We start from the raw sequence: 144,179 nt of genomic DNA, 5'->3' as shown, positions 1-144,179 counted from the left end.
ATTAATTATTTTTAGCCAAAAAAAAAAAAAAAAGTACTACAGAGTCTTTGGGAGGTCAAAAGAAAGTTAAAATAAGTAAACAGAACTGTATTTTGGAATAATAGCTTGAGGAAACAAGTTCAGGATTCCATAGATTTTAATCACCCAGATGATTCCTCTCTGGCTTAAAATAGATCATTTTGTTAAGTGCTTCTGGTATTTCTTAGGGAATTTGGACCATAGTATTTCACCAGCACTACTGTTCAAGTTTAAATATCCAAAGGGAAGAAGTTTAGGGAAGAAAATTTCCTACTGCTTTAATCAATGTGTCTATAGACTTCCTAATAGAGGAGCACTGTGCAACAATCATATTCATACAAATTCTGTGGTTTGCATTAACATTTGTTCTAATACCTTTTCACCTTATTATTTGTTGGGGTGCACAAGCAAAAGGAGGATGTGTTTGCTAAGACAATTTCCCATTATTGTTGAGCACTTTCGCAGTCTCCTGAGTAAACTCATGCATCATTTGTGCATAAAATACTGTCTTGCTCTATTTTACCTTCCCCTGCCTGGGGGAGGAAACATTCAGGGCTTCTTGCACATAATGTTTTCTCTATATTAAATGACCTCTTCTTCCACCCCTACCTCCGCCCCCATCCCCAGATGGCCAAATCCAAGCTGTCTTTCAAGTTCAAATGTTTTAACGACCCACATAAAAGTGATTTTTGCCTCCTTCTAACCTCCCTTCATATTTACCAATACCCCTCTTACTACAGGTAATATGGGGAGAAAATCTTTATGAACACATTTTATTCTGTTAGTTGGTAACTGACACGAAGTGAGCAACTAATAGGTTTCCAGCCTCTTCACACTCTTTCCTCTAACTGCTCCTCACTTCCTGAAAACCTCTCCCACCCCACTGCCCCATCTCTCAGGCACAGGTTCCTGAGGAAGCCAATATGCCCCCAGGCAAGCTGGCCTCACTTACTGAGGCACAGCTCCTTGGGAAGCAACCATCGGCCTGGCCTGGGGTGGGTATGGGACCTCACAGAGCCTGAGAAGAAGTAGGAGAGAGACTGCTGGATTTATTTATCCATCTCCACATAGCTCAGACAGTAAGATCCAACCCTGAAATTAAATCATGTCATTCATTTCCTCAAAGCCTCTCATAACTCCATTGTCCTCAAGGAAAAAAGAACCAGTCCTTAAAATAATCTGCAAAGTTCCACAGGACCTGTGGGCCTGTGATCTCTCGGCTGGCACCTCTTGATCCTTCAGTTCTGTTCCAGGCACACTAGCTTTCATACACCTAGAGCACACTCCCCCTGGAGACTTTTACCCAGATCATTCCCTCTGCCCATGACGTTCTTCCTCCAGATATCTACATGACCAAATCTCACACTTCCTCCAGTCTTTCTGCAAATGTTATCCTATCGATGAGGCCTATGCTGATGTAAATGCCCTTCCCTATTTGCAGGCCACGTGGTCTCCTTTTGGCACTTAACACTTATTAACGTTTTACTGATATTTTATTTTTGATGTTTATTGTTTATTGCCTGTGTCTATACACTAGGGTAATGAGCTCAATGAGGGTAGGTGTTCTGTCCTTCTTCATTGCTGTCTGTACTCAAGTATGTAAAACAAGGCTTGGAGGAGTGCCGCATGGCACAGTTGCTTAAGCATCTGACTCTTGATTTTGGCTCAGGTCATGACCTCAGGGTTATGTGATTGAGCCCTACGTTGAGCTCTACACTGTGTGGAGTCTGCTGAAATTTTCTCTCCCTCTTCCCTGACCCTCTCTGGGCTCACACACTCTCTCTTTCAAGTAAATAAATATATCTTAAAAAAAAAAACAAAAAAACAACAACTCAAGGATTGGAATGATGAACATTCCATAAATGTTTGTTGAATTTGTAAATGGACAACTATTTTTTATTATGTAAACAGGAGAGCAGAAAGGCAGGTCTGAATGTAAGACAGCTTAAAATGTATATACGAGGAAGTCAAAGATGACAGGCAGAGAGGGAATCTGCTGTATTCTTCAGTGCCCTGGTTTATGCCTTCCTGGCATAAAGGCTTCCTGGGGCTCTTTTTCCCTGTCACCCTTATGACACAAGACATTCCTATCAAGTAAAGTTCTTTTTCTATTGAAGCCAGTCCCTCCAAATTACTAAGGCTTGACCTAGGAGTCTAATACAATTAAGAAGGCAAAAGCCAAATGCATTTATTTCTATCTTTTAACCACAGTCTCTTAATTTGTCACAATGCTTTGCATACAATGCATGCATTTATGCAAAATGAGTAAATGCAACTTTGCCTAAATGAATCCTAACTTGCTAAGTTATTTGTTCCACAGTAAGGAATATTTTTAAAAAGACTATTTGACAGAGAGAGAGAGATAAAACAGCAGGAGCAGGAACACAAGCAGGGGGAGTGGGAGAGGGAGAAGTAGGCCTCCCACTGAGCAGGGAGCCTAATGCCAGCTCCATCCTGGGACCCTGGGATCATGATCTGAGCTGAAGGCAGATGCTCAAGGACTGAGCCACACAGGCGCCCCTCACAGTAAGGAATTCTTATATTGCTACTGCTTGCAGTTGGAAATTCAGACTGCTGATGCATTTAGTTGCCCATGTTATCTTAGTCTGGTTTGCTATTAAATTAATTTCTGTACATTTCAGGTCAGTATTTGTGGATCTTATTTTAGCTTGTTGCAATCCACCTAATGGCTCAATTCATGTTTGGGGTGGTGATAGCCATTCCTCTTCTGCTTAGATCGGTAATCAATATGCTATCAGTGTGTAATCAGCATGTCTTTGTGTAATGGTTATACATTAATTTCACTGCAAGAATCTACTTGCACATTCCTGAAGGAGTCAACAACTGGAAGCTAGAGCATAACACACCAGAGATTATTGCTTTGCCCTTGAAAAAGGAATGTTCTATGACTGGATTATAGGTATACAAATACTTACATTAATAATGTCCAATTTTGTTCTTAAAAACAGAAACGATAATTATCTTTTGTAAGAATTTTTGAGTTAAAATTATATTACAAAGATATAGCTGTTAGTCCATCGAAGGGCAGGATTTGGAATATTGAACCAAATCTGGAATACTGATGACATGTTTAATTTTCATTTCCTCCTTAGAAATTTCTGTTTAAGGGGCACTTGGGTGGCTCAGTCAGTTAAGTGACTGCCTTAGGCTCAGCTCATGATCCTGGAGTCCAGGGATCAAGCCCCATGTTGGGCTTAGCAGGGAGTCAGCTTCTCTCTCTTCCTCTGCTCCTCCCCTCGCTCCTGTTCTCTCACTCTCTCTCTCCCGAATAAATAAAATCTTTTTTTAAAAAAGAGAAATTTCTGTTTAAGAAATGTTTCTTAAATAAATATATGTAAATATAAGTAAATACATCACGACCCTCTGTAAGTAAATATATGACAACTTTTTCCTCTTTTTGCAATGTACCTAGTACGGAGGAAAGCTTAACTGTACTTGTGCTGAATTTTTGAAGAAAAAGGACTCCAAAGGAAATATAAGAAAGAATTTAAAAAGGATCTTTTGTGTTTTTCTATTACATTCTCAGACTTCTTAATTTTCTGATGTTAAGAAGTCATGAAGGAAAGAAAGAAAACTGTCTTTATTCACAGATGACGTAAGTGTCTATCTAGAAAATCCCAAAGATTTTACCAGAAAACTTCTTGAATGGATAAATGAGCACAGCAAAGTCACAGAATACAAAAATAAATTGCTTTCCTAGATAAAAGCAATGGCATTCAAATAACTGAAGTTAGAAGTTATAAAAATAATTAATTTACATTTATAATACATATTTGTAATAGCACCTAAAATTAACATAATAAGGTCTAAATCTAACAATATATACAAGCCTTCTGTATGTGGAAAATTACAATGAAAGAAATCAGATATATAAAGTAATGAAAAGATATTCTATGTTCATTGATTGAAAGACTTAATGTCAATTTTCCCAAATTTGATTGTCATATTTAACATAATTCCAACTAAAAGTACAGTGAGATATTTTGCATTTATTGATATGAATTCTAAAATGCATATGGAAAGATATAAGACCTAGAATAGCCAATACAATATTGAAGTGAGTTGTAGGACTCATACAATCCAATTTTAAGACTTAGTATAAAACTACAATATTCAAGAAATGGTGGTATTGGTGCAAGAACAGACACATAGATTAATGGACAGGAAGAGAGAATCCAGAAATAGACTCACACAAATACAGTCATTTGATATTTGACAAAGGAGCAGAGGCAATGCAGTGGAGCAAGGATAGTCCTCTCCGCAAACAGTGTTGGAACATCCATATGCAAATATATAACTCCAGATATAGACCTTGACCAAAATTCACTCAAAATGTACCAAACACTAATGTAAAATGCAAAGCTATAAAATTTCCAGAAGAACACACAGGGAAAAATTTGCTTGGCCTTGAGTTTGGTGATGAGTTTGTATGTACCACCAAGAGCAAAAAAAAAAAAAAACTATTTTAAAATAGACAAAAGAGAGGCACCTCGGTGGCTCAGTGGGTTAAAGTCTCTGCCTTCGGCTCAAGTCATGATCAAGTCCTGGGATCGAGCTGGCTGTCTGCTCGGCGGGAAGGCTGCTTCCCCCTCTCTCTCTGCCTGCCTCTCTGCCTACTTGTGATCTCTCTTTCTCTGTGTCAAATAAATAAATAAAATCTTTAAAAAAAATAAAAAATAAAATAAAATAGACAAAAGATCTAAAATGATACCTCATCACAGAAGACACCCAGATGGAAAATAAACATATGTAAATATGCACAAAATCATCTTTTAATTATGGAGATTCAGATTAAAACAACTGGAAACCTCATGCTTATTAGAATGGCTGAAATAAAATGAAAAAACTCTAACAATTGTTAAGGAATACACAAAACAACAGGAACTTTACTTCGTGGCTGGTAAAAATGCAAATTGGTACAATCACTCTCAACATCAGTTTGGCATTTTTTTAAAAAAGCTAAGGATAGGGTGCCTGGGTGGCTCAGTGGGTTAAGCCACTGCCTTCGGCTCAGGTCATGATCTCAGGGTCCTGGGATCGAGTCCCGCATTGGGCTCTCTGCTCGTCAGGGAGCCTGCTTCCTCCATTCTCTCTCTGCCTGCCTCTCTGCCTACTTGTGATCCTCTCTGTCAAGTAAATAAATAAAATCTTAAAAAAAAAAAAAAGCTAAGGATAGTTTGTTTTTTTTTTTTTAAAGACAAAGTCTTGGTCTACTTTATAGATTTTTTTTTAAGATTTTAGTCATTTATTTGACATTTATTTGATCACAAGCAGGCAGAGAGAGAGAGAGATGGGGAAGCAGGCTCCCCGCTGCACAGAGAGCCCGAAACAGGGCTCAATTCCAGGACCTGAGATCATGACCTGAGCCGAAGGCAGAGGCTTAACCCACTGAGCCACCCAGGCGCCCCACTAAGCATAGTTTTATCACTGATCTAGTAACTGTGCTCCTTGATACTTATCCAGTTGATTGGAAACCCATATCTCCATGATGCACAACAATACCCTGCAGTATATGTGGAAGCTTCACACATAATCACCAAAACCAAGATACCCCTCACTTGGTAAGTAACCAAGCTGCATTGCAGAATACTATTCTGCGATAAAAAGGAATGTGCTATGAAGCCAGGCAGAGATATAGATCAATAGCAAATGCTACTGTTAAATGAAAGAAGTCAATCTTACATACTTGATGATTCTAATTATGTGACAGTAATAATGTAAATGGTGAGGTCCAAATAATGTAGATGGTGAGGTCCACGGGTTCTGGAGAGGATGGGAAAATGTCCTACTTTCAACAAGCAAAGTACAGGGGATTTTTTAGGGCAGTGAAATTATTCTGTATGATACTGCAGTAGTCTATATGTGATACTACACATTTTTCTAAATCTATAGAAATTTACAGCACAAAGAGTAAATTTAAGTGTACACGAATTAAAAAAAATAATTTAGGAGATCAGAGAATTAAAGGATGAAATGAAAAATGTGACAAAGCTATCTGAGTGTATTATAAGCATAGGAGACAACCGTACTGAAGGCTCAGGGAGAAAGGGGCCTACCTAAGGAACTTTAGAAACAACTATAGTCTGTAAGACTAAAGGTAAAAGGAATTGTTCATACATACTGAACCGCACTTGGTGATCTTGTTTCCTGTAGGAGCGTGGATTATTCCTTCTGGGATCACCATGCATGTAAACTGCATATGAACAGTTAAATAAATGGATGACAAATGTTGAGAGGTATATTTCTTACTGTTGAAGTAGGAGATTACAGATAAGAAAGAAGAGAGTTAGCATGAACCATGTGAAAATGGATTACAGTTGGAGACATCAGAATGAACTCATTGAATTTAATATACATATAGGTTGTTATATGTAGGAATATTTATAGCTATAGGTATAAAGTTGTTAGTACACAAACATCTATTTCCTTGCTCTGTCTGCAAGGAAGGCTTAGAAGTACAGATATCCTGGTAACAAGCAGGTCTTGTTAACTTGGTCTAGATCTCTGATACCATTCTCTATAAAACCAGAGATTCTTGGAGAAATCCCCTAATCTAGGACTCGGGTAGCAAATATAATGGGTGCCCTTGGAGCATCTTCTAGTGCCAGAAGCTAAAAAAGGGCTCAGAAATACCCACAGTGATGGAGATATGTCTAAGAAACATAGGAGCCAGTTGGAAAAGCTCCTGATGGCCAGTGATGGGACAATTTTAGCAACAAGATAAAACATTATTAGCTTATAATCTGAAGTATAAAACAAATGTCCATGGGTCCAAAGAAATAAATAGGGTAAAAGACAAATCCCACCTGTAGAAGAATTTCAAATAATTTTTGTAGGTACTCCACCCTCCAGGATGTGGAGCAAAACTCCCCACTCCTTAAGTGGAAAGGTGGGGGGAACCTGACATATTGAAATCAATAGTGGAAGCTTGACAGACATGACCTCAGTTGAGATTAATATCAATGGTGATAAGCCAAACTGGGAGTGTATACCCATGACGTAAGTTGAAGAGACTCACCCTTTCCCCTCTGTGGTCTTCCTCCCTAAAACCAAAGCCTTAGTGTATTCATGAGAAAGACACCAGAGAACTCCCAGTTGAGAGACATTCTGCAGTATACGTAAACAGTGCTCCTTGAACTTGTCAAGGTCATCAAGTGCAAAAACTTGGAGAAACAGTCACAGCCAATAGGAGCCTAAGAAGACATGACAACTAAATGTAATGTACTCTCCTGGATGGGATTCTGGAACATACAAAGGACATGGGATACAAACTCAGAAATCTGAATAAGCTATAAGCTTTAGTTAATGATAACACACCAATACTGGTTTGTGAATTACGCCAAGTAGGCCATCCTAATATAAGATGCCAATTAAAAATGAAACCCAGTATGGGATATTTTGGGAATTCTACATTGTATTCTTAATTTTCCTGTAAATTTAATATTATTCTAAAATAAAAGCTTATTTTTAAAAAGTAATGAGGAGTTGGCTTCAAGGACAAACTGGCTTCCTTAAAAGGGTACCATCCCCACTTCCATCTTGTTTGGTCATTGTAACTCTTCAGAGCATTTTACACCCACTGCTAACTCTCAGTTCCTACTATTTCTATTTGCCAAACGCTGGTAGTTTGAATTATAAGTTAAGAGGAATCAGCTACCTCTCCACTCTCAACCACCACAACTCACAAACACTGGCCAAAGGTGTAGGGAAAAGGAGAAAATTTGATGATGAAAGAGCCATGCAGGCACAATTATGTTGGAGGTGCCAGAGCCACCAACAGTGATCTCATGCAATGCTAACTGGGCCTTGGCCACTGTTGTCCATCTCTGCATAAAGACGACGTTTCTGGAAACTAGGGATGTACCTCTCCTAAACTCTCTCCTTCATTCTGCGGCAGAATTCATAAAAGACCACAGGACACTTGGGATTCCTTTGGAAATGCAGCTTACAGTTATCCATTAATCAATCAATTTAGTGAAAGAGAAGTGGCATTGGGTTCTTCGGAAGTTAATGAGACACTAAGATGAATACTTTGGAAAGAGGAGAGTGTAAAGCCAACTATGCCACTGCGCGCCATCGATACGTTTCAACTCAAAATTGTCATCAATTATTCACGAATTCGAAGCCAGCTAAGCAGTTATGCTAAGATATAGATACTTTAAAAATTTTCCACTTATTAACAAGCAGTGTCAACTATGACAGCAGGTGTTTACTGCAGCTACTGGAGATCTGAGCTTGAAGTGAGTCACCTAAAGTTTCTTACTATAGATACCATGCAATCTTCTCCCCAGTTTTGGCAGAGAGAAAAAACAAAAAACAAAACAAAACAAACAAACAAACAAAAACCTGCTTTCTGTCATCACTATTTCTGCCTGGAAAAAAAAAAAAAAAACTGACCCCAAACACTCAATGGTAATAGTAGTTTTTAAACAGAAATGATATAAACAGAATGATCATTTCTATTAAAGGCTATATTCCAGAATATGGTTTGCTGCTCTTATTCTAAAAGTGTTTGTTTTCCTTGTAAAAATCCAAGAAGAAGTCTGCTTTAGGACTCAGACCAAGGACAGTTGTACAGCAAGGCTTAGATTCCTACATATGCAAATGTTTGCTTTGGATTTGACATGTTCATTGATTCCCAGGGGTATTTATTAACAGGCTTCATATAGTACTGATATACTGTAAATACTGCTGCATGTATTGAATATCCATAAATCAGTATTTCAAAAGGAAATACTGTATCTCGGTAAGGAAATATCATGATGCTCCATGGCTCCATTAAAGGCAAAGGTCTTTCCATCCTTCTGCTCTGACATCCTTATTTTCCTGATCTGTGTCCTCATGGATGCAAAATGGCCACTGTGCCTCCAGTCATCACGTTCATGTTCTTGGCAGGAAAGAAAAAGAGTCAAGGGGGAAAAGGCTTTTGCCTCATGAAGTTTTATCTTCTTACGTCAGAAGGGAAACACTCCTTGGTGATCTTATTCTTTCATCTCATGAATCACAACATAGTCACCTATCAACTCTTATACCCATCAGTGGTCAAGAGGAATGAGGTGACCTGATCATGATTTGTTATGACCAACCAGGATCCATCCTCTGGATTGAGGATGAAGGTGGAAACCTACCTGCCCTGAAATTAAGCAACCTTGTTCTCCCCATGAAAAAAAAAAAAAAAACAGGGTCATCAATAACAATGATACTGATGGCCTGTTAAGCAGGCAAAAACAAAACAAAACAACCCAAATAATTCTAGATGATAGTGGGGGAGAAGCGGTTGCACAAGCAAGGGGGAGGGGCAGAGGAAGAAGCAGAGGGAGAAGCAGACTCCCTGCTGAGCAGGCAGCCTAATGGGGGGCTTGATTTCAGGACCCTGAGATGACATGAGCTGAAGGCAGCGGCTTCACTGACCGAGCCACCCAAGAATCCAGAGTAAGTCCTTTCAGCTTTATCATAGTGTCTTACAGACTAATTATGGAAACATCAGGACCACACTGAGAAGAGGGAGTGACTTTGATGCTTCTCCTCTCCCCTTACAGTGCATCAAGAAAGAACAAGTTAGACCTCCAGAAAGAGGTCTAACACAAGGCTTTGATGACAAGAATGCCAGTGATAAGAAGAACAGCACCAAATTACTTACATCAGATATTGTGCAGATGTACACAATCACATTTTAACTTCACAGTCACCCAGAAAGGGAGATGTGGCAGCATCATACACATGTAACAGAAGAGAAGATGAACCCAGAGAAGCTTACGAACTTGCTCAAGATCCCTGGTCGGGGTCCCCACCCTTGGTTCAGTGATTTGTTAGGAGGACTCCCAGAACTCAGCTCATCATCATGGTCATAGCTGATTCTTACAGTGATGGGATATGAAGAAACATCAGCAAAGGAAAAGACACATGGATGAAATGTGGAGGACACCAGGTGCAAGCTTCCAAGAATTCCTTCCCAGTGAAACCATACAGTATATGTTTAATTTTCCCAGCAACGAGTCCTGACAGCATGTATGAAATGCTGTCTTCTGGGAAAGGTCAGAAGACATTCAGTGCTCAGGGTTTTCAGTGGGGATGGGTTATGTAAGCATCCTCTGCCCGGTGCATACCAAGATTCCAGATTCGCCGAAGGAAAACAGGTGTTTGGCATAAACCACATTGTTTATATAAACAATCTGGGCACAGCCAGTCACTCCTATCTTTTAGGGTGGTGGGATCCCTTCCCAAATCCAAGTTTCCGGAGGCCAGCCAAAGGCCAACATTTCAAGCAGGAATTTCTAAGGACAGTGGTCTCAGGTCTGCTACTAACTCTTATATGCACAACCACATACCTAGAATATTGTGAAACTTGGACTCAAACCTGGACCTTCTGATTTCATATCCCATAAACCTCCTTTTTTTCTTTTTGAATATAATAAGGGAATCCATAACATTTAAGAAAATGTAGGTATAGGGATATTTGCATCTAAGTATGGCTATGAGAAAGTAGGGGCCAGACAGTTCATATTTCTTGCCCAATATTGAAAAGTAATCTTTGTGAGGGAGTTACAGAACTAGGATTCTAACACAGGCTGGTCCAAATGTGGAAGTTAAATTTTCCCCCATGAAAACACATTGCTTTAAAAAATTCATCATGTAATAAATATATTTAAAATGTATTACACATTTTGATTTACTGAACCATATCCCACAGTAATAAAAAACACACAATTCTAATCTTTATACTGGGAGGTATACAATCAAAAGAGTTTAATGCCTTAACAATAATTTTAGGTATCTACAAATTGATATATTGCAGAGGAACTAAGAGAAATAAAATGGAATGGGATTTTAAATAAAGATGAAGAGATTAATTTACAGCTATAGTATGCCATGTGATTTATGGAGAAAAAATATAAAAACCAAAGTAATTACTGATTAAAAGATAACATGACAAATGTTACTGTTTTGAATTTTATTTTTGTAAATTTTCATTGAGTGCATGACTAGTGGAATTCCATTTAAAGAATCATATTTTTAAGTCAGTTTATAAAATGCACAATCATTATTTAAGTTAGTATTCAAGCCATATCCCAGCAGGAATAGAGGCACCTTCAAATATCCGCTATAGCATATGGTTATGCCAAGGAATGACAAAATCTCCCTAAATAAAGCTTGCAAAATGTCTATCATCATTGCAAGAAATTATAATAAAGTTTGGACATGCAAGATGTTGAGCATTTATTTATTCATATTCTTTGCTTGCTGCTTTTTCCTTGGGGAAAACTAACAGCTGAAATGTAGCCATAATGCAGAATATACAATAGGGAAAACAAACACTTAACAGGGTAACTGCATTCCAGCTTCACTGGACCACTCCTAGAGCAGGAAGCTACGGTTCTAAGAGGAACTGGGACTCTCTTTGTGGTTCTAAATCCTGGAACACCAAAGCAATTATTTTTAAATTAAATACCTAAGATCATGAGTTATAAAATTCCCTATTAAGTTTAGATATTATTATTAAGTCATTCTAATTTTCTGCAATTTGAGGAAGAATATTTGATTTACTGGTGATGGTCTGGGAATAATTAGCAATAGATAAACTATTACCTCTTGGTAGGGACTCTACAATGAACTTTCTCTCTCTCTCTCTCCCTGCCCCCTCCCCCCAGCCCCACAGAGACTAGCAAACAACAAAACTCCATTATGTTTAACTCCTATAACAAAACATGACAAAGAAAAGATGATGATTCTCTCTAAAGAAAGGATTCATGAGGTATGGATTTGCTAGTGAACTCAGCTCAACTGCAGGATTCTACCCAGTCCCAACTCAGGCAGAATACTGCTGTGGTTTATTTTTATTGTACAATACTGATAAAGAGAAAAAGCTGTTCATAAGTAGGAGATGTCCATACCAATCAGAAGAACCAGAAAATGTTAGTTTCCTGAAGCTTGACTTCATCTGACTCCCACAAGTTTCTCCCACAGACCTCCAGGATTGACAGATATGTCTTTGTGTGGGAAAAGGGAACTCTGTGTAACACGGAAAACTCTAGAAAGGAAATAAATGCTTGTATAACTTTAGAGGTACCCACTGCTACACTGACTACCCTCACCTTATAACCCCTAGGATAGAGTACCAGTGAAACAGTCAGTTTTCAAAGAAACAATAATGAAATCATAGGAAGTCATCAAATTGGTACTTGCCTTCAAAAACTCAGGCTCTACTTACTTTTTCCCTTTTATATAACTTACAGGCAGTTCTTAGATATGCAAAGAAGTTGATCACAACTTTCAAGTTAAAGCCACAGTATATATTCCCAATTCAAATTGCAAGATTTGGAGATGCCCAGGCTCACATATTTTCTGGGTGCTGGGAGATATTTTGTACAGTGATTTTTTTTTTTAAGATTTATTTATTTATGAGAGACAGCGGGGGAAGAGGGAGAGAATCTCAAGCAGACTCCCTGTTGAATGTGAAGCCTGAATCTCCTGACCCTGAGATCATGACCTGAGCCAAAAACCAGGAGTCAGACACTCAACCAACTGAGCCATCCAGGCTCCCCCGTATAGTTATTCTTTAAATTATAAAAGATCTTTTTTTTTTAAAGATTTTATTTATTTATTTGATAGAGAGAAATCACAAGTAGATGGAGAGGCAGACAGAGAGAGAGAGAGGGGAAGCAGGCTCCCTGCTGAGCAGAGAGCCCGATGCGGGGCTCGATCCCAGGACCCTGAGATCATGACCTGAGCCGAAGGCAGAGGCCTAAACCACTGAGCCACCCAGGTGCCCCTAAATTATAAAAGATCTTGATTGGGGGCACCTGGGTGGCTCAGTGGTTTAGGCCTCTGCCTTCGGCTCAGGTCATGATCTCAGGGTCCTGGGATCAAGCCCTACATTGGGCTCTCTGCTCAGCGGGCAGCCTGCTTCCCTCTCTCTCTGCCTACCTGTGATCTCTCTCTGTCTATCAAATAAATAAATAAAAATCTTTAAAAAAAATAAATAAAAGATCTTGATTGGATTCTGTTCATTTATTTAAACTTGAGACTGACTTCTGGGTAAGAACTTTCATTCTTGTTGGTGATACCAATTCTTAACTTCAGCCTGAAACTGCTACTATTCCAAAAGAATGCCTAGACCATGATACTGCTTAATCATTTAATTCTTTTTTTGTTTTCCAAGATGGAGCTCCCTATTTTGGTACAGTGATGATAACATGGGGGATTTTGAGACTTACGGCATATTTCAAATCTATTATTTGAGGAGTTTGAAGAAAGGGATCCCTATTTTGAAGGAAACCAAATATGCCCCTTTACACTTTGTTGATGACCTAATAAAAATATTTTCTTATTGACACAGTGAATTTAACTTCACTGTGTCAATAACAACAAGCGTGGTTTTGACAAAAAATTGCCCAGATAGGAGTGGGCACAAGTTCAAGATATCTGCAGTACATCAATGACACTCATGATGATAGCCCTGGACAGTCCCACAGTGGCTAAATAAATAGGCTGTCTATTTCAAAGCAGCTACTTCGGTTATTCAACCCCAGAATGGTCCATTCCAATTGAGCTCTTTCTAAGAAATACCATGTGTATTTCTACAAAATATTTCTACATAGTATTTTGACGAAAACCTTCACAAAGATAATCATCTGCTGGTCAAGGGGACAAATTCTGGGCATATACATTGTTCTGCTTCACAACCAACCCCAAACAAAGCAAAACAATGGAGATTTGAGGTCTCTGGGAGCTAATGACAATATTGCATCAACATGCATTGAGCAGACTTATGTTTATAATATTATGAGGGAAACAAAATAGCAAAGCATCCACACTTCAGCCTCAAGGAATTTGCAGTCTAGCTGCAGGTGAGATACCCACCAGGGGAGAAAATGACATTCACATGAATACATATACATGCAAGTTCACTATGCTGGGGTTTCTTTATCAGAAGAATGTCTTTTTTATCCATTCTACATGTGAAGGAACCATGTTTTCTTACCCAAGATGACTCATTTGTGGGTGAGGCACAGTGATGAGATGTCAGGTCAGCCTGGAACCAAATCCATTTCCCCCCATTACATCACACTGGCTTTGATAAGGAAAACCAGCTACTGAAACTATGTCACAAGGAAGGAGACAATCAAATGAAAAAAAAATGTGGAAGGCACTGTTTGTGCATAAATTTCAGGAGGAGGTAAGATTACAGTGAGATGGAAGATGTGGTATCTTCTTCATCTGAAAAAAAAAAATAGGGGATAATGCCAACTAGCTAAAAGGATTACTGAAAATGTTTTTTTTTTTTTTTACTTTTTAAAAATTTTTTTAATATAATTTTTTATTTTTTATAAACATATATTTTTATCCCCAGGGGTACAGGTCTGTGAATCACCAGGTTTACACACTTCACAGCACTCACCAAAGCACATACCCTCCCCAATGTCCATAATACCACCCCCTTCTCCTGAAAATGTTTATTATAAAGTATTTCAAATACCTAATATGCTCTCTGATACATAGTATATGCTTAGTTTAATTTCCTTACTTTATACATACATGTGTGTGTGTGTGTGTGTGTGTGAATATATATATATATATATATATATATATATATATATGTATATATATATATTGGGGGGGGCTTGTTTGTTGCCACCCCTAGGTATCATGAGAGTTGAGACAAAATAAAGAATAGTTTAGGGGTGCCTGGGTGGCTCAGTGGGTTAAAGCCTCTGCCTCTGGCTCAGGTCATGATCCCAGGGTCCTGGGATCGAGCCCCACATCGGGCTCTCTGCTCAGCAGGGAGGCTGCTTCCTCCTCTCTCTCTGCCTGCCTCTCTGCCTACTTGTGATCTCTGTCTGTCAAATAAATAAATAAATAAAATCTTTAAAAAAATAAAATTAAATTAAAAAAAAAAGAATAGTTTAAAGCAGTTGGTGGGGCTTAACTGTAGACTGGATTCCAGTTCTCTAACTTATTAGGAGGGTACCTTTGGGATAGCTTTTAACATCTGTTTCTTCATCTGTAAAAATAAGGAATAGTATTCGGTTTACAAAATTACTTACAAGGAGTATTGAACAAAACAAATGTTATGAGACATAGGACTTAGCACAGTGCCAGGCATACAATTAAGCATTTAATAATGAGAGCACTTATTTGTAATTATTTTACACTATTGAAGAAAAAGCAGGATTTAGCCCATCAGCAAAAGGAAGTTACTGTCCTGTAGGTACAAGTGTCCAATTTATTCTCATTTAAATCTGAACTAGAGAAGCACAGTCTTGAGCTTGTGCCCTGCCCCCAATGTATGCATAATTATTTACATAGTTCACACATATACTTCTATCATGGGCTAATATTTCAAGGTGTTCTTGTCTCAAGAGGTGGTGATAATTATTAATTATCATTAATAATAGTGAATATGAACTAATATTTTAAATTGCCTTCTTGATAATTCTGAGTTTTTTGGCTGATTCATGTTGAAAGGGATTACCTTATTGTTTCTGCCTCACAGTAAGACTGAAAAAGAGTTGATGTGCTGAATGGTGGAATCGTGCCCACATAACCACACTATCTTCAGAAACCACTCTAAGCCACTTTTTAGAGTTAGTTTAGAAAAAAGCTAAATTATATAATTTACAAATCCACTTAACCAAGCTCCAATTACATTCAATATCTCAAATTATGCCGAAAGCAATTGAACAAGTGAGGGTACATTGTCAATAGATGCCCCATATAGAATTCCTACCTCATGTCTGATATGCGACCATCAGATAAATGGACTAGTGAGAAAGCCATTGATAACTAATGTAGAAAATATTAGCAAAGTTTAATTTCTCCCCTTAATATATAATTTTTATGGTTTCTTCACATGATCCATTGGATTATCCTGCTTACCCCACCCCTTTTGAAGACCATTATTACGGACACTAAAAACTATTAAAGTTGTTTAATCACGACTAAGACAGAAAAAAATGGGAAGTTTAAAGAGTCCCATTTAACAGCAATGTATAGGATAGTTTGGAACAATAAAAGAAGAGTCAAGCAGACGAGTTAGAGAACCAATTTAGACTCTAGCATCCATGTAAGCTTGAAAGGAATAAAATAAAATCAAGATCCAGATGACTTCCATCTATCCCCCTCTACCCCCGCCCAGCCCATTCATTCTCTACAAAAGTGTACTTTTTTGCCTAGTATCAGGATTCCCATAGCAGTTCCAGGATGACATGTCAGTGTGACAACTTCTAGTGAAGAAAACAATGGAAGTTTCCACTAAAGTCTTTTTTATATAGTTTCTCATTATTTTGGTATTTTAAAATATTTTGTCATTTGTTTCTGACTATTAATTACTTATTTTTAAATTTATTTTTTAAACAGAAGAGTACCCTTCCTAAAAGCCTGTCATTTCATAGGCAGGAGTGGGTCATATGACTCTGTGCTGGGTGCAAAGGAGTATGGGACTGTGAGTCTATGGCAGTTCTTCCTCCAAAGTGGGAAAGATGTTCTGTCAACAAAAAGTAGGGACCGATAATAGCTTATGCAATATTTGAAGCAAGAGGTTAAAGGATGACAGTTGATAAGAGAAAAAGAAATTGCCAAAAGATCGTGTGTACATGAATCTGTGACCATGTCAGACAGCCTGTGTAAGGATGAGAAAGGAATGGAAATGACTTCCAGGTTTTGAGGTCATGTGATTAAGGAAGATAACATAGATACAACAGGGAACACAGGAGGAACCACTAGATCCAACAATATTTATTATTACTTGTGATAGCATCGATCAATAGTTATTAGGAAGTTCCACCAGGCCAGACATGGAGCTAAGACCTCCTTGTCTCATTAATTTCACATGCTAATCCCTCCAATGATTAGTAACCTCTTCCCAGAGATGGTAAGGAGCTAGCTGGGGGATACTAGATCTGAGATGACACCTGGACACCTACCAAGAAAGTGAAGACAGGAACTGAGGCTTTCAGTCAGGATGAGAACTGGAGGAAGAGACCTAGGAGTCATTCAGAAGCAGCTTAGCCTACACAGCTTACTAGCGTGGAGTTCCCAGGAGGAAAATAGAGTTACTCGAACATCACGAAGGAATTCTACAAAAGTCAGCCTATTTATGGGAGAGTTTTAGTGAATCTGACATGAAATTCTGGTAATAGCATTTGTATCCCCAAACCCATCTTTTCTTTTAGAACACTGTGTGTTTTGAATTAAAGAAAGCTCTCCAAAAATATCTGCTTAGTTGACTTACATTGCTGTGTCCTTCACTTTGAATATTTGTACAGTGAAAGAGAAAGCAACACTCCAAAAAGATTCACAGCTATCTAAACAAAGGAGGTTTTCATTTCTAGATCTTTCATGAGATCTATCAATATGGAATTCACAAATGCCCCACTTCTCTTTGCATATACAGTAGTGATACGGTAATTTAATTGTGAAGTTACTGTACCAAATCTCATGAGATTTTCCCAAAATCTCATGCTAATACCATTTTGTTCCATTAACTTTTATAATCTCCTGGCACTTGATAAATTCTGAATTGTGCCATTATCTGAATATGACAGTCTTCTGTGAATAGAAGTAAATGGAATTTTATTCCTCCAATACTTTAATAACAGTAGAGATAAAGGGCATAGATGCAAATTATCTGACAATTTTTAGAAATAAAAATAAATGCACCTTACTCCATCATTTATATAAACAAGTTGCTTTGAAAAGTTTAAGTGGATGAGTTCCACATTTTAAAATGGCTAAATTCACTCCTCTGGCAAGATTTGTGTGTGCAGACTTTGTTGTTTTATTTTCATCAACAGTGCCTTGAATTTTCCCCTTATCTGTCATAAAGTACAGTGAGGTGTTGAGGGTTACGTGGAATGCTTGAGTCTAAAATAGATTGAATAAATTGGATTTGTAGGGGAGGTAAAATCTAGGGTCTGATATCAGGTGGCCCCAAGTCTTCTTCTGATAAGAAGGAAACAGAAAACACACATTTCTCCCCTGGAGTCCCATGATGTGATAAGCTGCTCATAAGCTCTAGCCGTCCACAATATTAGATCATCCACCAGTACCAATTACTTCATGGGACTAAGTTTTGATTGGGCCAAGTAGGAGTGTTGAGAGTAGCAGGAAATCAGGCATTGCGGAGAAAAAAATATATAGAAGAGCAATAGAAATAAACAAAATGCTATAGGAGCTATTCCCGACAAGTGGGATGAGAGTCACTGGGCACATTTAAACAGTGCTCAGAGGTTTGAAGTATCTGTGTTTTGTCCAAGAGGAAAAACCTTCAACTTCAAAATCCTCATTTTCCCAAGTTTCATATCACCATAGGCTACCGGAGCATATTGTTGTCAACTTACATAAAACTAAATTAATTAAGATATGTAAAATTTTACACTCTAATTTAAAAATAATTACATTTTGTTTTCACTTTATAAGTATATAAAATCACATCTAATGCATTGTCTGTAATTCATCTTTAATCATTGCAATCATACAGATTCTACACAATGAGTGTCTTTTTATAGTATTTCTTTACAAGTTGAAATTATTTGCTTAGATTCTATTTGGAATGCTTTACTGAGATGCAAGGAAATCACAGCATTAAATTAACCATTCTCTATATTATTATTTTTATATTTAATTTAAAAACCTCATACTCACCCTTATAGATGACCAACTTTTTAAGAAGTAGTACTGACTCAAATAGCATAATTACCAAATACAAACATATAAACAACTATTTTTGAGTGATATAAAAACCAAATAAATGAAAATATGGTAGAATTAGTAAATAAGCAAGTGCTGTAATATTGATTCCCCCCCCCAATTTATTTTCTGGTATGTCCCCTTACCTATAAAAGACCTCGGGAAATCAAAATGCTGTACCCAATGGTATTATATAAAGATAAATATAGATATACCACAAAGATAAAGATAATTCGTTGAATATGCCATTTAATGTTAATTGTTCCTTTCACTTTTCATGTACATCAGATTACTGATATGTTCCCAAAGTTCTACAACTAATTATAGAAAAAGGTATGTGGGTTTTGAAAGGTTTAGATCAACTATCACTTCATCATTAAGATTTTTAAATGATTTGACTTTTTAAAAATGTAAAAACACATTTATCCCTATGACTAGTTATTCCTTTTTATCACTTTTGAAGTTTCTCTTAAAGTTCATATACTCTTTCAAAATTAGGCTTCCCATCACTTCATATTAATGAGGGAATGTATGTCCTTCTTTACAGATTATTCATTTTCTTTTTCAAGACAGGATTAGCAGTCCTTTTCCACATTGTATTATAGCTGCTGTAATTGATCCTGCTCACATCCTACCTTGTAACTGTCTATTTCTATTGCCTATAAAATTATTTCAGGATCTGCCAATACCTGATAGATGTCTGCAGTACATCTAGGCATTGTCTGATCATTTATAAGAGACATAGTGAAAGTCTTTACTCAAAATATTTATTATTCAATTAAGCCTTTCATTTAAATGAAGTTTTCAGAAACTTCAAGTTATTAAAACTGTAAACTTTTTGTATGGAAGTTATATTTTCAGTGATATAAGCTTACAGATTTTTTCCTGTGATGCAATACTTTAACAATATTTTTGCACAAATCCTTAATGAGATTCAGTATGTAGGATGAAGTTACCACTGATTGATTAATATAACTGGACACAAATTGAGTTTCAAACCTCTCTTACAGTACTTCCAATTTAATAGTGTTTAGAAAAATTGAGTCAAATAACAGTAAAAAAGCTTACCCATTCATCTGCTCATAGATAGCATTTTTGAAGTTTTCTAAATGAAAAACAAAGGAAACTGTTAACAGAGCTTCTAAAATCCCATAACTTATAAAAGGTGTAAGTTTAATCTTTCGCTGCTATTCTGAAAGTTTCTACTGAAAAGCTTAAGGAGTGCTGTGAGTCTTCTTCTTTTTCAATTTTAAATATTTCAAAAAGTTTATAGCTATTATTATTTTAATAAGATAAATGACCATGATTGTATATATGCAATAAGTGATTATCTAGAATTTTATACTGTGTTGCCTAAAATTTGTACTGTATCTTTACTGTCTAAAACATAAGAAAAGGATTTCTTTAAATATCTCTTCTTGTAACAAAGATTTTTAGTAAATATGAGCTCTTTAAAATGATAATAACATTAATAGCTTAATTGCCATAGCATTTTTTGGACATTGGATTTCTTTTTGTTTTTTTAAGATGTGTTTATTTCTTTGAGAGAAAGAATGCGCACGTGTGCTGGGAGCATGGGCATAAGCAGGAGAGGAGCAGGATGGGGAGGCAGGGGAGGGGCAGGGAGAGAATTTCAAGCAGATTCCTCACCAGGTGTGGAGCCTGATGCAGGCTCTAACTCGCAACCCTGAGATCCTGACCTGAGCTGAAACCAAGAGTCTGATGCTCAACCAACTGAACCACCCAAATGCCCCAACACCTGAATTCACCACCTCCTGCCAAATGTCAAAACACACTATTCCCTGGCTGCAAACTATGAGTTAGACCAGTGAAACAAATATAGATATAGCAGACTTTAAAAAAATTTTAATTTAATTTTTTATAGCAGTTTTTAATTCACAGCAAAATTGAGGGGAAGGTACAGAGATATTCCACATAACCTCTGTCCTCACACACACACAGACTTTTCCAGGATCAACGCCTTCTCCCAGTCTGCACATTTGATACAAGAGATGATCCTACAGTGACATGAAGTCATAGTTTACGTTAAGGTTCACTCTTGATGTTCTATATTTCATGAGTTTGGACAAATGCATAAGAACATGTATCTATCATTAAGATATCATACAGAGTATAGTCACTGGCCTAAAAACCTTCAGTGGCCCACCTATTGATCGCCCCACTGCCATCTCCTCATGACTACTAATCATTTTGGTGTCTTCATAGTTTTGTGTTTTCTGGTTATCATATAAATGGACTCACCCAAAATGCAGCCCTTCAGATTGGCTTGAACTCTATAAGTGCAAATTCTATAATCTGGCTATCCCATGCTGTGTTTTTTGGGATCTCACAACCTTAGCTTTTTACTCCATAAAGTAAGGATTCCAACAGCATGTATCTGTATGTTTGGAAAGGATTAGATGAAGAAAAGCACATTAAATGCTTAACACATATTGTACTGCATGTTTGTAATGGAGGTCTGCTGGTGTTGAGCTCTTTTACCTTTTGTATGACTGAAAAAGTCTTTATTTCAACTTCATTTTTGAAAGAAATGCTTTTGGTGGGTATAGAATTTGAGGTTGATTTTTTCCCCTTGATATTAAAAAAAGTTGCTCCAGTTTGTATTATTTCTGATTTCTATTGCCTGTTGTCATTTACCAATTTTTAGTCTATTTTGTAACGTATTCTTTTTTCCTAGATACTTTTATTTTTCTGTTTCCCCACTTCATCTTTATGTTTTTTGAGCCTCCATTTCACTAAGTTACACTAAGTTATTTCACAGCTCAGTAATTTCCTGTTCCTTTTTTTTCTTTTTTTTTTTGCCTCATTTTTTTTCTTTGTCTTGTATTTTGAATAACTTCTATTGCTCTGTCTTCAGGATCACTAATCTTTTCTTCTTTAGTATTTAGTTTGCTTTTAATCCCAGTCACTATAATTCTTTTCATCTCTAGATGTTTAAATTGTTGTATGTATGTATGTATGTATGTATGTATGTATGTATAGATCTTCCATGTCTGTCCTATGGGCATGCTTTCTTCTACCTTTTGGAATATACAGAGCATATAGCGTTAATTACTGTCTTGAAATTCTTGTAGACTAATTCTATTATCTCCAGCATTTCTGGGTCTATTTATGATTGATTCTTGTCCTGTATACAGGTTATGTTTTTTTTGCATCTTTGTGTGCATGGTAATTTTTTATTGGATCTGAGACATTGTCTTTTTGCATCTTTGAGTGCTGGAGGATGCTTTTTATTTTAAGTATTTTTCATCTTTCTTCTGGGACAAATTAGAAGTAGCTTGATTCTTTTGTGGCTTGCTTCAACAATTGGTTTGGCTGAAGACTTACTTGATGCCCAGTATGTTAGGACTTTTCACTCTGTTTGATGATAATACAAACTCTTCCTAGCCCTGTGTGTGTTCCAGGTGTTGTTCTGCCTATTCCTTTCTAATAGCCTTTCCTGAACTTCAGTGGTTTGTCATGGTGGCTCTGAGTGATACTTAGCTGAACAAGAGAAAAGCTACACAATTTTCTCTGTGTATAGTTCTCTTTAACCCATTATCTTCCTTATAAATTCTGTTTGGGATTCTCTGATCTCCAAATTTGTCTCCTCAACTCTGTGATATGTCAGTCTCTGTTTCAGTTCCTCTAACCTACAATGAACCTGGAAAATCCTCCTGGAAAGCAGGCTGGAGCAATCATAGGTCTCATCTTGTTTGTTTTACTTCTATCAAGGGTCACTGTCCTGAATTGCTTGTTCTCCAGAGTCTGATCACCATGGTTTTCCAGGTTTGTTTGTTTGCTTGCTTGTTTTAGTTGTTTCAACTGGGGAGAGGGACATGGTAAATCTGGTTCTTCTTATCCAGTTATGACTAGAAACTGAATTCCTTTATTATATACCTGTTGAATGTTAACACTCTTAGTAGGAATAACCATCATCAGCAGCAGCAGCATCAAATATGTACAGTGAGGCCTAAAAAATAGTAAAAACAACTTCCATGCATGACTGCCTTGCCATCATGGAATAATTGATGTGTCATGAAATTGATATTTATGGGAAAATTAAATAACAAGACTGAGGGAAAGGTAATGATATGAAACAGGGAAAAGTGTCCAAAATTTGATAAGAAAGGAATAAGAAGACACAGAGGACTAAAGACTTATGTATAAGTCTCTATCATACATATATGTATGTATATGTATATACAGCTCTCCCACATATTACCTGACATATATGTGTATATATACACACATATATAATATATATTACATATTATGTATTATATATATACATATATATGTGTATATATATATATTTAGCTCTCCCATATAACTCCTCAGAACATAAGAAATGACCACTACATTGAACTTCATGCATAAGTGCCATGGACTTCAGCACTGTCAAACCAAAAAGAAAGTTTGCTGTCCCAAAGAGGGGAAGAGAAGATTATATAGCACCAAGAATATCTACAAACATTTATATTGCATTTACTATGTCCTAGTAACTGTTCTAAGCACTTAACATTTAGTAATCATTTAATCCTACAATGACACTGTGATATAGATACTATCATTAATCCCCATTTAATAGATGAGAAGAGCACAGGGTGATTGAATAACTTGCCCAAAGTCAGACAACTAATAAGTGACATAGCTGGGATATCAAACTCATCATTTGAGGGATATATTAAGAATCCCCACTAATTCACAAATGTTACAGCCTGTAAGTAAATAAGAAGGACAAAAAGAGTGATGGATGGATGGATGGATGGATGGATGGATGGAAGGATGGAAGGAAAGAAGGAAGGAGGGATGGAAGGGATAGAGAAAGAAAGAAGGAAGAAGGAGGAAAGGGAAAAGGGAGGAAGGAGAGAGAAAGCACATTATAAATGAGATTAGAAATTCACAGAATTTAGAAATGCTCTGTAATGATGCTGATTCCAAGAAGACCAGGGTGCGGCTGATATCAAATCAGTGTTGCTAGGATTTGGGGAATGATGAACTGAAAAAAAGAAAAAGAAAAAAAGAAAAGGTGATGAACTGAAAAAAGGTTGTACCATCAACTGGATTGTAAATCTGTAAGGGAAAACAGTTCAACAGAAGGAAAGATGTCTATCCATCTAGAAGAAGGTAAGCCAAAGGGATTTATCCAATATTTTAGACCTACCCAGGCTATCCAAAGGTGTCAATGGTAGCCTATCTGTTTGTGGAGAGAGGAATTGAAGGTTGGCATAAAAGATGGCTACATGCCTTAATGGACCTTCAATTATTTTTTGCTAAAGCTATATGCTCACCATTTATTTCTTCATTTGCCAATCCACTCCCTCCTCTAGAGTCTTGCTATACAAATTACAGTCTGTGCAGTAGCCTGGCCATTACCTGCAAGCTTGCTTGAAACGCAGAATTTGAGGACCTATTCCAGACCTCCTGAATGTGAACTTACATTTTAACGAGACATCCAGGAGATTCTATAGGCATGTGAAATGCCGGGGAGGGCCTGGGGAGGAAGGGGCCACAGAACAGAAAAGGTCCCTGTCCAACCCCTACACCATTGTATTCTCAGGGCCTAGTCCAGATCTTCACACAAAAGCCTGCCACCTTTTTTAAAAATAAATCATGGCTACTATTAGTCACACATCAAGTCTGAAAACCAGCACTGGCTTTTTACCTGTCTCTGTCAACTTTGAGCTCTTCCCTACTAAACTCCTGCAAAGTTACTGAATGTGCATCTCCACTGGCACTGATGAGTATTATGTCATGTTTTGTTGGCTACCTTTCCATGTGCATGTGGCATTGTACGCAGCACATCTCTCAAGCTATCTAGAACATGCATATCCATGAAGGGCTATAAAACAAACTGAAAAGACTTATATACTGCAGGGTATGGTAATGAAGTAGGAGCTTAGATGCTAAACTAACCTGAGGTCAATTCTGACTTCTGCTATTTCTCCACGGAACACGTCATATACTCAAGCCCACTAAGCCTCAGGTCTCCATCTTTAGGATGGTGGTAGTGGCACATTTCAGAGAGTAGATCTTCTATATACACATAGGTAAAACAGCTAGTGCTACAATTAATCAGTTACTCCTACTCTACTACCTTTGGAGCTTTTAGCCCAAGGTGAGAAAAAGTAATGTAGAAAAGTATTATTATGCCATAAACCAGACAAGAAAATTAAATATTTTTGTTTTGGCCATGTGTAGGCAAGAGGAAAAATCAGAGGCTGCTATTGTATCTGATCACTTGTTTTTTGCAGAGAGTTTAATAGTTCAGCTAAGAATTCCTTTACATTGACAGAGACACGATTTACACTGTAATGTATCTACCAGTTCTCTTCAAGGGCCGGCCTTTTGTTTTTATGAATATGTATGTACAAAGGTTAAAGGTTGGTGCTGTGCAGATGTAACATCAACCACATATATTTAATTCATTGGAAAGGGTTTCTTGTGACTGGACAGACAGAAGACAGCATTTGAAATGAGCAAATTACAAAGGAAGGAAGAGATTGCAAAATTTCTTTCCATATAAGAGGACTACACTATTATTCTAATAAAATATTTTAATATTTTTTCCTCTTAGAGCATCAATTAGTTAGGGACTCTCTGGAGTTGATTATTTCCTCTTTTGAAATGTAAATGAACACTTGAAAGTTGAGTTTTATTCAATCTGTCTGCAATAACTTTTACCAGCTAATCAGATCCACACCTAGTTGAGAGATACAGCCCTCATGGGGGAAATGACTGAAAAAGAAGAGGAAATACATGGAACCAGATGATGGGCTCTCAGTGTTTCTCAATGGTGAAGCAACTCATTCTGGGTAGGTCATTTTTTTATCATGCAGGATCTTCCTTGTGCAACACCATGTTTAGTACCCTGGGCTCCTCTCCTTCATATGGTCGTGATGCCGCCCAGTCATTATGGCAACCCGAAGGACTCCTCTTGGGACCCACCTTTTGCTTTATCAAGAGAAAATAAGTACATCAAAAATTAACCTTGTTTATTATATTTTGCAATTTTGTCTAGGCTGGCCCTAAACCATCTCTTGGACCCCTGAAATAGCTCATTGACATGTAAATGCCCTAGTTGAGATACAAAGGATGTATGGGGACTGTCCTGAGCCTGATTTTCCTCCATTCCAGTCAAGCTAAAGCGGTTCCAACTTTCAATATCCAATATCTTTCCTTCCTGATCTCATTGCCTTTTTCGCCATTCACATACTCACCCTCTAACTCAACACTAGGAGGGAAAAGGAATGGAGAGAAGAGAAGAAATATTTCTTTTGTTACCTCTTTTGATCATCATGGTGCAATACACTTTGTCTTTCCTATGCAGGATATGTTCTCTGCCATCAGCCTTTCTCTTGTGGTTCAATATCTTCTGAGAAGTGCTGGAATGAATTACACTGCATATCAGCACACACTGTTCTTCACTATATTCTTATTATCACATCCTCTTTTGCATTTAATTTTGACAGCCTATACAGGATTTTAAAATACATTAACTCTGTCCTCAGATGGCACTTAGAAATGATGAGAGCCAAATGATAAATAACTGATATTATCAGAATGTATCCCAGTGTTTCTCAAAGGTGGTTTGTAGACCACTAGGTCCAAGGCTATGCTAACAGACACTACCGAGAAAATAATTCTGTTGTCAAGTAAGTTTGAAGAAGGCTGGGCTGAACAAATTACTTTAGTGCATGCACAGCTTTATAGAGTCTTTACTGTGTGAGTGTGGTCGGCTCTCAACGCAGAGATACGGAGTGATTTCAGTGTTTTCCAAATGTATTTGGCCAGGGAGCCAACTTTCCCACCTATTACTAGAACAATAAACAAGAAACAAATGATTCTAGTCTCTATGCCATTTAAGCTATGGGAATGCAGACTTTCAGGGCTGCTGAGGCAGCCTCCAGGCCGTGCACTACATGACTACAGGAGGAGGTGCCTTTTATACGATGCAATGTAAAGGATGCTATCTTTCAGTCAGAGATCAACCAAGGAGGAGAACTGCCAGGAGGCTCATATAGTAAGGAATCTGTCTCCAGGATTTGACCTTACACAATCTGGTGAGCTGGTTAAACTCTGGAAAGCTACTGGTTTTGCTTCTCACGTAGCTTGAAGTTGGAAGAGAGAGTAGCTGGGAAGAGAAGGGTCCATGTGAAGTAGAGGAGGACAGGACAGGATAAGCTGGAGTACCTGTGTCCGTTCTCACTCCCTCCTGATGAAGGGGCTGTCCTACAGGAAAAGTTAGTGCCCCTGACCATCAGTGGTCACTGATGAACACACAACCACCCAGGACATGGTGGAGCTGCAGGAAGATGTAGGGGAAAATGGAATGTTGCAGAATGGCGGCTGTCCACACCAAGGAAGTGAGCCAGCAGGTACGGAGGAACAAACAGGTACAAACAGTACCAGTGGCTACTCTAACCTTCCCAGTGAAAGGTGGTCTTTCAAATCTCCCACAAAAATATCTTCTGTGGCCCATTTTAACTGGAAATACACAAGGAAAGGAGTTCTAGGACACAGAGTTCAGCATAGCTAAGCTGACATATTTACACAGTCACCTCAGGCACCCTGAAGTTCTAAAGTGCCCAGCTTGCAGAACTGCATGGACCGGCCTGAGGCCATCAACCACACAATGGTTCCATTCCCACCGTGATAAGAGCTGCAAAGAGGAAGTACACTGGGATGGAACAGACCATCCTAATGACACCATGCACTCATAGTGGGCCAGTTGGCAACTGGGAGAAATGAGCTGGTAGTGATGAAAGTTTTCCTTTCAGTGATCCTACTTAAAGATCCATGAGGCCTGAATGTAAATCCCAACCCTGCCGCTTATTAGTATGAAATGAACAAATTCATAATGATTTTGTTTCCTTCCACCTTTCACAATAACAAAAAATCTCAGGGTTTTTTCTTAAATATGTGACTTACAATTCAAGAAGAAGAACCTGGTACTTTTTATTTCCCCCCAAAGCAAAGAAGATGACATCTTCAATCTACTCAGTGAAAGAAGAAATCTCCCCCTTTGTCACCTTCACCTATTCCTTCCCATATGCAACCATTGTTTTTGTAGGTCTCTGCCCACTAAAATTTTCTTATCTCTTGTCTGGAAAACCCATTTTCCCCCTTAGAATTTGTACATTAACAATTATGTGTTCTTAGATCACTGTGGCATTACCTATGGAGGACCTGTGTGGTTTTAACTTTATTAATTTCCTAATTCATGGATATACTGATATTCTTTTCCAATTAGTCTCTACGGCTCTTCAAAGAATTATTTTATCTGAGATAACATCAAATAAAACAGCTTACAATTTTTTATTTGCTTTATAGTTCTTTAAAGGATACAAAGACATCATTTGTGAATAGCTGATCAAATGTTAGAATTTCTCTTTGGATCCAAAAGTCCTGTTAAACTGAAATTGTATTTGAAGTTCAGTTTATTTAAATGTCCTGCTTTAAGACTGACCCATGAGAGGTGGTCTAGAGAAAAGACTGATCAAGATAAGATTTTTTTTTCTTTCTCTCTATTGGGTTTAAAAAAAAAGTGTCCCTCACTGATGTAGGTAGAAGACCAAGTACAGTATGAAAGAAATTATAGTTGTCTGCCCTACTTGGCAGAGAATATCTTGGAACTACAAAAGCAGAGACATAGCCAAAAGATGACAAAGAATGGGGCAAAACAGGAGGAAAAGAACTGCATGCAAAAAAAAGAGAAACATTTCCAGATGTTAACATTTAGGGTAAATTTTACTGACATAATGTATTGATTACAGAGGACTTCGTTTTAAGCATCGTCATACCTCCATCAATAATATCTATTAGTTTGCATAATCATTTTAAATAATTACTAAGAATTTAGCAAAAGCTACTGTACTGTAAGAATCAATAAATCAATATCTTCTTATTAATAAATAATTTTAAAGTAATTTCTAATACAAACTCAGTAAACAATATTACTATATTACTGCAATCACTGTCATCCAAGTATCTCAAAATATCTAGGTTTTGAGTGAGAGAGCAACGCTGCCATTCCTGTAATTGATTTTTTAAATAAAATAAACTGAGTTTGCAAATGTACTAAAAGTTCACTATCTTTTAAAAAAAACAACAGTCTACATTTACAGGAAGGCAGTATGCCTCTTCATTTCTACAATATAATTTTGAGAGGTTAAGGGGGTAGTGTCTTGTCTTACTGTCTTTTTCTCCTTTAGAGGGTTTTCCAGCAGATTTTAGTTGATCAGAGACCTCACAGTAGTCAAATATAAAGATGAGACAGTTGTAAACTCCATCTGGATACCAACTAGTCCTTCAAAGGTAAATTTGTATGTTACAGGATAAAATTGACTCTGCAAGCTAATGGGTGGTATTTTTTTTTTAAGTTGTATTTTCTTTTCCTTTTTTTTTTTTTTTAAGATTTTATTTATTTATTTGAGAAAAAGGGAGCTCACAAGCTGGGAGGGAGGTATCAGAGGGAATAAGACAAGCAGACTCTGCACTAAGTTTAGAGTCCAACATGGGGCCAATCCCAGGACCCTGAGATCATGACCTGAGCTGAAACCAAGAGTCAGACACTCAACCAACTGAGCCACCCAAGTGCCTCCAAATTTTATGTTATTTTATTTAAGATTTTATTTATTTATTTTCTGAGAGAGAGAGAGAGTGAAACAAGCAGGGGGAGTGGCAGAGGGAATGGGAGAAGCAGAGTCCTCACTAAGCAGGGAGCCAGATGCAGGGCTCAATCCAAGGACCCCAAGATCATGATCCAAGCAGAAGGAAGATGCTTAACCAACTGAGTCATCCAGGCACCCCATATATATTCTAATCACAGTTTTATTTAAGATCTTTCTCATTTTTCCCTTAAAATGCTTAAATTTAATAAAGGCTAAACCCACAAATGGTGAAATCACAAACTTGCATACAACGGTTTCTAACAGCTTTATCTGTGCTATCCATAATGGAAAACCACTCCAATACCCATACAGGTGAACAGATCAACACACTTTGTTATGCCCAGACAATGGAAAGCAATAAAAATAAATGCACTATTGATACAACAATAGGAATAAATCTCAAGATCATTGAACTGAACAAAAAGGAGTTAGCAAAATAGAATACACTCTGTAGACTTCTATTTAGATTGAGTTCTAGAAAATGAAAACTCATCTGCAGGGAATAAGAAAAAGAAGATCAGTGTTTGTGTGGAGATAGCGGTGAAGGGAGGGTTGGATTACAAAGGAAAGAGTAAACTTCCGGGTTGTTGCAGATGTTGGTTATTTTGATTCCAGTGATAGTTTTATGGGTAAATATGTAGTCAAAACTGACTACCACATGTTTTAAATATGTGCCATGTGTTGTAAACTTCAGCTATATCTCAATAAAGTTGAAGAACAAATCACTCAAAATAAACATACTTGCTAAGTCTTCATTCAACATTTACTATAGCCCAGGCTCCTTTCCAAGTTCTTTATATTCATAAACATTTACCCCCCACCCCACACAACTCTGAGGTACATAACATTATTATTACCTCTATAATGCAGAGGAGGAAAATGGGATGGAGAAGTTGCCCGCTTTGCTCTCCCTCAGCTGCCCAATTTCTCCACTTTCCTACAAGCCAAACAGGCCTCCCTATATGATTCAGACAACCCTCACTGACTTAAACAGCAAAATCCTAATGACTGGATCCTAATTCAAATTTTGGGAGTGAGGATAGTGGATTGACCAGATTGAATCACCTATTTCTGACATAATCCATTATGGCCAAGGAATAAGGTCACCGAGTGCTGCTAGACCCACCCCTGCGAGTGATGGAGGTCATTATCTAGGAAGAAAGCCATTCTAAACAGGGCTCCCAAAGTACAGACTACATTGGTAAACTAACTCATCTTACAGCTCTCAGGAGAGTAGAGGGAATGGAGGTATAGAGCAAGGCTATGTGTTCAGAACAACAAAACACATAACGTTCCTATTTTTCTATCACTGATATTAACTAGGCCTTTGGGCCCACATTTCTGATGACAATGAAAAACAAACTTACAAATTCAAGTTAGCTCAGTCTCTTCCAGCTTCAAAGAGAGGCTTTCAGGCTATATACAATTCCCTTTGGCTTTCCCTCTGAGAGCAAATACAGTACAAGATAGTCCTCTGTCATTGCTGCTCTTCACTTAGCTAATACTTCCTGATTGCCTTTGGGGATCATCTCATTTTCCACTATTTCTTCTCCCAAAGTTAGTAACCCCTCCATTGCCACTAGCTTGTATTGTCCATGCAGCATCCACTAATGGCACCACTTACTGTGATTAAGGGCTTTGCTCCTATTTGCTGGCCCTTGGCACTTCTCTCAGACTTGGAGGAAGTTAGGGATTCTCTCCAGGTTGTCCTCCAAATACATCATAGGATGAAAAATACTCGAGTCTTTCCACCTAGTTCTCCATCTGCTATTGATACTTAGATGGCACGTTGGATGCAGAGATTTTTTTCCTAAGTCTTGAAAACCACTAGAGTGCTTCTAGTAGAGTGGGCAAAAATCTATTCTGCTACTATTCTCCAGATCACCTGGAGATCCTACGGTCCCTATCTTTCTAGGACTATCTAAGACAATAATGCTCCGAATTCCTTTTTAATGAACTTTCAGCATCTAAACCATAGTCACACATTCTCTTCAAACTTCCTTCCTACTCACTTGTCAAAATTTAATTTGGTGGGGTGATTAGCTCAAGCACTACTTTTAAGCAATTTTGTATTTTTACCTAATATGTGATTTATGGCTTAAATGTGATCTTAATTCTTTGGTACTTATCATAAAAAGGACTTGCTTTCAAAACTACTGATTCTTCTATGAACTTAAAATAAAGTGAAATTTGAATCACAAAGATAAGTCACCCTTTATTCTAGGTTCATCTGCCCCGTACCAGGAGATGAGAAAGAAAGTTATCTCTGATGTCTTCTTGATTAGAAGGACAGAGGTAAAGGAATTTTTAAAATTCTTTCTACTTTTGGTCACAATGGAATAAATGGTACTGTACTTTCATTACTTCATATATAGTTATAAAACCAGACAAAATAAATGAGGAAGCTATTTTTCAACATTGGACAACAGGCAGAATTATACTATAATTCTTGAGAGTAGGAAAACACAAAAAATAAACTATACATTTGCTCTATCTCTTGCCTTGGCAGCCCTTTCCCTACCATAGTGCAAGTAGGTGGAATGCACATAGAGTAGCAGATGTGCTCAACTAAATAGGCAGAGACTGAAGTTTGGACTGTTGAAGTGCCTAGAATTTTCAGGGCAGGATTCTGGAGATGAGTGAGCAGCATAAAGTAGGGAAGGGACAGAGTTCAACACTAGTACTCTTGGCTAAGGTCCTGGCTATGCATGCACAGGATAAGACACTGAATATCTTGCAAAAAGTAACTTTTATGGGGCTGAGCAATTAATGTGGCTACCATAGTTAATATAGCATTAGAAGGCCCCTGGCTCAACTAGAATGGACATATCTCACTGACCACTTTGGACATTTAGTTAAGACCTAGGAAAGCATATAACTGGCCATAACAACCAGATCTTTTAGCATGAGCTATACCATGAAACTAAGAAGAGAACTGAAATTGACCCACCCTAACAAAACATAAAACCAAGCCTGTAGAATACAAAATATGTGTCAGGAATTTAACTGTTTGTTAGAATAAAATTCAACATTCTCTCACAGAATACAGCATAGTGTAAGACTCTCTCATATTATCTAAAATGTCAAGGGTATAATAAAAAATTATTGCACACTTAAAGAATCAAGAAAGTGTAACCTATAACCAAGAAAACAGTCATTAGAAGTTACAGATGTCGGAGTTACCAGATAACGACTTTAAACTGGCTCTAACAGATACAATCGAGAAATTGAAGGAAAAGATGGTGATAATGACAGATAGGTGTTATCAGGAAAGAAGTGGAAGCTGTTAGAAATGACCAAATAGAATGTAAATTCTAGTATACCTAAAATGAAGATATACCTATAATTTAAAATATATCAAATTGCCTTAAGAGTAGATTAAGGACTATAGAAGAAAGTGTTACTGACCTTGAAGGCAAATCTACAGAAATTATTCAATCGGAAGAATAGGGAGCAAAAACTGGGAAAACATGAGCAGAGCTTCTGTGACCTGTGTGAAAATATTAAGAAGTCTAACATAAGCTAGACTTATGGGAATGTTAGAGAGAAAGAAAAGAGGGAAGAGGGCAGAAAAATATCTGAAGAAATAACGGCCCCAATTAACCATCATAGTCAGTCTGCTGAAAACCAAAGAAAAAGAAAAGAAAATTAAAGTGATCAGAGAGGGGAAAAGGCATGTTAGATGTAGGAAGGAAGGAAAGGAGAGGAGGGAGGAAGTTGGGGAGGAAAAAACTGGCAGTCAAGAATTCTATGTCTAGGATAAATATCCTTCACAAAAGGGAGTAAACTGAAAGGTTTCTATATAAAGCTGAGTCTGTCACCAGTTGAGCTGAACTTCAAGGAATGGTTAAAAAACAACAACAACAATGACAAAAACAAACCGAAACCAAAAAAAAAAAAAAAAAAAAAAAAAAGGCAAACCAAAACCAAAACAACAACAAAATAGCTCTATAGGCTGAAGAAGAATGAAATCAAATGAAAACTAAGGTCTACTGAAAGACAAAAATGACAACTGCATGGGTTAACATTAAAAGAATCATCTTTTTTTTTCTTTTCCTAATTTCTTTAAAAGACAACTGACCATTTAAACACACACACACACACACACACACACACACACACACTGCCTATCAGTTCATCACATTTGTAGAGTACAATATATGAAAATAATAGTTTAAAGGAGTGTGTAAGCAGAATTATGCAGTTATAAATTTGTTACATTTAACATGAAGTGGAACAATATTTACACTAAGTGGGCTGCATTAAGTTAAAGATGCATATCATAATTCTGAGGAACCAAAAATCTTCATAATAAACCCACTAGTGAGTGTCATTGACATATTTGAATCTTTTCTCAATGCCAGACAACATCTAAGTCAGTAGAAAGAACTCTGTAAGGTATAAAAATAATTTGGTAAAGGTAAACAGCTCTTTTTAATGATCTGGCATGAATCGAGGATAAAACTTAATGTATTTTATATCCCTGAGTGTTATTTCTTAAACCTTAACTTTTGATGAGATGTAACATCTAATAAATCCATGAATTGGTATGCCTGTGGTGTTAGCTGTAACCTTCTCTGGAAAAGCCTGTGTTTCAAATATGGAACTTTCTTCTTGTTTTATTTACCTTGCCTCTGATGTTTTGAACCAGTGTTTATTTACTCCATGTGCATTTTTGTACTGAGGCCAAAAAATCCCAAAGAGAATGTTAAAAACACAAAATATTTGATGGCATATATTGATCATTAAAATAGTTATTGAAAACATTTTAAGTAACTGTATAAGTAATATAGAGATTCTAAATTAGATTATTAATTATAAATTAGAGTATTTAGATTCTCTAAATAATATAGAGATTCCATTCTATAGCAGAAAACATACTGCCAAAGAATAGCACAACTTCCTATCACATTTCTATTTGGATCCAATCCACTAATCCTTCAGTAAAACTCTGCTCTACAAATTATATACCTTAAATCCAAAAATCTGCATTGATGACTTCTCTCCACATTGATTAATATCATAGTGATCTATTGAACATACAATTTCATTGTTTTAGAAAAAACAGCAAGTAACAATATAGTGATCTCAGAGACAACAAAAAAGACTAACCTGACAGCACATAATTATTTGGTAGTTTGTAAGTTTCTAGGAATTTGCCCATTTTTTCCAGGTTGGGAAGTTTGTTGGCATATAATTTTTCATAGTATTGTCTTATAATTATTTGTATTTCTGTGGTGTTGATGGTAATCTCTCTTCCTTCATTCACGATTTCATCAATTAGGGTCCTTTCTCTTTTCTTTTTGGTAAGGCTGGCTAGGGCATTATCAATAATTTTAATTCTTTTGAAGAACAAACTCCTAGTTTTGTTAATCCATTCTACTGATTTTTGTTTGCTTGTTTGTTTTTATATTATTTATTTCTGCTGGCTTTAGGCTTTATTTGTTGTTCCTTAAGGTGTAAAGTTAGGCTGTGCATTTGAGACTTTTTCTTGCTTCTTGAGATAGGCCTGTGTGGTAATATACTTCCCTCTTAGGACTGCCTTTGCTGCTGATAACACATAATTATTCGTCTGTTAAGGAAGTCTCCAGCTTCATACATTCAATTTTACTGTTTTATTTTTACAGAAACAAGAACATGAAACTTACAATGATTATAGGTTTTTCTCTTGGCAAAGATTGCCTTTTGCTGGATAGTTTGTCCTTTAAGTTTCTTCCTTTAATCAGATTTTGACCAGGAACCAGAAATACTGATGCACGATCAAAATAAAAGGAATGGAATTACAAGAAGAGCACATTCACACTCTCCTTATTTAGAAAAGAAAACCCAAACAGATTTTAACAAGACAACTTGAGCCTCAAAATCACATCCTTCGGTTTGAATTGTTTAGCTCGTTATTTTAAGTGGACACAATGAACACAATGGGGGGGGGGTTTCAAATACATTCTCTTTGAATTCTAGATAAACCAGCCCATCTTCTGAGGCTGGTATGTCAATTCTACCTTCATTTTGGACTACCTATTGTTTCCATGCCAGGACTGAGATTCATTAGACTTGGTCTCTCTTCACTTCCTACCATCAATTATGATTCATTCCATTCATCCTAAGGCTCAGTCCAGCTCAAGAGACTGTTTTGTGGCCCAAGGACATCTCTAGGTGAATGAATGAATAAATGGTTTGAAGGTTGGCATGGGTATGCACTACCCCTAATGCAACATCTTGCTCTCAAGGACACTAGGGATACACAGTTTGACACAGAAAAAGAGCTGCTTATTCTTACCATCTTTACTGATAAAGTAGAGGAAGGAAATTGAATATGATACTTATTAACATCTACAGGTCTCATGATGACGGCTGAAACAAAGACAAGAATAGAATTTGAAATGAGCTGTCTGATTTCAAAAAAAGGGTGCTCCTCCAAATAAAACAAAATTCCACACAGAAAATTCAAGTAATGTCAAACACTCTTAAAGATCAAAGCCAACTGAAAAGACAAAGGCAATATCAGAGGGCAGTGAGAGGCTCAGCAAAGAAAATGGAAAAAAACAAAATAGTACATATTCTAAGCATTAGAACATGTTGAAAATAAAATTGGCCCAAATTAGGTAATTCCAAATTAGAAATGGATTTTATCTTCATAAAAATTCCCTCCTCAGGACAACTCTTGCAAAGGGATTTTAAAGTTTGCAATTTACGTAACACTGGCTCTCAAATAATTGTATCACAGTAACCGCAAAAATGAAGTGAGTAGAAAGGATGTAGATAGCAAGGATAATCAGAGAATAAACCAGAAGCAAGAGTAATCTGTAATCTCCAAAGTAAGAAACATAGACAGGAGTTTGAGTTATAGACTGCCCTTGGGAGAGATAACTAGAAAGTAGTTTAGATGAAATTAAATAAAATACATAAAGATGACCACAGAATCTGACCCTGGAAGCATCACAGGCTCACAGGTTAAAATGGGTTCCCTGCCTTAGAACTACATGGAAAAAGATGACTTATAACCCTAGAAAGATCCAAACTTCATTTTGAATCTTAAGGGGAAAAAAAAAAAAGTTTTATTAACTATATAGTCTGACACAAAAATATAACTGAAAATAAGCAGGGAGGAATAATACATTCAAACAGTGCTCCTGCTCTTTCATTATTCTCTTCTGGTTGCTTGACTCTCTCCTCCACTAGCTGTTTGTACCTTACTTTTTCTTACCTTCCCCATTGTCTCTGTTCACTGTTTAAAGAGCACCATAACTATTATCTATCAAATTTCTTCCAGACCCACTAATATATAAGCTTTTAAATAAATTAGATATATTACCATACGGGCCTATCTCAAGAAGCAATTGTCCCTTTCCAAAGGACAATGCCAAAATATTAAGGAAATTAGATGCGGTCATCAGTGAATGAGTAAGGGACATAAGATGCTACAACAGAACACACCCATTTAACAGTGAAAATCTTCTTTCTTCATCTCTCCCCTAACATAACACTTTCCTGAACAATTTAATGAGTCCATTGTCCATTTTAATTTTCTTTTACTGAGAAGCCCCCTTTTCCAATGATGGGCCCTCTTCTTCATGGTCACAGGCCAATAAATCCAACCTCGTTGGGGGGAAAAAAAAAGTGCCCTAACTATAGGAAAGAGACAACCTAAAGGCATTTTATAATGGGTGTATCCTAAGAGTTTGGGACAAAGGAAAACACCATCAATTGTATGTGTTGGTTTTATTTCATTATTACTGTCGAATATACATTTTCAATCCAGATATGTATTATCTGTTGAGGCTCTTATGCTATAGAATGCTCTCCTTTATAGGCAAGAAGACTACACAATTTGAGGAGAGGTACTTTTTAAATAATAATCATAAAAAGAAATGCATGCTGTAGGAAGTAATGTCTACCAATAGAATCGCCATGCACTGCAATTAGAGAAGCCACACACTGAACAAGATACAGAAAATGCTGAGATCTAGGCTGAGTGCTCACGGGGTTCACAGTCTTGGGAGGAAGATAAAACGGGTTTACGTGAGACCAAAGTGGATATGATTATACCAGGAGTCCCAAGCGGGATCAGAATAGGGAGCAGTCATTTCCAGGGGAGAGGCATCAAGAAGGCTTCAAGGTGGGAGTGGAAATGGAATTTTGAGGATATATTTCTGGAATGTTAATAACAGAAATGGGCAAGTTTAAGGAATAAGAGCATTGCAATTAGTTTGGAGTAAAAGGTTAGGCATCTGGAGAACTCTTAAAACTCAAAGCCACAGTTTAAACACGATGTTGTATAGAATCTGACCATTCGTGGGGGGCGCCTGGGTGGCTCAGTGGATTAGGCTGCTGCCTTGGGCTCAGGTCATGATCTCAGGGTCCTGGGATCGAGTCCCGCATCAGGCTCTCTGCTCAGCAGGGAGCCTGCTTCCTCCTCTCTCTCTCTCTGCCTGCCTCTCCGACTACTTGTGATTTCTCTCTGTCAAATAAATAAATAAAATCTTTAAAAAAAAAAAAAAAAGAATCTGACCATTCGAGGTATTCCTTAGCTGCCTGAAGAATTTTATGTCATTGCTAATGGGAGGAAGTGAAAGTTGTTACAGTATGAAAATTGGATCATCAAGGGAGTTTTTAAAGATGATGAAACTGGAAGCAAAGTACAAGAAATATAGTTGGTGGAGGTGATGAAATGGGTTCAAGGTGATCAGAAAGCAGACAGTTGTCCGGGGACGCTGGAGGAGGAACACCACTTTGGGCCAAAAAATAAAGATTATTTTCCATGATGGAAAAGAAAAAAAAAAAAAAAAGACAACATTTAGGGGGCGCCTGGGTGGCTCAGTGGGTTAAGCCTCTGCCTTCGTTCAGGTCATGATCCCAGGGTCCTGGGCTCGAGCCCCACATCGGGCTCTCTGCTCAGTGGGGAGCCTGCTTTCCCTTCTCTCTCTGCCTGTCTCTCTGCCGACTTGTGATTTCTCTCTTCTGTGTCAAATAAATAAATAAAATCTTAAAAAAAAAAAAAGACATTATTTAGGAATGATGGACCATTTATCATCATGCGTAAGTAAGGATTATCCATTGTGTTGTTAACTTGTGGTTGAAAACTGTATGATCTTTGACTAAGAATTTAATGACAAATCCTCTTTTAGAATGTTTCTCCAAATCTTTTTTGGATTATGTGGAGACTCTCAGAAGAAAAAAAAAATTGAAATGTTTCTTGTTGCCTAAAAAATGTTAGAAAAAACTTGCCTTTCAAAATGTCAGCTGCAGGATGGACTTCTAGAGAATAAAACTTCGTAGAGATTGCCCTTCCTTTTCTTTTAACCCACATAGTCTATGTCTATTTTTCAGTATGTTTTTTCCCCACATCCTTTACAATTAACCCCCTAAGTGATGAATGGTGGGTATGGAAAGACAGGGACTAGAGAAACAGTCAATTTGAAAAGAGTTCATTATTGTACCCTATCTTGCAAAGTGTCATTTTAAATAAGTGCTAGCCTGGAAAAGATTTTTATTGTTTTGAACCACAGGCTTTCTATTACCTTTAAACACACACACACACACACACAAAACCTCTCAGCCGCAAGTTAGATGTTTCTGGCAGCAAGACAAATCTAGCACCACCCCGGGAGGCAGCATATTTGCTTCTCTGCTCACTTCTGCCAGGGTGGAGGAATGCTGGACATCCAGAAACAACAAGGAAGACTGCCCAGAGCATCTCCAGGCTGCTCCCCCGTCCCGCGCCTTGGGCCTCCTCCTTTGAGAACACGCAGGTAAGTTACACTGAGGTGCTAATTCAAGTGGAGCGTCCTAGCTCACCGCAAGCAAGCCATTCAAGTCAAGTACAAATGCACTGAAAGGGCATGACTGGCCTTAGCACCTTCCGGGAGCTCCACTTGGCCTGACTTAGGTCGTAAGGTTCTCACTGGATCCAGTAAATTGCTGAAAAGGTCCTTTTGAGTTTTATTATTGGTTATATCTTTGTATATCATTTTGCAGCATGCTTTTTTATAGACTATAAAAAAAGACATTAAAACAGCAACTGATTTTTTTTTTTAACAAATCTGTGACAGTTGTTAATCTGTTATTCTTTCGTATGTGGAAATTATTAGATCTTATAGCCATCTTTACTGCTGGAAAATGAACCATCATATAAAGTTTAGTTCTCACTGTCAATGTTTTAAAATACTACAAATGGGTAAAATGTAAGACTTAACATTAGACAGCGAGCTGAAAAAATATAGAGATCAAATTTTCCTATAATATTGCAGTAGTCTCTAAATATAAAGCTCAATGTTATAAATTCGGGTTCTTAATGAATTTTTTATATCACAAATTCTGTTTCCACTTAGATGTCAGAAACTGAGCTGGAAAAGATAAAAGTAAGAACAGCTGAGCATTTCGAAAATGATAAAAATAACATTTCTTGGTTAAAGGAAGGTAAGTCCTCTTGATGTTGATTTTCTATCAATGTGAAAAAATGGTGCTTTTGTTTATTAGTAAGAGGTAGTGTGGGACAGAAGGAGGAGAATGTCCCAGAAGTTCAAATAATGTTAGTACTTTGGGTTTTCTTTGTTTCTTCCTTTTTTTTTTTGCGGGGGGGGGGGGGCTCAGTGGTAGTTTGAGTGTCTTTAGTATTGAAATGCTTTCTATATTCCCTATGCTGCAGTAAACACTGATTATTTTGTTGATGAGAGAATATACATTTTCACTTGATCTTAGCCAAAAGGCCGAGAAGCAATAGAGAATATACATTTTCAAGCTAGATACGTATAATCTGTGAGTGTCTTATGCTGGAGAATGCCCTTCTTTATAGCCAAGAAGACCAAATTATTTGAGGAGAAGTATTTTTTAAATAATAATCACAGAAAGAAATGCATGCTGTAGGAAGTAATGACTACAAATAGAATCACCATTCACTGCAATTAGAGAAGCCACCTTCCCAGGGGAGACTGCTGTCCGCCACGGGCCTTGCATGGGTAGGATGGTTGCTTGAAATACACACACAAATCGATATGTTCTCCTAAGATGAGTACAAATTTATCCACTTTTGAAAATATGAAGAAGCTCGTGATTGTTTACTAGAAGGTATGGTTTTATAATCTTTTCCACTTATGACTATCTTTAATGCCTTTTAAAGGAAACTGAATTAACATTTTTTCTCTATAGATGTGAGCCTTGTAGACTATTGCATGAATCTATCCAACTGTAAAGAGATTTTTAAGTAGCTGTCATTCCTCAAGAGTGTTGTCTAAGGTCATGGGGGACTTGAATGTTTATGTCGAGGAAGCTCTAGGATACCCAAACAATAATAATGACATCAACCACACTGAGGATGCGTATCCAGGATTATGCTGAGTCATCATACCAACCTGAGGAAGCAGTAGCTGTTCCTAATTTTCAGATGAGGGAAGAGAATTTCAGAGAGTTCAAGAACAGTTGCCTCAGATCACACAATCAGCAAGTGACAGAGCTGGGATTTGATCCCAGAATGTGGGGACTCCATAGTATATGAATTTTACCACCGCCTTGCGCAGTGTTTCAAAGGAAAGACACTTAAGTTACTCCTCAGGGCGTAGAAGAGCTCAGATGTTTTTTTTTTCCCTACAGTGTTTAAATCAACACCTTCACCTTCATACCGTCACATCTGCTCTTATTCTTTTTTTTTTTTTTTTTTTAAGATTTTATTTATTTATTTGACAGACAGATCACAAGTAGGCTCTTATTCTTAATCCCACTCCCATTCAGAAAGGGTTGACTTCGTAAAAAAAGATCCCTTTGCTCCCCCCCCCCCCCGCTGGATGACCCAGTGATGGAAATCAATGGCTGGCGCTCATCTCTCCTGCAGACTCTGTCTCTGAATAAGGGCTAGTACAGACTCAGAACTACTCCAAAAAGCCACGGGGCAAGAAAATTCTCTAACTTCTTTTTACTCAATATTTTTAAAGAGAATGTTTTAAAATACGATAGGGAAATAAAAAAATTAAACCTGAGTCCGAGATCCCTGTTGGTTTTGCTTGTGAACTCCACACCCATGAAGACACGGGTGCTCTTCGCTACTACTTAGAGTGAAGTTTATATTACTTATTTTTGCTTTCGTTGCCCCAGGCTATACCTGTCTCATATAGAAGTAACGGTAAAATTGATAGAACAGTCAATTGTGTCCTGAAGAATTTTTTTTTTTTTAATTGCATCCATTAAGTGAGATTTAGGCATTGAATTCTTGTAATCTATAAAATCTAATTTCCCAGGTGACCTGTTTTATCCCATTTGGACACTTCATTTAAGCTATAGTCAAATTATGTTTACTATATTTCATAAAAGGAAATTGAGCCAGATGCCAGATGACAACATCTTAATTGGGAATTATCAGGATGAGTTAGTTTTCGAACATAAATGTCTTTTTTTTTTTTAATGTTAAGAAAAAGTATATGTGCTGGCTTTTTTTTTTTTTTTTTTAAGGCAAACTGGTGCTGTAGGAAGAACAGAGCATTTAAAGCAGGCAGGTGTGGTTTTTAAATCTCAGCTCAGCTATTTTTTAGCTTGTGTGACTGTGGCAGTTTATCTCACCTCGCCAGCCTCAGACTCCTTACTTAGCCAGGGACCAAGATACCTGCTTGGTGAGATGATGGGCTTAAGAGTTTATTACTACTGTGGGGTTTCTTTCCCTTTTTAAAGCATGATTCAAAATAATGTAACTATGTTTTTTGAGATCTTGATTCACAATTTGAACAATCTGCAAGAGTACCAGCACTGTATGTTTTTATAGTATTGCACATAAATTCCTTCATTTAGTCCCTACAATAATTGGTGGGGTTGCAGCGTTGTCCCCATTTTACAGATTAAAAGACTGAAGTTCAGAGAGAGACGTTGGAGGTGTTCAAACTTTCAGAATAAATATGGGGCAGCCTGAAGCTTTCTTTCTTTCTTTTTTTTTTTTTTTCTAAAGATTTATTTATTTGAGAGAGAGTGAGAGAGTGTACAAGCAGGGAGGAGGAGCAGAGAAGGAGGGAGAAGCAGACTCCCTGCAGAGTAGGAAGCCAGATGCAGGACTCCATCCCAGGACCTAGTCGAAGGCAGATGCTTACCCCACCAAGCCACCCAGGCGCCCATGGCAACCTGAATCTTGAAACCCGTTCTAAACTCCATCCTTGGCCTTCATGCACTTTGTCACAGTGACTCCTCCAGTGGTTATCAATCCATACTTTAAATTTATCAAACCCTCACTTTCAAAGAAATGAAATCTGATGCTTTAAAGTTGTTCAAAAAAATTTTTTTTCACGAATGACAAAAGTACTTGCTTCTCACATCACTGTGTCCCGTGCCTTCCCCTGCAATCCTGCTGACCGCTCCCTGTTGTTACAATGTAGGGAACCCTAGCAATGCGTAATTTGGGTTGGGGCAAGCCTGCCCTGGGGTCACCTGCAGAAAACAATGACCTCAGTGTCTGGCGTCAAGAGTGAGCTTATAACCCACAGGGGTTACCACAGTCATTGCCAACCTGAGAACTGACAGTCGTAATAACTTCTCAACTTCAAACATAATTTAGTTCATCCTATATGATTCACATTTCTTTTCCTTTTTTTTTTTTAAGTTTTATTTATTTATTTGACAGACAGAGATCACAAGTAGGCAGAGAGAGAGAGAAAGGAGGAAACAGGCTCCCTGTTGAGCAGGCTCCCTGCTGAGCCTGATGTGGGCCTCGATCCGGACCCTCGACCCTGAGACCATGACCTGAGCCAAAGGCAGAGGATTTAACCCACTGAGCCACCCAGATGCCCTGTGATTCACATTACATATTCATGGCATTACTGGAGACAAGGCATAAGCATGGTAAAGAACCATTAAAAAAAAAAAGAAGTGGGGGTTATCTACTTGTCTTACTGTCTTGCTTTTGCCTGAAAGGCAAAGAGGCTCATATTTACCTTCCACTTGCTTCGGGATGGGGATGGATCTCCGGTGCCTGAAGGCCTCAGTCATGGGGTCAAAGAGCTGGTGAAAGCCACACCCAGAGCTGCTGTCAACAATTAGAGTAAAAAGGTTTTGAGAAACAGGCTGGCAGGCCTGAAAATGCACTCACTGTAAAATTAACTGAATCTTATTTGATTTCTTATCAAACCATCAGGCAGTCTTGTGTACCACTATTCGTCATCTTGCCTTTAAATGCCAGACTTTCCAAATCTGAGATTTATCGGATTCCTGGGCCCCTACTTAAAGAATCTGGGAAATATGGGAAGCCCAGGAAAAAATGCTGAAGAGCAAGATGGGTGATTCTGAAGTAAGGTGTGCACAGAACTTATGTGGAGACACTCGGTTTTAAGACCATCAGAGGAGCACAATATAATTTTGAAATATGTGCGAGGCATGATGAACCATGATACACAAGTGTGGACCAAAATAGGTGAGCAAGGAGGTCTTAAGGAGCTCAGGGCCTATTTGCACAGGTGGGGAGGGGGAGATAGACACATGGGAGCAGGGACTTCGGGGCTGGAAGACGAGTGCTTTGGTGCAAAGGAAATGGTCCTGTTGGTTAGTCATCTGTGTATGGATTAACACAAACTGTGGGGAACGGACAGACTGAATTCCCAATACAAGCTAAGTCGCTGGATGCCAGTTCTGGGTTGTCACGACAGGCCTCAGGGCAGGGACGAATATACTGAAGGGGGATTTGGGGATATGATCTGTCACTGCTGTACAGAGCAGGAAGGCATAGGCAGAGGCAAGGTTAAAGCAGGAGAGATGGTAATGGCCAAGACAGCAAGGTATTCATTCAGTAGCCCGGAAGTGAGAAAAACAACCTGGATAAAAGTCATAACAAGGAGAGGAAGAAAATAGGCCCAAATGTGAAAAACTTTATGAAGGAAAAATTGATAGAACATAGAAATTGGGGGGAAAATTACAGGTGGAATAAGATGGCATGTAATACCCCATTAGGCCAGGGAGCATTCTGGGTAAGCATTTTAGTGCTTGTGCCTTACACCATTTGATACGGAAGAGAAACATCAAAATGAAGGGATGGAAGCCTTTAAATTATTGCCATTTGCAGTTTAAAATCACAGCATCACCAGTGTTTGAATGGCACACAATTTTTTACAGCGTCTCCGGATTTTTCAGAAGATAGAAATCCGGATTTCTATGTGGAATCTCCAGATTTCCCTAGATGCAGTAAAAATAACAACAACAACAATAAAAAAGCACCGGGCAGGACGAGGGAAGGCAGGTTCTGTGAGTCTGTTGTAGTCCGGAGGCTACCAGTTTGGAACTTCTGTCCCAAGAGCTTGTATCTCTAAACAAAATCTATTACAATTTCCTAAAAGGCACATTCCCGTAAAAATTGCTGCATTGGCACAGATCTATCTAAATAAACACACAGATTTATAGGTATGAACAAAGACAAGTGTGTGACCTAAAAAAGGTAAAATTAAGAACCTTGAAATAAAACTTTGTCCTTCGAAAGAAGAGCTGTCTGTAATTGCTTTAATGAAACATTCTTTTCATGGCTGTAGTAAGAAGAGGGAAGAACAGAATTAAACCAAGTTGTAAGTGTGCCCTCAGTGTAACAAGCCACAGTTTCTTAATCTAACTGGGTGTTCACTCCATCCAACAGTTGTTAAATTGGGAGAAGCTCCAATGAGAAATTACACACTTCAAAATCAGGTGTGGTCAAATAACAGGAGAGAGGAAGGCAATGTACAAGCTTTGCTCTCATCTTCCATAAATCCCAGGAAGAAAAGAGTGTGAAAAATAAGAATTCTGTAGTTATTTGGAATTAAGTATCACTCCTTTTCTAGAGATAGTTACACGGTGACTATGCTCTTTGGTGATTTCAAAATCATTACTAAATACATTTTAAAGTAAGCGTCCCTAAACTTATTTAGCATTGAAGTAGAGGGGTTAGGTCACCAATGACTTGGCAACTTGACAGCACTGGTTATCATTTAATCAGAATTCATGAATATTAGAGGTTAGTAATCCAAGATACTGAAAACAGCCTAGAGGTCCCCAAAGCCATGTTCCCCAAATTCCCTTTTCAATAAAATGCTAAACTTCAAATCCATAATCCAAGAATCCCATCTCACTCCTGATCACTGTTTGTCTGCAAATGAGACAGCAAACAAGTGAGACTCTTATGTTTATTGACATTCACATATTCACTGCCCTTCCCTTGATTCTAAGTGAAGACAGTTTACTTCTTTTGCTCAAAAAATAATTTCAGATCATGGGCATTAGAACAGTTCCAAAAATGCATGTTTTATTCAACTCAGTAATCCATTTGATGAAGCTCTTCTTGAACTCACAGACAGTATGTGAGGCAAAGAAATAAAGATGCCAAAGACAGAAGAAGCCACGGTCTCTGCGCCCCAGGAGCTCATGTATTTAGGTGCTTTACTATAATGATTAATGTTAATTGACGTTAATTGTTTCTCTCGGATAATCCTCATTTCTAAAGGGGCTTTCATCTACCTTAAAAATTAAGACATGCTAACATCCATTTTCAATTGTTAACCGCCACAAATAACATATCTTGAAAGGCCTTGTACTATGTATACCCACAAAATGGAATCATTAGCTCTTATTCCTGTACTCTTCATTGGCTTATAAAAACGTGTTCTCTAATAACCAAAACACAGGTGAGTAAAAAGTAACAGCCAACTAGAATGTTGTTTTGTTTTTAAACATAGTTGAAAGGGAAAATCCGATGTGAAATTATATCCTCGCCAGTCGTATAAATAAGAAAACACTAAGTACAAGAACGTGATTAATTTTACAAGGGTAACTATTTGGAAGTTTTGAAGCAAGATGATGTGATAGAGATTGGCATGGGAATTATTCTTTATAATCAGGAGAAATTCTGAGGGAGAAATATTTCAGTCAAGACCTAAAAGACCAGAGAGAGCCAGTGGTGTCGAATCTGGAAAAAGCATTCCAGGAGGGACAAGAGTCTGTCTAAATAGTATGGCTCAGCATGGTTGGAGGGAAAGAAAGGACAGAGGGAGGGAAGGAGGCAAAGGAAGGTACTTCAGTTGGAAATAATGTACGACCTTGTTGGCCACAGTCAGAAATTGGGGTATTTTTTTCCTAATTGGAATTAGAAGATATGTTGATTCCAAGCAGGGGAACATACAGTCACTTATATTGTATGAAGCCAAGAGTGTAGGCAAAAATAAATTAGAAGACATTGCAGTTGACCAAGCAAAAGATGATAACTGGGATAGGATAAAACTTGGAAGGTGAAAGTGGGAGAATAGGGGTGGGGATCTATTTTGGGAGATAGGACCAACTGAACTCAGTGGTGCGTTCGTGTGGGGCAATCCAAAGAGAGGAGTCAAGGCTGACTTCTGGTTTGAGACACATGACAATAATGCTGAATGGAGAAGAATGAGAGAAAAACTGGCTGAGAGCAAAAGAATCAGAAGATCTGGGTGGGTCAGATTAAGTGTGAAATGTCTATGAGGCAACCCCATGAAGACTATCAGCTGAGCAAGAGGACATATGAGATCAGTTGTTCACTCTGACTAAGGCTGATGGGGGAAGTCTGCTACAGATTTTGCTTAGACCTAAGAATGAAAAGGCATTTGTGGATGGGGAGAGTGAAAAAAATAAAATAAAATTGCAGGTAAAGGACTAAGGAAAGGAAAGAACATGTCATGTTCTTGGTGAATTAAGGGAATGAAAACAAAAGTGTCTGGAACATCTTGACCCAAAGGAAGGTTGGCATTAAATGAGTCTGGAGAGTTTGCTCAGGAACAGAGCTTCAAATCTTTTGGATTCCAATGCACTCATTACCCTGAAAATGCCTGCAAAAGATATATTTTATATTGTAGTAAAAATATCCCACTACATTTTATTCTCAAAAGAATGTAGGGTAAGAGACTAAAGAAGGACAACACAATTACTTCCAAAATATAATAATTTCAAAATAATTACAAAAAAGCTTTAATAGTTTTTATTAGTAAGGGTTCTCCATGAAAACAAAGCAAATAGAATGGATGGATGGATAGATAGATGATAGATAGATAGATAGATTTATTATGACGAGAAACTGGCTCACACAATTAGGGAGGCTGAGAAGTCTTATGTTCAATTGTCTACAAACTGGAGGCTCAGGAAAGCCAACCTTTCCTGTATATAGTGCTCAACCAAGTCCAATTTCTGTATACAGCCAAACTTTCCTGAGTATAGTGCTCAACCAAGTCCCAATTTCTGGTATACAGCTTACCTCACCTGAGTATAGTGCTCAACCGAGTCTCAATTTCTGTATATAGCCAACCTTTCCTGAGTATTGTGTTCAACCGAGTCTCAATTTCTGTATATAGCCAACCTTTCCTGAGTAAGGTGCTCAACCAATTCGCAATTTCTGTGAGCCAGAATTAAGCAAATCCTGGTCCAAGTAACAAGTTCCAAGAAACAGGAGTGAAGGGTCCAAAGGCACAAGAGATGGATATTCTAGTTCAAATAAATAGAGCAAATTTGCCTTTCTTCTGGTGTTTCATCTAACAGGTTGGATGATGCCTACCCACCCTGGTGAAAGCTTATTAAAAAAAAAAAAAAAAATCAGACTACAAATTCAAATGTTAATCTTTTCCTGAAACACCCTCATGGGCACTCCCAAAATAGTATTTTACCAGCTACCCGGTTATCTCTTAGCCTAGCCAACTGACACATAAAATTATTCATCACATAGTTCTTGAGGAAAAAGTAACAGACAGTGATTCTAGCTAAACTAATAAAATGAGGAACTTACTGGAGGCTTGGAGGTAGTTTATAGCCTAGAGGGAAAGTCCAGGTTCAGAATGGGTAGAAACCAATCTAGATCTCGTGATCCAGATAGCAAGACTGAAAAACATACTTGGGTCACCACTTCCAGAACAAATTGGCTCTACATACTCTTCTGTCCTCTTACACTCAGGAGTCCAAATCCCATGAAGAAAGTTCAATAGCTTTGGCCACGAGTCCCCCTTGTGGTTAGGCAAGGCAGGGAACCCTGACTGCCAATTCCACAAGACTGCACCTAAAGGGATGGAGATGCTTCTTCAAAGGAAATTCAGGGTAATCAGCACCAGAATAGAGGGAGAACAGATACTATGTGGCCCCCAAATGATGTTTACTCCACGAGCCAGTACGCATGATCTGACTTCCAGTGCTCTTTTCCATAAGGGAGCGTATTTTCTTAAGAACCTGACGTGTACTATCGATGGAGCACTGAACATTTCAGGAAGGAGAGTACTTACTTTAAATGTATTGGCCTTCTACTGAAGTTCAGGGGTCAGAATCATTTTGATTCTCTGATAACCTTATTTTATGTTTAGAAAGTTCAGTAAAAGATGAGATATTCTGTGTTCTCATAGGTCAACAAATTAAATTCCAGTGGCACGTCCTAAAGCTGACGTTTGAAATTTCTCTCCAACTAAGCCTATAAAGCAGTAAACTCATTTCTTATAAAATGATGATGTTGATCCCAATGGAATGGAAGGCCTACAAGATGCCGTGTCAGCCTTGAGACTATGACCAGATGAATTAATCAAAGCAAAGTCCCTATAAGTTGTTAAACAGCAGATTTAAGGACTCTCTTTCAACCATGATAGGGCAGTACATCAAGTCCAGAATGATCTTAGCTCACCATTATTAATTGCAATTTTATGAACTAGGAGTGAAGCAGTCTGTACAGACTGGAAGCCATCTCCCCTGTCTTAGCAGGAAGAAGAAAATTGTAGATAATTCGAAACTTCAAGAGATTTACTCCTTTCAGTTGAGATGTTCAATAGACACATTCGTTTTCTATACGTCACAACAGCTGTTGACGTGGTCCACTTAATCAACATTAGCAGAAAGAGCAGTCTTCGAGTGAGAGAAAAAAGTCCCTTATGTTCTATGCCTCAGGAATAAGGACATTCCATTTCTTGTAAATTCTACAAAGAGATACTTTATTTTTATATGATTATGGCCCATTTCTTTCAGCTTAGGAACAGCATTTAGAGGGAATATACTCTCTAATAAAACGCACCTACACTAGGTGTTCACCAGACCATTAGTAAAAAAAGAAATGTGAATAGAGCAAATGAAGACATCACTCTACAGACATAAATCACTTCAACCATTTTAGCCATTATTTAAGCCTGTCTAAAAGTAAATGTGCAGCAAAGACGAAAAGCAAGGGCAATGACAGTACTTTTGCCAGTGTCTAACTTCAAGAAAAAATAGAGAGGACAACTCATAGAGGCATAATATTAAATAAGACATCAGAAAATTCTTCTCTTGAGCGGAATTTCCACACCAATAGGGATTTGGAAAGAAATAATTACATTGGAGAAGGCAAGAAAGGTGCTTTGTGTTGTCCAATCTCAAGTAACAGACAATAGGAAAGGAAAAGTCTGCATTTTAGCTCTCTTCACTTACCAACTTTATTTTCTTTTTAATATTTAGAATAGTCAACATGACAAATAGGAAAACAAATTTCTTTGGGAGTTACCAAAAGATAGGTGCTAATACTAAACATCTTGAATATAAATTGCAAAAACACATACAAAGTACATATAAATAACCTCTTCTGGAGGAAAAAATATATCAAAAGTTATATCCTGGCCACAGTTAATAAAAAGGAAAAAAACGCCACTCTATGCATGTATCTTAAAACTGATTTCTTACAATACATGAGAAATCAGATTGATAAGATAAGCCATTCATACCATAAAACTAGTACAATATAATATGAAATTAAGTAAACCAAAAACAACAAATGTTTTGATTTCTTGCAAGGCACAGACTTAAACAAATAATATACTATGCCTCCCATGACCAAGGACCTTATAATTCAGTTGGGGAAAACAAAGCATCAACAGTACATCCTATTTGCCACATGATTCAGATAGGAGCGAGCTCATAAGTAAGCTGTATTTGAATCATAGTGGAATGTACGCAAACCATTTGGATGGAATCTTTCAGTACCAAGTCTCTCACATACCAAACCATATGGGTCTACCCAATTCCTTAGGTAGATACAGATTTCTCTTAGGATTTTAACAGTGCTTTTTGGTTTGTCTCGTCTTTAATGGATTTAGCAGATTTGAATTAAAACAGTTTACTAAGGAGTCATTTGAAAACAGTCAAATTCATCTAAAAATATTAACTTAGATTCCCTACATAGTCTATTAAAAGAACAGACTTTTTGTGTAAATATCCTCTAATGTATTACCAACCCTTTTCCTTTCAAAGAGAGAGAGAGAACAACTGAGAGTCTCATTTTAAAATGAGGGAAAACTGTAACATAAAGAGATAGAGATATTAAAGAGATAGTAAGGGAGTTCATGTTTCCAAGGGAAGTTTTTAAGGGAATAACTTATTCCATGAAGAAGGAAAATTACACTAAGGACTTTTTAAAAAATTAAAGTAACAACACAACCAAGAGGCATAGTGTCCAAATTCAGTATTCTGTTAAGCCTCTAAATTCTTGTTCGTGAACATCTACTTATTAAAAGACAGGGACTCTCTAGCCTTGGTCTTTCAGGCTAAATGATCAAGTGTGAGAACTGTAACATAACTTGCTAACCAAAGAATGTGCTCTGCCTCAGTTTTAACTTAAGGAAATTAGTCTCATCTTGGATTCCCCTGGAACCAACCAGCAGAAAGAACCTGTTCTCATCATTGAGAGGTCAATAACGTTCCATAAGAACCAAATTTACATTTTGTTTACTTACTTATTTTTTAATTTTAATTTTTTTCTAAACTTAAATTTAAAAACACTGAACGGAAAAAACTTACATATTTTAAAAATTATATGTGTACTATATAAAATTATGTATAATATATAACTATGTGATATACATAAATATATATTATATCTATAAAAAACAATGTTCCTTGAATAAAATACTTTATTCCATTCTTTTCTCTGCCCTTTCAACTATACATTTGTTGACTGTCTTCTATTTGTCAGACAACACAGTTTTCTAGGAGAAGCAAACATATATAACCCTCAAGGTGCCACAGTCAATGTATGTGTGATTGCAGGGGAAGGTGGTAGGTAGCTAAGGCAGGTCCACCATAAGTCAAAAGATTTAAATAAAGCAGAAATGTTTAAGTATTAGATTGTTAATTGCTCAAGGGCAAGAGTATATCCGACTTGTTTACCTCTGTATTTTAGCATCTGGATAGCCCCTAAACACAGTAGCTGCTGAAAAAAAAAAAAGATATGAATAAATGAATGAATATATGAATAAATTTCAAAAATCCTAAGAGATTCAGGGGTAGGAAAAAATACATGCAAAATTCTGAAAAAGTGGGAATTGAGCCAAGCTATATAAATCACTTGTAGGGTTTTAATAGGCATTAGCATTACAGACTAATGATCTAAAGTAGAAAATTCCAGGGCATACAGAGAACAGTAGTTATGTTGGGCTTGGTGAAGGGTATGTATGGGAGAGCAGGAAATAAACCTTGGCTGTATTTAAAAAGGCTGTGAATCCCAGGCTGAAGAGCATAAACCAAATACCCTAAGACAGAGAGATATGATCAGATATATGAGAGGCTGATGTCGGGAGAGCAGGCAGGACCTGAAGGTAACAGAATCAACTCTCTGCTCTAGAAAACATTTGTGATTTGAGGATCTTTATGAAGATGGATTGGAACAAATTGAGGGGAAGGCTGGAAACAGAGGGACTAGTTAGAAGCTTGTTGTGTCCACAGATGAGGAAGAATGACTTCTGAATTGGGACACTAGTTGCCAGGGCAATGGAAACAAAGGTCCTAGTATCCAAGAAAGGGCTGGCCCCCATGCCTTGACCATAAACTAGTTATTAACGGGTAGGAGAAAGAAGGAGTTATCAGATATTACAGAAAGCCTCTGGATTGAAACTGGAATTTCGTGTGTGTGTGTGTGTGTGTGTGTGTGTATGTGTGTGTGTGTGTCTGTATGTAAATAGTCTATGTGTATTTCAGAAAACTCAGAAGATGTGAATAGCCAAAATCATTCCAAATCCCAACATTAAGAGATAGCCACTTTCCATCTTTCTTCTATATTCATGAGTCAACGTTTGTATGTGTGTTTGTATGGACACATACAAAATTAGCAATTAGTAATAAATTAGTAATTTTAATAAAATCTGATTCTGTACTATATTTAATACTGTGTTTTTCTTACTTGTAAATGAATATGCATTCCTTTCCAGATGAATATAGATGTATAGCATCATTTTGATGATGATACACATAGCATTCCACTAGCAAAGTAATAAGATATATACAACCAATTTCTATTTTTGGATATTCAGGTTTTTTCCAATTTTGTGCTTTTAAATTTCACACTACAACATCTACTAGAAGTTCCTTATGAGTGAACCAAGGACAAGCATCTTACAGAGTCCTCACACCTTACCTCTGGCTTACAGGTGACAGTTTTTCCAATGTTTTGTTCATCAATTTGCTTACATGACAACCATGTGCAGAAGATCTTAGCATGCTTTTTTTCTATAGATGAAGAACATTAAGTCAGAGATGTTTAGATAATCAGTCTTAAGTCTTATGGGTAATGAATACCAGGACTAGGTCTCATTCCAGGTGTTCTGATTCCAAATCCAGTGCTTTGCCATTAGGGTCTCTGCTCTGAAATACACTTGACGGTAGATAACCAATAACCCCTCACTGGCACTCATTTTGACAACTGAAATTGGAGGAGCTGGGGAATGTTTGGAGAAGTCATGCAGATGATGCATATTTAAAACTATTATTCATTTACCTAGTTTCTCTCAACACCTATCTTCAGCTGGTCATGGTGACTCGAATAGGAAGGAGGACTTAATTATGACATCAGGTAAAAATTCAGAAGCCAACTTATCTACAGATTGTAGTGATTAAATCGTTCAGGATGAATTATAAGTCTGTAATATACTACATTCGTATTTAATAGATAGCAGTTGGAGTCCAGCTCCTATAATTTCCAGTCACTTAAGACACAAGCAAGTTATAAGGATTAATCATTTTAATATTGTCCTATTAAAGTTGGTTAACAAAAAATATGAACCATGGAGGGAGGAAGTAGATATCTTTTTTTGTTGTTGTTGTTGTTGATCTTTGTGAAACGAGCACTTGAAAATAAAACATATCACACTTCAAACATGGGGTGGGGGATAACTCTAATGGTAGAATCAACTAAGATCAATTATGAAATAGCAACATATTTTTGCATGGCCAGTAAACAGACCAAAAATCTGCAAACTAAAGGGTATTTAGATGTCAAATTTAACTTTAATTTTCAAATATCCCTATCTGGCCATACCATCTCTTCAGCAAGAAAATTGCATTATACACAGCCCTGTTTCTCATATTCAGCAAGTAGATCCCCACCATCAAACCTAGACATGACTTTGATTTCCTTGTTATATTTAAAATGTTAAAAAATTTGTCCCCTTAAATCTTTAAATAGTAGGATTTAGCAAAGACTAAAAGACAGCACTCTGTAAAAGCTGTAAGCCAGAAACAAATATACTTCAGATAGCCATTCCGGGTATGCATCCATTGTATTTTTCAATTATGAATTAATGTCAGTTATACATCAGTGATCAGAAGCCTGTGAGTTTACAATAATGATATGTTTTACCTAAAATTATAAAGCTTGGAGTTCAGAAAAGCTAGGTAGTCAAATGATACTTTACAAATTACCTGAATGTTTAACATCTACCTCACAGAAGGAAAACGGCAGTAACAAAGTGCATAAGGAAGGATTTTAAGTCCTCACTTTACATAAGGAGAAAACAAAGTCAAATACTTTTCCAGTATCCAAGAAGAAATGTAATGAAGCTCAAGGAATTGTGATTACCCAAATACGCTTATTGTTCCTCAAGGTACTCAGACATATGTAATAATAAGCATCTGTATTTCTGTCCAATTGAAACTATAGACATTACATTAATTTGGCATGACCAAGCAGAGAAACTAAATGAATAACTTGGGGATTAAAAAAGGTACAGTCTAATGACAGCCCTTTAGTAGCTCAAATATCTGAACTGTTAATTTCCACCAAGACATTCAGTCTTTTTGTGGTTTGTAGCATTTACCTTACAACCTTTATCTCAACTTTCCCTAGCATATTTAAGTAAACAGGTAGGCTCTCTGGTTCTTTCACTTTGTTTTCATAAGGACTTATTTTACAGTAACTAATGATCCAGAGCCGGGCAAAAGAATTTGTACAGTTATTAAAATTGTCCAATGTTAAATTCAATAAGAGAAGTGTTGCTTCAATATAAGTTTGGTTTGTTCTTTTTTTTAAAAGATGTATTTATTTTAGAGAGACACAGAGAGAAGAGAGTAAGCCCCAGTAGGGGGAGGAGTGGAGGGAGCGATTCTTCAAGCAGACTCCGCACTGAGCATAGAGCCTGATGTGGGGCTCAATCAGAGAGAAGAGAGTGAGCCCCAGTAGGGGGAGGAGTGGAGGGAGAGATTCTTCAAGCAGACTCCGCACTGAGCATAGAGCCTGATGTGGGGCTCAATCTCACCACCCTGAGATCATGACCTGAGCCAAAATAAAAAATCAGACGTTCAACCTCAACCAACTAAGCCACCCAGGCAATCCTTGTTCTCTTTTTTAAAGTAAGCAGGGCTTAGAGAAAAATAGGTTTACATCATTTCTGAAGAAATGTCTCATAAGACATGATCAACAAACATTGGTAAAGCAAAGACACACTGGGGGACATTGACCAGAGCCTGGTAACACACTAAACCAGAGGGGCAGAACACGGTACTAAACAGCATGTGAAAGTAGCTATGCTACGGGTGATAAGAAAATGCTAAATGGCAATAACCACAGAGGGGCCATGATTGGATTTCCTTTGGAAAAGACCACCCTGGCATAGCTGGGTGGCTCAGTGGGTTGAGTCTCTGCCTTCGGCTCAGATCGTGATCTCAGGGTCTTGCGATCCAGCCCCACATTGGGCTCTCTGCTCAGCAAGGAACCTGCTTCCTCCTCTCTCTCTGCCTCTCTGCTTACTTGTGATCCTTCTCTGTCAAATAAATAAATAAAATCTTTCAATAAATCAATAAAAAGACCATCCTGGGAGCAATGTGGATTGGAAAGGAGGTAAAGCTGATTGGTGGGTGGCAGGTAGGAGAAGGGCTTATGGCAGTCAAAGTAAGAATTAAAAGAATGACAATGTAAATGGGAAGAGAAATTGGAGAATACAATGAGTATTAGAACTGTTAGGACTTCCTGGTAAACTGGTGCTGGGGACGAAGGAGACAGAGACCTCAAGGATAGCTCCCAGGTTGCTGGGGAAACAATCAAGCTCTTTGCTCAGCTGGAAACACAGAAACTGTGTACACGCCACTGGCATGAATTAAATAACTTTTTTTAATTTTTTAAATTTACCTTTAGAAAAAATCTAAATGACTTTATCTGGGGAAGTATGTTAACTAACGTCAAAGTATTAGAAGTAATAGGTCAAGGAATTGGGGTTGAGTATTTTTCGGACTTTGATGAACTAAAACGAGGTCTATCATATTCTCTAGTAGGTTCTGGAAGCAGTAGTTGCTAGGGAGAAATTGTCAAGTGTAGTTTGTTTCCATCTCTTAGGGAGACAATCAGCTGACCATTTAGAAAAGGAAAAGCAGCATAGGGTATAAATTAAATCTCTCTGCATCCCATGTGTTAAACTACAACTTATTTAGGGGTTTATGGGAAAAGGAAATCTAAGGTTTGTAAGAGATGCAAACAACTCCTTCATTTTATCTTTGTCTTATTAAAAGTGAGGAAAATATTTTGATAAACGTGGCTTTTCCCCTTTCCCCATCAGTAAAAATGCTTCTGCTTCGGATGTACTGTCAGATGTAAAACAGTTTTAGAATTCTGCTGGTGTCCTCAACAAGCTGCCCCCCAGCTTAGCTTAGACACTCACTTAAATGGTGGACAAAGAGGCTAGGAGGACAGTAAGACACAGGGCGGGTGCCATCTGCATCATTCCAGTAAAGATCTTTATTTTGTTTCATTTCACTTGGGAGAAGGTAGATGGCTAGTTGCTTTATTTTACTTTTTGTTTTATTTTGGTTTTGTTCTTTGGTCACTAAATTCTCCTCCAGATACTGTCAAGTTTCATGTGATGCCTGAAAGTGCGGAAGCCATCTTGTCACCCTAAAGTTTGTTACCAGACAGATAGCAGAGCTATACACCTAGCTCTCCAAAAAAATGGAGAAGAAATCTGTTATAAGAGATGTTGGGACATGGATTTGATCATCATTGAACCACCCTACTTATGAACTGGCACACGAGAAATACATTACCTTATTTTAAAAGCCAGCTTCAGTTGGAATTTTCTGTTATTTCCAGGTGAAGTCTACTTTCCTGAATGGGCAAAAATGAATGAAAAGTACCAACACCCGATAATAACCACTATTATTATTACTAATTTTTTTTCTTATGGCTTACTTTTTAGGTCTCTTCCTCCTTTTACCTGACCCTTTTGAAACCACCAGGGAATGTGTGGTTTCTTATTCTTTTCTCTGTTTCCCTACTTATCCACACAATGTCTGGCAATAGTAAGTGGTCATAAATATTGTCAAATTAAAATGAAATGGAATCTAAGCATCTTCATGCTGTATGATAAGATTTCATTAGCAAAAGGAGAACATGTCTTTTAAAGAATAGTATGAGATTAATCAATGTATTTTTCATTCTTAAGATTGATATATTTTTCATTTTAAAGAAAAATATAAATTCCCATGAACTGAGTTGTAAATGGTGGGGCGGTATTATTTTTGAACAACAGACATTTCTAGAGCCCTGAGAAAAAGAAACAGAGATGGAAATACTTGAAACATGACATTGTCTTCGCAAAACCAAGCTGCATCCTTAATAAAAGTTGATAAATATTAAAAACTCATTCAGCTCTTGCCCATAGTACCATCCTTGATCTTACATTCATATTGCTGAGTGATAGCTTGGACTGTGTGTATGCTTCCTCCTTCATCAGATAACTTTGCTCTTTCTCTGGCTCTAAAAGCTTCTTTAGGTCTCAGTGAATAACACAAAAATAAATGCAGTAATGAACTAGAACTTGGTACAGTTCATTTACAATAAGTAAACATAACCAGGCTCATAAGAAAGTCTTTTTTCTTTCTTTTTAGTAAGGTCCAGATACTCGTTCATCTTTTTTTTTTTTTCCTTAACACTATCTGGCTGAATATTAATGTCATTAAAAAAATCCTGTTACTTCAAGTGAAGTGTTCTGCCGAATGGGCACATGGGAAGGAAAGGAACAGACGTATTCAAAGTCTTACGTAGGGACAAAAACCAAGCTAACACCATCTTATCTCCCTCTAGCACCTAACTAAAGCAGAATTATTTTGATTTCACTGATCTCTAACTAAAATTTAGAAGTCCTTTCAATCATAAATATAGGCAATATCATAGTATTGGCAACAACTGTGATTTTGTGAAGACCAGAAATCACGGGTGTTTTCATATCACACTATAATTGTCACTGATATCTCAAAATATTCTTTCTTCTTTCTTATTTTAATTTTATTTTAATTCCAGTAGAATTAACATACAATGTTGTACTAGTATCAGTACTGTTTACTCTTACCTATTATTTGTATTCAATTTCTAAGTCTTATTTAACTTATTGATAAATACGCACATAGATTGCTCTTTCAAAAAAATTTCAAATATTTTGCTAAATGTATGTAATTGGTTTTCTATGTATTTTATTTCATGCATTTAAAACATTATTCTAAGAAGGGGTCCATAGGCTTCATCAGGCTTCCATGGTGCAAAAAATTTGTTAAGGACACCTGCACTAAAGGAGAGCAAACAAGCAGTACTCTTCCTGGAATCTGAAAAGCAGGGGCGGGGAGCTGGGTTGGGTAACACTAAACTTTTGCCCCTTCCACTATATAATATGCTACTGATTTCTTGTCAAACAACAAAAATCAAAGGCCCGAGATTACATGACCAACACAGTCTTCTGTCTTATGAGATAATCACTTCAATTTTTAGTAATTGATGATACATAGGTTTCTCTTATCAAAAACTTTTAAGTCATAAATATACCAAGCTCATTTTGAAAAAGTTGCTTATGTAGGAAATATAACCATGAGGATAATTTAGCCATTTAAGGAAAAATCTGAGAGGTGGATGGCTCAGTAGGTTAAGCATCATGGACTCTTGACTTTGGCTCAGGTCATCAGATCAGGCTCTGTGGAGCCTACTTAAGATTCTCTCTCTCCCTCTCCCTCTCCCTCTGCCATCTTACCCCTAAAATAAATCTGAACAAAACTGCTATTTTTGAAATAATTTTTGTACAATTCCATTGTGTAATCATGAAAAGGAAGGGAATCCTTCCTTTCATCAACAAATGGTAGATAGATAGATAGATAATAGATAATAGATAGATAATAGATGGTAGATAGACAGATAGATAGATAATAGATAATAGATAGATAGATAATAGATAGATAATAGATAATAGATAGCTATATGGATATATATCATCAAATATATAGTTTTAAACATCTGTGTATCCTTAAAGATAATATTTCATAGATGTCATAACAGAAATGAATTTTATTTTTTGTCAAGTTATTAGGTGGCATATAAGGGCTATTGCTCAAAAAAAGAAAAAATGATACAAATACAAGACACTCCTACATAAAAAATACATTAAAATGTATAGCAGATACAAAGTACTCCTACATAATAAAATTTACAAAACAAGTTTGTAAACTTTCTTCTCACAGTGTCTCTCAAACTAAAGGAGCCAGACATACACATAGCTTGAATCCCATCTTTGCAATTACTTCCAGATTCACTTAATAGTGATTAACAGTAATTGAGTTCACTATGTATCAGACATAGTGGCTGACAACAGCTATCAAGGGGAACAAGGCACGCATAATAACACTCAGAGGCCCCAGTCGAGTTAAGCAGATATTACATATTACAAATAATTGATTAAATACAATTGATATCGATATTATAAGAGAAAATCACTGGGTGTATATTCTCATTTAATTCTTACAACAACTCTATGAGATAGGTACTGTGAGATAGGTACTAGTATCTTCATTTTGTAAAAAGAAGCTTGTATTTAGAGAGATGGGGATATTTGTCCCATGTCCTAAGGGGGCCACAGAGCTGCCAATATAACAGGGAGATTAATACACACAAAATTAGTCATACAGTTATAGCTTAGTACTTAATAATATTAATTATAATTACATTTATAATTAATAATATTATTGTTTACCTTCTTGGGGAAAGAGATATTTATTCATCTTAAAACCATCATGTCTCATATTTAATAGATAGAGCTCAACAAAGGAATGACTCATAATTAAAAATAAACCATGGGACAAATTTAAGTAAGAGATGGAGAATGGGAAAACAGAAAGTATTATACCCCTACATTTTGCCAGGAAGTCAACGACAAGATCTGCAGATGCAAACTACTCATCTTGGAACAAAGTTAGGTTCATCTTTAGTTTAAAAAAAAAAAAAAAAGCACCATCTGGTTTATAAAGGAAGTGATGTTTATAACGGAAGAGGCCATGCATGCGTGGAGGCTGGGGGTTTAGGAAATCTCTGAACCTCCCTCTCAATTGTTTCATAAGCCTAATACTACTCTCAAAATTGCTTTTAAATTTAAAAAATAATAAACAAACAGACAAAGGAAATTTACGTTTCTCATTTGATGAGCAAGTATTCTGTGGGTAACAAATATTTTGCATCTTGAACTCTTTGGTCCTAATCTCCTAGAATGCTGTGTTGAAGAGGCTTCTGAGTGGGACAAGGGGAGCAACATTGTCTTGAGCATCAGAGGGAAGAATGTCAGCACATTTGCCAAAGAATTGCCCTTTTGGTCCACTCATGCCCTTGCTCTGTGCTAAGAATAGTGTCCCTTTTCAGGAGAATCTCTGTGTATATTGGCAGATAAGGGCAAAGAAACAGGAAAAACATTATATACTGTGACATGTACCAGACACAGCCAGTTCAAGATTGTGGGCCAGTCCAGGGAAGGGAGATAAGAGTTCTGCATGGAAAAATTAGTAACTTGATTTATCAGTCCTAACAAAAATAACAGTGCACACATATCATATGCTTACAATTTGTCTGCCATTGTCCTAAGCACATACACATTTGAATTCATTGAATTCTCTCAAAAACCACACGAGATGGCTATTAGAATTTTCCTCATTTTACAAATAAGGCAAATGAGCTCTAGAAAAATAGAAGTAATTTGCCCAAGATCAATATGTGGTAAGTGGGAAAGTCAGGTGCTGACCCCTTATGGTCCAGAACCCTAGTTATTAATCATTAAAATAGGTGAAAAATACTTTTTTTCCTTCCTTCCTTCCTCCCCTCCACCCCCCGCCCCAGGGTATGTTTTCTACAGAGGAAGGTAAGACTACTTCAAGAATATTATTTTCCTTGGTAAGAAACAAGTAATTTAGAACTATAGTGACTAAGTTTAACCCTTGTAACACTGTCAGTAAAACTTCAAAAATGTGGATCAGCTATACCAATTCCATTTGCTCTTGTTGTTTGTCATTCTTCAAAGACTGCTTTTTTTGCTTTTATTTTCATTTCCAAAAAGGTTAACATAAATAAAGAGTCAAATACAAATTTTGATAGTTTACAATTTAGAATTGAATTAACCTCCCTAGAAAATTTAGGGCAAAATTACAGAAAAAAAAAAAATCATAGGAATGAACAAGTACAAATATCTTGGCCTTGTCACTTTTCCTGCTCATTAATGTTCATTATGTCTGTCTAACGAGATAAAAACTATAAATGAAACACAACATGACCCTTGCTTTCATGGAACTTTAACTAGAACAAGGTGACAGTTTTAAGAGTTGTATTCATGAAAACCGTCTAATTGGGCTTTAAAATCAAGTTCTATTCAGGACGTTAAAAAGCCATTAGCCAGTATTTCTGCCACCCAAAGACTATGTAAAGGCCGTCTGTTTAAGGGGGGCTTACTAATATTCAAGGATCAGAAACAGAGCTAAGATTAATAATCTTGTAAGATTATTAACTGCACATATATTAACTACTTGATTTTTGACATTTTACACATTCTTTTAAAAATACATTATTTATTCACCACCCAGATTTAACAGATGTTAACATTTGGCCATATTTTCCTCAGATCCTTCTTTTTTTTCTTCTTCTTCTTTTCTCTTTCTTTTTAAGAAATAAGTATCTCATACTCTTTACTCTGTCTTACTCTGTATGAAATCAGGACTCTAAATAACAACCCCCTTAAAATTCAGACATCCAAACCCTGACCCTTATCATGATAATAGCTACAGAGAACCTGACCCAAACACCAATCCCTTTAATCTGTGCAAGGCTCACAGAGGGAAAGGGGTGACCCAATTATGTTCCTTAGACAGATTAGGTAACAGGAACAAAGAGAGACTGAGACTAGTCCTCAAAGTTCTTGTTCTTTGCATATGTCCATAGTACCCAGGAGGAATAATGATATCCATCAGTCTCAATAGTAACTATTCAGACTCAGCTACTGCCAAATCAAGGTCCCATTTATTCCACTATTATTGAGCATTTACTATCTGCCAGGCACAGTGCATTAAAAACACAGACCAACCAAAAAGCAATCACTCAGAGTACCTCCTAATTTTGCAAGGTTTCTACAAATCTGGTCCAGTGTCTTCCCTTCTAATAAAGCTGGGATTCACAGGCATCTCCTACCATAGGACTGCTTGTGTTCCTGACCACCTAGTGCTGATATCAGTGCCAGGATAAGTAGATCCAATTATTTGATTATTCACCACCCCAAAGCCATTGCTGGAGAGAATCCTACTGAGGTTTCTAAGCACTAGCTCCCAAATCCTTGATGATTGAGATATTCAACTGCTTCTTTAGTCTCCTGCTCCATTTGTCTTGTTACCAGAGTTAGTCTTGGTGACAGGCATATCTTGGATGCCAAAAGGTTATAAGACTTCTCTTTTATTTCCCCATTTCCTGTTTTGTACTGGTGAGAAAATTTTGGCAGATTTGTTCACTCTACAAATACTTACTTAACACCTCATTTTTTCAGCCACTGTTCTAGGTTCTGTGGAAGGAATAAAAAACAGTCGTATGTTTAGAGAATAGTAGGCAATCAACAAACAAGTATACAGAATGCCTGGTGCTGAGAAGTGTTAAGTAGTAGAAGCAGGTAGGTTATAAATTGCGTAGTCAAGGAAGGCTTCTCTGATTAGCTCACACCCTAGCAGAGACCAGAATGAAATGAGGCAAGAGTCATGTTTATACCCACAGAGAGAGAATTTCTAGCATGAGGAAGAGCCAAGTGCAATGTCCCTGAGTCAGGAGACTGCTTGCCATGTTCAAGGCCAAAGATGAAAGATGAGCCAGATTGAGCGGTAAGAGGGAAAGCGAGAGACTCAGAGGCTATGTGAGAGAGGATTTTAGATTTTAGTCAAGGAGGAATGAGAAATCATTAGCACGTGTAAGTAACACTATCTGATTTATAAAATTTAGGTGGTGGGAATGATACAGGTGGTCATTTGGGAATTTGATAGGAGAACACACCAGATTCTAAAGGATAGATGTATCTTCCTGAGTCATGTGTCTGGCTAGAAGGGCTTTAATTTCAAGCCAGGACTTGCCATGTAGGGTATACAGGGTATTGGAGCCAGTTGAGGAGCCTCCTGCTCTGCAATCACTCAAAGAGCTTTTTAGGCCTGAAGATTTCACAAGACCCACCCAAGATCAGATGAACCAGAATTTCTACAGCTGGAGCTGAAGAATTTGCATTTCAAACAAGGTGCCCTAGTGACTTATGAGGGTAAAAATTTTGGACAACTGCGAAGTAAAGGAAAGCTTAGCAAAGAAGAGAATTATTGAGCTGAGTTCCAAATACAAGAAAGAGCCCAGCTGTGGAGGCGGGCGGGGGAGCAGGAAGTAATGATGAGGAGGATCCCTCAAGGGGAGGAACCATCATGGATAAACACTTCGAGACATCGAGTCATCTGATCGTTAGATTCCTATCTGATAGTATCTGATATCATCTGATAGTTTGACACCACTGGGGTGACTTTTTTGTTTTTAACTTTTACCCTGTGCCAGACAGATATGTTGTCTCATTTTATCACCCCAATCAGCACAAAAGGGGCTTTAAGGCAAGTGAGGTTCAGTGAAACTAAGTGGGCTATCCGAGACTACTTAGCTACTAAGTGATAAAGGTAGAGTTGAAGTAAATGTGATTTAATTCTGATCTTAATTATTAGATTGAGAAGAGTCAAATAATGAAATCTGAGAGATAGGAGAACAGATCAGGAGGTCCTGAATGGCTACCTACATGCCAAGACACTAATTTGCTACTTGCGTCATTTCATTTGTCTTCATGGCAGCCCTTTGACTTGGGGTGTTTTGTTGTGCTTTATGAAAGAGGGATCTGAGGCATAAGGTAACGTAAGTTACTTTGCCAAGGCCCACATTTATCAATTGGTAGAGATAGAGATGTCAACCTAAATCCCTGTGATTCCAAAATTTGTGTTCTCATTACATTCCTCATATTATATTATCCACACATGCTCAAGTGTACATGGAAAACATATGTCAAAACCAAGTGTATTTTTCTTCAGTTTCCATACATGCGACATATAAAAGCATTTAAATTTATTAAAACAATAGTGCTGACAACACCAGATACTGGCAACAGCACAAAGCAACTAGAATTCTCATATGTTATTGATGAGTGTACATTTTGGAAAACTACTTAACAGTATCCACCCAAGTCTTAAAAAAAAACAAAATCCCATTGTACAACCAGCAATTCTAATTTCCAAGTTTATACCCAACAGAAATGAATGTTATGCCCCTTGCACAAAAACATGTGCAAGAAAGCTCAAAGAAGCTTTATTCGAAATGGCCATTCACTGGGAACAGCCTCAATGTCTCCTAACAATAAAGGACATAAATAAATTGTGGGATAGTCCTGCAATGAAAATACTACACAGCAATAAAAAGAACGAACTACTGGTACCTATAAAAACATGGGTGAATCTTACTGATATGATACTCAGCAAATGAAGTGAAAGATGAAAGAATACACATTATATGGTCCCATTCATACGAAGAAGAGGCAAACGTCATCTAGAGTGATAGAAATCAGAACAGTACTGTAGTTACTCTTGGGGCAAGGTGCTGACTGGGAGTGGGGGGTTGTGAGGGTGACAGGAGCTGTCTAAGGTGCTGAAGGTGTTCTACATTTTGAAGGGTAGTGGTTACCTGGGCCTACACAAAAAAATTAAATCAATCTGTATGCTCAAGATTTGTGAACTCTTATACATAAGTAATATTTCAATAAATTTTTAATTTATAACATTGAGGAGCCAATAAAATCTGGCCAGCAGGCTATCAATAGTCATCTTCTTACTAAAACTGAGTTCCATCTTAATCTGATCTATGTCATCCTTACATCACTTGTAACTTGCACACACTGGGACTCAGCAAAAATTTACATAACAAATAAGCACAGGCCTGTGACATTACCCAAGTTCCCACCCATCTTCAAGTGCATCCATCCCTTGTTCCTCATATGAACCATAGACCATGGTGGAAGCAGACCCTGCAGCCCAGGAGGTGATAGAACCATCCCCATACCTGGCCATACTTTCATTAGAAGAAATAAACTATAAAACCAAGCAGCAGTTTTGCAGTATGACACAGCAGTATTGCTTGCATTAGGCCAATTTTCCACTTATGACAGCAGTAATAGCACTAAAAGCCAATAAAAGCGGTCTGTTCGTTCAGAGATCGGCTTTTATGGCTTATTCTAAATATTATCAAGTGAATCAAGAGCCGTCATTATAGTGTCTAAAAAGCCTTCATACCTTGTAAGCAAACAGTGTGACTTTGACAAATAATCATTAGCGTGCCTGTGTGAGGCCAGTGCAGGGGGAAAAAAAATCAAATAACTGATATTTCCGTTTACATAAGTCATTAAGGTAATGTAGGTTAGTTTCAGAATAAACAAAATGGATTTCACATGTAAAATGTGAAATTGCTTTCCACAATCCCAGCATTTTTTAACTCTTATTTCTAGGCAGTGAGATATGGATGGCTTTAGTTATTCAAGTCTTCTTGGTCCCTATGAGCATATAAGGAAAGTCCAATAAAACTTCTGAGGGCTCAGTCAATCACACTGGCTCAGCCAATATTTCTCATTTAAAGTAAATCTCAATAATTCTGATCAGACTAATTTCAGATTTGGTAATGACTCAGGCATGTCAAATACTGAAGATGACTTGTGCTGTAAGGAGTTCTTTCAGAAAAAATAAATAAATCCAGCAAAACTGAAGACATGTTTGCCTTGTTAATGTGAAGACTTTTCTTGGATTATAGTTGAGAACATAAACTTTCTGGAGGGTAACATGCCAACATTAAAATTGACTGGATCAGTGGTTGGCCAACTTTTTCTGTAACTGGCCAGATATTTCAGCTTTGCAGGCCCTACAGTCTCTGTCCCAGCTATTCAACTCCACCATTGCAATGTGAGAGCACAGATAGTACATAAACTTGTAAATGTAGCTGTGTTCCAATAAAACTTCGTGTATTGGGGGGGAGGCAATAGGTGTGTTCAGCTCGCAGATGATAGTTTACCAACCTCTGCACTTAACTATACGATACAATGGGACTATACCTGGTATAATTCACCATGGTATTCCCAAATAGGAATCTAGTAGAGGGCACAGCTTAGATATTTGGTAAATATTTACTAAATAAATGCTGAATAAGTCATAAGCCTTAAAATTTCATCTAATTCATTGGTCAACCACTTCTAGGTGTTACTCTAAGAAAATAATCATAAGTGAAGACAAATTTTACTATGAGTTTTCATCACATTACTTGTTTATAATAGCAAGACAGCAGAAGTAGTGATAATGTCCAACATTGTGAAAGTAGATGAAGAAATATTTATATTAATTATATGGGATGTTAATCACTCATTAAAATTATATGGAATATTGGAAGAATAACATTTAAACACCATTAAAATATCTTCAAATACATGAAGTACAATTATAATTACAATAAAAAACTTTTTCCATTAAACAAATATTTATTGAACACTTATTCTATACCAAGTACTATTCTACACACTGAAATACAACAGTAATTAAACTGGCAAAAATCCTGCCCACATACAGCCTATGTCATACTATCGTAAATAAGTATGATTGTGTTTTTATTAAAAAGAGCGTATATGTATAAATGTTTTTGTAAAGTTGGAAATGTTCTTCATCAGAATATTTTTTAAAATATTGTGAGCAAGTGAGATCATGGGTAATTTTATCTATACATTTTGACTAAAAATATTAATAAAAACTGATTAGGTAATACATATTGCACCAGTAATAAATAATCTGAGGGTGCCTGTGTGGCTCAGTGGGTTAAGCCCCTGCCTTCCGCTCAGGTCATGATCCGAGGGTCCTGGGATCCAGCCCCGCATCAGGCTCTTTGCTCAGCGGGGAACCTGCTTCCTCCTCTCTCTCTGTCTGCCTCTCTGTCTACTGGTGATCTCTCTCTGTCAAATAAATAAATAAAATCTTTATAAATAAATAAATAATCTGATTTTCAGTAATTATTATCTAATTAAATACTCATAGGATAAGACACAAATTTTGGGATTTTTTGCGAAACAGTCCTTATTTCAAATGTAATTTATTTTATTTACCAGCTCCTCATATAGCACTTATACACACACACACACACACACACACACACACACACTGCTTAAGTACTTCACAAATAGAAACTTGCCTAATCCTTGCACCAACCCTATGAGGTAAGTATTATTATTATCCCTAATTTACAGAAGAGGAGACTCAGGCATGAGGACCTGGGTAAGTAACTTTCCTAAAGTTACAAAACTAACCAATAGCAAGGCTAGAATTTAGACCCAAGCTAAACAGTTCTAGGGCAATCATCATGAATCCTATTTGGAAACACAAAATACAAAGCAGATAATAACTTGTTAATTCAACTTTTTTGTAAGTTAAAATTCTAACATTTTTAAAATTATAAGATCCGTGAGAATAATGAGGTAATACTTCTGACAATTATAGGAATTTGGTTGGGAAGTGATCAATGACAGCTACAGACTTAAATCACCCACAAAGGGCAGCTTATTTCTGCAGTGAGCTTTCGAAGACAAAAATCATTGTTATCACAGAAAAGTAGTTCCGCATGGTGATAGATTTTCTTCTCCCTTTTTATATAACTCATTTTGTAAAACTGGTAAAAATCTCTAATGGAACTAACCCAGAGTTCAGAGAAAGAGTAGTAAGACCTTTATATTTAAAAATTAAATCACTAGCAGTATCTAATACATTTTACAACATTCCTTAGTGCTTCTAAGTTAGTCACTTTAACAGTAATTATCTGCAGAAAATATTCCCCAAACATATCCTGTAACACCCAACTGGTGTTAACTATTCATCAACTATGTTTTTCACCAACTGTGCATCAACTATGAACAATGTTACTAAAAATTACATATCAGGGCTCGTTTCTGTCAGATATTTATTCTATATTTTATGAGGACTCTGAACCTTGTTTTATTTTCAACAGTCATAATTTATTTGCAATCAAAAGCACCAAAATGTTATAATCTGAATTGCCTCATCAAAATCTGTGAGATTCAAAAGAACTCTACTGTCTTTCCAAGACATGTATGTGCTGCGTGCACATACACATAGAGGCCGCTTTTCATTGTACTTATAATATTTATAGCAATCTCTTGCTTCTGAAAGACCAATAAATTTTGGTATCAAAAGCAAATTCTGAACCACATTATACATTTCACTACTAAACAACTCTAGGAAAAACAAAAAACAAAAAACACCGTCCTTTAGAAACTGTAATCAATTAGTAATGCCTGCCATTGGCATCATATATTGAGAATGGCAACGTCTCCTTGGGACAAAGACCTATGCTTTGCCTTTCTCCCCACCTGGACAGGATCAAAATACTTTTATAAACCAAAAACAAGACCCTGCACTTCTTTTTTAAAAAGTATCTTTATAACTCTGACTTTACTCAAGTATTGACTTTTTCCCAATTAGATGACATTATTGTATTATCTGGAGTTTACTGTTTTAGGGAGGATTTTTCTGGAGCATCTCCCGGGTGATGGCAATCATCCTAAAATACTCCCGGAGAGAAACAATTCTGTGATCTCATCCTGAAGCTTTTAAGACTTCCCTTTGGATTAAAGGTTTTAGCATCTCATTTTTAAGAAGAAAAAAAAAGGTGATAAGTACTATATAAACACATATTTTCTTTAGAGTAATCTTCAGAGAAATTGTTGAGTCAAGAAAGTTTTAATGAACTAGCTGGGCTTAGCACACTTGTTATTCCACCTCTGGGACCAGCATTCACGTCTGCATGAAAACTCATGCATACCTTTCATGTCTCACTGATCACTGGGGTAAATCTCAGCTTTGGCAGTCCTCAGGATCTTATCCATTTTAAGACAGCCTTTCTCAGACAAAATTCGGGTGTCTGGCTGGACTTGCTTTGGCAACAGGTAGGCAGGACTGTGGAGAAGATTATTTGGAGGTAAAACGAGGACGGAGGACACTATTGGACACGGACCTTAATGGCCCCAGTCAGAAGGCACAAGCCTAGGAAAGCCTTTTCTGACAGGCTGTGCCATGGCCCTTGCTAGCTATCTCTTTATTGGAGTGATCTCAGATCTCTTTGCCATTTCTGCAAACATTGATTCTGAAACATTGCTGAAAGAAAATTCTAACTCAGTAGCACAGTAAATATTCATTTATACTTGTCAAGGAGATCTTAGAGGAAAACATGGGAGAATTCAGAGAAAGGATAAAAGGTTTCTGCATTGCAGCCATGCTACAGAGTCTATCTAAACTCACAATTCGAATGTGAGATATATATAAATACATAGAAATAATATGTGATATATATTTATATTTTATAAAATATACTAAAAATCTATTTTTTTATAATGTTAAACATGCGATTACCATACAACCCAGCAATTTCACTCTTAGGTTATCTACGCAAGAGGAATGAAGGCATATGTCCACAGAAAGACCTGCACACGAATGTTCCTAGTAGCTTTCTTCATGTGATCCCAAAACAGGGAACAACCAAATTTTCATCACAGGAGATCAGATAAACAAAATTGTGGTTTATTCGTATAATGGACTATGCCTCAGCATTACAAAGGAATGAACTCAGTAACATGGATGAATCTCAGAAATGTTATGTCAAGTGAAATAAAACAGACACGAAAGGGTACACATGAAATGGCTCTACTTACATGAAATCGAAGAAAGGCAAATTTAACCTATAGTGACAGAAAGCAGATTGCTGGTTCCCTGGGGCTCCCTGGGGCAGGAGAAAGCTTTTTGGGGAGATGGAAATGGCCTGCACCTTGATCCTGGTGGTGTTTTCATTTGCCAAAACTCCACCATACATTTAGAATAGGTACACTGTATTGTATATAAATTACACTTCAATAAACTTAACAAAAATAAATCACAACTCTTGGCTTGTGATGGAGATTATCATTATGGCTTTAAAAAAAAAATGTTGGACTCATCACAGTTTTAACCCTTATGAATGAGGGCTGGCAGGTCACTTGGCTCTGTATTCTCATAGGTTTTTAGTGTAAACATTCTTGGCGACTGTGATTCAAGGCTTATCCCTGTCCCTCGCTGTCTGTGGGACCTCCTGGGTCAGCTAACATACCAGGGTCTCAGTTTTCTCAGTGTAAAATGAAGGTAATGGACCCGGCCAAATTTACAAACTGGTGACCTTGTGGTTCACACATTGGGTTAACATTTGCCAGTCCGGTGCAGTGTGATTCTTACAGTGAAATTTTTAAATATTTGAATTAATTACAAATTCTTAAAAATCGGAAAAATTTCGTAAAATTCCAGACTTCTGGCTTCTGTCGAAAAGCAAATCTCTGATGTGACTTAATCGGCATCCCAAATGGCACCAGCTAGCTAGAATTGATTAACCACAAGTCTGTTTACCCATGTGTAATATTCTCCAGTTTTCCTGTTCCTACGTGGTCCTTATCATTGTCTACATACCTGCCTCGTCCCTGGTCATTTGGAAACCCTAAATCAGAACAATGATAAATAAGCAGTTCCCTAAGGTATAAATACAACTTGCAAGCTTTGATAAATGACCTAGGATCCAATTTTAGGGATGAACTTTTAATGTATTAAACATCAGTCCTGCAAAGTCACTCACTCCTGTGTATACACAGAGAAAGCACTCCAACCTATGAAGTTCCAGCCAACCTTTAGCAAACCCTGGAAAAGGACGATGCACAGCCACATGTGTACTAGAGAAAGTTTCAGTAATTAAAACAACCCAGGAATTACACTATGATCATCAACCACTGATCAAAAAGTGAATGAAACACAAAATTCAGGTCTGCAGATCCTGTTTTTTATGTGATGGCTGTTTTTCTTGTTTTGTTCAGCTCATCACTTGGGTTTCAGGATTTAATATTCTTTATAAAATAAAATTGGAAACTGTTCCTTCTCATTTTCTCTACTTTGAAATACTTTATAAAGTGCTGGCATTAGCAGTACCTTGGACATTCGAAAGGACTCATCTGTGAAATCAGCTGGGAACTGAGACCTCAACTGTTTTCTCTCATCTATCCTGCTTGTCCACATACTCCAAATTTTAAAATAATCTGGAATTTCTAATTTATTTACATAACTCTGTGGCTTATATTATTATATTTCTCAGAATTTTGTATTCTCAGTATCTTTCCTTCCCTGCAGGAAAAAAAAACTCTTGAATTCACTTTTCTTCGTATTCTTACTCAATTCAAGTTTTTTGCTTTTATCTGTCTTCCTCCCTTCTCTTTTCCTTAGGATCATTTTCTTTTTCAATTTCCTTGAAGTGAGTCATTATCTCTCGAGAATAGTAATTTTCCTAAATTAATGTTTAACGCGTCTTAAGGTTGGATATTCAGTATCACTGATTTTTTCCCCCTAAAAACAGTGTAATTTTGTTTTGATTTTTTCTTTGTCCTGACAACAATTTGGAGAACAGTATCTAAACTTTCAATTGGATGGGCATTTCTTTTTTAAACTGTTGCCATTAATTTCTAATTTTATGTCACTGTAGTAAAATACAGCCCGTATGTTTTCTGCTTTGGGAGGTTTATCAGTATTTTCTTATAATGTAGTATGTGATACATAATTAACTTTTAATTTTTGTAGTGAATGTGGATATTCCAAATAAATATTTCACAGATATTTTAAAAGAATATGTATTTTCTGACATAATACCATCCTGGAAGTTTTATTCTCCCAATCCTTATTTTATTTATGTATAAATATTTATAAATTTTAACTTTTGACAGATCAATAAGGGATGTTAAGATTTCATATGACGACAGTATTTTTCTAATTTCTCTTTATATTTGACCTGAAACTGAAGCTGAAACTTTTTTCTGGTTCAATGGAGAACACTATATTCTAATTGCTTCCATTGTTAATTAGTAATAGCAAGCATTTTCTGTGTGTGTTTCTATAAAAATAATTCTCATAAATTGAGAGTTTATAAATCTATTGATACTAAATATTTTATAATAATAATTTGAGGGTTTTTTAAATAAATGAAAGGAAAATATTTCTGAAGCAAATAATTGCAGATAAAGTGGACACTTTTGAGGTAGTTCTCTAAAGGAGTTGTCAGAATCAACAGCTCTTTTTCTAACCAGCCTAAAAAAAAGTGGGGTAGGGGAAGGAGAAATACTAAGAATTTAATGGTTTGAAAGAGAACACTCAGAAATTAGAACCAATGCTCAAATTTCCAAGTCCACTTTTCAGAAGGTGCACTAATCCCTTGACTGGATTACTACTCATATCAGATTCCTATTTTTACTTCAGAATTTGTTTCCTAAAAAACAACTTAGTTCTCACCTGGTGAGGGTCTTTATCTTAAATTGTGTGCCAAGAATTTTCCATGAAAATTCTATTTAAAAAAAAATCTGTATTAGAGATTAAAGTCCACAATCCTATAAAGTTAGAATATATTATTTTAGAACATGATAGAATAGAAATACGTCCACAATACTAAGATATATCTAACATTTTGCCCTTAATAAAAAATGAAACTTCCCTCACTATATGAGAAATACGGGGGTAATAAAGTATAAAATCATTGTATAATTGATCAGTGAAAGTGTATAAACTGGTTTATAACCGACACTCCTTCTTTACCCTCCCCCCACCTCAAGCCAGAAATTTTGGGGAGTGACCCAAATGAACTGACACATCACTCAGAAGGATAGACTTGGTCATTCATGAAAGCTTGAATAAGAAAAACTATGAGAGGCAAATGTTGGCAGTGTTCATCCAAGCATGTCCATATGTGAAGGCTTCTCAGCCAACAAAATTCCAATATCTTATCCCACTGCCAGACCATGGCTCTTATGAGGATAGATGTGTAAGATCAATGTTCCCAAACTTCTACTTGCTTTTTTTTTGACATATTCATGTAACATCTGGACCAGTATTTACTAATTTGCTTTAAAACTGATTCCTGTTTCAAAAATTAGATGAATGTATTTTAAAGAAACTATATATCTCTGTGATAAACAAAACAGCAAAGCAGTTACAATTGCTGTAAAATGTTTACATAAAAAGCAACTACAGTTGAAACAAAATGTCATTCAACTTTATAAATGAAAAATTTGACATGTATAAATAATTAAATATGATAAAGGATGTAATCAACTTATAAAAATGCATAGCTAAAAATAAGTTATTCAGTGAAAAGAACATAAGTATTTATAAATACTTTGTAATAAAGGGACATTCTGTTTAAGGCTACTTAATTGAAATCAAAGATATAAAAACCAAATAAATATAAAAGCCTTTTGTGTTCAATAAATTTTGGGTCAAAAGGCAAACAGATCTCACATTCTCTTTTTCTTTTCAAAATGCCTACTCATCTTGAAAGGTCCAAAGGACACTATGGAAATGTCCGTTATCCACTTAATGTTGGTTTTTTTCCATATCAGTGAAGCACCTTGATTGTGTTTTTCCAGTGTCTCCACATAAGGTGCCAGGTATCTTAAATAGCTCCCTAGATATGTTTATGGTAAAGTAGTTCAGAGGAGGGGAAAAGCTTTTCTTATTTGTGTACTGCTTAACAAATAAATAAGTTTAAAGTATTTTCTATCAAGTCTCTTTGGGTATTATCTCTGATGCAGTATAAAATAATAATGCTATCATTTATTAGCTACTCATTAGAAATAAAGCACTAGGGAGGAACAGGGGTGGCTCAGTAGATTAAGCAACTGACTCTTGATTCCGGCTCAGGTCATGATCTTAGAGTCATACGATCAAGCCCCGAATCAACACCCAGCTCCCTGCTCAGTGGGGAGTCAGCCTGACATTCTCTCTCTCTCTCCCCTTCTCCCCCTGCCCTTCCCCCTGCTCATGCTCTATCTCTCTCTCTCTTAAATAAATAAATAAATATTTTTAAAAAAGAAATAAGGCACTGTGTTTAAACATACCTCATTTCAATCTCATTTAACCAGCTAATCTAAATATTACAATAATTACAAGAGATAGGCACTATTATTATCCCCACTATATACCCAAATATGCTGGGACCAAGATTCACCTAAGGCCATACAACACATAATGATTATTTTAACTCCAGAATTATGCTCTTAATTATTGCCTTCTGCTGAATCACACTTCGGGGCTACAATTCGTCCTGATTCTTCCCAAGCCCTTTAAACAAATGGTTATGTTTGGGGCCCTTTAACATAGAGGGATACCAGAACTACTATTTCTAACTATCCCTACTCTTGATGGTTCAACCTCACCCCAAAAGTCACAGATGGATGGGAAGTTTCATTTATGAACTGTTAGTGGGTGCACGGAGGAGGAGGGGTGAGATGGCATGAATTGGGGCTGAGAAAAGGTGCAGTGGTGTTCATCAAAGCTCCACAGTCAAAAGAGATGACTGATTTCTCTGTTAGCTCTTTCTTCCTTCACATCTACTCAAAAACCTATACCCTACTCTGTTCTTACGTACCGTCAGTGAGAAAAATAACACGTGTTAAGAATACTTACCTAGGTCAGTTTTTCTGCTTTCTCTATCCACATCATTCTTGTTAAACCTTTAGATCTCAATTTAATATGACATTCCAGAGAGCTTTACCTATTAGCTTACTTAAGTTTCTCCCTTGATACCCAGCTCCCAAGGATGCCCATAGATCCTTATACATTTACTACCATAAGATTTATACAGTGCTTTTACCCCTTCTCTAATGTTTGACCCAAGAATTCTGATAGCACGATACTGCATTTGACCTGTTTACTGCACTTAGCAAAGTAATGGCATATTGTAGGTACTGAGTAAATATTTGTCATACAGATGAGTGACACAATGTATGGCCTGATGTCAGAAACTCTTTGATTGACCTAATTCACTTTGCTCAAATTCCATGCTCATAAATGAATCTTTAGGTTGTGTTTCTTACAGGGAGAGAATGCACTGCTCATGTAGACTAAGGCACTTTGATGTTCATGGTTGGTCTGTAAATTAACAAACTGAACTTCAATTCTTAGACATTCATCTGACAAGCCTATTGCTGTGAATAGGTCCCTGAAAAATAAATCCACTCTTAGAACATTAAACAAAATCACATTTCTAAGAACGTAAAGATGACAGAATACTGCAGTATGAAAAACTACAAAACAAACTCAACTAAGGAGACAACTAGTATCCCTCTGAAAAAATCAAGGCCTTTTAGAGGTTAAGGGGGGTTCAGGTGTGCCTTAAGTCATTGCCATTTTTCCCCCTAAGGGAATCTATATTTTTCTAAACTATGAAGAAATACCAAGCCATTTTGGAAAAAAATCTATGCTATGTATTAAATATTTATATTTTTAATCACTTTCAAAGTAATGCTTTATGTAAAGAGATAAAATGCAAAATGATGGTGCTAGCTACAAGATAATTACAGAATTTTAAAAGTAACAATAATTCATAGTGAACTCGTTGCTTCTAGACTTGAGGAAATAAGAGGATCTGAATCATCCTTCCCCCTAATACTAACTAGAAAACTGGAAAAAATAGAGGCGGTAACTATTTTAGATATTAAATAGCAGGAATTTCATGATTTTGATCCCTGGGAAAAAAGAAACAAAGTACATCCAACCATTATGCAGACCTTCTGCTTAGGGGTAATTTCTGCAGCTATAGAAAGAGGAACCCAAAGGGAGCCAGGTAATGTCAGTGAGTTGAGGAACTAGAGACTGAAGACTGGCGAGGCCTAAAAGGATAGAATTTGTAGGTCAGAGAGCCCAAAAGACAGGACATATGCAGAGACATATTTGAGAAATTTACACAGGAGTCCCTGGAGACATACCATCTATATGTGTTAGGATGAAAACCCCATGAAGCTAGGCATGAAAAATTTTCCTGAAAGACAATAATTACTAGAGATATGAAAGCCAAACATTTTCCAGAAATTTCTTCCAGACTGAGAATTATTTGAATTTCCACCTGCCAAAGTAGAAAAAGCTCATGAACACATGAACAATCAGGAGAGACTCCACAAGAGTCACATTTCAGAAGAAGGGCTAAAATAAACCTAAGAGTAAATATTACTATAGGCCCACCCTAAAATAACCTAAAGAAAAACTTAGAAGAATTATGCTGATCATAATTAATTTAGTTGTCACTAGAACAAGTCTAACACACTTAGAAAAATATAAAAATATCCAACCCTTGATGACATAAAATTTACATAAAAACTTATTTTTATATGTAATATAAATAAAATAAAATAATAAAATTACATAAAAACTTATTTTTAAAATAGATAAACTTATTTTTATGTAAAATACATAAACTTATTTTAAAATACAAAAACATATTTTTATGTAAATTTATTTTTATTTATTTTATTTACATAAAATGTCTAGCATAAAATAAAAATTACTAGGCAGATGAGGAAGCAGGTAATCCATAACCACAAGGAAAAATCAATTGATTAAAAACAACCATAAATGACAAATATAATGGATTTTACAGTCAAGGGAGTTAAAACAATTATAATAAAGCTGCTTCACATGCTCAAAAATTTAAAGGAAAACATAAATGGAATTAGGAGAGAAATGAATTGCAAAGAAATAAACCAAATGAAATATCTGGAGGTGAAAAATACAGTATCTGAAATAAAAATTTCACTGATATAATTAACAGTAGATTAGACACTGGAGATTAAAAAAAGTAATGAACTTGAAAATATAGCAATAAAATTACCCAAAGTAATAAACAGAGAAAAAATGCTGAAAAATGAAATAGGCTTATTGACCAATAGGACAATATCAAGCAGTCTAACATAAGTGCAACTGGAGTTACAAAGGAAAAGAGAGAGATGAGAGACAGAAGAAAATACTTGAAAAATAATAACTAAAGACCTTCCAGTTTGATTTAAAAATATGTATATAAAGCTACAAATCTAAGAATCTCAAATAACCCCAAGCAGGATAGACATAATGCATGTACTAATCTAATGTCCATTATGCAGGATACCTGGGTGGCACAGTTGGTTAAGCATCTGCCTTCAGCTCAGGTCATGATCTCAGGGACCTGGTACTGAGCCCCACAATGGCTCCTTGCTCAGCAGGGAGCCTGCTTCTCCCTCTGCCTGCTTCTCTCCCTGCTTGTGCTCTCTCTTTCTCTCTCTGACAAATAAATAAATAAAAATTTTTTTTAAAAAAGGTCAGTTATGTGACACAGCATAAACTACAGAGTCAATAACTACTTGTTTTGAACCTAGTAGTACATTTTCTATATATATGTTACATATAATCTTGGGTAGAAAAAACTTTTAAACTATTTTATTTAACAGTAAATAAGGTGTACATGAAATGACCTTCCAGACTCCCCTAAGCCATCATGATAAATTCCTCTGCATTTCCTAAAAATGCTCTTATTTCATTTTACAGAGAGACTACCTAAGAATGTTTCTACATCTCTTAAAAAAGCTTTTATTGAAGTCACTGTCCATTATGCTTTTCAACAACCTAAACATAAGTAGCTACTTAGATTCCACTTAAATTTTTTTTTTCCTCATCACAGCTTATTTTATCAGATGATTAATCTTAACAATGCATCATTTTCCATTTTGCTTTGGCCCCCAGGAATCTCAGTGTTACATTTTATTCTAAGTCCTAGTACCTATTGTGACTCTAAAGTTCCTGGTACAACTATTATCCATTCCCACTCTTTCTTTATATGGTCTTTTCATCTTTATTGATGGTTCTGTTGAAAGTAGAAATTGTTAAAAGTGATGAAGAAACCTCATTCAGTATGATCTTATGTAAACAGCTTTCATTCACTGAACTCCTCTACACCCTAAAGACTGTACTGAGGACTTTATTTACATGCAATCTCTCATTAATCCTCATAGCAACAGTGTCAGAGGTATTATTGTGTCATCCAGATGAAGAAAAACAGGGCTTTGAGAGGTTAGGAACTTTTCAAGTTCACAGGGCTCAAACTTATTTTGTCGGACTCCAATAGTCGTGTTTTTAACCACTATCTTATCCAGTCTCTGTACATGCTGGTTTCTTGAGTGTAATAATCACAAAACATTAGGGACAATAGTATCATCACTACCAAGAGAAGAAAATTCAAATTACATTAATGGGCAGGAGGCAGAGATAGTCAAGGGAAGTTGCATCTGAGATACTTAAAGGCCACAGATAATAGAGCAAGTGAAATGACTGAGGTTCTAGATTTAGCATATATATATATTCACATGCACTTTTTTGAAGAGAGATGTGAGAATATGATGAAGAAGGGAGAAGCCAGCAGAGTGGTCAGGAAAAAGCTACACTGTACTGACTCCCTTCATTTAAAAGCAAGAGCCATGCTTTTGATTTTAAGAATCTGGGATTGACTCAAGTAAATAATTTAAAGCTTGGACCAACCAAAGTCTTTGGGTAAATTTCAAACAATGGAAAAGAAAACTAAACTGAAATATAATATTTTCTGCTCATGGACATTTGAATTCATGCTTCCATCCAAAATTAATGGAATTGAACATTAAATACAACTCAAGTGCTTATATTCTTACTTTTTGAGTAAGATCCTTCTGCAGGTTTTGTTTGGTGCTGAAGGCAATTTCTCAAGAGATCTGGAGTCTACAAGTTCTGTACATTTTATGCCCTTGAGAATCTTGTCCCCACCTAAAAAGATGTTGAGGTGTTAGTCCCCAGTACTTCAGAATGTGATGCTATTTGGACTACAAACAGGCAAGTGTGATTAGTTAAGAAAAAGTAATGCTGGAGTAACATGGGTCCCTAATTTCAATATGAGAAGTGTCTTTGGAAGAAGACTGCCATGTGAAGATACAGAGACACACAAGGAGAATGCCATGTGATGAAAAAGACAGAGACTGGAACTATGGAGCTGTAATCCAAGGAATATGGAAAACTGCAAAATACTAGAAGGTAGAAAGAGCAAGGATTCCCTGACAGATTTCAGAGGAAGCTGCGTTCTACCAGCACCATTATTTTGGACTTCCAGCCGCCAGAACTGTGAGATAATCAATTATCTAGTTTGTGGTTTTTTTTAAGGGCAGCCAAAGGAAACTGACATGGAAGCTCACAGATACAGCCCATACACATGGGACTTTCAGGGTTCAGGATGGTTAGGAAAGAGTAAAAAAGTAAGTCTGGAGGAAAAAATAAAAAGTATTCAGCAGAGGGATCATCTAGAAAGCCCTACTCAGCTCTAACTTCTGAGACAGAGATGAATAAAGCAGACAAGTTCTTGCCATTCAAGAGCTTCTGTACTAACATAACCTGGACCTGAGTACAAGATTTGCCTCATTACTTTCAACTGATAAAGTTCAGTTTTCTTGAAAGCTAATGCAAAATTCTAGCCCTTACTCTTTCTTTAAGATTTCTAGCCTTGACTATGAATAGAGTGCATCCTGGCAAATGGCTAACGTTGGGGCTGTAGATCAAAGAGCCACTTGATAAAAGGCCCTGTCTGCCATCATGAGGAAGTTGGCATATAAACTGAGAGCTGCTGGGAGCCACTAGATAATTTTCAGCATGGGTTGACCTGATACCTACATGATCGTGATCTAGTTTGTTAGCACAAGCTTCAGGACTTCCTCTTTTATCTCTTCACCTTTTTTTTTATACTTTGTTTCTCAATTTTACATTTAAATTTTAATTATAAAAATAACAACTTCACTGTAAGGCTATGTCTAAAACTTTTTTAAGAAAAGAAAAATATCAACTACAACTATGATAGCTAGCCACTATCAGCATTTCTGTGTGATTTCTTCTAATTTTATATTTTATTAGATAAACAACATTGTATTGTAAGGTTCTGTTTTCCTATTAATGGCTATTTATATAATTTAAATTTTCATTATTTAAACAGTGCTTCAAAGCACATTCATACAAGTTTCTTTTTACTTTCTATAAATTTCCAGTAGTTGAGTTGGGTTGGAGCATATGAATATTTTAAAAGATTGTCCCAATCAGTAATCTCCATCAGCAAATGACAGAAATTCAGAATTACTAACTTTTAAATGAGACTCTACTGGCTCCTATGACTGGACAGTCTAGGGATTGGTCTACAGTTATGGATGCATCTAGAGTTTATGAGAATATGTACCCATTTGTCTATGTTTCTATATATGTGCTTGTGCTCCTTTCCTCAAAGAAAGTTCTCTGTCAAGTGAATATACCATTAATAGTTTTTTCTTTTTTAAAATATTTTTTATATATGACTTTCTTTTTTATTTTCTTAACAGTCTTTCAAAGAGAGGTTTTTAAAAGATTCAAAGAGCATAGTTTTAAATTTGATAAGCCCAGTTTATTCATTTTTTTATAGTTCATGCTTTTGGTAGTCCTTGCCTACTCTAATATTCAAGTTGCAAAGCCTTTCACCTATGATTTATTCTAGAAAATGATCGTTTTTACACTTATACCTATGTCAAATTTGAGGTTAATTTTTTGTGTATAATGTGAGGTGAAAGTTGGGATTTATTTCCTCTGTCCATATGAATATCCAGATATTCTAGTACCAATTGTTGAAAAGACTAACCATCTCCTATACTGAATTACCCTGGTATCTTTGTCAAAAATCAGTCATTTCCTAGGCTTTAGTGTAAAGGCCTTACACATACATCCTTAAATTTATTTCTCACTACTTCATGGTTTTTGATGCTGCTATTAAGTGGTATTTTCTTCAAATTTATTTTCCAATTCCCCTCTTTCCCTCTCCTTTCTCAGTCCCCTCCTTCCTTCCATCTTTCATCTCTGCTCGTCTATGATTCTTTTTTTTTCCTTCTTGGCCATATTGACTTTGACTTCTGCCACAAACAGTTTGTCTCCAAAGGAAAAAATGACCACTGGCAGTCCTAAACCTAATCCTTTAAATACCACTTAACAACAAAAAAGAAACCATTGCATATAATAACCTCTCATGTTTTAAATAAAAATGGAGGATGTTATATATGCATAAATCACATATAGAAGAAAGCATAAGAAACTCTGTATAATTTAACTACTATGGGGAGGTGACTGGACATCTCCATTGAGGTGGAGTAGTTGAGTGATGACAGGACTTTTAATTTCGTTTTAGAATCTCAAGATTCTTGATGCCTGATTTCACAGAAGAAAATTGCTGTTCACTTTTTGGTTTTTCATTGCACTACCTCTGTCATCTCACCATCAGAGAAAATACAGTTGTATTTACGGTTCCAAAGACTGCTAAGTGGAAATAAATTTTCCCCAATGTTTGGTGGAAGGGAAGTCTAAGAATGTCTCTTTGTACTTTTACATCTTTTGTATATAAGATGGGCTATTTTATTTCTGTTCATACTCACATCTGTTTATAATAATGTAAAACTTGTATAAAACATAATAATTTAGAATAACTCCATAGATTGCATAAAGATAAGAAATTTTTGAATGTTTGGGACTGACCTTTTTTAAAGATTCTTTTAAGTAGTCTTAAAATATGATTTTAATGTATCCATTAAATTCAACAGAATTCAGATAAAGGATTTATAACTGTTAAAATCTTCCTTTTGACTCTAATGTTTTATCATTATTATTTAGCATACACTTTTTATAACCAAAACTAGGTTTTGTTGTGTAAGATTGCCCAAAAAATTAAATATTCTGAAAAGATTATTAAAAATATAAATATGCCTACTAAATACCTATTATTTGAATCAGACTATACAGATCAGTCTTATTTCTGCATTTACTAACCTCTTATTTTATTTCGATGAAATAGTTCTATTTTACCAACAACCAGAATAGAAACTCTTCTGGATTTTGTTTTGTTTTCTTTTTGGACATGATTGTGCATTTTTAATATATTTAAATACTGTTACATCCTGGAGCAGAATTTTTTCCTTTAGGTTTATTTTTTGCAAGAGTTTCAGACTTCTCTAAGTGGGTTATGGCATAGTCTTGTCGGATGGTTTGTTATTTTCTCTTCTTTTGTGTTTTTTTCTTCTTAGCACTTACAACAATCTGAAATACTCTTCATTTTACTTACTTAGTTGTTTTTTTTTAATGGTCTGTTTCATGAACTAGAATGTTAATTCCATGAAGATTTCTGTTTGTTTATTGTTGTAGCTACAGAATCTGTAACAATTCCTGGCAGATAGCAGGTGTTCCAAAAAAGGGCTTTTGTTTCTGTTTTGTTTTTGAATAAACAAAAAGCTATACAGGACCTGTATGACAAAATCAGTCAAAGCCAAATAGCTACCTCTTATAAATGGGGTATATGTTCTTCAGTTTATCATGGATGTCACATTCTTATTACCTAGCCCACTTTATTGATTTGCTTAACTTTTGAGATTGTAAATTTTGAACCATTCTTGTAACTTACTACTCTCCAACCTATAGTAAGTGAGCTCCTTAGCTTAATAATCCATTTAAAAGGTATTATTATAATAGCTTATATTACCAGTCGAGACTCACCTCCCCCTCTATCATCCATTAAAAAAATGTCATGTATCGATCCATGGAAGGTTTATGGAACACTGGTATGTCCCACATACCCCAGTGGTAAACCATGCCATGTGATACACATATGTTAAACCTAAGTGATATATTGGGTAAGAGTTACACCCAGACTGTGTGTATTTCTACTTCATAAATTATTTCAAGTTTGCAAAAGTCTTCTATTTTGTTCTATTTCACCAAAATTTCTGGGCATTGATCAATTATGCGTAACTCATAACTTTATTTAAGCTTTTCAAATCTGTATGGGCTGAAGTCAAACCGTATCTTCCAAGCTAGCATAGAGCTAAAAGACTTCATCAAGAACAGTGGAGATGTCTTCCTTTTGATCAGCACCTTCTCACCTATGTAGAATGTTGTTGTTTTTAAGGCACTGGATGAAGAAGCAGAATCAGGCACACTGTATCATTTGTGTAGATACCATATAATATTGCATTACAAATCACCTCAAATTTTAATCGCAAATGACAAAGAGCATTTCTTTCTTTCTTTTTTTTTTTTTTTTAAAGACTTTATTTATTTATTTGACAGACAGAGATCACAAATGGGCAGAGAGGCAGGCAGGGAGAGAGAAGAGGAAGCAGGCTCTCCACGGAGCAGAGAGCCCCATGTGGGGCTCAATCCCAGGACCCTGGGATCATGACCTGAGCTGAAAGCAGGGGCTTTAACCCACTGAGGCACCCAGGCACCCCCATTTATTTCTTTCTTGCATACCATTGAGTCACCTGCAGTTTGGCTAATCTAGGCTAGGGGCAATTGGGGCACAGGTCAAAGCTACAGAATGGGTCCAGGTCTGCCCCACATGTCTCTCATCTTTCTTGAACCACAACTATTTGGGCATGATATTCTCAGAGGAAAAGGTAGGCGTTCCTATTTGCAAGTATACTGCTCTTAGTATAGTCTTTATCTTGGCTATGTCATTAGACAACACTAAATTCTCCTAAAAGAAGCAGGGATGTATATTCTACCTAACATGAGCCAGAGCAAGGGCTTGCAGATAAAATGGTGTTTGAGAAAGTGAAAACTTTAGACCAATAAATCAATGTAATATACCAACTACTATACAAAAGTAGACCGAGACCTGATATATCTATATTCTTAGACCTCAGTATGCTTAATCCGAGAAAATAAAATTTCAGTAGTGCCCTTAACATGGCGAATATGAGTTATCAATATTGGATACGAAGACAGAAGACAGTAGCAAATCACTTTACCTTCTGGTCATTAAGTTCTAAGAACTCAGATGGTAGAACTGAAACTACAAAGCACAGACATCTCAACATCCTGAGATAGCAATAACCACAGAACCTGAGGAGTCACTTTGTCTCCAAAGATGTGGGCAGAAACCACCTTTTTGCAATTCTCTAATGGAATTACAATTAACCACAAACTTGTTGTGGACTAAGGCTCCACTGGGTATTACAAGTTGGCTTAATGAAAACAGTTCAAGAGTGTACAGCATATTCTCTACATCTCTCTGGCAAGGCATTTAAATGGTGATTTCACAAAATATTACTTTTGATCAAATCACATTGGGACTTATCATTATTTTATAGTTTAGCTTTCTCTAAATAGATTAAAATTCATTGAAGATCACTTTTTCAGCCAAATGTACTATATAGTTTTGATAAAGCCTTCTTATTATTTGACAATCTGCCCATTAAACCCAGCTTCCTTTGCAAAGAGCTGTGTGCTGAGAAGAAATGCATATGTTTATGTCGATAAATCCAAAGGGAACATACTATTTTCTTGGTCCCAAGTTGCATGATGCTTCCAGGACAAACAAAGAATTGCCAGTGGAAACTCTGGATATTGGTAATTGAAGTGTTGTGAGGAAGCTGGAAATTTTTGCGAAATAAAAACATACAGTAATTTAAAATTACACACATTCACAGAACAAACCTTTGCCAAACTGGCTGCTCAGAGACTATTTTTCCACCCAAATAGTTTAATGGCTTTTAAGTATTAGTTGAAAATATTTACCACCAAGTTCAAGAAATGTCCCAGAATTGATTAAATTTGGCTGGAAAACATTCTGAGTTTTTTTTAAAAAAAGATGATTCATTAAAGAAAAAACAATCTTTTCTTGTCAATAACAAAATCTGAAATAGGCTGTGGTTTCTTTACAATTACCTAAAAAAAAATGTCATTGACCTCAATAAAATTATAAATAATTTAGAAATTATGGACTAAGAAGAATTAATAAATCAGAGAGATTTAAGGTTTTAGCTATAGAGGATGAGAAGAATTAGGGTGCCTGGGTGGCTCAATTGTTGAGCATCTGCCTTTGGCTCAGGTCATGATCCCAGGGTCCTAGGATCGGGCCCTGCGTTGATGCTCCCTGCATCAGTGGAAAATCTGCTTCTCCCTTTCTCACTTCCCCCGAGTGTACTCCCTCCCTTGCTCTCTCTCTCTCTTCAAATAAATAAATAAAATCTTAAAAAAAAAAAAAAAAAGCTTTAAAGAGAAAAGAAGAAGAAGAAGATGATGATGAAGGAGATGGGGGAATTAAGAGACGCAATTCAAGAAGTTGCAAAAATGTCCTAAAACTTCAAACCTCTCAAAATATGCATTGAACAGAAGAGATTAACTAGCAACAAATTGAAAAAAAAAAAAAATCCCTTGGCTTTAACCACTAAGTAGAAGAGGGGATATAAAATTTACAGAAACTTACCATCCTCTTTGTTTAAAAACAGTAATTTAATTAAAAAAAACCTTGAAGCCAGTTCTTTCTTGATTTTCAACTGAAATAGCTCAACATCAGCTGGACTAGTAGATCCAATTACGTGCTATAACATAGGCTACTTGGTGTACAGTTCCTCTTTTTTGTTTTGTTTTGTTTTGTTTTGTTTTGGCCAAAAACTTCCCAGTCCCCTCAAGAATGTTTTTCATTAGAGTTAGCAAATAAAGAAATTTTACTTCTTTATTTTATGACCACTGGCATCAGTGGTTACAATTTAAATAACTACCGTATCTTAGCAACTCTAATCTTAACAAAATAAATACAGCAAGGAGCAAACAGGCTCCATGCCACACTAGTGTCTCATCAACATCCAAATAAGGGAAAGGGGGAAATAAACGGAGGATGACTCTCATCGTGCTGGTACTCTGGGCTTGGCAGCTTTCCCTATGGCCAAAAACATTACATTTCATTCCATTTTCACAGCAGGGGCACCTGCAATGATATATTTTAGGAAAAATTTTACTTAGATGTACAGGGGCAAGCATGAAAGAGGTAGAGAAAAGGACAGTTTATCAAAAAAGAAAGATGAGAGGGAAAAAATTGAAATTTAAATTCATTTCTTAGCAATTTCTTCTGGGACATGACTGTTATCACAATGATAGTATCTGGTGGTTGTCTCCTACAACACATCTAAAACAGTGCTTATACTTGGAGAGCATGATAAGTTCCTTCCCTTAGACACTAAAGCCTGAGGTAGCAACAAACTATGACAAAATTAAAAAGGAAGGCATTCAAGAAGTCTTGAGTGGATGAATGAATGAATGAATCCAGTTCTGTCCTTCCAAGCTGGTTAGGAAATATCAAAGACATGAAGCTCTTGAAACCACTTCCTACTCCTGGATAGATCCCTCAAAGTGTGCCTGGTATAAAATTAAATCCTTGTTAACATGGTCCAAACACACACATAAGTCTGAAGTCAACCTGACGCTACGCTTTTTAAAGGGAAGAACAGGAACTCTGTGCTTTGATGAGCTTGAAGAGAGAACTCCACACTATGATTTCCCAGCTTTGTGACCTTACAACAGTACATTTAATATTTCAGAGATCCAATTTCTTTTTCAGCCAAATGGGATAAAACCCCATAGGGGAAAAAGATGGCTATAAAGTTGTCCACTGCAACAATGTATGTAAAGTTACACAGTCCATTTCCTTATAAGTTGGTTTATCATCAAAAAAAAAAAGCTAATTTACTTTCCTTCTCTTGATTTCCTTTCATCCAAGTCATACAGGCCACCATCAACAAGCATATCACATATGGCAGCCACTCAATACAATCCTGTTTTATGTTAACCAGGTTTATCACCACTCTCCAGAATGTTCAGCTGTTGAATTCTTTGGTTCATTAACTTTTGAATTTGTTATATCCTGTCCATCTCTAATTACAAATTGATACTTTGTTTAAGCTGTCATTACCTCTTGCCTGGATTATTGATTATAAGAGTCCAAACATTGCTCTTCTAACCTAATCTTGTCCCTTCCAATCTGCTGCCAACATTCTCCTTTTAAATTTGACCCCGTATTTTCCTACTTTAAATTCTCCTTTTTATGAGGTTTAAGGTCTCCAAGTTTTAAGTTATCCAGATTTCTCAAGTCCCATTTCCTGGAACTCTTTCTACCCTGAACCTTACCCTCTAGTCAAGTGACTTTGCTTCTGATGCAGCTTCATGAGTCAACACTCTGGTAATTGTTGTACCCTCTACATAAAATATGATTTGTTTTCTGTTTTTTGGTGTGTGTGTGCGTGTGTGTGTGTTCTTTCTTTTTTACTTTGTTTGGCCAGTTGATAAATTCTTTCTGAACCAAACTCAACATTACCTCCCCAGTGAAGACACTCCTGTAATTGCATTATAAGGTTGGTAACATTCTACTTGAGACTATGTCTTCACAATATCCTAAGTCTTTATAGCACTTTCTTACAATGCATTGCAATCATTTACTTCCTTGTGTGTCTCTCCCACTAGACCATGAGTCAAAAAGTCCTGAGGTCATCGGGCACCTGGTTGGCTCAGTTGGTAGAGCATGTGACTCTTGATCTTGGAGCTGTGAGTTTGAGCCTCACATTGGGTGTAGAGATTACTTAAAAAAAAATTAATTAAAAATTAAGAAAACAAACAAAAGACAACAAAGGGTTCTGAAGTCAGAGATATGGCTTAGTACTTCCATTGTCTCCTAAATTAGGAGATACTTGATAACTGTTAGTCTCTTTCTTCTATCAGCCTCCTCCCTACTTTTTAAGTAATAAAAAGATAGATTAAATTGGCTTGTTTGGATTTTTATTTTGATCATCTTTACTGAAAACTCTACTTTATTAATATAATGTCTAGTCTAAAAAAAAAAGGAGTTTCCTTTCAACACACACACACACACACACACACAAATAGATAGTTACACTTAAAAAAACGCAAGTTTGATGTTATTTTTGTGCTTGATGAATACTTCTGGTTTCTGCCTTCTTAATAACCAAAATCCTATGTGTTTGTAACCTTGAATCTTTTTTAAGGCTCTATCTCACTCTGCTTCTTGTTACACTCACTCCACACCTCTCTCACTTTATATTTCCTTGGGAAATGTCTATAGCATTATGCAATAAAAACAAAATCAATAATAATGAGGAGGAGGATGAAAAGACTTACTGTTTGTTATTAAAGCATCATAAAATTCCAAGTTTCAAAAGAGATGTAATTTTATATATCACTACTTTAATACAATGGAGCTACAACTTGGATCTGTGCTTCAAACATTAGCACAGTACCTAAGATCAAAATTCCATATATTTAGAGTCCTTTAAGAAAATTCTTATTTTCTCCTTTATGTTGTAGATAATATACATTACATAATAAAGAATATATATGAAGTGCTCAAGAGTATAGATTAATTTCTCAAGTTTCATGTTTCTATAATATACCTTTCCTGGTGGGGTTATAAAAATACTTAACTAATTCTCTCCATCTCTAGGAGAATAACCCTTAACCATTCAGACTTAATCTAAGAAACAGTTGTAAGAAATACTGCCAGAGAAATACTGTCTATACCTTACCACTAAAGTTGTATAACATCTCACCCTGTATATGCTGAAGAATATCTCAAAGTAGAAATTATAACGTAGAGAGAAGATTATCATTCTGTGTGGAAAAGGAGGAAAAGTAGAAAAGGTTGGAAGAAAGGAGAGAAAATAAATTCAATGGTCAGAGAGTAAATGCACTGAAGCAATACAGATAGAGCTCCTACCATCTGCCTGGCACCATTTCCTGGTTCTCAGGAAAATAAATTTTAAAAAATTCTTTATCTTTCATGGGCAGTCAGGGAGACAGGTATTCACCAATTGTTATGATATAACTTGAGCCTTATATTGTTCAAGAATATTCTGCCCAGGATCTATACTTACAAATTTTTTAGCAGAGTCATGCTGAGTCTAATATAAATTACTATTCTATAAGGAGGAAGAGAGTTTTATAAAATTTTAAGTCAGTAAGTTTATTTTCAGAATAACAAAAAGATAAGCTACTTTTTATTTTTCTCTAAAAACTTTCTTTCCCCAATTATAAACTACTTTCTAAACAGTACACAAAGCCTTGCTTTTATAGTTAGGATTGCCAGATTAAATAGAGAATGCCTCACTGAATTTAAATTTCAGATAAATAATGCATAATTTTTTAATATTAAGTATGTTCTACATACTACATGGGACATATGTCTCCTAAAACTTATGCATTGTTTATCTGAAATTCAAATTTAACGAACATCCTGCATTTTTATTTGCTAAATTGGCAACCCTATTTTTGGGGGTGCCTGTCCAATCTTCAGACTCTTCACTCTAAGTTTACTGTGTGTGGTTTTAATGAATACAATGGATCCCACAGTGGCTGAGATACAAAGCAGGCTACTCGACCTTGTGTTTACAACAGTGCCGTTGTTCAAGTATGCAGACTCAAACAACTGTGTTCCCAGCTTACTTTCCTAAACTGCTTCTGGTTCATCACACAGGTAACAAAATGTGACCTTTATCCTTTTCTTCCTCCAGAAGAAAACAGAAATTTTCCAAAGGGGGAAAAAATTTCAAAAATTAAAAATGACTATGAACTATTCTAGAATCCTAAGGCTGTCAATACTTTATGCTTTTAAATAGTTGCCATGGTTCACCCCAGAAGCATCTGCATATTTCTGTGGGTTTTTTCATGGTGTGTAGTGAACTTTGATATCTTTGGGGAATAAAAGAACTCTCTGTCTATCTACACATATATATTTAACAATGCAAGTTATTGTTATATAAATGTAGGCTGTTGTCAATTTCAGTTCCCTGCCATATCAAAAGAACAAAGCAGGCAGGAAGAGCAAAAGGATGATCTAATATGCCTACGCTAATAACAAAGCCAGTGTCCTAAATTGGCAATGGCAGCCCTCTTCTGCGGAGATTGTTTTTAACACCAGCAGTAGACATTTAAAAAAATTGGATGGTGACAGGAAGAGTACATTTTAAATTGTCAACCTTCATGATGTCCTTTTGAAGAATAGCAATTACATAACTCAGGGAGCTTTATTTTGCATTTGAAAAATATATATATATATAAAGCAGTTTGCAGGGTTATGCAAGACTCCATATTCAGAATTCTCTGTAGAAATCAAAGTTACTTACTCTTTACTGTAATCATTTGTCCTTTTATTACCCAATTGTTAGTTAAGGTTGAAATCAATATTGAGTATTAGTACAGAATGAAAACTGTCTTCTATTTCAGTTATTAGCAAATCCACTTAAAGAGGCTGTCAACCGTATGGTATTTCTTAATCATAGTCGAGGTCCAGTTTGTAATTTCCTAAGGGTCACTCACCTTTCTTCTTCTCTATGGCATTAAAAGAGTTTGCTAATAATATTGTAATATTTTGCTAAAGTTTTAAGTTGCTTCCTCTTAGGCAGTGAGAGGAAAATGTTATGCAAAAGTAATTTTATATCACCAAAATGTCATTTGGTCTTTTTTTTTTTTTCTAATTCTCTTCTTCTTTTGAAATAATTTTAGGGAAAAAATTTTTATAAAAATACAGACCTAATGCCAAAAGAAATGCATTGCAAGTACCCTAAATAGTTAATGTATTTTCTAAATGAATGATTTAAAATAGCTATTAAAGGAGAGGAAATGAGCTTAGGTTTCTAGTAATGACTTCTCCTCTTCAAAATGAAATCTGTAAATCCCTGATTGCAATTCCAAATCCCCAAAGGACCAGCAGTTCTGGGACCAAGGCTCACTGGCTTTATGTCTAATAGCACCAGATAAGTAGCATGATTTTTATATATGTAATTTGGGAGAATATTCAGAATTTATAGACCTGGAGACAATTTATGAATGAATTTCCTTTTTAAAGTACATTATTCTAAAAATCAACTTTTCCACCCAAATGGTAAGCAGAGCACATAGGAATGTGAGCGGCATGGATATATACGTACAGAGACATATGTATATGTATTTATATATGCATGCACACACATGCACAAAATATAAGTAGCATCTTATTCATAAGAGCATAATGATTCAGGCTGTGATTGTTAATAAAAATGCATTTCTAACCATCAACTTTGAGTCTATTATTCTAAGTTAATTGCATTTGCCCTGAAGAGACTTACAGCTGGCTGTCAGCCTGTTTGTGTCAGTTTCATTTTATCCGTCAGTCAATCCTGTCTTTTTACATCCCATATATTGATCAAATAGATTTTTAAGCATACCTCCCCAGCTTTCTCAGCATTTAAAAAAATAAAGAATTATCTCAATATTATTATCAGATGAGTCTGATCATTCATTTGCATGTTATCTTAATTGCTATTTGAGTAGCACACAGATGCCCTTTTGACAGGCCCATAAGATTGCCCTTAAATTTAACAGATGTAATGCTCAAGGAGGCACTGAGAAAAAGTTAAACGAAAGTTAAATGTTTAAGTCTACACTGCAGTGGTCAGTGGCATCCCCGCTTTTCAGGAGGAAGAGAGGGTACTCATCACGGTAAACGTTAATTCTCTACCGGAGTGTATCACAGAGTAGAAAGCATCTTGTTAAAATTCGTCCTCCAAAGAGGTGTATTATTAGGTGGTGAAATGGATTAAAGAAATAAATGGGTACCATGTTCCCATTTGAGCCAAAGAAAACCAGGGGGGGAAACAGAAGAGCAGGGAGGTTAGGGTAGAAAAGTAGCTTAGGTGGAAAATCTGAGAAGAATTAGAATCTTCCTTATGTGAGTCAAGTTGCACAGAGGAGAGATAAAAGGCATCACAGGGTGAGGAGATAATTAGCAGATCAGAAGCAAAGCAGTTAAAAGGTGACCCTTACCTCCTCTGTTACTCAGTCTAAGAAACTATAGACAATTATTACAGTATTTTCTCCAGGGATGTGTGATACAGTTCCTCCACATATCCTCCAAGATACAAAGATCTCTCAGCATTGTCATTGCATTGCTTGAATTCAGTGCTTTTTATGGAAATTCCTTTACATCACGCCAGCCTTGTCTTTCAACCTTGCTTTAGATCAGTGATTCTCAAACAGGGTGATTTCACACCTCCCCCACCCAGGGGACATTAGAAATATCTGAAGACACTGGGGAAAGGTGCTCCTGGCCTCTGGTAGGTAGACCAGGGATGCTGCTTGCTACACAGCCCGCAGCGCCCAGAGCAGCCCCCCACAACAAAGAATCATCCAGCGTCAGGTCACAATAGCGCTGAAGTTAAGAAAGCCTGCTTTAGATGGATGACTGAAATGCACTTAAAGCTAAAAAACAAAACTACATCACAGTTCAGCAGTAGTGCAGTGAGTAGGATTTAGCAACTCTGAGAGGCAAAGCTCAGTACAGCCGCCACACAAAAGAATTTCACACTTGCCTATTAAATAATACAATTCATTACCTAGACCCCAGGAACAGTTGAGCAGAATACAACCCCAATTTTGAGGAGAACAAAGAAAAATGAAAATCATTGCTTGATAGGAGACATTTCAAAGACCTCCAAGACAAACCAACTGAAAAATCCCCAATAAAAAGACTCAGCAAGAAAATTGTGTCACAGACCCTAATCCTCAACAGACCTTAACAAGATGCTCATGAGCCAAAGACTCATGTCTGCAGAAGACAAAAGACATCAGAAGCAACGTTGTCTAGAGAAGGATTATCATTAAGACGCAGGAGAAAGATAAAACAGATTCTTCAACCTTACAATGAGAACTCCTAAAAATAATAACCACACATGTGATAAAAACCGTGTCACGATAACTGTTCTATCCTTCAGCTCCTGGGCAAATTAATATTTAGGTTAGGCCCGTGGCAATATTTTTAAAACCTTTATTTTTGACGGATATTTTTTACCCCACCTGACCAGACACCCCTGCCACCAATCCACTCCCTGGCACAGATGGCCAAGACATTTGCTTTTTCAAATACTCCATATTTCCACAGCCACCCACCAGACAAAAATTAGATTACCAATGCTTGTGTAAACTTTCCAAGCTCTGACACAATAAGATTCCAGGAAATGTACATGCACAGCTAAAAGCAGCATTATACATAATGCACTGTAATTCCAACAGACAAGTTGCTATCTTCGATAGATATACACATTTTCCATGCCAAACACATGAACGTCAATACATTTTTCTCAAGTTAAAATGGAAACCATTTAACAGATATAATGGGCACAATGAATTTCATTTTGCATTACTAATGCAGCAGCAGTGAGGGAGGGAAGGTCTGGCAAGGACTGCAATGAGACCAAGAAAAACAGGAAACAACTTAGAAGCTGTCATTGCTGTCCAAGTTATGGCCCCAAAGCATGGTCATGGAGCCCGAGGGATACTGAAATTTCACATCCTCAAAAATCGAATTCCACATAAACAAATTTTCTGTTTATGGGGAAAAAAGTATAACATGGACATTTCTGCAAAAAGAGCAAGAAAGTGCCCCCAGGTATTTTTCCTATGGTTCCTGAAGAGATGTTACTCTTTCTTCAGGAGTATAAGGGAGAAACATATCCCCCGACACCCTTTTTCATCACTGTTAGAAAAATGGCAGAAACAGGAACATGCATCATTGGTTCTTACCCTTATTTCAAGTCTTACTGGCATCTTAATTTATTCAGTCATTGTATACTGAAGGCATTTTTTTTTCTATCTACTAGATTTAGGTAAGGAAACTCGAAAGGCCTAAACAAATGCTATCATGCAGTTTAGAATGAAGGTTTTGAGCACCAGGTTATTGGAATCGGAAAAACCCCAGTTCTAAGCCCATCGCCGCTGCTTACAAACCAAGTGAGCTGGGGCAAATGACTCAGGCAAAATTTCAGTTTCTCCATCTGTAAAATGGGTACGTGTTCCCCATGTTGATAGTTTTTAGGAAGGATTAAATGCGATCATGTGCGTAAAGCATTTCGTATCTTAATGTCCAGCAGCAGCAGGGACATGATTAAATATTCTGGCCCTTCCAGGTTCAAATCCCAGCCCCCACAGCTTCTGGGAACTTTGGTGTGTTAGTTAGCCACACTGAATCTCAAATGCTTAATCTCTGAAATGAGGATGGTAATAATAATAACTACTTAGGGGATTGTTATGGGGACCGAAATAATAAAAATATAAAAGGCTTTGTGATCTCTAATACATTTTAGTCATATTTACAAAGGGGATATAAACAACTTTCACATTGGGCTCTGCAATAGTGGTGGAAAGTATCTCAAAATGTAAACGTACATACAGAGGGAGACTTGGAAAGACACCGACTGGATGAAGAGCATGAGCTTTTCTTCCTTATGTTCGCCATGAGTTCCAGCAGCGATTTACCTTTCTTGGATTTTATTTTTGCCCTTAGAAAACAAAAACACCTCTCCCCGCAGTCAAGTTTTAAAAGTGGAATATGACAATTTCCAAAATATTTCCAAAATATCCCCACTCCCAGCAACTACTGACTTTTTCCTCTAACACGCCGTGTTGTGGTACATCATCTAATTACAGCAGTCAATACCGGGACAGTCCCGTGGCTAAAACCGTTATGACAGTGAATTGGTTTCAAAGTGTAAAAACTGGTGGACACAGAAAAAAATGAAGAACGCCTTTGGCTGTGAAGGGTCAAGATGAGTTAGTAAGCTCTTAACGTGGCTCATTTTTCAAACTTCCATGAGAAATATTAAGTGTTTCCAAACCCCTTATCAAGATCCTAATTCTGTCATCTTCCAGGCCTCTATGACTGAACATTCAGAACACCACTTAATATCCTAATTGTTAAATTGCCCTGGAGGATGAAAATGACTCAAACTTTTAGCTTGTTTCCATCTTCCCATGCACAATAAACTTTTCAAAGTGAGGGGCTTCTGAGGTGTACCATGTTTAGCCAGATGAAAGATAAACCAGATTGGTATGAGAGTCAGCAATAGAAAGACAAAAAAATTAAGTACTTATAATTAAAGCTTGAGGAATGAAAGAATTCACACTTTCTTAGAGCTATTATTTCAGACAGTCTGGTGTCAGAATTAAAAGCCAACCAGTGCATCTGTTTATATTGCCAAGGATTTTCACAGTAAGAAGGGCTAGGAAACACATATTTTTTAATTAGGGTCCAAATTCCAAAGAACACCAAAAAAAATAGTATGTCAAAAATATATGTTCTTGTGATTTGTATTGTTCAATGTCTAAACAAAGACCAAAAAATTATGTTTCTTTCTTCTCCTTCACAAACACAAGTGAAAGAATTAAAAAAAAAAAAAAAAAAAAAAAAAGTAATTCTGTTGCTTTGGCCACAGACTCTTTTTCTGTTATCCTGCTTGCTTCTGGCTTAGCTACTGCTTTTCTTTCCCAGGATGAAATAATATAGGAAAAGCCGATTAAGGAAGGCTTCATTCACACAGAAGGTTCACCAGGATGGCTAAGTTACCAAGTCTTAAGAGCTGAATTACAATGGCCACCTAAAATGACCATTTTACACTTTAAAATACATCTTTTATTTTAAAAATTTGAGTTAGCTCTTGGCTTATACTGAGCTTTCAATTAAAAGAAAGTCCTCTTTAAAAATCTATGCTGATATATAGCACACTGTAGTACTCAAACCTATCATTAACCTATTTTTACCTCTCACTTGCAAAATTGGAAGTACTTTTGGTCAACTGGGGGGGGGGTCAAAATAAAAACTAATATTCTGTACACAAAAGTGAGTAGACTTCATTTCCTAATCTATTTATTCAACAAATATTTATTGATCATCTACTACTTGCCATACCCTGGGCTTACTGTTGGGAAATATTGAATTGAACAAGACATTACTGCATCTAGCAAATCATTGGCTGATCCGATCTCTAATAGGAGAGGTACAGCATTCTAGGGAAGCATTTGCCAGTAGAAAGGTTCTGACAGAACTGACAGATGATTGGCCATTATCTTTTCCTTGATGGAAGAGGAAACTAAGATTTGGAAAGCTTGAGTCACATAATCACAGTGCTCTGTAGTGGGAAAAATCACAGGACTTGAATTCACTTTTCCAAATTCAAATTTTGTACTCTCCCTATAGCAATATACTTCACCCCCCAAAATGCTATTTCCCCAAAACAATAATACCAAGTCATGAATGTCAAGACAGTTGACTAAAAGCTGGAAATGTGCTTTGAGAACAGAGAACGGAGTCAATATCCACTCTAATTTCACGGCATTCCAGATGGTAGAGAAGGACAGTTTAGAAGTCAGACCCAACTAGATTCTCATCTTAAAATCTATTAAACTTAACTAGCTAGGGAACATCAGGCAAGACTAGAACTCTGAAAATCATTTGGATTTTTTTAAGCAATTTTTAAACAATTGTTCAAGTCAGGATAACAATGTTTACATGAAAGGGGTAAATTTCATCAAATAGTGGAATTGAGTAGGTAGTCAATATATGTAAGTTCCTGTCTACTCTTCTCACTGTTGAAAATTGAATAAAATGGATAAAAGACCAGGTCAGCAGAAATCACATTTCAGTTTCTTGATTTCTAACCAGTCATTTTAGCATAAGATCCAGCCTCCAATTTTAAGCCATTTTTGTAGATCCTTTTTGGCATACCTTCACAAAATTAAACATTTCCATTCTGTGAACATTTTGGGAGTTAGAAAGCAGAGACTAAACAATTAAATTTAGAGAATTTCATCACCATACATCCTCTAAAAAGAGACGGGAAGAAAATAGAGTCAGAAGAAATATTTAAAATTAATTAAACCTTCTATATCATTTTATGAGTCTTTCTCCATTATAGATACAAAATTCCTCTCGCTTAGGTAAAGGGAATTTGGAAACTCACTTACTTATCTAGGATGTCCAGGAGTAGACCAGCTTCAGGAGTAAGTAAATCAAGAGATCCAAATGATGAATTAAGTGTCCTGCCTATACCTTCCTTTCTCAGCTGTTTGGCCCTGATTTAGGCTTTACTCTGACCTATCCATGGCGGGAAAGCGGGTTTCTGTCAGTTAGAAGCCTACATTATCTTTCCACCTCATAAAAGAGGAGAGAACCCTCTACTCCCAGCATGCTCATCTCAAGTCACAGGGGACATTCTCATTGGTACAACCTGACACTCGTAACCATCCCACCACAGACTGCATGGTGGCTAGCCAACAGAGAATGTGGGTTCCCATGTCATTGTGCACAGAGCAGGGGTGGGCAAGGCCATTCCACTCAAGCTACAGGCTGTAGGTCCTCCACCACAAAGCTGGGTTCTCTTTGCTGAAAAAGAGGGGGAAGGGATTTTTTGGAAATGCAAAAACAAAGCGAAACAACAACAACAAAAATAATGGATGTCCATGTGAATAATCCTTTTTCATTTCTTTTCCCTTAGGTTTATCCAGCTCAATTCAAAATCCTCTTGGAGATCCTGGTAGGTTCATCCCTACTTCTTATTATAACTTCCTCTACTGACTGGTGGGTACTGTTGATACATGATACGGGAAGAACCCCATCTTTGCCCACGTCTACAATACAGCTGATATAGCCCTGACATGCAAACCATCAAATATCTGCATTAGTCAAGGCACGCTGAGATATGCTTTTACCTTGAAGATGCTCATAGCCTATCTATGCATACATGTCAGATCAGAAAAGTTAAAAATCATGTATTTGTTTACACAATACAAGCATTCAGAATTTACCACACATAGGATGCTGTGTTTAGTCTTGTGGTAATATAACAATCTCAGTCCCTGTCCTCAAAATTAGGGACTCTCTTAAAGATATCATTTTAAGAATGAATTAGCAGAGAGGACTCCAAGTGTAAGTTCACATGTGAACTGGGTTTTGCAGCCCAAGTAGAAGTTTCACTAGAAGGAATAGCAAAAAATGGCATGCACAAAGAGACCAACAGAGGAAAGTATGAAATGTGTTTTCTCACTCAGTTAAAAGATTATGCATCCAAGAGGAATGGGAAATAAATAGCAAGGTAGCTTTTAAGGATTCATCAATAAAATCTGTGTAACTATGTTATGGTGCTTCTGGAGAAGGCAATACTATGCAGTAGATCTCAAGGAAGAGGCAGATCTAAATGGGCATTCCTCCAAGACATATTAATAAGGGGAAAAGTCCAGCTTCACATTAATAAATACAGTAATGTGCACTCCCATAAAGTAAAAATCAAACATGCATGTGTTCATTAATGTAGGTAAAACGTCTATAAAAGAGTTATCCTTAACTGATAATAGAAATCATCTCTGTAAAGAATAGTAAGAATGAAGCAGACGTCAGTGGTGGAGTGGGGATTTGCTTTTAATTTTACACTTCCATGTTACTTTTTTTTTTTAACAATAAAAATGTGTCTACATGTTGTTTGCATAATAAATAGATAATTGTTTACAAAAAATAAAGTCTTCTATTAAAACAAGGGTCAAATCACTAGCAGGCTAAAGAATCTGGTCTTTTAAAAATTAACAATATTATTGCTTTTGGTTTCAATGGAACAGGTAGCTAATAACTAAAGGTACAAACTAGGATGAACAGTATTTTACAGAGGGCATTATCTTGGGGCCCATAAAAAATAAGCAAGTAGAATTCTTTGGAGGTTATTACAAATATATAATACATTTATTTTATATGTGTATATATAAATTAAATATACAGGTTAGGTCTATATTTTCATATAGGAGGCCATTGTATGCACATGTATAATAAACAAATATATATAACTGTAAATATATAATGGATATATATGAGTGAAAAATAAGAGAAGGAAAGAAGACTTGTTCTTTTTTAAACATAGGTATTTAAGGTATCAAAGAGATGTCTTGAGGATGTTATTTTGGGAGTTATCTTAAAGATAGGAAATCTGGATCTGAGGTCACAATGAGCTGAATCTGATTTCAGTTTAGACTTGGTAGTGATCTACATGAAGATGGATGGAAAATATGAATGAGGTCCAAAGGTCCTCAGGGATTAAATGAGGTCAGGAAGGGAAAGGGTGAGGGAAACTAAAGCCAAGCCTTTGGGAAAGATCATCCATTAAGAGAAGGGAAACAGTGCCTTTGCTCACTCATTCACAACTAATAGTTTTCAAGGACCCCAAGCTCAGCACTGCTGGTTTTGAGGACAGAAAGAATAGGAGGGGAAAAAAAGGCATGGAGACTAACCTTAAGGACCTTACAGCTACTGGAATGCAAATACTAACATTAAAGGTCTTTGCAAGGGCTTAATGCATCACATCGACCTTTAGAACAACACTATTATCACCTCCTTTCTATGGATGAAGAAAGGGCACTTTGTCTTAAGTTTTAACAGCTCTGAAATATCAGGGACCTGATTTGAACCCTAAGTTTGTCCTGCACCACAACCCATAAACAAGTAGAACACTGCTTCCAAAAAAGTGGCCAGTCAACCATCATACGAGAAACATCAGAATAAGAGAAGAACCAGAATTCTGTTAAAGACAACAGGGACAGAGTCATGGGCCTGACTAACCATGTATTAAGGAAGAGAAAAACTGATTAAAGATCACTGATTTGGTGATGAGAAAGTCTCGTATTCACTTTATTCATTCAACAAAGATTTATAAAGCACATAGTATCCGTATCACATGAACTTTGAAAGAGGAGTTTCATCTAAATGGGGATGGAACTCAATTATACGGGATTAAGGAATGAGTGAATAATGAAGTAACAGTGTTGGGACCATGATCAAAGGAGCGAGACTGATGCAAAGCGAAGGTCAAGCAAAGCTTTATTTTGTGCCAAGCATGGAGAATCAAACCGCCCCTTACAAAGAGGCAACCTCTCTCTGCCTTACAGACTAGCTTTTAAGGGCAAAGGCCGTGTGGTTGGGCCTGGCCACGCACAGGTGACCAATGAGATTGTAACACAGAGAAAGCTGCACAGTCATGCTAGGTCACACATAAGTGACCAATTGAATGAACTGAATTACAATTTACCCTATAGTAGATATTTGAACTAGTCTATCATCTTGGTCAGAATTGGCACCCAAAAGGCGCCCAAAGGGTGGGGCTCACACTCCTTGGTAGCTAGGGAAACAGTATGCGCCCCCACTGATTGGATACCTCCACCTGGCCTGACCCACCCTTGTATTTGGGCTTTGTTACCTGGGACTGATTTCCGGGACTTGTTTTTAAGTAAGTCCCATGGAGGGAAGGGGGACAGGGACGGTTTAAGTTTTACTGTATAAACAATAAAATCATTGTTTAACTGGATGGAATCACTCTGGCTAAATAGGCACTTACATTAGGTGTTAAGGAGTTCTTTGAGGAAATGGATGGAAAAAATTAATGCAAGAAGGATTTGGGGTTTTGTTACATGTAAGCATACATGCAAGGGAGGAAGGAAGCAGTAGAGTGATACTGGAAATATAGGGGAAGGGGGCAATGGTAGACAAAGATAGGTCTTGTATATGGTGAAGACACAGGGATGCAATTCCCTGGTACATGCGTTCACCATTAAAAGGAAGAGGGCCTCTTCTCCTCTGATAGGATATATAAAATGTAAAGGAAGAGACAAATACTACAATTATATACAATCATAACGAACTGTACCAGTAAGATTTTATATGTATACTTTTGTGGGGGTGGTTGGTTTTAATTTTTATTTTTTATTTAATGATAAGTGACATACAACACTGTATCCATTTTAGGTGCACAACACAGTGATTCTATGTTTATACATATTACAAAAGGGTCACCAAGTAAGTCTAGTTACCATCTGCCAGTATATAAAACTGTTACAATATTTTATTTTTACTATATTCCCTATGCTGTACATCTCATTTCTACATCTTACTTGTTTTATCACTGGAAGATCTTTCTTCTTAACCCTTTTCACCTATTTTGTCCATCCTGATCTCCCCTCTCCTCTCTTGCATCAGTTTGCTCTCTGGACATCCAAGCACTGTTCCTGTTTTGTTTTGTTTTGTTTTTCAATTTTAATTTTAATTTTTTTTATAAACATATAATATATTTTTATCCCCAGGGGTACAGGTCTGTGAATCCCCAGGTTTACACACTTCACAGCACTCACCAAAGCACATACCCTCCCCAATGTCCATAATCCCACCCCCTTCTCCCAAACCCCCTCCCCCCGGCAACCCTCAGTTTGTTTCGTGAGATTAAGAGTCACTTATGGTTTGTCTCCCTCCCAATCCCATCTTGTTTCATTTATTCTTCTTCTACCCACTTAAGCCTCCATGTTGCATCACCACTTCCTCATATCAGGGAGATCATATGATAGTTGTCTTTCTCTGCTTGACTTATTTCGCTAAGCATGATACGCTCTAGTTCCATCCATGTTGTTGCAAATGGCAAGATTTCATTTCTTTTGATGGCTGCATAGTATTCCATTGTGTATATATACCACATCTTCTTGATCCATTCATCTGTTGATGGACATCTAGGTTCTTTCCATAGTTTGGCTATTGTGGACATTGCTGCTATAAACATTCGGGTGCATGTGCCCCTTTGGATCACTACATTTGTATCTTTAGGGTAAATACCCAATAGTGCAATTGCTGGGTCATAGGGCAGTTCTATTTTCAACATTTTGAGGAACCTCCATGCTGTTTTCCAGAGTGGCTGCACCAGCTTGCATTCCCACCAACAGTGTAGTAGGGTTCCCCTTTCTCCGCATCCTCGCCAGCATCTGTCATTTCCTGACTTGTTGATTTTAGCCATTCTGACTGGTGTGAGGTGATATCTCATTGTGGTTTTGATTTGTATTTCCCTGATGCCGAGTGATATGGAGCACTTTTTCATGTGTCTGTTGGCCATCTGGATGTCTTCTTTGCAGAAATGTCTGTTCATGTCCTCTGCTCATTTCTTGATTGGATTATTTGTTCTTTGGGTGTTGAGTTTGCTAAGTTCTTTATAGATTCTGGACACTAGTCCTTTATCTGATATGTCGTTTGCAAATATCTTCTCCCATTCTGTCAGTTGTCTTTTGATTTTGTTAACTGTTTCCTTTGCTGTGCAAAAGCTTTTGATCTTGATGAAATCCCAGTAGTTCATTTTTTCCCTTGCTTCCCTTGCCTTTTGCGTTGTTCCTAGGAAGATGTTGCTGTGGCAGAGGTCGAAGAGGTTGCTGCCCGTGTTCTCCTCAAGGATTTTGATGGATTCCTTTCGTACATTGAGGTCCTTCATCCATTTTGAGTCTATTTTTGTGTGTGGTGTAAGGAAATGGTCCAATTTCATTTGTCTGCATGTGGCTGTCCAATTTTCCCAGCACCATTTATTGAAGAGGCTGTCTTTTTCCATTGGACATTCTTTCCTGCTTTGTCAAAGATTAGTTGACCATAGATTTGAGGGTCTATTTCTGGGCTCTCTATTCTGTTCCATTGATCTATGTGTCTGTTTTTGTGCCAGTACCATGCTGTCTTGATGATGACAGCTTTGTAATAGAGCTTGAAGTCCGGAATTGTGATGCCACCAACGTTGGCTTTCTTTTTCAATATCCCTTTGGCTATTCGAGGTCTTTTCTGGTTCCATATAAATTTTAGCATTATTTGTTCCATTTCTTTGAAAAAGATGGATGGTACTTTGATAGGAATTGCATTAAATGTGTAGATTGCTTTAGGTAGCATGGACATTTTCACAATATTTATTCTTCCAATCCAGGAGCATGGAACATTTTTCCATTTCTTTGTGTCTTCCTCAATTTCTTTCATGAGTACTTTATAGTTTTCTGAGTATAGATTCTGTGTCTCTTTGGTTAGGTTTATTCCTAGGTATCTTATGGTTTTGGATGCAATTGTAAATGGGATTGACTCCTTAATATCTCTTTCTTCTGTCTTGCTGTTGGTGTAGAGAAATGCAACTGATTTCTGTGCATTGATTTTATATCCTGACACTTTACTGAATTCCTGTATAAGTTCTAGCAGTTTTGGAGTGGAGTCTTTTGGGTTTTCCACATATAGTATCATATCATCTGCGAAGAGTGATAATTTTTTTGTTTTTTTAATCAATTCAGTCACTCTAGGTCTTTGACTAGAGCATTTAGTCTACTTACATTTAAAGTAAGTACTGATAGATACGTATTTATTGCCATTTTTCTCAATTGTTTTCTGGTTGTCTCTCTAGTTCATTTCTGTTTCTTTGCTTTTCTCTTATTCTTTTTCCTTGCAATTTGATAACTTTCTTTAGTGTTATGTTTGGATTCCTTTCTCTTTATTTTTTATGTATCTATTATAGGTGGGTTTTGGTGTGTATGGTTACCATGAGATTTATATATAACAACCTATGTATATAAGTCTATTTTAACTTAGTGTTCACTTAAGTTTGAATGCATTCTAAATGCACTACATTTTTACTGCCTCCTCCCACATTTTATGTTTTTGATGTTATATGTTAAATCTTTTTATTTTGTGTATCCCTTAACTAATTACTGTAGATACAGTTGATTTAGACCAATTTTTTCTTTTAACTGCTATACTAGCTATAACATGGTTGATCCATTATGTTTACTCTGTTGTCTTTACCAGTGTGATTTTTTTTTCCTTCATGACTATTCTTGATAATAATCAGTGCTCTTTCTTTTCACTTAAAGAAGTGCCTTTAGTATTTCTTTTTTTTTTAAGATTTTATTTATTTATTTGATAGAGAGAGATTACAAGTAGGCAGAGAGGCAGGCAGAGAGAGAGAGGAGGAAGCAGGCTCCCTGCTGATCAGAGAGCCCGGTGCGGGACTCGATCCCAGGACCCTGAGATCATGATCTGAGCCAAAGGCAGCGGCTTAACCCACTGAGCCACCCAGGCGCCCGCCTTTAATATTTCTTAGAGAGCTAGTTTAGTGATGAAGAACACCTTTGGTTCTTGCTTGTCTGGGAAACTCTTGATCTATCCTAAATTTCAAATTTACCAGATATGGTATTCTTGGTTGGAAATTTTTTCCTTTGAGCACTTTGAATATATATGCCACTCGCTCATGGTCTGCAAAGTTCCACTGCAGAATCAGCTGGAAGTTTTATGGGGGTTCCCTCAAATGTAACTAATTGCTTTTCTCTTGCCACTTTTAAGATTCTCTCTTTAATTTTTGACATTTTAACCATTACATGTCTTTTTATGGAACTCTTTGGGTTCATCTTATTTGGAATTTTCTGTTCTTTCTGGACCTGGATGTCTGTTTCCTTCCTCAAGTTAGAGAAAATTTCAGGTATTATTACTTCAAATAATTGTTCTACCCCTATATCTTTCTCTTCTCTTTCTGGGACCATGCTAATGCAAGCATTAGCATGCTTAATGTTGTCCCACAAGTCCCTTAAACCATTCTCATATTTATAAAAATTCTTTTTTCCTATTTTCTGTTCAGTTTAGATGATTTCCACTACAGTTCCTCCCAGACCATTGATCCATTCTTCTGAATTATCTAGTTTGGTGTTTATTACCTCTAGTGTATTTTTTCATTTCTTTGCTATTATATTTCACAGCTCTGCTTGGAAGAATTTCCTGTTGGAAACATTTTCTATTTTTTTTGTTGAAGGCCTCACTGTGTTTATCTATTCTTCTGCCAAGTTCAGGAAACATTTTTAGGACCAATATTTTGAACTTTTCATTGGGTAGATTTTTTATCTTCATTTTGTTTAGCTCTTTTTCTGAGGTTTTGTCTTGTTTTTCCATCTAGGACATATTCCTCTATTCTCTCATTTTGCCTAACTCTGTGTTTGTTTCCATGTATTAGGTAGTTTAGCTAGCTCTCCTAGTCTTAAAGGAGTGATCGTATATAGGAGATGTCCTGTGGAGCCCAGAAGCATCATCCCCGTGTCATTAGAGCCAGGTGTGGCATGTGCCCTTCTGTTGTGGCAAGTCTATGACTATTGCAGGGACATTGGTGAGCAGTGTTGGCCCCTGGCTTGACTATCTGCAAGGCCTGGCCACAACTGCTGGAACACAGTGGTGGGCAACATTATCATTCTATTAGCTATGAGGACAGTTAAAGTATAATTTGTACCAGGCTCTCAGAGGGGGATGACCCCTGGCATTCACAGTTTAAAAAGAGGATTCCAAAATGTCACCCATTAGTGCCAGGATCACCACAGCAGAACAAGATAGCAAAAATGGCTCCTTCCACCATCTCAGTCCCTGAAGAGAGGCCCAGGTACTGCCTGCCTCTTCAGTATGTGCTCCATGATTAGCAAGTGGTTCTCCTTCATCTATGGTCTATGCACTTTTTTCTTTTTTTTTTTTTTTTAAGATTTTATTTCTTTATTTGACAGAGAGAGATCACAAGTAGGCAGAGAGGCATGCAGAGAGAGAGGAGGAAGCTGGCTCCCTGCTGAGCAGAGAGCCTGATGGGGGGCTCGATCTCAGGACCCCAGGACCATGACCTGAGCTGAAGGCAGAGGCTTTAACCCACTGAACCACCAAGGCACCCCGTCTATGCACTTTTCAGTCTGGTGTTTTGTACTGGTTTCCGGAGTGAGTGAGCCTTCACAGATGCTTTGAAAGCAGTTTTCCTTTACCTATACTCTGTAGTTTTCCTGGATGTATTTACTGTTGGTTTTCAAAGCCAGATGTTTTGGGACTCATCTCTCTTGTGTAGGATCTAACAGTTAGAGTGCCTGGTGTGGAGCTCAAATCTCTTGCTCCTCTGGAAATCTTTGAGACCCCTCCCACCCAAAGAAATCTCTTCTTGGGTGTAGCTTTGCTTTGCTTTTCTTTTCTTTTCTTTTCTTTTCTTTTCTTTCCTTGAGACCATGTCTCTGCCTATTCTACCCATCTCAGTGCTGTCCCTTGTTGTGCAGGCTATGTTTGTCCAGCTCCTACATCCTCTTCAGAGAGAATTGTTGCATGCGAGGCTATAGATTTGCTGTGTCCACAGGAAGAGCTGAGTTCAAGATCTCCCTGCACTGCCATCTTAAATTCCCTCTATATGTCCACTTTTGAATTGTGGTTCTCAACCCTGGCTCTACATTAGAATCATCTTGGCAGCTATCACAAATTTTAATCTCCACAGTGACCTCCAGACCAATTAAATCAGAAAAATCTTGAGGTTTCTTTGGGCGATGTTCAAGGCAGGTTTTAAAGAGAAGCTGGCAGGATTTAACTAGGTGAGAAGAAGGCAGGCATTACATATGACAGTGACTTGAGGAAAATTTTACAGGAGCCAGTGAAGAAATTAATTCACTTAAAACAAAGAAAGCAAGGAAGACATATGGAAGACAGTAGAAATGGTAGTATGTGGGCAGATCACATAAAATCACTATAAATTTCTAAATTGCTACAAGGTAGATATAGGTGTATCCCATTACTTACGATGATAAGCTATATTAAGAACAAAGATCTTTTCAGTACTAATCACTCTTGTATTCCCAAACCACTCTCAACATCCCTGGCATATAATAGGTGTTCAATAACCATTACTTGAATAAATACATTTAATAAGTAAACAAATATATAACTCAGATGTCATCCCAGGAATCTCTTCAGAGTCTAGATCCTTGTCTAGAATCCTTGAGAAAAGGAGAATTGCCTCCTACCCAACCCCAAATTGCTCATTGCAAAACTTTTCCACACCTCAATCACCTATCTGGGTCCTCAGGTAGCTTCACTGGATATGATTTCAATCTCTTTGTTCTTAATATCATCAACAATAGATTATATCTAATAGATTTGTACTCCAGTTGGAGAAAAGTAAAAAAATCGTAGGGACGAGGACTTTGTGATCAAAGTACTAGCCAGCAAGCAATTTTAAAATGATCTTAGATAGCTATGTTGTTAACTATGTCACTTGACCATTCTCATTGGCCATTATGCCATTCTGAGATCTTGCCTCTTGCCATATTACTACACTCCTATTTCTCTCAAACTTCACCAGTACCAACCAAACCACAAATTTCAGCTTCTTCTTACACAGGGCAATTTAACTAGGACCACCTCCTATACCATGGCTTGGGGGAAACTCACTTTAGTATCCAATCTCAGAAATTACTCTGCCAAACCAAACCTCAGCTATTAGCCCCATCTCTCTTAGGGCTTCAGATTTTTTAGCCAACTATGATTTTAAATGGATTTTTTTTTTCTTCTCTTTATACAAAAGAATGAATCACCTAGGGAAGACAAGTAGAAAATCTCCAACCCATTAACAAGTGAGGACCCATGAGGGAATAAATATTCATTATCAGTAGTTCACAAAACAATATGTATTCAATGACTGGGGAGAGTAACCCTTCCCTTCCTTGCTAAGGAGTCACAAAATGAATGTCTTTGTCTTAAAATGTCATCACTATATCCAGTCACTTGAGTGGTGGTGTGAATACAGTGGGCACTCAACACATGTGCACTAATCATGAGGATAAAGGGTAAAGATGAGATACTCTCTGAGATTTTATACCTTATAATAATAGTGGTAATAATAGCTACTTTGTATGTCCAAAGTCGTTTAAAAGCATTAACATTTCACATGGTGCACATCCTCAGAAAGCAGATCAATATTTATTCTTCCAAGTGTGTCGAGTATACAGTTGGGGCACCTCGAGGTGAAATCGTCACCCTGCCAGTGTCAGCCGCAGAACTTGGAAATCACATCCCCCAGTTCATTATGTCAGAATAATAAAGTGACCCTGGCCAGTTGAACATACTCACTAATGGTTAGGGGGAAGTGGGGCGGAAGAAGCAGACAATAGGCTTCGGAGGCATCCAGCACTAACTAGCCTTCAAGAAAACAGGACTGTTATTTGGCAAAGCAGCAGTTTGGGAAGAGAAAAAGCCATGAAAACGCACACACACACACACACACACACACACACACACACAATCACAGCAGGCCTGTTTAGTCCTTCCAGATGAGAATTTATCTTTGTGACTTGCGAACCACGTAATTTCACTGCCACTAATTGGGAAGGGTAAGAGAGAGTAGAAGGGACTACCTTTTGCCCCATCTCCTTTCCCTCTGTCTCTCTCTCTCTCATTAGTGTGTGTTTAGCTGATTAAGCAAATCAACCTTAATTAGTAACTAACTAGAAAGAACTCTGCAAGGTTTAGTTAAGCAGCATCAAAACCCACAGCTTGTTCTCAGAGCCCATTAAGAAGTAATCATCCAGCGCAACTAACAAGTCACTCAGACCATACTTTTGTAATTTGGCTCTTTTGTTCTGTCAGTTTGAAGAGTGCTGCGCATGTGATGCAATTTAGAAGGGAGCTCTTTCAGAGCCTTCACTCAGGAAGGCGTTGGGAGCTCTGGGGGTAGAGCTTAGCTCAGAAAAAGGGAAAGAATTCAAGTTTGCGTTGACAGCTTGATCCCAGAGAGAGATGACTGGCTGCTTGTCTAGCAGGTCCTTTGGGTGTGGATGAGGCAGGGGCAGGAGTCTTAGTCTTAAGTGAACATGTGCCGCCAATGTTAAAGGCACAATTACCTTCCTGTGCACTGCTCACCGTTTGCTACCTCTGTTTCCTTCAATAAAACCTCTTTTCCATTGCCACACGGAGCCTGGAAGGCAGTCATATTTTTCATGCACGGTACACATACTAAAAGCCCTTGAGTGTTTTTAATAAATTTACGGCTGATAACAATAGGGCTGTTTTGTCACGAAAGGTAAAAATGTATTTGTTACAAATGCAGAACCATGGCCAGTGTTGACGTGCCTCGCAGCTGCTAGTCCCTCATACGGGTCAATCCAGCTCCTGTGAGCTGGGAAAGGTAGCACAAGTAATCAAGTTGCAGGTCTCTTTATTCAAACGCAAGTTTGTTATTTGAATAAAGAGCTTTGTTGGTTGAGACCCTCTTTTCCCCCCTGGGAGAAAGATGATAATGCCGGCCTGGGGCATGCAGAATCCTCGGATTTGAATGCATACTTGGCCCTTGCATTCATCATGGAAACTTGTCATGGAACCTTCTCTTCAAAACTCAAAGAGGATGAAGGGATGGGATAAATTGTTCCATAGAGTAAACCAGAGAGGAGGTAGCCATCGAAAAATGAGACTCCTTGACTAGTAATTTATAGATTGCTATGATCACAGCTTAGTTTTGTTTTTGTTAAATGAAATCATGTATTTACCAGTAAATAATAAATAAATGACTTCTATCAGCCCATTCCAAGAGAGATTTCTGTTGTTTTTCAAACATCCATTTGGCTAGACTTAAAAGTGTGTATATTCACCTATTATTTGCCTAATTAAAATGAGTTGGTAGAGGTTTTGAGAACCAAATGAGGTTCTAGTGGTCAAAAATAAGGGTTTTACACCAATCTATATCCAAATACATATTTTTATGGAAGGACATACTGGTGAAAAGAGTTTCTGTTGTTATACTAGGGGTGAAATGGATCTTCTACATTATTTTATGGAATAAAGGGAAATATGCTGCTTGTTATTCAACTGTGTTTTCTTTCTTGTAAGAAGTAATATGTGACATTAGTTGTTCAACACATATTATCAGATCTGCCAGTGGGACACAATATACTGTCAAGTGGGCAGTTGCATGGATTCAGATCTTGGCCACACTCTTGTTAATTCTATGATCTTAAGTAAACGTCTCTAACTCTTGGACCCCAATTTCTCAGTCATTATAGTGGGCATGGTAATAATATTACCTACCTCATAGCATTTCCTATAAGATAAGTTTATATAATAAATATATTCTGTTCAAATCCTGGAATTCAATATACATTAAATACTTTAAAAATTATTATTCTATAGTAAATACTGAAAACATTCATTAATGAATTCACATATGAGTTGTATTGCATATTATGAGCCAGATTCATTAAGAGTAGTGGCTGTAAAAAAAACAAACAGACAAACAAAAAACCCCATATTTCCGTGGCCTAACTTAATAAAAATTCATCCCAAGCCACTCAAAGCTCAACACAGGTAGATATTTCAAGTTACTGTCCCCCATCTGGTGACTCAGGGATCCAGGTTTTTTTAAATCTTTTTGCTCTGCTATCACCAGGGGCTCCCCAGTTTTCTACTGCATTCCTTTTTTTTTTTTCCCTTTAAATTCAATTAGCCAACATACAGTACATCATTAGTTTAAGATGTAGTGTTCAATAATTTATCAGTTGTTTATAACATCACATCATGTGCTCCTTAAAGCCCATCACCAAATTACCCCAGCCTCCACCCACTACTGCATCCTTCACTTTAAGCTGTCCATTAAATAAAGAATAAAACGTGGAGAACCATGTGACATAGTTTAGAAGACAAACTTGTAAGTGTGACACATCCTTTTTTCCCCACATCCCTTCTGCCAGAACCATTTGCATGACACCATCCAGATGCAAAAAGGTCACCGGAAAATGTTGTGTAACTGTGTGTCCAGAAAGAAGAAGTACATTCAACTCAGTAGGCAACCAAATCAGGATGTGTCACCAACGTAAATCTTTATGAGCTAAAGATGGTATATTTGAGAGTATTTTCCTTAGCTACACTTGAAGCAGAGGATATACCAATATATGTAAAGAAGGAATTCTCTGAATATGCAATGTTTATATATATATATATATACTCTCTCAATATATATATATATATATATATATATATATATATATATATAATCAGCCCCATTGAGATACACACACACACACACACACACACACACGCACGCATACACACACTAGCCCCGTTGACCAGTAAATACTCTTACACACTGAACTTACTTGAAGGTCTCTGGTTTTTTCTTCTCCTTTGCTGCTCCCTCTTCTACAATATGTGCCAGGATGCTGGTAACAGAAAAAAAAATTTTTTTACCAAAAGTTTTATGCTTTTTGCAAAAGAAAATGTGCATTCTTCCTATCCTTCCTCTAGAGTCATCTCTTAACTTATCTTCTCTGGAAAGACCCTTTACCATGGAGGCTGTGAGCATCCCTCACTGGTATCCCCATAACCCCTGTTGTCACATTTGGTACATGGCTTTCTCAGTGTCACTTAACTGAACTTGGCTGTTGGAAGATAAGTGAAGACTGATTTGGGTTTTTTGTCTTTGGTTTTCTTTAAAGATTTTATTTATTATTTGACAGAAAGAGACACAGTGAGACAGAGAACACAAGCAGGGGGGAGTGGGAGAGAGGGAAGCAGGCTTCCCGCCCAGCAGGGAGCCTGATGTAGGACTCAAACCCAGGATCCTGGGATCATGACCTGAGCTAAAGGCAGACGCTTAACCACTGAACCACCCAGGCGCCCCTGACTTGGGTTTTCATCTGAGTTTATCCTCACCTGCTATAGTGTCTGCTATACAGTAGACAAGACCATTTACCAAACGAATGGATGCATTTGAGGAAATAACCCAGTTGTACATTTTCCTCAGTAAGGAAAATCATAATACAAATAAAAGCTGAATACTATCTATCAAAGAAGAAATGATTCATGAAAAACATCAGTGTGAGGAAGATACATTTTTTTTATTAAACTATGAAACTCTTTGTTTTTCCGTTTTTAATTTTTAACATTGAGCATCATCCTTTTCAAAAGTAAAAAATCTTGACTATTTCATCAGGATCCAGTATGCTGACTTGGGAACTATATTCCTTTCCTATGTGTATTCACATATTTTAGCTAGAAGACAAGGACAAATGATGGGGAGCAAAGGTCCCAGGGATCCTTCTCCCAGAACTTTTGTGCTATCATTCAAAAACCGAGACTATCTCTGAATCTCTATTAGTGAAACATTATTTTTTTGGCAACCTAACATTAGTCATAAGACAAACGGCTCCTTTTGAGGGATAGGAATGAATGCTTAAGCTGGAGATAGTTTAGTTTTCAAATTAAACTTTCATCAGAAACAAAGGATTTTGTCAAGGTTTTTTTTTCCATTTACAGTGAAACACAACATGATGCAACATTCGCTTTCTTCAGTATTTTTACATTATTGTAATATTTAAGATCTTGTTATAGTCATCTTTGAAAAATGTCTTTCTTCACATCAAAACTTCTAAAACTTAAGGGAACTGAAGACTATGGCTAGCACCTTATCCAGTCCCAAATAATGAAATATTTAGCAAACATTATTCTAATAGTGGCAACCTATTCAAATTGAGATTGAAGTTTCTCTTTTGCATATAATATAGATTGCTTACTAATCACTATAAGACTACTATATTATCAATATTACCCATTACAATACATGTATTATGAATGTTACTATTTACCTATGACATCTACTTTATCAGAGGAAGTACACTGTAATAGTAGTTAAAACTCACCTTCTTTTCTGAAACCAGACTTCCTTGTTTAAATCCCAACCGTGCCTCTTACTATCTGTCATTTTAATTCACAACTTATATTATCCTTCTGTGCCCTAGCCTCCTCATATGTAAAATGTGGAAAGTAACAATGTTTAGTAAATTGGGTTAAGGTAGAGATTTAGATCAGCATCAAAAGCCTTATGGAATATCGGCTCATCAAAATACTCTAGAAATATTTAGTATTAGTACCTATTGAGAGAGTAATACATGTTCAGCTTTTCTATGTTCTTATTTCTGTTCCCCTCATCCTGTTAATCTGTCTTCTATTCTTACTCATCTATTGAAATTGTTTTAACAAACATTATCAGATTGCCAAAATCAGTGATTTGTTTTTCATCTGGAAATATTATTGCCTTCTCTGTAGCATGTAGTCCTTTCAACCAGACTCTTTTTCTTAAAATGTTTTCATCTCTTGGGCTAGGAGAAGAGGTGTGGAGAGACTCAGAGAGACTAATATCACAGTGGCTCAGAGAAAAACCGTGTAATGAGAAGGTAGGAACTGGTTTCCGTGTTAATTTGAAAGACAGCAGTCGAATAACAATAACTAGAATCCTGGACTCCAGTCTTTCCATAAAATCCATCCTTCATATTGGCCTTTCTGAGACAAAGATAAGATCTTATTTTATTCCTCCTTAAAACCTTTATTTCAGACTCAGTTTGGATGTTTGTGGGGGTAGGGTTGGATCACCTGTATCGTATGTCTGAATATAGTGCATTTTTCCAAGAGACGACCCACATATTCCCTTGGGGCCCATCCCTCCCAGATCAAGAACCATTACCCCAGAGACTAAAGGCTAAAGAAAGATCTTACCATGCTCTGCTTAACACTGGTTTCCACAATTTGAAGTTTTATAAACTTTTTCTACTTCATGCAATGTCCCTCCTTTTAATTCCCAACTGGTTATTGAATACTAATTTTTAAGACTCAATGGAAATTTTATCTTGTCTTAGATATATTCCTGCATGGCATCCAGCATAACTGCAAATTCCTGAATTTTGCACCCATAGAACTGTGTACATACCTCAATTATCCACTTATCATATGCTCCGGAAATTGCCTGAATGCCCGTCGCCCCACAGAATAGTGAAATCTGAAGGCAGGCCCAGGTCTTATTTATCTGTATCTATCTACCAGCACTTAGCCTATTGCCAAGTACTTTATAAAGAGCCTATAAATGTTTCCTAAATGAGTGAGTGAATCTCTAGTTGCTGCCTTATTTCCAAATCTTCTGTTGGGTGAGGTACTGTGTAGTCTTTACTTAAATAAATGTTGATTAACTCACATGGTTACCATACCCTTCCACTTAGAGATGGATTCAGGAATGGAGTGCTATGCTTCACACCACTTCGTCATTGTTTTAGGTCCTGTCAATATCCATCAATAACCAACTTGGTAGTTGGTGAAGGAACAATGATTTGATGCCATGACATTTTTTTGTTTTGTTTTGTTTTGTTTTTGTTTTTGTTTTTGTTTTTTTAAATATAACTATTTTATAAACATATATTTTTATCCCCAGGGGTACAGGTCTGTGAATTACCAGGTTTACACACTTCACAGCACTCACCAAAGCACATACCCTCCCCAATGTCCATAATCCCACCCCCTTCTCCCAAACCCCCTCCCCCCAGCAACCCTCAGTTTGTTTTGTGAGATTAAGAGTCACTTATGGTTTGTCTCCCTCCCAATCCCATCTTGTTTCATTGATTCTTCTCTTACCCACTTAAGCCCCCATGTTGCATCACCACTTCCTCATATCAGGGAGATCATATGATAGTTGTCTTTCTCTGCTTGACTTGACTTTTAAGTCCACAGAGGCCACTACTCTCTCCAGTGGCATCATCTGTCAAAACAGGGCTCATGGTGATGTTATCTCACAAGAGCCCCACCATCGATCCTGAATTGTTAGAAAGAAATAATGTAGTATAAGGCACATGCATGGCTAGAGAGGGAGAAACTGAGTCAGAAGCAAGCAATAATATTTTAAAAGACATAACTCTAAAGAACTTTTGTTCCTAACACTAAAGTATAGTTTCCCTCCATTGTTTCATCTTTGTGGATTAAAAAAAAAAAAAAAAAAAAAAAACACATCAAACCTCTTTGGATCCACACGAGATACAAAATTTTCTTATGAGGGTGTATAAAGTTAGAATTAGGGATGCTTCTGGCATCCTTCGTACAGAGGAAAAGATTCTGAAGCAGGGAGAACATAAACAGTATACACCAACTCTTGACATACCATTGCTTTCTTAAACTAGAATAATAAAAATTTGCAAATGAACAAAAGAGTGGGAGGTAGATATCTGATTTACAATGTTTTTGAGATAAAGAACACTATAAAAAAAGATCAATGTGAATAATAAAGCATTGTTAACTGAGTCATGACATTTCTATTCTAGTGACAATTGAACAGCAGAACTGCAAATGAGCACCTTGTGCCACTTTCAAAGTGGGAAGAAGACATATAATTATAATTCTTACACTGACGAGAATTCGAGAAAATCTGGGGAAAAGTTTATTGAAAAACATATTGACATATCAGTATTATAAATTACTTTCTCTTATTAACCCCCCCCAAAAATTCTTTTGTTGGCTAGCTCATCATGGCACAAAAGGTGTTTCATGAAAAGACATCCCTGTCTTAAAAATCCTTTTCTTACATTGGAAAATATCTACCATATATTTATTCTGTAACTTTCTCAACATGCAAGCTATATCAGAGAAACATATTTTCAAACAGTTTTAACCTCCATTGTCTTGAGCTCACATATCAACATTGTCATGTCACTTACCGAAAATCCTTACAGAAACCTTGTATTTAGTCAAAACTAATGAATCTGTTTTAACACCCTTTGCGAACGTAAAAGAAGATATAATATTATGTTTTCACTTAACATACATTTTCATCCATCTCCTTTCTTTGTTGGATGGTTCACAGGGGAAAAAAAAAACTTCAAAAATTACAGGGACTTTATCAACCGTTAATAAAGAACCGAATGGAAGATGGCATTTTGCTGAGTGAACTTCCAAATGAATTATATATATATATATATATATATATATATATATATATATATATATAGAAAAAGAAAAAAAAGAAGAAGGTGAATTTTCTCCTGATGTTTAACTCCGCTAAAGTCTCAGAGGGTAGACTCCCAAGTGTTGAAGGAAACTCTCTAACTGACCCCATTACTGCCTGTGGCACTTGGGAAGGCAAAGGGGCAGTTGTAAAATCAGACAAAGAGTGAGCATTGTGGAAATTATAGTGGGGCATTAAATGTGTCCTCTGCAGGGTGCTTTCCTATCTTCAGGGAACACACTCATTAAGGGCTGCCAACAAGAAAACGAAGCGTTTTTCTTTATAAAGAAGTGCCACCTTTTATGGGACACCTGGAGCTCATCCAAAGGGCTTCCAGAATGGGTGAAAGAACGTAATGTAGCAAAATGGCTCAGCCGCTGAGGTTTTCACATCAGCTGCACCATGGAGTCATGGCTATATCGGAACTGGGGTTATTCACCTGTCATTATAATGTGAGTGGAAGACCCAGGAAGAATGCAGTATGTCTGGTCCAGGTAATGTCCATAGCTGGCACTTGGAGTCAATCTGCAAAACGTCTGCTTACACACTTAGAGGAAAATATGTTTATAGTTCACTAAGCCAGTTTTATCCACACCCCATTATTTCTCCTCTGTCTATTAGTGATAAAGATAGATCCAGGGATTTGATTTCTACATTAACCTGGTGTTTTTAACAATGTCTGCTGTTATCAATAATGAAGATTAAGACACGCAGGAAATATACAGACCGTACACATGACCTTCTTGTATATACCCACTGCAGAAAGCTCAGTTTAGACTCAAGAAAGAAAGAAAACCACAAGAGTCAGTGGAGAAAAGGAGGGCACAAAAGTCAGACTGACTAAGAGCATTAGAGAAAGAAAACAATAAAAGAGGAACAAAGATTAGGTCTTAAAGAGTGATCATAAAAACAAATTCACCCATGAGGGGGGAAAAATGCCAAAAGAGCCCCAAAGCAGCCCAGCATTGATTTGTATGTGAATTAAGCTGAATGCGTGGAAGCTTGTGGTTGACATGGTTCTGTTCTGTGGTGCTCTTAACCTTGGCTAGGACACACTGAAAAAAGAAATTTCTTAGAATTAAGTTTTGGAGTGAACCTGGGGCAGGATACCAGCCTTTACAACTCCTTATGACAAGGCTGGAGTACAAGAACTTGTCAACCGAACCCTCATGTTTCTAGGGAAAGAGAACTTCAATCCTTCTGAATCAAGGTGCTACATTTAGTTTCCTTGAAATCTCAACAAAAAATGTTTGCTTAGAAAGGGAAAGGGACTCCTTTTGATTCTAACTAAAACTCTTTAATCATAAGTGGGGCCCAATTATTGGACTCAAGTGTTTATATCCACAATTTGGACTTATCTCAGCAGATTTTAAGGAATCTGTGCAGAGATAGATGAAAGCAAAAGCTTGAGTGGACTGGGTTTGAGGCCTGGCTGTGTGACCTTGGGCACAAAGTCAGTTTCAGTTGCTTCCTGACTCCAATAGGTGTACAATAAATGAAAACTGAGCCCAAAGTCTTGCTTTCATATATTAACGTCCTGCTGTAAATAGACTAATAGAGGCTCATGAGAATCACTATGTGGTGATCACAGCAGGTGGCAGACGTGACCATAAGACACTCCAAGTTTCCCATCACTCTCTGTGATGGGAATTTACTTGAAATTAAAGTCCACCCCTAACACAGACTAACAGAATCAGAAATCCTGAGAGTATAACAGCCATCAGTGGTTTAACGCGCACTCCAGGTGATTCCGATGAATGCTAAAGTTTAAGAATCACTGCCCTGGTATTCTACCACAAGGTGTCAGTGAGCTCATGCCAACACACTGTATAATCTGTTTACATATTCTAGTTGGACTCAACAAGCTGATCACCTATAAAGGTACTCGTCTCAAAGCAACCTTGACAATAGCATATGTATTTTCTTTAAAACATCAGCGGTATCTTCTGGAGCTCTCTTAGAGGAAAAAAAAAAAAACAACACTCTTTCAGTCTGGCACAATTACTGAATTGGACTCACCTGGTATATTTATACTTATTTGTATCACCAAGGGACAACTTCAAACAAAGTATGGCTGGCTCATTTCAGGTTTAAATATTCCATTAACTAAGTAGTAAGTAAGTTCATGTAACCCAGGAGGCCCTATGGTTCCATTTTAAGTATTATTCCTTTAGAATTTCTGTTACTGTTTTCAACTTCTTGAGCTTCTGCAAATGTATTTGGCATTCAGTTAAAGTGAGATTAATCCGAAGCAGATGCAGCAGTAGTAGGGAGCTGCTTTGTTGAAAGCCTGGCCATCCGAAGTACTAAATTACAAGCACACAGACACAAACAAATCCATAAATATAAATTATTTAAAATTATTTAAAATGCAGTTTTATATAACTCATTTGACAAAAATACAAATGCCAATGAGCTCTTAACAATGAACTACAATGACTAGTTTTACCTTTATGGCAACATAAAAGTATTTCAGAAACTGAAGACCTGGGAATTTCAGAGTCCCCAATTCCAGTTGCCAAGAATTCCAATTTGACCCAACCTCTGAGACTCTATTGCTATGACTGTACTCCTAGCTTAGATCTTAAATTTCCAGAGTCAAAAAGAACCAGCAGAACATCTTTGTCCTGTCAGCTTGAAGGGGAGCATGTGGAATGTAAAAGCACCTAGAGAAACCTAAAGCATAAAGGGTGGGCGTGGTTAATATTGTTATTTCCTAAACTGGTAGAGCCAGAGCACTTACCTACTAGATCTACAGGATGTCAGCCAGGCGCAAGAGTGTTGTTGTGGTTGCTGTTGTTTCTATGACAACCTAATTTCTAGAGCCTCTTGAAGGGGCAATCAGGTGATTAATCCACCCAACTGATAGGATGAGAACCAACCTTCATCTTCGAATTGAGCCATGACCTATAAACATGGAAGATGGCCTTAACAATGATAGCTTGACATAATCATATGCATCAGAGTCCCAGAAAGTAGGACAATAGCTAAACTGTCTTATTTCCCATAATGCACAATCTCCTTTTCCCCCCTTTATTTGAACCTTGGCCTCACTGGGGAATTCTGACCAGACATTAGCTATTAAACAGAATTACACTGGCACAAAAATCAGGTTACAAATGGCATAGAAGTTTTGCCTGTGGACAATCTACCTGTTGACCAGGGTTGCTTGTGGGCAGTCTCTGTTAAAGACACCATAGTCCCCGAAGGCACAATTAGGTTTCACTCACTTTTGCATCCCTTGCATACACCACAGTGGTTAAGAGGGAAAATGATAGTTGCCAAAAACCTAAATTCAACTTCTTACTCTGATCTTTGCTAGCTTAGGAACGCAACAGTGAATAAAGCACAACCCCCTTCCTCACTAGGAAAGCTGAACTTGTAATAACTTCTTCATTGGGTTATTGTGAGGATTAAATGAGAATCCATTCAAAGCTCCTCATAGTGTGAAGCAAATGTTAACTATCATTACTTTTATTATTATAGCAGGTGCTAAATGAATGAATGAAGGGATGAATTGGTGTGCGGGAAAGGAAACTGACTGACATCTACAGTTAATTCCACATCTAAAATTCTATAATTCTATTTAGTTTTCAGAGAGCTCCATCTCTGAAAACTTTTTATCTGAAAATATTGCACCCACGTTGGTTATTATCATGCCCGATTCGGATGCAGTGTAATATATGGAAGTGCACAGGACTAGAAGAAGCCAGAGAACCATATTAAAGCATTCAGTCACCTGCCGTTTTTGTAAGCTGACACACACCTACATTCATTTGACTTCTATGCCAAGCACTGGGCTAGGCTCAGGGACACCAAGGTAGGAAAGATGCACTTAACACAGAATGGTATGGAAGCACAGAAATGACCTTCTTCTTCACAGGTTAGGGAAGGCTGAGATGTCTATGAGGCAGAAATGGGTTTCATTCATCCTTGTATTCCCAGGACCTGGAAGGATTTCCAGGTACAGTAGCAACTGACAAATAGTTGTTAAATAAAGCACCATTTCCTCTGAGTCTTGAGTGATGATCTAGAGTTCATTCCTTCATTCTCTCTTCCTCCTTTCTTTGTGAAAATATTTTAGAAATTCACTTAAGAATAAAAATATACAATACTTGCCTTCATCGTTTCTTTTGTTAAAAAAGGAAGTACCTCTAGCACTTTCCAAAAAAGAGAATGACCAGTGTCTACTACGCTGACCAGTCTAGCCACTAAAGCTTCCCTTCAACTATCTTTGTTCCTGATCCACATCATGATGTTAGCACGTTTCGGCACTCATTTTAAAAATCCTCATTTTTAATTTGTCATTTATAAAGGGACTATCTCTTCAATGAAGCAATATATCCTTCTAAGCTCCAGGACAGCCCTTTGCATGGAAATGCTCATTTAAGAAAACCTAAGATTGAGAAAATTGGAAAATTCATGCTCAGTTGGAAAATTCAGCAAACTCTTCTGTGAGTGGAGGTTTTACTGGAGCATCTTTCTTACATGTCATTTCAAGGTTACTCCCACAATCAAGAATAAAAATTAATCATGCAAAGTTTTCCTTACTTTACACCCAGATACCATCCTAAATAAGAGACCAACGACTTCCACACACTTCCTGGTTTCTGGCTTTGTATCCTCCAATGAAACTTGGTTTTGAATGCCGAAGCTCACCCCAACAGTATCCTTGTAATTCCTAGGGAAGATCTGTCACCTTTCCTCACCTCAGCTTCTCACAACTTAAGTTCCTGATTTTGTTTTTGCTGTCTCACAAAGTGAAAATAGGATTCTAAGTAGTTTTTTCAAGAAAGTCTTCATTGCTTTTATCTGGGGTAAGATATTTTTCTCCTGAGACTGCATGATGAGAATGACTTATTGGACTTCTGCACAGAAAAGCCGAGTGGATTGAGGATAAAATGATCAAGGCAAAATTTTATTCCCTCAAAATCGAGAAAATATTGTGTGGCTGTTTTCTGGCACTTTGTTTTGTGCAAGAAGGATTAGGGGACAAACGCAGGACAGTTTTTTCCTACAGTTTTGCTTGTCTGCATGTTTGAAAAAAGATCTTTATTTTTGTAATTCAAAATATTTTCTAGGATTGTGAGTCTCTTTTTCCTAAATTTTAAGCAGTGAGGTACACATTCAAAAATTGTCTCTACTTAGAACATATACTTCAGGATTATCTTTTGAACAAAGCTTACGTTTAAATTGCTTTGGTTTCTTCTTTGGAAAACTTACTTATTAGGTGACAGCAGCATGCTTTGATCCATGTACCTAGTGCCATTTTTGCTATCATAGCTTGAATCCTGTCTTTTTTACCTTTGTACCATGGGGAAGTTGTTCATATTTGTGCTCCACATTACTACTGCTATTTTCTGCCGTGTCAATTCAGTGTTTTGCTGCTCCTAAGGCAGATTTTAATTCTCTAAGTACAATTTTGACTTTTTCAGAATCTTTAATTTCACCATGTCCCTTTGGATCTGTCCTGTAGGCTTTTTATCTCAATTTGCTTCTTGAGATTATCTTCTCCTTTCTTCATAGAGCTCTTCGTGTAACCTAATGAGAACCCTGAACAGTTTTTGAAAGTCTTCTTCTGTTTCTTGTCACAAACCCTACCTGGATTGGTTAGAGTGATGAAGAGTTAGAGCTCTCTGGTCAGGTCACAAAGCACACCTCATCAAAAGCCATGGCAACTCAGTTTTTGGGTTCCTGAGCCAAGAACAGGGAAATAAAGACTGCTCATTTCCTTCTCAGCATAAGTGCCAGACTGATTGAATTCTTCCGTTCAATTCTAATGGGTTGATGTGTAGAGTAAATATCTCCAGGTCAATATAACATGTATTCTGTGAATGGGAGCATTTTTCTTTTTCTCTATTGTTGTTAAGTATTTTAGAAGGAAGCTAGCAGAAGGTATATCAAGGCTTGCTAAAAAGATATCTTAAACTGTAAACTTTGATTACAATGACTATTCGGTCTCTGAAAATGATTTTCAAACCTATCATTATTAATAAATGGAATAATTGGACACTTCTTCTAAAGGAGACTTTTTTCCCCTTCAAATGGCCCAAACACTTCATAGAATTGTCCTGTTATTTTTAAGACCTGAAATCTTAACCTAACTTTGTGCTAGCTTGTTTTAACACTCTCAAATATATTCAGAATAGTCTACCTTAACATGCGTGAATGTTGAATATTTTATGCTTGGACAAAGAGCAAACTGTAGGTCTTTCGCCAAGCACAGTCAATGCACTTGAGTATGGGTTACCAAAAACGCTGGAGATTTTTTTTTTTTCTATTTATTGTTATAGCTCAAATCCTTGTGTCTCTGGTAGGCTTTAAGTGACATAAATATGCATTTCCATCTGCACATCCTTGTCAGGAATAGTTCTGCTGGGAGGTGTTATGCCACCCAAGTACTTCCAGAATAGAGTCTGTTAATCCTGTTACCACTATAGAAACTCAGAGGAAAAGTCTACTCAGGCCACTACTGCAGCTGCTGTGGCTGTAAATGTTCCAGCAACCACACCCTGGGTACCAAAAGGAAGAATAAGAAAATTGATTTTCCTTCAGGTGGAGGGGGACAGAAGAGAGCTGACCTTAGTCTATCACTTAGACCAGTGACCTCCAAAGTTTTTATTGTAAACTTTTATTAGTAAAAAAAAGGGGAGGGATAGCAAGCCCATTACACACACACACACACACACACACACACACACACACGTGTGCACGTGTGTGTATGCTTGCTTGTGTGCATACGTGTAGACATACACGCATGTAGATGCACACACAATGGACACATATGCTGCCATATTAACTGCTATATACATTATAAAATGTGCAAAAATAGCTACTATACTGATATTTTTTTAAAAATTAATGTAAATAGATGTTCTAGCCCCATTGGATAGTTTTGTAAATCTGCTAGGTCTATATATGCCACTTTGGAGACCACAGGGTCAACTTCTACCATGTGGTTCCAACAGGAAAATAAATCTTAATCCCTCAATTAGATTCATAGATTCCATAATACATTGGGCAAACACTGTGGGCAAAAAGGGGTTGTGAATAAACAGGTCATTTGTTTCTCCTGGTTACTTCTTGCCCTTCCTTCCAGTGGGGCTTGATTTCTGACCGCCCCAGGATCTCTGTGTAGAACACATCTCTATTCTCCATTTATCCAGATGTATAATTGATGGATACTAACTGCTCAAGGTCTCGAAGTAAACAGGGAGCCTCCAAAGTCTGTCACCTGATATGTCACCTCAGAGACCTTGTGACACAAAGGCAAGAACGAGCTAAATGATCCAAATTCAACTGCCAATCATTCAATAAACTTTGTTCAACAAGAGTTCTTGATCTACTACCCACTCTGAATAATGCAGGAGATCTCAGCATTACCCATGAATTTAGTTGTGGAAAGAAGTTTCCTCAGAAAGGCAGTGCATATGGAAACAAAACAAAACAAAATCTTCTACCTCTCATGATAGTGAAAGACTCTTTTTGGATTTAGAAAATTTGGAAACTTGACTCAATGTTCTTTTCAAACTGATAAAAATAAATTATTTATTGGTAAAATCTAGAATTGGCCTGAGAATAGCAAACTTCTTCCAATTACTATTGGTGTAAGTATAAATTGACATGATCTTTCTGGAAGGCAATAATTAGTACAATATATTCAGACCTTTAGAAATCTGACCATTAATGCAATAAGTCATTTTGCATTAATTCAACCGATATAAACAAATAGATATACAAAAAGATTCATGAAGGTAATGCTTAAATGTACTCAAGTAGCAAAAAAAGGAAACAATCTATTTTTTTAATTAAATGGGGAAATTGTTAAGTACTTTATGATACAACATGCAAGAAATGTTATGCATTCTTTGACCCCTTATTCATTAAGTACCAACTATGTCCCAAGTCGTCTTCTAGAATATAGCAATTAATTAATACAGACAAAACTCTCATATTTCAGTCAAGGATAGAAGATACTTGAACTCCACAAGTGAACCAACAAACACATAAACAAAACATTTTCAGAATACTGGAAAGCACTATGAGGACAATGAGACATGGAATTGGCTGGTGGTGAGAGCCTGGGACTACTTTCTCTATGGATTTCTCAGCTTCAGCACTACTGACATTTGAAACCATAGTCTTTACATTTTATTTGGGCAGGGGCAGGGAGAAGGAGTTCTTGTGCCTTGAAGTATGTTTAGCAGTATCGCCTGGGCTACTCACCCCGTACTCACTAGTACTACTACTAGATGCACTCACCCCTGTCAGGACAATAAAACATGTCTCTAGCCATTGCCAAAATCTGCCCCCATTGAGAAATATTGCTTTAGATTTAGTGTAAGAGAAGACCTCACCCAAGAAGTGACACATGAATTGAGACCTGAGGATGTTTTTAAATAATCTTTAGGATAGAGAGAAATGCTCCTGATATAATGGTAGCATATATAATGTATTCGATAAAATCCCGATACTGTTTTTCTTGTTAAATCTCTAGAGGACAATAAAGCATCATGGCTAGAAGCATGGACTCTGGCGATGGCTAAGTTAAAAATCACAGTTTCATCCCTTCGTAGTTGTGTGACCTTGAGTAAGTTACTTCACATCACTGCGCTTAAGTGTCCCCATCCAAAAAATGGGCATGGCACCAGTAGTAACTACCACAGAGCTGCTGGGAGTATTAAATGAGTTCATTTATGGAAAAGTCCTAAAAGAGTGAGTGACACATCTTGGAAGCACTGTATGTAATATATATAATATACCGAATTGAATGACACATCTTGCAAGTAGTAGACATGTGATATATATAATTTATTAAAATTAGAACATATATATCCTATTCTAATTTTACTATCTGTAATATAGACATATTCCAGCTCTGACATATATAAAGATATATATACACCAAATATTTCCATTGTCTTTTTGTGAAACAAATATAATAATGTGTTAATAGTGGTAGAATTATAGGGGATTTTATTTTCTTTGTGCCTTTTTACATTCTTCACAGTTTTACAGATATCAATGCAAATGTTGCCTTCAAATCAAAATAAAAATTAATATGTATTTTAGCACAAAAGAGAATTTTTAGACTTTCATCAGGATTAACTGGCATATCGAGAGTGGGGGAGGAAGACCGATGGTAGATGTGCTCAGAAAACCTGTCCCAGGGAAAATGAGTCAATTGTCAACTGAAAGCTGAGACACCCCACATTCAATCTGTCAGTCAGTTCATCAGTCATCTGAAATTTATTTAACACTTGCTTTCTGCCAGACACTGTGCTAGGTGCCGGGAAATCAAAGATGAATGGAGCATGCATTTCCTCTAGGAGCTCACAACAGGAAGGGGAAGAGAAATACATCCACAATTAACCACAGTACCAAAAAAAAAAAAAAAAAATAGATCTCAACCCAGACCTCTGGGGACTCCCAAGGGGAACAATTAATTTCAGTTGGAGTCAGGGTCATTGCAGAAAGCTTCATATAGAGGATGACACTTGCTTTGGACTCTGAGGGGTATGGAAAAAGCAGTCATTTGTTGGAGTTCTGGTTTTTAGCACACGTGCCCAGTGCCTCTCTTAATCAATGACTAGTGAGGTCAATTACCCTTGGAGAGAAAAACATTAGAAGGGATGCAGGAGTTGTACTTCAGAAAAGTATTTTGATCTCCTATCAGAGTGCCTGGTGTCAGAAAGCGATTTGCGGACATGAAGTTTGACAGTCACAGGAATTAGAAGACCTAAGTGCAAGTACCAGCTTTGCCCCTTACCAGCAGGGTAATCTTGGGCAAACCACTAAAATCTCTGACCTTCCATCCATTTCCTCATTCATATAATAGTGATAATAATACTTTGCAAAACTGTTGTGAGCCTCAAATGAGATAATGCAAGAAAGAGACTTTAAGTGGCATTCGCTTGGTTGGGATGAATAAATTGTGATGGTTTTAACATAACAGAGACTATTTTGAATAATTATAGCTTAATTTTTAACATTTATATTTAAATACTGACAATAAAAAAGCAACCGTATATGTAATACCAATTAGGCATGAGTTTATAGCCTGATTGGCTTCGCTGAGTTTTTTAAAGCCCTAAACATATTACTAACCCAAGTGCATCAAGCTATAAAAGCCGCTAACCAATTTGTTTTTTCCTGAGATAACATCATCTTTATTTCTTGAGACACTTTATACAAACATTAAACTGAAGGTAACTGCATACAAATGAATGGGAGACCCATAATTGCAAACTGCTCCCGTGTCTGAAGATCCAGCCACCTCCTAGGACAGAATTTTTCCTTGTTACAAGCTTAGGATCTAGCTATAAAAGTATATCACTTAGCCTGCGTCTGTCTACCGGTGCCGAGTGTACCACAGGGGAATAGAAAACAGATAATGATCTAGAAGCATTAGGCCAAAAACCCCACTTCGGTCCCAGATGGTTGAAAATGCTTTTCAGGGTGTGGAGGAAGCTTGGCAAGGGGACTGTGTTCAACCTTTCTCGGTTCTTTTCCCCTCTTTAATCCTTTTCACCTTGAACGCTCACTGCTATTGTATCGGGACAAATAGTATTCTTTTGCTTTTACTCTCTTTAAAAAAAAAAAAAAAAAAAGATTTACTAATGCTGATTGAAAAGGATTAATGTCCCCTTGTCATGGCCCTCGATAAACATTTCATCTAATGCTTTTTGAGGCAGGGTTTTAGTTAAAGCACCACAGAAGACAAAACAATGATGTATAAAACTACTGCTTTAACTTGAAAGTCTTTAAAGGACATCTTCTCACCAGGGCTGGCATTTGAAAATTACAGGAAAAAAGTGTCTAATATCTGTACCTCATTGATTCCACTCCCTTCCAAAAAAGAGGTTCAAGATTTTATTTTGTCCTCTCTCATGGACTATAGCAATGAAACATGCCATGAATAACTTATTTCCATTCCTTTGAAAAGGTGAGAAGAGTTTCATCCCTTAGTTTGAACAAATTATCCCCCACTTGGTTTCCAAAAAAGAAGATGTGTTTTGTGGTTTTGGTTGTTTTTTTGTTCTTGTTTTTGTTTTTGTTTTTTTAAATGCAGCTTCTTCAAGTACCGGTCAGCTTTCAATATGCATCTGTCAGTACTGAGAAATCCTCATCTTCCTAATTTTGTTCTGTCTCTAGCCATAAGTATCAGCTTCCAAAATTGTCCTCAATATAAGCATAATAGTTCTCTATACCTCTAGAAACTGTGATTCTAGCTCTTTCTCATAATTTCCAGCAATTTCTGTCATGTCGAATGCTCTTCAATTTTGTGTTCTTACCTACCAAGCTATGGAGAATACAACCCATATCCTCTAGTATTAACAACAAAAATTACTCAACATTTGTATGAACTTTATAATCTACATACAAAGGAAAAAAAAACACCTTTTTTTTCTTCTTCAGTGTTACTTCAATTAACGACATTTACTAACCATAATTATTTGTTGATGGTTTAGTAGCTTATATCTTGAAATGTCATCTGTCTGCTTCAATCTGATTTCAACCCCAGGTAATTACAATACAAAATTCTAAGCTAGAGGATAGTTTAAATCCAGGGGAAAATATAATTTATCATATAGCTTTAGAAATGGCCCATACTTTTGAAATATACACTGACTTTAAACATTTTGGTCCAGAATTTAAATCACCCTGTTTTTTTAATTTTTTTTAAGATTTTAATTTATTTGAGAGAGGGAGAGAGCACAGAGAGAGAGGGAGTGGGAGAAGCAGACTCCCCCCTGAGCAGAGAGCCCAATATGGGTCTCACACCCAGGACCCTGAGATCATGATCTGAGCCAAAGTTAGATGCTTAACCAACTGAGCCACCCAGGTGCCCCCAAATAACCCTGTTTTAAAGACTTATCTGACAATGTTTGTGTAGGCTTCTAGAGTTTACTACTTAAAAGAAAAACTTAACACTTTTTTCTATTTCTATTCTTTTTTCTATTTTCTTATTTCTTTTTTTCTATTTTTCTATTTCTATTGAATCCATGGATTCAATAGAATACATAGATTAATTCAGAACAAGAGAATGGGAAAATAGTCTGGTAATAATGAGCTATTAACATTTGGTGTGTGCATATGTGTGTGTATGTATTTTGTTTTGATTTTTTAATGAGTAATATGATGAGAAGACTATTACTCAAAACATCGCTCCAGTTACAGTGTACACGATGTCTTGGAGAGGGTTGTCACCATAGCTGAGACCAATGGTGACAGTAATAATACAGATTGAAGAACCAAAAGGATTCATCTTGAGTGGTACTGATGGGAATGAGAAATCTGAGATGCATTTGTAAGATATTTAAGAAAAAAAATGAAAAAGAACTGGTAAATTTTGGGATGAAAGATGAGGCAATTCAAAGAATATTTTGAAGCACTGGGAATTTGTTAAAAATGACAAAACAATGAAAAGAAATTGAACTGTGGGTTCTCCAGGGATATCTCCAGAGTCACCCAGTTCGGGGAGAAGAATAAGGCCTTAGGAGAAAGAGATATACTAATTGTAAAGATTAGCTGATAATGGCCGTAAAATGTCCCAGTAGTCAGTTACAAGGGTGTGACTAGAGTTTGTGCTGACTACGGGCCTCTTGAAGAATGAGACTCTTTGCTGTTCTTCTCTGAATTTCCCAGAACCCAGTACGGGGCCAGACACATAGTCTAACCCTCAGTAAACATGGCCCAGCTGGCTGATGAACTGCACAGTTTTGGGGACCAGCTTTACAAAGAAAAATAATTAAATTGGGAGTGTGGACAAATATGACCTTGGAGGGTAGGGCACCAAGAGAGGAACTAAGAGGACAGAGAGAGGAATAAAGGGAATAAACATGTTGAAGGAACTGGAAGGGAAAAAAGAAACCAAAAACAGAGACTGTGCAGGTTGGGGAATTAAACTGAGAGAGAAAGAGGAAGGGAAGCGAAGGGGCCAGGGAGGGGAGAGGAGAGGTGATGGGGACTGGAGAGAAAAGCAAGAATAGCATGGGAGGAGAGGAGCCTGGGAAGAAGAGATGCTACTTATTCACAATTAGAATGCATGTGTATAAATATATATATTTATATATGCACTCAAATAGAGAATGCATGGATGCAAAAATTATAAAGTCACATTTAGTGAGCAAAAATGAAAACCATTAAAATGTTTCCTTAATAACATAAAGTAAATAAATTAATAGCTCCTGTCATATTGATTCATCCATTGCATGTGGGCACTCAATAAATGTTAATTGAATTAAATTAATAACATTTGCTCAATGGCAATAAAAAATTAATTAACTGCCTGTCTTTTCTGTTACTTAAGTTTATGCCCATTGGTTCTGCAATTACTTCTAACCCAAACATGAATTTTCTATTTCACTGACTTAAGATACACTTAAATTTTTTTCCCTTAGAAATAGAGTTGAGCTTCTAATTTTTGTCCTAATTTGGGTGGTTTTTTTTTTTCTGTTAAAAAATTATTTTCTCTAAGTTAATGTCAAGAACTATGTATAACATCCCAAATATAGTTTCACGAGTTCCTTATTTAATTCCAAAATCGGGTTTTTTTCTGCAGGAGATGTGATACCACTTTTTATATGTTTCTCCTTTTAGCCTATGCTACTTTATAATACTTGGGATACAATGTCAAATAACACAGCAAGAGAGGAATCTGGGGAAATTTATTGTTAGCTTTCCATCTATAAAAGATGGAAGATGTCAGTAACATTCACCCAAAAATTGTGACTCACTTCAGATGTCAGAATTCTGGGTTGAACAGACTGGGGTCTGAAATGTGTGTATGTCAGATGATTTTCTAATGAGCAACAGATAGTTCCCGCTGGGGAATGAAAAAAAAAAATAAAAATATAAACAGAGATAGAGAATTAAAATAACTTTATGAATGGCAGTTTAACTTCGCCACAAAATTCTCTCAGTACAAACCCAGTGGCTCCAAATGGTTGCTTAATGTAGCACACCACTTAGATTCAAAATGCTATACTTAAAATTGTCGCAAAATTAAAAAGAGAATCATATACCACTTGGCTGTATACAGTACTCTCCGCATGTTCTTACATTCCAGTAACCTCTATCCAACATTTTTTTTGTTACTGAATTACTTTGTGCAAAAGCAATTTAAATTACATGCAGCCTGACTACGTGTGATAATTTGAACTGATTGTTAATTAATTCCGTAAGTAAACAGCTGCCGCAATCTCTACACTCATCAAGGTTTCGTTATCTACCAGCTCTTTCTGAGCTGCTCTTTAATGTACAGTGTACAGCAGCTGTAACCAAAGATGCAGAATTCCCTGAGCGTGCAAGAAGGTAGTCTTGCTTTGCAGAGCTCAGGGAGAGAGGCAACGGGAACGTTAAGTAACCAGCGAGGCTAGATTTTGGGTGGGTGACGCATGGTGTACGGGACTTCGGGCTCAGCGGGGTTTGCTGATGGGCGGTCTCTGCAGCTAGGAAGCAGAGATAAAAGCGAAGGACAAATCAGAGATGATGCTGCATGAGACAAGGATGAGAGCTGAGCTTTGGGAATACACCGGGCCTGGATGCAAATCTTAGTCCTGCCATTTGCTAATGAGGACTACTGGGACAACTTATCTAAATAAACTATCTAAGCTTCGGTTACACTCCCTCATCTGTGTGCAGGGGACACCAGCCACTCCCCTCTGTTCAGGGAAGTTGACAATATCTGCCTCCTGGACTCTTTGTGATCTTTGGGTAAATAAGATTTGTAAGCACTAGCTCTCCGGAGCTGATACAAAAGGCATGCCATGGAGTATGTGGGTGTGGGTATAAAGCAGTGGTTTGGATTTCCACTTAGGTGACTTTGCCCCGGAGGGGAAATTTGGCAATATCTGCACACAGTTTTGTTTGCCACAGCCTAGGACAACGGGTACTACTGGCATCTAGTAGGTATAGAACACAAGATGCTGTTAGACATCCTACGATCTCCCCATGACAAAAAATAATCTGTCTCCAAACATCAGTACAGCATAATGAATATTTATCTGTAATATTAGCTGATTGCCCAGCACTTTGATATCCCCCCCAAAATAAACTATTATTTTGACATCATTATCATTACAACATTAATTTGCTGAATCTCTCTGGGGTTAGAGGAAGTCTAGATTTTCCCAATCGGTTGAGCTAATTCCATCTATTCACGATTACGTTAATTGCTATTAATAAGTGGTCAATGTTTTCATGATCCGTAACTTCTACCAGTCCAGTTTAAAATGAATCAAACCACAACCAAGAGATTTAAAGCCAGCAACATAAGGGCTAGGGAATAAAAAGCAAGCCTGGTTGAAAGCCAAGGCTGTTTGGAGGCTGAGAGAGAAACAAGACAATGGTGTGGGCTGAACAAACGGACAGCTCCCATGCCTTGCAGGAACCTTTGAAGGTTCACAGAGGGAGCTTCAGAAATCCCCTAGGGGCTGTGAGCTAATCCGCCAAGGGGTGGGAGGGCTTGCCTGAGCTTGAAAAAATTCTTAAGTTTTAAAAGATTTCCCAGGTTATTTTACTCTTTAGACAAGTCTCTGGGAACCACTGACTGAGGAGGCAGGACCCAGTAGAGATTTCCATCTGCCTGAAACAAAGTAACTTCGGAAAAGGTGAATGGATGCTGGGAAGAATGTACCCTTGCACTGAGTCGTTGTAAGTATGGTAAAAGCCAGGTTGGGGAGTTGTATTATTTACTCCAGTCACTCCATGAGCATTATTGGATCAAACAGGCATTGGGCTAGCCACAAGAATGCAAGGCTCCGGAATGCATCTTCACCATCTCCCAGGAGGGCCACCAAATAACTCAGACTGCTGTTGGTTTAGGGCTTAATGTGTCCCCAGAAACCAGCTGGTCTGCATGTTTAAGAGTATCTTCTATTATCTCTTCTCTTGATCTTAAGATTCTGGGCAATGGGTATATAGGTAAGTTATGACCCAGACTGGTTATGACCCAGACGCTAACATGATTTCATCTTCCATTGCTCTGTCATACACTCTTCAATATTGTGATTTAGCTATTTCTTTGCTAACTCCTTTGATGCTTGTGGAAGTTGGGGACCATGCTGGTCCTAGGTGCCACTATACTCCCCCATGCCCAGCCCAGTGTTTCTTATATAATAACCTATATATGATTATGGAAGAATGAATGAATGAATGAATGAATGGATGGATGAATGAATGAATATGGGAGCTCTAAATTACATGAAGCACCTGGGCCTTCTTGGTCTTTTCTATGCCTCTCCCAACCAGAATCTCAAGGTTCAAGGATTTTGCCAAAAGTTCCCTTCCAGGTGGTTATATGGAAATAAAATAGACTCCAAAAAGCACACCCTCAAAAGCCATATGAACACTCCCCTGAATAGGAACCTAACAAATGCTAAGGCAGGGGAAGGGAAGCAACTGAGAGTCTCGGAGGGTAGAAACAGGTATGAGCGGATAGATGGTTCATTGACAACCACTTGTCTTATACAGAGGAGGAAACTGAGGTTTGTAGAACCAAAGAAATAAAAACCATTTGATTGCGAAAACCTACATTATTGAGCAGCACTGTCCATCCAGCATTTAAGACCGTTTTACTGCTTCTGGGATTCAGAAAACACTTGGACCAAAAGCTGACAACAAACTATGAACTTTTGTTGATCCAAGTGAATGAATTCTTTGATTCTCTCCACCCATCACTTTAAAAAAAAAAAAAAAACACAGTGGAAGTAAGTGTTACAAATGTCTGTGATAGGGAAACTTGTACTGTGTGTAAAATTTTATGATTCTTGCCCTTTTCTATTCTTAACTTAAATATTTATTCAAAAAGTTTCCATTCAATGATGCTTCAATCTCTTAAGACCTTATTCTCACAAACGTCTTGAGTGTGAAACTTTCTGCAAATGTCCGTTCTGAGATCACTAGGTCATGTCAACTATAGTGGGTTTGTGTATGTGTGTTTTCTTTTTTCATCTAGATATGCAACTCACAAATGAAAAGCTTGCAGACGAGAAACCCATTAATGCTATCATTATAAATTCAGTATCTGAATTCAATATCACAGATGGACCAGCCAAGGAAACCCCCAGTGAGAAAAAACTGTCAGAATCCAGCACATCACTGTCCTCCCTTGAAGAATGCCAAACGAAATTTTCCTACCTCCAAACTGATACTTCAGTTCATCAGAGAGACACTGATGGTATGTTTCTCCGAATCAACCCATCTCTAAATAAAGCTCCCCAACCCCCAGTCCCTGTAAAATCATCACATATGCTGTTAGAAAAAAAAAAAAAAAAGCCTTTATGAATATTAAACAAGAAGACTTTGATTTGAAAACCCTGGTGAATGACACATGTCAAGGTCACTCTGCAATTATGAGGTGCTTGGCAGATTGTTTGCTCTCAAAGCTGGAAATCAGAGGCAAAGTGCTTTAAATAGCTGCAGTGAGGTATAATCGTGCTTGCTGTGGACCTGGGAAGGGGATAAAGAAGAATGGTAAAGTTTTCTCAAATCTGGGACCATTTCAGCCCATGACGCTGGGCTGAGAGGAGTAGAGGTAGAGTAGAATGGTATTAAAATGCTGGGAATGTATAGATGTGGACTATAAAAGATATCACGATGCTTACATCAGCAAACAGGGTTCATTCCTCTAGGTGATATCACTTCCTGGGCATTCTGGTCAGTGCCAACCTATACCCAACCATCCATGCATATGACTATAAAAGGCACATTCCTTTTGCAAATCCAGTTTCAAATTGATATGGTGCTAAATGGTCATCGCAGTCAAGTTCAAAGTCATGCACACCACACCAAGATATATGTAATTTAACTCAGGTTGACTTTATAATGCCCTTTACAGGAGACACAAACCATTCAAGAATTTTGTAGCGTTCCATATCCTCATTTGCATTTAAAGAAAGCTTGCAGTTTCTCGAAGGAAAATATAAGAGGGTATAGTTTTTAGTCTATATTTAAATTAATATTTACTTTTTGAAAATAAGGAAAAAATAAATAAATGGGCTTTGTGTAACAGGAGCTGTGGAATCACATCTGTTTAATTCCTGGCTCTGAAATTTATTAACCATATAAACTAGGATAAGTTTTTTACCATCTCTGAATCTGAGTCTTTCAGCTATACGATGGAGTGAGGGTGTTTTGAAGACCAAATGAAATAACGTGTATAAAGGATCCAATAATGGACCTGGCACATAATAGATATTAGATTTTTGCTTTTGTTATGGTTGTGGCTTCAAAAAGCAAGGGGAGAAATTTCTAACATGTGTTCCTTCTTTTTTTTTTTTTTTTAAGATTTTATTTATTTATTTATTTGACAGATCACAAGTAGGCAGAGAGGCAGGCAGAGAGAGAGAGAGAGAGAGAAGGAAGCAGGCTCCCTGCCGAGCAGAGAGCCCAATGCGGGACTCGATCCCAGGACCCTGAGATCATGACCTGAGCCAAAGGCAGATGCTTAACCCACTGAGCCACCCAGGTGCCCCCTAACATGTGTTCCTTATGGTCTTGTAACAAACATTGTCATGGCTGCTTTAGACCAGAGGCTACAGAAACGATTGCTTGCAGGTGCCAGGAGATATATGAATAATGAGTTAGACTGGCAGTGAGCAACAGGGATTGGTGAGGACTGGGATAAAGTGAAGCACACTGCAGCTACTCAGCTCCAGCTAACTGCCGCCGGAAGGAAACCAAGGCTCAGAGTTGCCAGTTACAGAGTGTCTTGTGAAATCGCCAAATTTTCTGAGTGTTGGCAATACTTTGATTTCTTTTATGAAGCCCAGACACTCCCAACAACACACAGCTTGGGGATAACTTTGGCCAGTGGACTGTCAGGTTACAACCTCAAATTCAAGATGATGCCCACGTTTCTGGCTTTGCTGGAGTTTGATGTCAATCAAGAAAACGGGCGATACAGGAGAGTTCTCTGAGATACCAGAAAGCACTGTGACACTAGAGCATTTTGTCAGATTGTCTCAGGGATGCACGTAATGGATCTTGGTTGTCATGACCCCTGAATTAGGAATTGCCCTTGTACACACTTCCACACAGTACAACACAGTGTCCTCCGGAACCACTCGGATTTGTCCTAGCAGGGATTCTGGGAGAAGGAGAAGGGCTGGTGCCGCTAACATGACACCCGAACCCCTGTATTCTCAGGGAAGGGCCAAAGGACCACTCCATTGAAATGGCAACTGATACTCAGGGTCTCATGCAGGAAATACAAGACTTACTGGTTTTTTGGGGTGGTTTTTTTGGTTGTTTGGTTTTTTGTTTTCAAAAGATCAAAGGAGACTCACAAGGACAGTTGACTTAGTCTGTTTTTCTTAAGCCTTGCCTGAGAGGCCGTCACAACCCAGGAAATCATGATTTTAGGCTGACAACACAGGTAAAAACCCACCATTCCCTTCCCACATGGTGAAAAAAATCCCCCCCATCGAGTTAAGACTTTGGGATACCTGGATCAAAAAGAGAACAAAACATCCAAACGAAGGCCCACAAGTGTGTCTAAGAAGCTCTCATTATTTTAAACAGCAAACATCAAGGATCTCAAGAGTTAAGTCAGAGAATTTTTATAGTAATTAATTTAAGGATGCAGAAATTGAGAGCTGGGGTCATTGTTCGTACTGAGATAAATACAGAAATATCTTTCAGGAACAGCAGGGGAAACAGAAGGGAAAAGAGAAGATTGCATCCACTTTCATGTAGTTTGTGGTTAATTTATTTTCAAATGTATAAATGAGTGCATAGGAATGGATGCTTAATTGCTAATATCTATTATTTATATACATTGCCCCACTTAAAACAGAATGGAAAAGCCTCACACATGCAGATTTTGTAAAATGTGTTACATCCATTAGCACAGTTCATGGTGTGTGCTCTGATGGGAATTTAAAAGGATCTTTACTGCACATCACACACTATGTGCTGCAACATTACTTTATTAGTAAATTGTGGCTCATCCTGTGTGGTCCCTTTCCTGAATAAAATGGAAAAAGTCCAGAGCACTCTCTGTGTCTCTGTTTCTGTTGCTCCATTCTGATTGCAAAGGCAACCCTGCGGGTAATAAAATCAGGAATACACACAATGCTCGAAAACAGGAGCCTTAAAAAGAAGCCTGAGAATATACCTAATTGATGTATAATTTTGAATTTGAGACATCTCATCCAGGTGGAAGAGGAAAATCATAAATACAAGATACCTCAAAAGAATAGTCTTAATTACACCATGGACTACTGAATAAAATGATTACATTTTCTACACTGTAAATTTCATACAATTAAATGCAGTAGTGTCACCTTATAAAATGTTCCAATTTTATAATTATTTCAGTTCATTTGCTCAGAAAAAAACATAAGCACAAATTTACTAAGTATCACCCAAATCTAGTCAGCCTCGTTCTAAAGAACTGACTTCAACGTTAGTTGTGCTTGTCTGAACTTAAATAGATCTTGACATATTTAAGTAGCTATTAAAATTGATAACATCAGGGATGATACCCCAGCTAGAGAAAGGCATTCAGTCACACTTTATTTATTCCTATTCTACATTACAGACTTAAAAAAAAAAAAAAAAAAAAAAAAAAAAAAAAAAAACTCAGTAGTGTTGAAGAAGTGGGAACCAATTTTTCTACTTTGTGACCAAAAACTTGGAGTAGTTCATTGGAGTCACTGTGTCATGAATCTCAGGATTCTGTTGAATCTGCTGGGACAGCACGGTGACCATGAACATATTAGGATACTGGGTTGGGGCCACGTTTATTTGCCTTTTTTGTTTGTTTGTTTTTTGTCTGGAGGGTTAGGGAGATTATTGTTTCTCTGGAGCCACTTCTGGAGGAACCATATTCTTGCTATTTTGAAGAGTGATTCCTCAAAGAGCAGGTGCTATGTTTCTGGAACTGAGGAAAGCTATGAGAACTCCAGTGGACGGCTAAACCTGCCTCTGTCCCTTTCTCCTCTTAATCCCAGGCATCACGGTGGCAGGATCAAAGGCGGGGAGGGCAAGCCCAGAGAGTTCAGGACCGTGACCGTGAGGCTGACCTCAGGTACACTGGTGGAAGGTCTTTGCATCGTTACCTTTTCCACTATAATTAAACATGATCCTTTCTAATGAGACAGATTCTCCCTCTTAATTAGCCAATCCCCAGCTGCACATTTAGCACGGCTGGAGGCTGCATTCATCCTTCAGTATCACTTGAGTATCACTTAGCACATTACAGCCTCGATGTCCTAAATGTACCCTAGGGGTATACAAAGGAAATGAAACAACCTAAGGGCGGGGGAGGGGGTGTGTCATGGCTTCTTGTTCACAGTCAAGTACCACTTTGGGCTGCTTGTCCTGCAGGTCTTAGCTCATCCTGGAACCTTCCCTGACCCAGGTTTAACAAGGCAAGGGGAGGAAAAGAGCGATGGGCACCACTCTGAGAGCAGGCCAGGATGCCAGGGGCGTCATTAAAGGGGCTTCAACACGCAGAGACCGCCTAACAAGATATCAGGAGAGGTAAAAAGCCAAGTAAGGGAGCAGTGAGGCCACCTAGACGTCAGCAACAAGCTCTGCCACCTCTTCCCTTGTCCCCTCCAGGCCACTAGTAGAGGACTAGTCCTGGACTCCACTCGTGGGCCACTAGGAACTAACCATTAATAGGCAGACCACTAGCAAGTGGCATTAACAAGAGCCGCAGAAAGGAGGACGTCCAGAAAGAGGTAAAATCAAGGGGAAGATACAGGTACTGACTGAGACACGCTCAAAGCAGAGGAGGAGAAACACCCCTGGGATTCCCTTCTTTCCACCTTTCCATTTCCTGCCACTGCTTCTCACTGGCTGAAGCAAGCAGAAGGCCACTTGACAGAACTTGGAGAACAGATGTTAGCCTTCTCGGGAAGACAGAGAAGAGCAGGGAGAGAAGGGGTAACAGGCCTTCCAGGAGCCAGCCATGTCCTGCGCCATGTTGGACTGTAATAGAGAAGTGGGAGCCTTCTGAAGGGCAGGCCAGCTGCAGGGTTCAGAGCTCTGGAGGGGACAGTTTGACTCAAATCATGGCTCCTCCATTTCTGTGTTTCTTAAATTCCCTGAGCCACAGTTTCCTGGTCTGTAAAAGAACATGATAATACTCAACTCCAGTTTATTTCAGGACCTATGTGAGGTACCTACAAAGTGCCCAGCACTGTGCATTTGTTTCCAGTGTAACACCAGCTAAGAGAGCACAGACTTTGGATCCGGAAGGACTGAGATGTGAACCTCTCTTCCCCCACCCCCAACCACCATACAGTTGAAAGATTCAGGACAGTCAGGGACAATCCCTAAGCATTAGTCCTTTCACCCACAAAATGAGGATGACTTTTCTTATCTCCCATCACTCATTTATTCATTCATCCACTCAACAACAGACAGAGCTTTCTTGTAATTCACATTCTGGGAGAAACTCTGTATTAATACACGAATTAGTTTCATATCATTCCAATGGTCTGTACCATGAAGAAAAAACAGAATGCTATGAGACTTTCAGAAGGAAGATGTTTCAAGAAAAAGACTCAGAGGCTGAGTAAGAATCAGGTCAAGCTGTGAGGGGGAAGTATATAACACAGGCCAAAGAGAGAGCACGGTCAAAGTCTCTCAGATGGGGTATGTCAGGGTCTGATGCTGAATCAGTTCAGTGAGCAAGGAGGACAGAAGGATGGGAAGCCAGAAAAATAGGCAGGAACCTACCACGAGACTCGCAGGCTATGGCAAGGATGTGGGACTTTAAGGGGAGAGTGAGCTCTTCCCACCTACAGTGAAAAACATGACAGGAGCTGATGAACTTGAGCTGGACTCCTGTAAAAGCCATGTGTTAGATAGGAGCCTATTGCTTGTTGACCTGATGATGGCTGAGAGTGGCCAGAACTAAGGGGGTGGCCCTAGAGATGGGTAGAGGCTTCTGATTTTCACATACCAACTTGAGGATGGTGGTATCATGGGGAAAAGGGAAATGACAAGAACGAGTCCCAGCTTTCTGCTGATTTCATCTGAGTGTGCCCGAGTCATTGACAGGAGGAGGTCAGGAGGACAGGTGTGTGGAATGGGGCGAGAGGGGAGATCTAGATGCAATCTGGCCTCGGTAAATGGGAAGATGATTGAAGGAAGACATTGCCAACGAGACCCAAAGTAGGCAGAGGAAGCATAACGTACGTACTCTTTTGGATGGGCTGAGAGCAGGGGTGCTAATCATGAGCTATGACTTTGGGTATCATGTTTATTAAACATGAAAGCCCCCAGAAATAGTGCAAAGGAAAACACACCCGTTCCGGAATAGGGGAAGCCCAACTCTCTTTTCAAACAGTTGCAAATCTCCCCCCACTTCTTAGGCCACTTTTGTGCAAACAAAAATTGTCCATATGCAAAACAGCTTTGCCTGGCCATGTAGAACTATGTAATATGCCTTTTAGGAAAAGTTTTCAATGCTCTTGAAAGTTTGGAAAAATCTGTTTTCAATTCACCAATGTTGCCATGTTTTTTTGGGCAAGAGGTTCTGCCTTTTATAACCAAATAAAAAGGACTGACTTATACACAGAAAAGGGGGGGAAAAAAAGAGCTCTTCTATTCTCAAATGCAAAGTAGAGAGGTAGAAGAAAACAAATACCAGTTTGGCCAAAATACTAGGCCAAACATGTATGTGTGTGTGTGTGTGTGTGTGTAAATAAAATCTAGGGGGTACATCAGAAGTGGAGACCTCCAGAATCTGCCAGCTTGAGAAAACACTGGGAAGAGGAATTAAACCAAAAGATTATATATGCTCTCAGGAAAGTGTAGGTCCAATACCAAATAGGTATTTCATACTTTGATAGGGAACACCAGCCCCCACCCTAACTTGCCTGCAAACCAAATTTTCAGCCTCACATCTCCATCTACAAAGGATGTGATCCCACTGGATCATTTTTATATGATCATAGCCTGAGTCAGTCTCTCGAGTCTCCAGCCTGAAGGATATGGAGAATATTTTCTACTGAGAACTTCTTTGCCAGGGGCTGCTAGCATAGCCTTCTTGGCATTAGTAAAATTTGATGAGATTTTCTGCTCCATATCTTTGACGACAAACATGCCCTCTTCAGAAACACATACATGAAATGGAGTCTAGGTACTGTGCTAAGTAACTCCTGAATTTTTGTGGGTGGTTTGCACTGACTTATATGGGTGAGTTAGCCACATGCTAGAAGGTGGCTCTAAGTGAATAAAAACGGTACCCCGTCTGGCAAAGAGATGAGTACATACGCCCTAGGGGTATTATGGGATATGCTGTCTACCCCAGAAATACTTAGTAATGGCCACAGCACCTGCAACAATATATGGCAATTAAAGTCATCATAAAAGTCATGGTGAGGTTCTTTAACACCGTCTTATTGGGAAGAAAAAAAAAGGAGGCTGTGAGGCAGGGATGGAGGGTGGGGTGCAGGACAGGATGGAGGCAGGAAGATTTTTGTTTACCTATAAGCAAGGTCACTTTAGACCTTTATATAAGTATTTTAAAAGAAATCTTCAAAATATTTCTTTTCCCTTTTAGAGCAAGTTTCCATGTTCTCCCTCCTCTTACAGGTTAACAAATAGCTGAACAACAAAAGTGGAAAGATTTTCTGGAAAACGCTCTTGGAAATAAATGAACAGGGCTCTAAGAATACTCAGAACCCTTTAGCGGAGGACTCCAGGAGCGAAATCACTCCTGCAGGCTTGTGTAGTCTCAGCCAACTGAAGTCTGAAAACCAAAAGTTATTAACATTAACATTCTTGGTGAAAGAATTATAAATCCCGATGAAAATCTAACTTTAATTGATGGATAAACCCATCAGGAGGAAGAATTTTTCTCCAATTCATGCCAGATTGTTACTTTCAACCATCAATAATCTTCAGGATACTGACTTCAATTAATTACATGATGTCTCATGTAATTGCTTACCTACCCATTTATAAAATGCTCACACATTTTTGAGACCTTTGTGACTAAAAAAAAAAAAAAAAAAAAAGTTATAATTTTAACAAGAGAACTGCTACATCTTCTAACTAATTCCCTTTATGGAAACAAAAACTATAATAATCTATAACCCATCACAGCTGTTTGGCTAGAATTACCAATTACCTTCAATACCTTGGAGATACTTTTCAGATTTTCACGAGTCTGCATGGTAAATTTTTAAACCAATTTTCTTAAAGAGGATTGAGAAGATTTCTACTCTTTAAGGCATATGATGACACATTTCCATTTAACATGAACATAAAATCAAGGCCTCACATTAACTGGAGCACAAAGGATGCAGGGATCAAAAATAAAATACAACTAACATCAAAACTACAGCTATTTAAAAATCATTTGTATTGGGTTTTGAAATGTGCTTTTTGCTTGCATGTGGAATATGGATGTGGCGGATTCCTGGGAAACCACACCATACAAATGACAAATCCTTGAGACAAGAAGCCAAAAGTTTGTACAGTCTCTCTCCTTGTCCCCAATCCTAATTGCTCCCAAAAGCTCTCTGCACTTGGGGAGGACCTGTTAGTTTTCAGACAGTTGCAAGGTTTCCAGATAGGTAGTGAATTGTGTGGTTTCCCAGCACCTCTGCAGGCAAAGTAAATAAAGGAGTTCAGAAGAGTGACAGCATTTTAAACAACCAGATTATGTGGAATCAATAGAAATGCTCAGGAAGTTAATAAAGCAATTACTTAAGCAGAGGGAGTCCTGCGTGGGGGGGTGGGGAAGCTTGAGAGAATAATGAAGTACATTACCCCTAATATAGACAATTAAGAGTTGGCTATAAAGTCACTGCACATGCCTGTCCTTCAGAGATGCCCCCGTATGGGCCACTATTCATTTTCTTCTTCTTCTTTAAACAGAGGAGTGTGCCTCCCTTATCCTCACCTGTCTGTTTTGCCAGTTTTGGGACTGTCTCCTGATGCTCCCGGATACGTGCGAAACGGTGTGTACCAACCTGTGCTGCCCCTCTCACAGGTATCACCACACCTCGGATGAAAGCCACTCTCGGAACGATTGCAGTTGCAACTGTGACGTGGACTGCAGCCTGTTTGAGTCTTGCCACGAGACCAGTGAGTGTCTGGAGCTAGCTATGGAGATTTCAGAAATCTGTTACCGCTAGCCCAGTGAAATTAACCACATTCCTCCAGACCCTCTGGCCCCAAGGGGAAATTCCATGACAACAAGGCTGTGATTTCTATGTGCCGAGATGTAAGGACTGTACACATTTCTTGGATGCTATAGACCATTTTATTCTGCACCTGCCTGACAAATCTAATACTGTCAACTCTATGGTCTCATTCCAAATTTCGTAACCGCATGGCTCGTTGAAAAATAAGATCTTGATCACATGTGATGAACAAATCCTAAGTACCTCTTAACTGCCATAGGTACAAGGTATTTCTTGACTGTAAAAGAGCATGCTAACCCACTCTGGGTTACTGCATTCATTGGCTTACGTCATGGATTCAACTTCATTCACAAATCCAGGACAAATTAGTGCATTCTTTTCGAATTGACATACATTAGCTTGTCTTTGTAATGGACTCATGCATAAACATTATGCATTGTTGGTTATTATTAATAATGTATTGTATAACATGATTTCGTAATTAAAAATTTATTTATACAGTCTCTTAAAATTCACTTATATGTACAGTTTAGGTAGGAAAGGGAATTAAATGAATTAGAAACCATGTTCCTGTAATTACAACAGATGTCTCTAAGACATCTCCAGTGAATTTTGAATATGATGTACTTCAAGAGAGTACTGTAATTCTAGACCACATTATTATACGTCTATGACTATGTCATAACAGGTTATGCATGTTCTTAATTTGTTACAGAAATGCTCTTCTTTATTCCAATGAGCATAAATGGGAATTATATGCAAGTTTCAAGAAAATGACCCCAGATAGTCAATTCTTCATTTTCCTCATTTCTGTTTGTCAGGTACAATAAGCAACAGGATATTAAAACAGAATCATATCATTTCACTAAACTATTACTTATATAGGAACCTGAAAGAAATACATGTTTAGCTACTTACTCAGCACCTAGTTTCCTAATAAAGCATGTGCTTCAGAAATCATATTTTCTTCTTTTCTGATAATTACAGTAATTCATAATTATGCTGTGTACCTCCTCGTACTTACAAAAAAAAAATTTAAAGATGTGATATCAACTTGGAAAGTGATTTTCAACTCAAACAAATTAAAACAAACCATTTTGGGGGAAACACATCTAGGTTGGAGTTATTTCAGCATCTTCTTTTCTTTCAGTAGGCATGGCATTGCTCACTAATCTGTGCTTATATATTCCCATGGAGATGTCTCAATATATTCACTGAATGTACATATATATGTATATACTTATATATATTCAAACAAAGAAAACAAAAGTGAAGTAAAGAGTAGAGGGAACTTTCTGCAATCTAGTGAAAAAAAAATCCAAAATAACTGTTTTTGCCCGACTTAGGTAATTTCAGGCAAAAGCAACATTTGTTTAATTTCTGTAGTAAACTAGCACATTTTTCTACTCTCCAAAAAAATTTCTCCAAAAACTGAAAACTATTAATCTTTTAAAAATGTTTTTAAGCTGTCTATAGAAAGGTATTTAACTGCTCCTGTCTTGTCCTGACGACACAGCGCATGTGTGGTTAATGCGGCTGCGTTTCTCTTGAACTATTGCCTTATCCACAAACCACAGAGCATGACGGTGCCCTACACTGCCTAGGAACCCCTTCGGTCTCCCTGCTTTCCAGAAGTTCAAGGACAACTCTACACTCTATGCATAGAACTTGGCAGCTCATTTGTGGAGGGGTTGGGGGGGTAGAAATTGATTCTTAGAACAGGAAGGGAACTAGGACAGTTCCGATCCAATAGTCTCATTCTCCATAAAAGAAAAGGGAGGCCCCAAGAACCAACTTATCCAGGACCACACAGTGAGTTAATGGAATTGTTAAGAACTCTAGCTGGTGGTCTGATTTTCTAACTGCACTTCACTGCTTAGTTCTGTACTTCTGAGTCCAGCTGGTACACAGTGGTACAGCTGCTCCAATGGCCCAAATATTAAAATACTACCAGACTGGCTCATAAACAGTTGTTACCTTGTACCTCCTTAGTGTTTCCTCTAAGCCCCCAAGCATCCTGGCCCCACTCCAAGCACCCATCCCACCGCACCATGGTCCAGCCTTAAAACAACATGTGGAGCACCAGGGTCTCTGGGCATCCTGTCCCAGTACAATGGTACCATGTTGAATTTGTGTAAAATATTTTGGCCATCATCACTTATTCCTTTCAGTCTATGAGCCCTTAAATGGTGCAAAGAGGATGCGTTTCAAATGTGAATCAAATGCTTGTCAATTAGAGACCTAAAAATTGCCAGGTCTGATTTTATAATGTGGTCAGAGTACTACAAGATTTTTCTGTGGTCTCTCCATGGTTATTTAACTTGTTCCTCACTTTCAGAATTCACTGTGCTATAACAGAAAGGGTCGATTATACAAAGTATGAAATTTCTTTTCTTTATAACCAATAATAAAACATCATCCTTTTTGCAAACATGAATGGCTCCTTCAATTGAATTCTTACAATAAAACATACACAGCTGGGAAAACGCACTTCAGAGGTAAGACAGATGAAAAAGGAATGTGGTTATTGATTAAATACAGGTATCAGAATCTGAAAAGGCTAGGATTTTTTTTCTGCAATGATGAAGGCCTGTGATTACAAGTAAAGACAATATTATTCTTTAGATGGGCTTTTTTGGTTGTGGAAGCACAATAGATTTTTAAAAATTTGAAAACATACCACATGTATAGCGAATGGAGAACAGAGATTTCTCTTCCCTCAGCACTATAACAACATAGTTACATTGTCTTTGCTTTGCTCAGTGAATTTTTATAAAACCATTGCTTCTCTAAAAGCCAACAAAATATGGGAAGCAAGGAAGCAACAAAGTTACATTTAACTTGCTAATGAAATCCTCTTATTATATAAACTGATAGGCCTACAAAATTAATTATCAATGCTGGACAAAATTAATAAAGCAAAAGTCACTTCATTTTTTTCCCAAGGAAGTAAGAAAGGGCAGGAGAAATTTACAAACAGGAAACATCACATGAAGGCATAGCAGCAAGTTTTTCAAAAATAAATATGTAGGTGGAAATGTCTGAAGGACAGAATTCATTATCCAATGCCTCCAAATCCTCCCTCCCTCTACAAAATGAAACTAAGAGAGAGTATGTATACTTAAAAGTAAGGTAGTTTGACTAAGAGTTTTGCCCATGACATGGCG

At 37.3% G+C, this 144,179-nt stretch overlaps 1 protein-coding gene across 1 annotated transcript; it reads left to right on the top strand.

The window, feature by feature from the left end:
- Nucleotides 1–39,056: 39,056 nt before the first annotated feature.
- MDFIC2 (MyoD family inhibitor domain containing 2) lies at nucleotides 39,057–141,003 on the top strand. Its single transcript, XM_059165017.1, has 5 exons — nucleotides 39,057–39,154; nucleotides 41,844–42,001; nucleotides 123,390–123,482; nucleotides 131,853–132,074; nucleotides 140,744–141,003. The coding sequence occupies exons 1-5, from the start codon at nucleotides 39,057–39,059 to the stop codon at nucleotides 141,001–141,003; spliced, it is 831 nt and encodes a 276-aa protein (XP_059021000.1).
- Nucleotides 141,004–144,179: the final 3,176 nt, after the last annotated feature.

Source organism: Mustela lutreola, chromosome 2 (genome assembly GCF_030435805.1).
Source record: "Mustela lutreola isolate mMusLut2 chromosome 2, mMusLut2.pri, whole genome shotgun sequence".
In the NCBI taxonomy this organism is placed as follows: domain Eukaryota; kingdom Metazoa; phylum Chordata; class Mammalia; order Carnivora; family Mustelidae; genus Mustela; species Mustela lutreola.
Note: the sequence above shows the minus strand (reverse complement) of the source record. Positions and strands in the feature narration are given on the sequence as shown.

What these genes read in the sequence shown, in the direction of transcription:
- MDFIC2 (XM_059165017.1), top strand. Translation starts at nt 39,057, where the DNA reads ATGCTGGACATCCAGAAACAACAAGGAAGACTGCCCAGAGCATCTCCA. An exon ending in CCTCCTTTGAGAACACGCAG is followed by an intron (nt 39,155 to 41,843) that starts GTAAGTTACACT and finishes TTTTTTTTTAAG; the next exon opens with GCAAACTGGTGCTGTAGGAA. An exon ending in GGGACCAAGATACCTGCTTG is followed by an intron (nt 42,002 to 123,389) that starts GTGAGATGATGG and finishes TTAAATCTCTAG; the next exon opens with AGGACAATAAAGCATCATGG.